Source organism: Amborella trichopoda, chromosome 1, assembly GCF_054954075.1.
Source record: "Amborella trichopoda isolate Santa Cruz 75 chromosome 1, AtrichopodaSantaCruz75HAP2 v2.0, whole genome shotgun sequence".
Taxonomy (NCBI): Eukaryota; Viridiplantae; Streptophyta; class Magnoliopsida; order Amborellales; family Amborellaceae; genus Amborella; species Amborella trichopoda.
This window is the reverse complement of record NC_142336.1, coordinates 60,227,916-60,370,080: the sequence shown is the minus strand read 5'-3', so window position 1 is coordinate 60,370,080 and position 142,165 is coordinate 60,227,916. Positions and strand designations below refer to the sequence as shown.

The 142,165-nt window shown below is 36.1% G+C and overlaps 11 protein-coding genes and 1 non-coding gene across 52 annotated transcripts; 5 read left to right on the top strand and 7 right to left on the bottom strand.

Annotated features, from left to right (window-relative positions):
* Positions 1-730: 730 nt before the first annotated feature.
* Positions 731-2,117, bottom strand: LOC18440527 (glucose and ribitol dehydrogenase). Its single transcript, XM_011627519.3, has 3 exons — positions 1,791-2,117; positions 903-921; positions 731-773 (listed from the first exon to the last, which is right to left on the bottom strand). The coding sequence occupies exons 1-3, from the start codon at positions 1,876-1,878 to the stop codon at positions 731-733; spliced, it is 150 nt and encodes a 49-aa protein (XP_011625821.3). The 5' UTR covers positions 1,879-2,117.
* Positions 2,118-9,039: 6,922 nt separating this feature from the next.
* Positions 9,040-13,600, top strand: LOC18440528 (U-box domain-containing protein 13-like). 2 transcript variants are annotated; one of them, XM_011627520.3, is made up of 4 exons: positions 9,040-9,840; positions 11,434-11,550; positions 11,646-12,074; positions 12,174-13,600. In XM_011627520.3, exons 1-4 carry the CDS (start codon positions 9,430-9,432, stop codon positions 13,281-13,283), a joined length of 2,067 nt encoding a protein of 688 aa, XP_011625822.2. In that variant the 5' UTR covers positions 9,040-9,429; the 3' UTR covers positions 13,284-13,600. The 2 variants fall into 2 exon arrangements, with proteins under 2 accessions (XP_011625822.2, XP_088707335.1); XM_088851209.1 differs by having other exon boundaries at positions 9,051-9,840; positions 12,200-13,600.
* A 1,463-nt stretch (positions 13,601-15,063) lies between these two features.
* AMI1 (amidase 1) lies at positions 15,064-20,553 on the bottom strand. 7 transcript variants are annotated; one of them, XR_016043820.1, is made up of 9 exons: positions 19,842-20,101; positions 19,238-19,390; positions 18,981-19,105; positions 17,550-17,675; positions 17,131-17,313; positions 16,852-16,996; positions 16,286-16,454; positions 15,649-15,929; positions 15,064-15,532 (listed from the first exon to the last, which is right to left on the bottom strand). XR_016043820.1 is itself a non-coding variant. In XM_088851220.1 (9 exons), exons 2-9 carry the CDS (start codon positions 19,255-19,257, stop codon positions 15,395-15,397), a joined length of 1,041 nt encoding a protein of 346 aa, XP_088707346.1. In that variant the 5' UTR covers positions 19,258-19,390; positions 20,192-20,553; the 3' UTR covers positions 15,064-15,394. The 7 variants fall into 7 exon arrangements, 6 of the variants coding, with proteins under 6 accessions (XP_088707346.1, XP_088707351.1, XP_006850734.1 ...); XM_088851220.1 differs by lacking the exon at positions 19,842-20,101 and adding an exon at positions 20,192-20,553 and having other exon boundaries at positions 15,649-15,783; XM_088851225.1 differs by having other exon boundaries at positions 15,649-15,783; positions 19,601-20,101.
* An 8,261-nt stretch (positions 20,554-28,814) lies between these two features.
* Positions 28,815-35,030, bottom strand: LOC18440531 (increased DNA methylation 2). Its single transcript, XM_006850672.3, has 4 exons — positions 34,942-35,030; positions 29,681-30,708; positions 29,189-29,459; positions 28,815-28,975 (listed from the first exon to the last, which is right to left on the bottom strand). Exons 2-3 carry the CDS (start codon positions 30,675-30,677, stop codon positions 29,212-29,214), a joined length of 1,245 nt encoding a protein of 414 aa, XP_006850735.1. The 5' UTR covers positions 30,678-30,708; positions 34,942-35,030; the 3' UTR covers positions 28,815-28,975; positions 29,189-29,211.
* Positions 35,031-48,867: 13,837 nt separating this feature from the next.
* On the top strand, positions 48,868-59,810 carry LOC18440533 (putative F-box protein At2g36090). 4 transcript variants are annotated; one of them, XM_020671478.2, is made up of 5 exons: positions 48,868-49,155; positions 49,249-49,331; positions 49,468-49,880; positions 50,206-50,252; positions 50,516-51,578. In XM_020671478.2, the coding sequence occupies exons 3-5, from the start codon at positions 49,780-49,782 to the stop codon at positions 51,532-51,534; spliced, it is 1,167 nt and encodes a 388-aa protein (XP_020527137.1). In that variant the 5' UTR covers positions 48,868-49,155; positions 49,249-49,331; positions 49,468-49,779; the 3' UTR covers positions 51,535-51,578. The 4 variants fall into 4 exon arrangements, 3 of the variants coding, with proteins under 3 accessions (XP_020527137.1, XP_020527138.1, XP_006850737.1); XR_016043805.1 differs by lacking the exon at positions 50,516-51,578 and adding an exon at positions 56,921-59,810 and having other exon boundaries at positions 49,249-50,252; XM_020671479.2 differs by lacking the exon at positions 49,468-49,880 and having other exon boundaries at positions 50,206-51,578.
* Positions 59,811-69,293: 9,483 nt separating this feature from the next.
* Positions 69,294-75,529, top strand: TBL11 (TRICHOME BIREFRINGENCE-LIKE 11). 2 transcript variants are annotated; one of them, XM_006850676.4, is made up of 4 exons: positions 69,294-70,208; positions 71,742-72,131; positions 73,498-73,656; positions 74,751-75,529. In XM_006850676.4, the coding sequence occupies exons 1-4, from the start codon at positions 69,772-69,774 to the stop codon at positions 75,094-75,096; spliced, it is 1,332 nt and encodes a 443-aa protein (XP_006850739.3). In that variant the 5' UTR covers positions 69,294-69,771; the 3' UTR covers positions 75,097-75,529. The 2 variants fall into 2 exon arrangements, with proteins under 2 accessions (XP_006850739.3, XP_088707293.1); XM_088851167.1 differs by having other exon boundaries at positions 69,296-70,208; positions 74,652-75,529.
* A 1,257-nt stretch (positions 75,530-76,786) lies between these two features.
* CRR28 (Tetratricopeptide repeat (TPR)-like superfamily protein) lies at positions 76,787-78,786 on the bottom strand. Its single transcript, XM_011627376.3, has one exon. The coding sequence runs from the start codon at positions 78,656-78,658 to the stop codon at positions 76,856-76,858; it is 1,803 nt and encodes a 600-aa protein (XP_011625678.2). The 5' UTR covers positions 78,659-78,786; the 3' UTR covers positions 76,787-76,855.
* Positions 78,787-82,152: 3,366 nt separating this feature from the next.
* Positions 82,153-92,025, top strand: LOC18440537 (dolichyl-diphosphooligosaccharide--protein glycosyltransferase subunit DAD1). 4 transcript variants are annotated; one of them, XM_006850678.4, is made up of 6 exons: positions 82,153-82,295; positions 88,795-88,923; positions 89,013-89,060; positions 91,437-91,524; positions 91,630-91,673; positions 91,754-92,025. In XM_006850678.4, exons 2-6 carry the CDS (start codon positions 88,822-88,824, stop codon positions 91,835-91,837), a joined length of 366 nt encoding a protein of 121 aa, XP_006850741.1. In that variant the 5' UTR covers positions 82,153-82,295; positions 88,795-88,821; the 3' UTR covers positions 91,838-92,025. The 4 variants fall into 4 exon arrangements, with proteins under 4 accessions (XP_006850741.1, XP_088707269.1, XP_088707274.1 ...); XM_088851143.1 differs by having other exon boundaries at positions 88,606-88,923; XM_088851148.1 differs by having other exon boundaries at positions 88,543-88,923.
* Positions 92,026-95,896: 3,871 nt separating this feature from the next.
* LOC18440538 (transcription termination factor MTERF4, chloroplastic) lies at positions 95,897-111,355 on the bottom strand. 23 transcript variants are annotated; one of them, XM_088851053.1, is made up of 7 exons: positions 109,149-111,347; positions 106,425-106,520; positions 103,511-103,586; positions 103,153-103,263; positions 99,207-99,285; positions 98,780-98,837; positions 95,897-96,259 (listed from the first exon to the last, which is right to left on the bottom strand). In XM_088851053.1, exon 1 carries the CDS (start codon positions 110,960-110,962, stop codon positions 109,361-109,363), a length of 1,602 nt encoding a protein of 533 aa, XP_088707179.1. In that variant the 5' UTR covers positions 110,963-111,347; the 3' UTR covers positions 95,897-96,259; positions 98,780-98,837; positions 99,207-99,285; positions 103,153-103,263; positions 103,511-103,586; positions 106,425-106,520; positions 109,149-109,360. The 23 variants fall into 23 exon arrangements, 21 of the variants coding, with proteins under 21 accessions (XP_088707179.1, XP_088707199.1, XP_088707241.1 ...); XM_088851073.1 differs by lacking the exons at positions 103,153-103,263; positions 106,425-106,520 and adding exons at positions 99,393-99,504; positions 99,577-99,673 and having other exon boundaries at positions 95,897-96,238; XM_088851115.1 differs by lacking the exon at positions 106,425-106,520 and adding an exon at positions 98,094-98,161 and having other exon boundaries at positions 111,222-111,347.
* Positions 111,356-116,712: 5,357 nt separating this feature from the next.
* Positions 116,713-129,958, top strand: ECR1 (E1 C-terminal related 1). Of its 4 annotated transcripts, none has more exons than XM_020671168.2 (10): positions 116,713-116,869; positions 117,953-117,992; positions 118,777-118,940; positions 121,956-122,158; positions 127,140-127,372; positions 127,466-127,528; positions 127,621-127,677; positions 128,158-128,279; positions 128,500-128,617; positions 129,147-129,958. In XM_020671168.2, exons 3-10 carry the CDS (start codon positions 118,894-118,896, stop codon positions 129,435-129,437), a joined length of 1,134 nt encoding a protein of 377 aa, XP_020526827.2. In that variant the 5' UTR covers positions 116,713-116,869; positions 117,953-117,992; positions 118,777-118,893; the 3' UTR covers positions 129,438-129,958. The 4 variants fall into 4 exon arrangements, with proteins under 4 accessions (XP_020526827.2, XP_020526825.2, XP_020526826.2 ...); XM_020671166.2 differs by having other exon boundaries at positions 117,614-117,992; XM_020671167.2 differs by having other exon boundaries at positions 117,568-117,992.
* LOC18440541 (uncharacterized) lies at positions 129,883-132,217 on the bottom strand. Its single transcript, XR_016043710.1, has 2 exons — positions 131,694-132,217; positions 129,883-130,172 (listed from the first exon to the last, which is right to left on the bottom strand). It is a non-coding gene; the product is annotated as an uncharacterized LOC18440541 (transcript).
* A 3,414-nt stretch (positions 132,218-135,631) lies between these two features.
* LOC18440542 (root phototropism protein 3) lies at positions 135,632-139,660 on the bottom strand. Of its 2 annotated transcripts, none has more exons than XM_020671165.2 (4): positions 139,129-139,660; positions 138,957-139,014; positions 137,481-138,530; positions 135,632-136,338 (listed from the first exon to the last, which is right to left on the bottom strand). In XM_020671165.2, the coding sequence occupies exons 1-4, from the start codon at positions 139,254-139,256 to the stop codon at positions 135,844-135,846; spliced, it is 1,731 nt and encodes a 576-aa protein (XP_020526824.2). In that variant the 5' UTR covers positions 139,257-139,660; the 3' UTR covers positions 135,632-135,843. The 2 variants fall into 2 exon arrangements, with proteins under 2 accessions (XP_020526824.2, XP_020526823.2); XM_020671164.2 differs by having other exon boundaries at positions 138,957-139,026; positions 139,129-139,657.
* Positions 139,661-142,165: the final 2,505 nt, after the last annotated feature.

The window sequence follows — 142,165 nt, the reverse complement described above, 5'->3', positions numbered from 1 at the left end:
TTGTTTAGGCTATAATTCGATTGTTTAGAGCCTAGGCACCGCTTATCTGCTTTTTTTATGTTTACCTTTCGAGTTACTCAGCCAAGGAAACTTTGAAAAGATTATTCAAAACAAATGACTGGCAATCAAACGGCATCTAAAGCAAACGTCTTCATTAATCTACAAAATTTGTTTCTCAAAAGTATAATGAAGATAAATTTGTTTCTCAAAGGTATAATGAAGATGCACCAGTGTTACTTTTGATCCCCACCAGATACATACCGTTTCAAACTAAATGTCGATATTTCTTTCACGCATGTTTATCGTGAAGCCAATGATATAACATACTCTCATTGAAGGCGGAACTTCTTTGCTTTATCTATCTTTGTCTTTTCTTTTCTTTATTTAAATTCTTTAATAAAGCTTCGAACATTTACCAAAAAAAAAAATTTCTTGACCCTCCCATTGCAACTCATTTTCGAAACACTTTCCAAATCAAACAAAAAGAGCACAGCCAAAGTTTACCATTCATTCTTCCCTCTCCAAGAACCCCGTTTCCAAATTAGATTTTCAACATATGGAACCTGGTTTTTGGAGTTCGTCATTGAACACTCCAAATACATGAATTTGGAGCATCTTGGAGATCCAAGTGAACATAAATAATGTGGAGTAGGTCTTATAAGGTAACTAGGAATGGATCACAAAGTTCTCAAATTTCGGTGACCTGAAATGATAAAACATCCGTCATTACTTAGTCTAAACGAGCGAGCACATCCACATCCCATACACCAGACCTAACATTCAAAGCCACCAAACAGTACAGTACAGAAGTATTCTTCCCGTATAATTACAGGATTTTATGGGGCCAAGGCACATACCATATTTAGACATGCATGCATAAACATCTCTCTCGCCACCCTCACCCATTCACAATGACGCCACCTGCCAAAAAAACACGCATCATCATACACCTTAACTAGGGTAGTGTTCACAAAAAGAGAGGCCCTTCACAAAAATTAATTAATGTACATGGTACATACACCTTAACTAGTGTAGTGTTCACAAAAAAAGAGGCCCTTCCCAAAAATTAATTAATGTACATGGTACATACACCTTAACTAGTGTAGTGTTCACAAAAAGAGAGGCCCTTCCCAAAAATTAATTAATGTACATGGTACATAGCATGTACCGTTAATAGATGCTATAAGTTCCACCATGGCGCACTTAGTTTTGGTGTAAACCTTGTGCTACAGATAAGATGCAGTGAAGAACCTAAGTACCCGTTGATTATTGAAACCTGTTTAGGTCCCCGTCGGCATAGTTTAAAATTGGATCGATTCTGATATGGATCACTGGCGTCAATAAATACCTGGACCAATTTCTAGCTATGCACACGATTTTTATCAATGTGGTGAACCGGTGAATCCCTACTATCCGGACCAATTCTTGATTCGATCCAAAAATTTTAAAACAATCTTGCCATTAAAGTTAATTATTGCTTGAAATAGACTTTAATATATGACATTGTAGTCTTTTTTTTTTTTTTTTTTTACCCGACCCAGTTCATAAAAAGTATAAAGTTAGTTCAACATCATGAAACGTATAAAGCTTTCTATTGTTTCCAACCTCATAAAACTAATAAAAGGACCCCTACAATGGGACTCAAAAGTTCAGGGAAAGTGGGATACAAACTTGTGCCTGCAATTGAAAGGTCATGAAAGAGTAGAAAAAACAAGGATAATTGAACTTGTGGAGAGGCAATGAAAAAACATAAAAAAGAACCAAGTAAATAACGAGTTGAGGTTTCCCACCGTTGGGATGGAGGACTTGACCAGTGTAGTATGAGGAGTCCTGAGATGCAAGGCAGACATAAGAGGGGAGCTGTGCAGCCCTTCCCATGGGCACCTCTACACCGAAGGTCTCAACCTCCTGCGGATCGAATCGGATCGGATCGAACGAGGCCAGTATGAGTGATGTCCACACGGGCCCAGGGACCACACCATTGACACGTATACCGCTCTTAACCACCTGCAAAGCCAGCCCTCTAGTGAACGCCACGATCGCTCCCTTTGTCGAAGTGTAATCCAGCAGCTTTGGGTTCCCCTTGTAAGCATTCACCTTGCAAATGCATTGATGACCGGGTCCGCTACCCTCTTGCAATTTTCTCCTCAAACCCTAGCTCAGGGGGAATGCACAAGGGATTTCTTGCACTGGGAGACTTGGCATCCCTCAGCGTCCTCGTCTTCCTGTGACTTTACGTAAGTGAACGCCACCGTTGATCTGCAAAGCAGTAACAAACTGCTCGCCCAATTCCCGAATCGCCACCAGTCACCAGGGCCACCTTCCCCTACACATCATTGCACCACTCAACTCAATTAAACTGAATTCAATTCATAAGATGCAGTCCCTTAATATAACACTGATAAAAAAAAAAACTAGACTTGGGGTTTGAGACTAGTTGAAGTCCTGAGAACCTATCACTCCCCTTGATAACAATGTATTATCGACTCCCACTAAGGCAAGGAAGGCCCCTGTATGGTTTAACCCACTCTCACTCAGCCGTAATTCATTCAGGCTTTCCACAGGAGATGTTAAAACAAGTGACTTAGAGGGAAAACATGAGAGACTACAAGTATGGATCGCGTGAACATATTTTCATATACCCCGCATCTTTTCATACCATTGCAAAATTAACGTGAATATATTTCCACACCTAACTTAACTTAGCAGAAGAAACTGTTTTACCCAAAATATATATGTATACATATTCATGTCAACCCCAAGTTTCTTCCCTGGAATTAATTGGTATGGTGCGGATCCTCAGGTAGCCCAGCAAACTGGTGTAACACATGAAAGAGAGAGAGAAAGAGGGGTTACCTCGAGCTTTCTTGAGGGTTTATGGTGAGGGCAGGTGGCTTGAGGGGTTGGTTCCATAACATGCTCCTTGCCCGGCTGTGTGTCTTGCTTCTGCGGGAGAAATTGCTTCGACGCCATCTCTCTCCTCTTCTCTTTCTCACTCAGATGCCCTGCCCTGCCCTGCCCTGCCTTAACCATTCAAAAGCGGTGCACATGGACGGGCGAAATGGCATTATATTGAGCACCTCGACTCCCTTCCCTGGATGCCGATACGTGTGTGCTAGCGTGCAAATTTTACTCCCATGCCGATACGTGTTCTGTGTTATCCACATGAGGAGAAACTTGGGTACGAATAGGATAACTTTATTGTGCCTTTTGGTTTCTAACGAGGAAACATAGAAACCCAAATTTATCATCCAGAAACGGGACACAAATGTCGGATGCGAGTGTCATAAGTTTTTGGTAAATATTATCGGGATATTTATCAAAAATGTGAATTTTTGATAAATATTTATCTATGATAGATACGAGTGTCAGAAATGTGAATTTTTATAAATATTAATTCTGTACATACATTTACATTTGAATATAATACAATTCACATGTCATAATAATAGTAAAGCTTCACAAAACATAATTAAATTAAATAAATTAATTAAAATTATTATTTTGTGAATCTGAGTTTTACCCATCAAAATTGGTTTATAATCTAATCCATGTTGCATCATAACATAGAAAAAAATTAAAAGCCATTAGGTTGATTATTAATTAAAATGAACATATCTTTTATTCCTTATTCTGAATAAAATGATGGACATTTTTAAAATTTACTTTTATAAGCATGCCATGGACAACTACCATCTTTAAAAATTAAAAAATATTTTATGAAGTACGAGCATTTCAAAATTAAAATATGTAAACATGGATAACTTTTATTGTCTAGTTCTAAAATAATTATTTTCTCTTCAAAATAAAATATGTTTATGAAGAAAGGTCTTTCGAAACAAAGAAATGCCACATTCCATAAATGAAATTTGTCCAAAACATAACACGCTTTTGGACACTCAATTGGGGTGTCGTACCTATTTCTATAAATGTCGACATGCGTGTCAGTGTTTTTCAAATATCTACATATGATCAGACCCTCGAATTCGAATATCTATGTTTCATAGAGCCTTATGATGTTTAGAGTATGCCAGTTGTGTATGAACCCTATGTATTAACACCATATTTATATTGTTGTCGTTAGTCATTTAGTGCCTTTATAGAACGGGTAGAATGACACAAAGGATCTGAGTGCCCAAGAATGGTGAACACATTTTATTCCACATATATTGTGTGTCACAATTTTTTAAAAAATTCAGTGCGTGGGAAAAATGGGGTTCTACTCCACTCCTTTTTCCAGAGGTAAAAAAAAAAGCAGGGAGCACACAGATCTCATCGTCCATCTCTCTCTCCTTCAATATGGTTTTTGAAAGATGGTTCCGTACAACATTTTTTTCTTTTCAGTTTTCTATTTTATTATTTCTATTTTTTTTAATGGAATGCCAATTCAGCCGATCTGAACCAGTCCAACAAAGGGCCAACCCCCCTATCAATTCGGATTTTAAAATGCTACTCGATGCAAAGAGAAAGATCCTCAAAATGCTGAATAATTTATTTTTTAATTTGAATCAAAGACCCATAAATGGCGTTTGAGAGTGTGGGATAGACTTACAACCTAATTGATATATGGTACGCCACCAGTTATCCCTCCTTCATTTGGCTTAGATGGTGGAGATTAACTACTGCATTCCAGATTTATCATGCAGACCACTTTGTATTCCACGGTCCATTCCCAACCATGGGTGATGTAGATTAATTGCAGCATGCTGATGTAAGGCATTGGGAATTAAGATTAATCACTGTATATCTCACACGCTGGAATATGGACACCATAGCTTAAAAGTTCCATAGAAAGAAGGAAAGGTATTTTCTAAAGTGTTGTAACTTCATACAGCTGCACCTCAAATCTCCCTACAAATATAACTCTCGAGCCAAAGAACATGAACACCCCTAGATATGCCCTGACGATTGCAGATAAAGAAAAAATGGATTTCAAATCTTAAATATATAATTATCTTGCTGCTTTTTTTTGGACGGTCTATTTCATGTGTTTGCAAATCTACTTGAGCTCAAATTTTATAGTCAAAGGAAGAAATAGATTTGCAAGTTATTACCTAATTTGCGTACCACAAATTTAGTCGAGTAGGGACTTGGCAAAACCCAACTATTTCCGATCTAGATCGTCAACTCAGATGAAAATCGATTAGGACTGAACTGATTCTAAGACGGTATAGGTCCTAGTTTGATTACCCCCTAAAACTCTTTAATATATGTTTTTATTTTTATTTGAAGGTTATCTAATGTTTTTAAAAAAAAAAAAAAAAAAATTCCACTAAGTCCCCATCTTATAGAGCTCTATTTTAATTTTTTATTTTATTTGATTTATGCCTTAATATATTTTTGGATCATCAATTTATAACCGATCCGTGGATCCAGTTATCCAATATAGATCTATGGATTAAGGATTTGCCTCACCGATCCAGGTTGTGAAATCCCATCCCATGAAGAATAATGCACCAGGTGTTGAATAAATTAAGTAGAATACATGGTCACCATAAGTGACTGAGCATGTGCACTACATGGTCACCATAAGTGACTGAGCATGTGCACGACATAGACACGGTCTTTTGGCGTGGGCCGAGCGAGGTGGCTTCACATCAATCTTATGCCGTGGAATGGGAACAAGGAAAAGTCTAATTAGTTCCCCAAATTCCTCATTTATTATGGAAAGCAAAAAACAGTGATTTCGGCAGGGCTGCGGCTTTACGATTTCTGTTGAGGCCATACTCTAGTCTAGAACCATATCAGAAAAATCAAATTTGATACTGGAAAACTTTGCAAATCAGTTTTGCCCCTGACCATAAACTTTGAGGCTCCCAAAATAGCAAAGACTAATGGATCCATGAAAATTTAAAATGGATACTTCAAAAAACAATGTTGTGAGATGGATTATTTCAAGTCCTGGAATCTGTTTTTTAAGGTGCAGATAATTTGTAGGTTTCAATTTGGGATTGTATATAAAAAAACCATTTATCTTTTGTATATGGAGGTCACAATTATTCCCATTCATTCGATGTCAAATTAGATAGCTTGGAGTGGGTCACAAAGTTTATGAAAAAAAATAAAAAGTAAAGAATATAGTAATTAGAATAGAATCATAGAATGAAAGTAAATAAATAAGAAAGACATGCGTATTCTATTCTAGAATAGATTCTATAAGAGTGAAATAAGAACAAAAACTGTTTCAATAACAAGAAAGAAAATTTTTTAGTTTTTTAATCAGGTAAATCATTTGATTTATCATTCATTGGAACAAAAACAAGGAATAGCCTGGCCTAAGTACTGGCCAGGCCGGGGGAACAAAATAACTTTTCATGCGAAATAAGAAAAAGAAGAGGTATCATTTCTTTTCTTTTGAAAATCAGAGTTTTAAATTATATATATATATATATATATATATATATATATATATATATATATATATTGGTACTTTGTGTCTATTTAATGACACTCTTACAACCACTCAATTTGAAATTTATGAGACAAAAATGATTGTGACCTCCATATAAAAAAGATAAATGATAGACAATCCCTTTCAATAATGCCCAAGCTGGCCTTTCTGGGCAGTTGTATACATAATTTTGATGCATGTGTACCAAAGGGAATAGAGGAAAATGACAGAAACATTCCAATTGCCAAACAGTTGTTTTGTTTGGACAAATAAAATGAGTGGCACTAACCTACCAATGTTTTTGTTATTAGTTTAGGGCAAGTGAGAGAGTGATTATTCTAACGCGTATGAGAAGTTCACTTTGATGATTCAAATGAAAAAAGGAAAAAAGTATTGACATTAGAGGGAAGGCATACATAATAATAATAATAATAATAAATATAAGATAGTGTTATTCCATTACAGCTTGCATTTAAAATAATGGACCTCAGCTTGCATTCTTTCATTGTTTGTTTGGTAGATTCATCACACCACATCTTGCTGGAAGGCTGACTATTCCATCATCGTGCTGCCCATACTCCTCTCTTCTATCCTACAAATCACTCCGTCAATCATCATGTGTTCTTGCAGGAGCATCATGTTCACTTACTCCCTTGGGTGAAGCCGCAGCTGATAGCACAAATCTGATATTTGCTCTACATCTACTTTAAAACAAAATAAAAAAAAAATTACAACTGAACATATGCTGTCTAATATTTAGACATTCTAACTTAAAAAGTGTTTGAGAAAATAAAATCTGTTTTCCTTTTAAATAGTTATCTGGTGATTCTAAAGTAGATCTCAAAATAATAGATCAAGAAAAAAATTCTCCTAGATAGGTGCTCCAGCAGGGTTATGCGCTCATGAAAAACATAAGTCTTGTTAAATTTCAAACTCCGATTTTACTCGTTGTTGGGATTTGATGGTGCTATGTCTTGGCAGGGTTGAAATCTAGGACGTGCTTCCCTTATTGACAATAATAATATATATTTGTTAGAAGGCTTCTTTCTCGTACAGAAAATGTTAGATGCACCCCAATTAAACTAAGTTAGCACATCATAAAATCAACTTAACCAGTGGATGCTTTTTTTTCTTTTCTCAAAGAAAATGGGATCAAGAGAACTAATTAATAATTTTTTAAAACTTTTTAGTAAGATTCCTCCTGCCAATTTTATTAAAAATGACTGAATTACCGATCGCTTTGGGTTCAAATCCTGAACAAGAGTATTTTTATCATCTATCTTACTTGAGCCATAGAGTCTTCATATTTATTTATTTTGTATTTCAAACTGAAGAGAAAAAAAAAAACCTCGCTCGAGCTTTGAACCCCAAGCAGAGGCATGTTTGCTAATTTAGTCCCAACCCTCTCGAGCCGGATGGCGTAAACATCCTCACTTGTCTTAATTTTCAAATTTGGAATAATATTAACGAAAAAGGGTGTGGTTTGTGTAAATTTGCATAGTATATCTATAACTTCCAAATAACATAGACGGTGTAAATTATTGCAATCTTATTTCTATAACTAATGTTGTAACTTTATATGACTTTTTGGAAATATATACAAGGAGACCATTTATTTTGGGTTTTGTTAGGCTACACCACTTGTGATGTAGACCCTTGAAGTGCTCCACATTTTTAAACGTTTAGATACCCTTATCCTATAGTATGGTAACTTTTAATTTAGGGGTATTTTAAGTAATTAGTTAATAGTAAGCTAAAAATTCTTAATAGAAACAAAAGCATTGATTGACAGTAGTGGACAATGACATCACCGATATGGTGTATGATATCACCCACAAGATAAATTAATTGTTTTTAACTACTAATAGAATGCTACTATTTTTTTATAAAAATATACATTCTACCTTTCTAAATGACCAAAAAATGCTGTTACTTGAAAAATTTTATATTACAATTCAAGGGTATTTTAGTGAGCACTTTAAGGGTCTGCACCACAAAGTGGGAGTGGTGTAGCTTAACAAAACCCTTTATTTTTTGATATAAGAAAATCACAATCATCGTTGACCATTGGATTCGAAAATTGAGTAATTGAGGATGTGTCATTGTTTTTGGCACAAAGTCCAAAGTAAAAAAATTTAAATATTGTGACACACTTCTACTTATTAAATTTCATATTCAGTATGGTTAAGAGTGATTATAACCTCATTGTACCAAAAACAAATGGACTCATTGTATATAATCTTTAAAAAAAATTTCTAATTACAAAAAAAAAAAAAAAAAGATGAAGGTTTTATAAAGCTTAAGCTTTATGAAAATAAAACAAAGCCTCATTTTCAAATCTTCGTCCGGAAAGCACTTTTGAAATTCAAAAAATGATAAAGATCTTACGGATCTTTAAACACTTAGTTTTAAGGTGACATGAACCATCCAGATTATTTATTACATTATGCCAAATTTTTAGTTCTTGAAATCCCAATTTTTTATTTATAATCATAATGTTCACGACGAGAAGATCGATGCGAAACTTTTCCAATTCCTGAATTACAACTTTAAATGAGTTATAAGGTGGGGCCTTATTTATTTTAATAAGGTTGCAATCCTATCAAATCATTTCCCAAAAAAAAATACTAGTGTTTGGGTTTGGAACATGGAAGTAAATGGCTTCTAAATCATAGGTGCAGAGTAGAGTATGGTCCCATGATATACGCGCTGTTTTTCAAGAAGTGAATTTGATTTATCTGACTGAGCACCGTATTCATCTCTTTATCGGTTGAAGATACTGAATTTTTCCCTAATTTTTATTGCTTCAATTATTAGACCACCCCCACACGATAAAATGGCACCGCACCCTCACTCTCGATTCCTCTGTTTCTCTCTCCTCCATTTCCCATCAGACATCATCCATCGAGTTATTAGCGAAGATAACAAACAGAATATCTCACTAAATACTCTTTCTCTCTCTAGATCAGATCACAAGGCAATGCATTTGTGATTTTGTAGTCAGTAGTGTGCTGAAAATCAACACCAGTCTAAGGGCGATGGCCCAACACCAACATGGAGGAGGAGTAAATACTCATTCTTCCCCTTTTGCTGCTGCAGAGGATAATAATGGAGATGAGATCTCCCCAGCTTCGGCCGCTGCTGAGAGAGAGGAAGAATTGGTTGAGTCTCTTCTCGGACTTGTAGGGGAGATCGGGAGAATGGGGGGCAGCGAAAAGCTCTGCTTTCCTCCGCCCCTTAATAGGAAGGAGTGCGGGAGCTTCATGAGAAGGATCCTCCTCCTCGCCCCCCTCTTCGAGGAGCTCAGAGACTTTCTCATGGCATCTACTCCTCCAGATGCTGTTGCCGCCGCCTGTCGCCCATTGTTGCCGGATTTGGCTGCAGCGATTCACAAAGCTAAAGAAATGCTGCTGCTCCTCAGCCACCCATCCACCAGCAAGATCCGCCTGGTCAGTCTTCGTTTGTGCCATGCTCCCCTCTGCTTTGCTCTCATGTCCTTGTTTCCATGGATCTGTTGTGCGTCTCCATGTATATCTCTTCTCTTACTTCTTCCCTTGATTGGCTGGAATTGGCTCTAATAAAAAGAAATTGGGAATTTGTTTTTCTAAGGGGTTCTATTAGTAGTGACATTTGACAATGCTAATAGTGTTTTGGCTTTAGTTACTCATGTTGATTGGTGCATTTGCACTCTGCTGTCACACTGATTGTGTACCCAACTGCCTCATTCTTGCTTTTCGCCTCAAGTGATCTTCTGTTTTTCACATCATCTTAAAACGCCTCAGTTTGACTTCTCTCAGTTTTCCCCTTTTACGCAATGAAACGAGGGCGGGTTTCAAATTTATTATAATTTCTTTTTTCATTCCAAATCCTTAGAAATATCATTTCTTATTTGGAAAAGGTTAAAATGATGATGATTTGAAAAAATTACCTTAAAAAATAGTATTATTAGGCATTCATCTATATCTTTGGGAGCTCTTGTCTTAGTTCGATATATCAGATATTGGATTTGATGATTTTTTTTTTGTTTGCACCGATGTTGGTAATACCGGACCACTTTTAAGGATATCTTTTAATTAAATTTTTGAGCCGCCCGATATTGTAGGTCTATGTCGACATAGCTAACTGATGATTCAAATGTCGGGCTGCATTACAAATGAAAGTTTAGTATTAGGGATCGGTCCAATGTCTGCTACATCACTGACACTAACTTGGGGTCCCAATGGCTTAAAATGCGGTCATCCGATGTTCGAGACATTGGATGCCCAAGTTTAGGGCTGTCGGATGTTTTAGACATCGAACAAACCCCCAAATGCCCAACACCATATCCCTAATTTTGAAGAAAATAAAAAATAAAATTTTCTAGAGGTCCAATGCTGGGAACAAGACACCCATGGGCAAAACAAGAAAAAATAGACACGCAGGGAGAGGTCGGACCTCAGCATAATATACCCAATAATATGGATCAACTCCTAATAGATTATTATTTTTAAGGTCCGACATAATTTTTCTTTTTAATGACTATCTCCTATTCTTCTAATATCAAATCCATTGATAAAGAATAAACGAAGAAATATGGTTAAGAGATTTGGGGCTTTTAACATTGTATATGGTTAAGATACTGAATAGGATGCTTATAGCTAAAAGAAATTTTGAAATAAATATGAACTTGAAAAATTAAATATTGAAATCATATAAATGGTTTGAAATTTTATATAGGAAAGAAAGTATATAAGGGTAATATCAAATGAAATTAAAAAATAGTATAAATTTTCAAAAACTAGTTTACTGATATATCATTTAAATTAGATGATTTTTTCAAATAGGATAAATCAAATTAGTTTTTATCAACAATAAATAATATCTTCTTTTTTTTCATAGCATCACATGCCATTAACTAGCATATCCTAAGTCACAGTATGCTAATGTATGTCTTGTGCATATCAATTACAGATAGCAAGTGCTATTAATGAGTCATAATTGCCCCCCATAATTTCAATCTTGTTCTCCAAATTCTCACCAAATCAGAGGTTTGATTGTTAAAGGTTCTTGAGGAGAAGCGCATCACCTATGAGTTCCATGAAGTTATATCACAGTTGGAGCACAGTCTTGGAAGGATGCCATATTCTCAGCTCAATATATCAGATGAAGTTTGTGAACAGGTACCATTCAGCTATCTGAGTTATTGTGGACATGTATACATAAAGCAAGTATGAGATTGCAGTTATCATATTTTATCCTACATGTTCATGTCCAGGTTGAACTTGTCCTTTCCCAACTGAAAAGAGCCAAAGAAAGAAATGGAAGTCTCCTTGATTCCGAGCTATGTGCCGACCTCTTTGCAATTCAAACCGAGCCAGAAACCGACCAAAAAGTGTTGAGCAGGCTAGCAGACAAACTACAACTTACTACTATCTCAACAATTGAACAGGAATTCAAAGCCTTTCAAACCTTCATCGCAGAAGGCAATGGGAACACAATTGAAAACCATGATGTAGAGCGTATGATGCTCAGGTTGCAGAGCTTGAAGGACTCCAATGACCCTCAACTAGACAAAGCTAGTGCTGCCAAGAATGCAAGCTCACCAGAGAAGAAACCTGCTGATGTTGTTATCATCCCTGATGATTTCCGCTGTCCCATTTCATTGGAATTGATGAGGGATCCCGTGATAGTGGCAACTGGACAGGTATCTCATTAAAATTCATCTCTATTAACTTTAGGTTTCCTTCCCTCAATCAGAACTTCTCTAATAGAGTTATTTATTCAAGTTTTATTATCTATATAGACTTATGAACGCTCCTGCATACAAAGGTGGATAGATTCCGGACACAAGACGTGTCCTAAGACACAACAGACACTTCCCCATCTTGCACTCATCCCAAACTATGTGTTGAGGAGCTTGATCGCACAGTGGTGTGAAGCCCACGGTGTCGAGCAACCTAAGAATTCAGGTTGTAGCAGGTCACGAAAGTCATGTGGCGGGTTGGCAGAAGAAGTACCCGGTGATAGAGCAGCCATTGACAATCTCGTACAACTGCTCTCCGATGGATCCCCTGAGGAGCAGCGGGGAGCTTCTGAGGAGTTGCGGTTGCTCGCAAAGAGGAACACAGACAACAGGGTATGCATTGCAGAGGCGGGGGCAATCCCACTCCTCGTCAACCTTATGTCAACCAAGGACCTCAGGACACAAGAGCACACAGTCACCGCCATACTAAACCTCTCCATATATGACAACAACAAAGGGGCCATTGTTATGGCGGGGGCGATCCCCCATGTGGTCGAGGTCCTTAAGTCAGGCAGCATGGAAGCGAGAGAGAATGCGGCCGCCACCCTTTTCAGCCTTTCACTCATGGACGAGAACAAGGTGACAATAGGGTCGTCAGGTGCAATTTCTGCCCTCATTCAGTTGCTTTGTGAAGGGAGCACTAGAGGCAAGAAGGACGCAGCCACAGCTTTGTTTAACCTTTGCATCTATCAGGGCAACAAAGCGAGGGCTGTTAGGGCTGGGATCATGGACCCGCTGATGAAACTGCTAGCAGACCCAAATAGTGGCATGGTCGATGAAGCCTTAGCGATACTAGCCGTGCTCGCAAGTCACCATGATGGTAAAGTGGCCATAGGAAGGTCTAATGCAATACCAGTTTTGATAGACTTGTTGAGAACAGGTTTGGCTCATAACAAGGAGAATGCGGCTGCAATCCTGCTAGCCCTTTGCAAGAAGAATCCCGAGCATCTCAAGACTTTGCAGAGGCTCGGAGGATTCATACCATTGTCAGAGCTCGTCAAGAATGGGACTGAGAGGGCAAAAAGGAAGGCGGGTTATTTGTTGGAGCACATGAGCAGACTGGATCAGATGTGGGAGGAGAATGTCAAAGGCCGGAGGCATTCTTCATGATAATGACATTTAGAATTTTCTTTTGCTTGTTGCTACTGTACACTATTGGTAGGGTGTCAGGTGTTTAACAATTGGAAGCTGATTGGCTAAAGCTGCTCTAGCTAACTTTTCTATTCAATTGGGTGTGTTTTAAAGTGATTGTCCTAATTTAAGTGGGGATAAATGGGATTCATGACACATTTTTAGCCTCGAAACTTAATTATCAATTGCGAGTGATTCATTTGTAATAACACAGGAATTCTGCACATCTATATTCGAATTTCAAAAGTTTGTTCTTGTACTGTACTCTATGCAATATCAATGGCCCTTTGCGTAAACAAGTTGTTCATATATAATGTTCCTTATGATGTAACTTATTTTAATTTTCTTTCTTTCTTCTTTCTTAGGCTACATACGTTCCCTATTGGTTATGGGATATCTTGAAGATATAAAATCAAACCTAATATTTTTTATTTTTTGTAAACTAATAACAGCATGAGCATGATAGAAATAACTTGAATCTCAGTTTTAGATGGGGTATACGAGGGCATCTTTTTATCGTTTTTTTTCTTTTTTCTTTTTTTTTTCTTTTGACATGTTAAAGGGGTATGATTGGAATCCTTGACATCATATTCTCGCTCCACCACCTGACCACGCAGGCCAAGGCCCCGTTAGTAGTTTTCCGCTTGGCAAGGTTGCATAGGAACTAGGACCAGGATGTCAACAAGTCCCCAATCTGCTTTATTTCAAAAGAAATGGTCCAAATTTCTGGGCCTAAATTTCAAAAGCCAAGCCTAAGAAGCATCTGATTTAGGAGGGGAAGCTTTGAAACATGCATCAGTTGCGTTTAACATGAATGCAACTGCTGTCTTACTCCTTTCATCAAAAGCTACCCACTTTTGCTCCAGCTACTGCCTACCATAAGCAACCAGGCATGCACAACATGCCCTCAGTCTTGGCGCTCCACAAATCTCATGCAACAAATTCTCAAGCTTGCAAAATTGATAAAACCCAGATCCTCAAGGAGTCCAAATTGTGGAAGTGTATTTGAGCTCCAACTATTATTTAAGCAATGCTCTTATATGCATGTATTGTCAGTGTGGTTCTTTGGACACTGCAAAAGATTTATCCAGCCAAATCTCTGAAAGTGAATGTACAACTATTATGGGGTCATTGAACCATATCTTATTCTTTGATAGAATGCCTATCAAAATGCCATCCTCTTGGGACGACATGATATAAGGCTATGAAGATTAATTTCCAGGAGAGGCAGTCAACTTTTTCTAACAAATGATCATGGCCACAGGAATGAAAAACGCCTGAAGGGAGGAAAGGAGGGACTTGAGTTGGGGTTTGTTGTGTGTGAGGTCTCTTTTAAACCTGGCGGACTAAATCTGTGTTCTGCTTGTGAGTCCAGATTATCGAAAGCCTTACTATTATGATCTGTGGATTCTGTTACTCACATACATATACTGTGTCTCAGAGTTTTGAAACTGGTAGAAGTAATCAAGAAGCTCAGTCAGGTATAAACTCCACTTATGTACAATACTTAATCAAGAAGCAAGCAGAGTTATAATCCTTTTGTGCATGGCTGGGGAGCATAGGGAGATCCAGTCAGTACGCTGACCTCTTTAGCGGCTCTCGCCAATTAATTGCACTTTTTTTAATTCATTTTGTTTGTGTGTGCAAGCCAAATCTGGTCTCTTTGAGGAAGAGTGTTAAATATAGAGAGAATTTAGTTTACCAATAAAAAGAAGAGCACGGAATGTCAGCTACACAATGAGAACAACCAAAACCGCACTCACCACAAATATATCAAGATCGTGTAATTAGAAAAGATCCCATATTAGAAGGTGACAATGTAATCAAATGTAAGTAGATTTACAATAAAATCTATGCAAGAGCAAAATAATGAATAGGAAGCCAAATCTGGCCTGATTTTCTGCAATACATCTTGAACTTATTTCGAATTTGTTTGGCTGATAAACCCCATTTTCATCAAAGGGCAGAATCAAGATATTACATATGAGGAGCTTCATGGACACCGATGCCAAACCACTGGAAAATAGTTAACTTCCCTTTGAGCATAATGGCAGAATTTCCATTCCTGCTTTGGTCCAGGTTTCCAAACTTCACAGGAGTGCAACCTGTTCTTGAAGAATTCCATACATTGTCTGAACAGTTTCAAGTAAAAAGAAATCTGCTCCATGCCGAGCTAAAAATGAGACAGCCACTGGGCACAATTCATGCATTCCCAAGGGTATGGTAACCTGTCATTATGACACAAACCAAAAAGTTGAACAATAAGTAGTTACTAGGCTTCCAGTTCCAATTAATTTGAAATTTGAAGAGAACGTCTCAAACAAAATATTACAAAAATGATTACCTGACAGGACCCAGACATCCCAGCAATAGCCAGGGCGCTAAAAGCTTTGGCCCGAAAATTCTCCAACCATACTCCCTCAGTCTGAAGTTCAGGTGGAGGTCCAGGGGCGGTAGGGATTATGAGGATTCCATCATCCTAAGTGGTATGAGACATGAAAATGAGTACAAGAAAATAGTGCATATAATAGGGAAACCTGTTATTGACCCAAACCACAAAAATGGAAAAAGAAACTTAAGCAAGAATAAGGAAAGACCTCAACACCTCTTAGATCGAGAAAGGACCTGAAAAGGCCCCAAGATAGGAAACATTACAATTTCATACAAACCATATGAATCATTACTACAGACAGAAAGGAATCAAGTCATAGCACAGAAAGTGAATGACATCCTAAATGAGGATCCTAAGAATTGTGACAGGTTATAGGAGCAGTACTCAGGAAAGAGGATCTGAGATTATTATTCATGTTTTTCATTTTGCAGAATAAGACATTGTTATCAAGCTTAAGCAAAGGAGGGATATGAAGAAAATGGAAGGGTGCATTAACCTTAATCTTGGGATTTATTATACAACCATTGTTTTTCGTTTCCTTTCTTTGTTGAATTTGCTAAATTAGTAACATTTAGAAATAAGCATTTACCTCAAGAAGTTCACTGAGAGCAGCACGCATTTCACTCCTTATGTTGTGACAGAGATCAATGTTATCATCTGTCGTATCGAGAGCTGCCTGTACCCGTTCTAATATACCAGGACCTAGATCAGGTTTGGTAGTGTTGACCCACTCCTCATGATTTCTCTTGAACTCATACCTGTGTTTCAAAAGCATGAGCATTCAATTATATTGATACCAAAAAAACCCATCTGAAAAATGACCACTAAAGAACCACTGAAGCTTGCAAGACTTCAACACAAAGTACTTATCACGTCATAAGATTATTCTAGATAATAAATCAACAAATTGGGACGGCACGATTTTCCTAAACTTTGAATTATTGTCACAGCTTTAGGATAGCAGACAATCTAAAGTAATACAATTTTATGCTACCTTTAAGTCAAGATAAATGCACTTCATTTATACTAGAATGTGTTCTACCAGAAATGTACCACAAATCTTTCTCCATAAAGGAAAAGACTCACAATAAAATATCTAATATACATGGAATGCCAGAAAAAAGGTTGAATGTCTTTCTGCAAGAAGATCCAGACCTTTGAAGCAACCGCATGGCACTTGAAAGGGCTGCAAAGGAAGGTATCATGCCTCCATGATTTTCACATTCTTCGATAAAGGGTTTCAAGGTTGGAACTTTAGAGGACATGTACTCTCCAAAGTTTGCATGAGTTATCACTTGGCCTGTTATAGATGATTACCTTATTATGTTAGTACAAATTTCCCAGGGAACTAAACCAATTTATACAAAATTCTACACTATAATACTAGTTATCTAAAACATTACATGTATAGATTGCAGAAGAGTGATCACTTACTTCCAATCAACTTTTCGATGGATTTGATGACTATTTGAGTAACACGGTCACTTGAAATTGTTAGATACTGGAAACAATCATCAGCAATTATAATACGTCCAACTTTCTTGGAGTTTGCATGCGATAATGGCAATAACACTTGGCCCACTCTACTCAGGATGCCAGGATCCCTAGAAAACCATCCTACATAACATATACAAGTCACCGACATGAAAATATTTGGAATAAACTCATCAACATCAAGAAGATACAAATACTACAAAGGACAAAATTTTCATAGAACATTAGAGCCAAATCGTAAACGAAGATCCTGATATTACTCATATTTACAATGTTAGATTACAACCACAACATATTTGAAGAGATAGAAAACTTTCATGAAAAGTCATTTGAATCAAATAACCAAATGATCCCCTTACCAACAGTATCAAAACTCTGAGACATGGGAATAACACCCTGGGTAGAAACAGCTCCATGTGAAGGCCGGAATCCTAAAATACCACAGAATGCTGCTGGCACCCTCACACTGCCACCAGTATCGGTACCTATTCCAGGATGCTTATTATTTTATGACATGTTTCTATCAAAAAGTAAATATAACTTTTTTTAGTACCATACTAAACATTCTTTGGACAAAGTAAAAGCAGGTTCAATTAAAAAATAAATATAATTTTTTATAGTACGGTACTAAAACATTCTTGGGACAAAGTATAAGCAGGTTTTGCAGAATATATCAGTCTCTCAGGGCTATATCAAATCCACTATATGTTGATGTTATTCTGACATTTCTAAATCCAAGAGTAGGAACAAATAGACAAGGAATAACTAATAGATGAGCAGAAAAAATAGTAGGGCCAAGAAATGATACCCTCATCCATAATAGGTAAGAAGCCAAACAAGAATACTATGCAATAGTGAGACATGGTAAGAACCACATCATTGAGAATTAGTATGCGAGATAAACATTCGAGTTTATTGCTTAACGTTCCTCAAAAGATGGAAGACAGTATATTAATCAACAGTCATGCATTTAATAAAAAATCATTCAGATGTTAGTAAGCCACTTCAATCTGAATTTCTATATCCCCAACAAATAAGTGAGCTATCAGTCAAGTCCGTATGCAAGGATAGTGCGACAGAGAAAGGATATTAATGCAGTTGAATCAGTTCCATTTTTTTCAGTGCAATTTCAAGCCAATAGCTAATGGAAAAAGTTTATATAAGGTAGCAACTTTAAAATGTAGAACTACTGATGCACCTCAAAAATCCATTGGAGAAAGTTATTTTAATGTTGAAAAACCCTCTAATTGATCATCCCAACATCGAGACGTATGACTATGAAAAAAAAAAGATTTTGAGTCCCAGAAACAGTACATCTTACAACACATTATCTAGACTGTCCATTTTCAACATTTTCATATGTATATAGATCTATTTGATTTTAACCATTTTTAAAATTTAAAATTTTATAATTAGATAGGAAATTAGATTTTGAGATAATCCTAAGAATATTTTACATCAAAATTTTATGTTACGATAAAATTTGAAGGTGTGCCTTAATTGAATTGTTTAAGGTTGCAACCTTATGGAAACTACACCCATAGCTAATATACACAAAAATTCAAGCAACATACAGCTGGGAAAAAAGTAAAGAGGATTCATTTAGCAAACAAGTTATTGAATACAACCTATGGGCTTAATCTGCCGCTTGCCTTCATAAACTATGTCCCAACTCTAAAAGTAAACCTTTCACTAGTAACTACATTCATAAAGGTCTAAAATTTCGAAAAGGTTGAAGAGCATTAAAGGAAACCCGACATTTGACAAGGTATTGCAGATCAAAATCACACCAAGGGCAAAGTCTACAAGCCCGGCTGCAACTGCAACAGCAGATCCACTAGAAGACCCTCCAGGTATACGTGAAGGAGCACATGGATTGGTTGGGGTTCCATAATGCTTGTTTTCTCCATTTATACTGCACATACAAGTAGTCGATGTTGTATAGGGTGTAGTAACTCAACAATAAGCATTGAGTTTTTTGGAAATTGAGATAAGAAACCCCATGGGATGAATATCTGGAATATAAAGAGAAGAATGTTGTGTTCACCTGTAAGCCATCTCATCCATGACAGTTTTTCCTATACAAGTGGCCCCTTCTTCTATGAGAGCCAATACTGCAGGCGCTGTTTGCTTTGCAGCTTCATGGGTCCTAGCCCAGTCTGGATTACCGAATCCAGTAACATATCCTTCAACATCAAATCTGTCCCAGAACATAAAACAATCAAGAATTTGTTACATACATGAAAACATATATCAAATCCGTTTAAACAGAATAGCACTGATTCTGATTAAAATTGGGGATTTGGTTCAATTCGTACTAACAGAGAGCAATTGTGGAAATTAAATTTTCATGGGTCAACTCAGAATCAATAGATAGGAACCCGATTAACCATATGGAAACAATTTATACCATCATGGGTTTCTGATTAAATTTTAATGGGGTCTATCAGAATCGATAGGAACCCAATTGCCCATGTGGAAATAATCTAAACCATCATTGGTTGCCGAATCCAATGCCATAAGCAAGTCCTAACACTCGAGTAAACCATGAGCTTGATTGATTTCCAGTAGAATGAGCAACAAAATGGATGGATAGTAGAGGAAGCAGAGGAAGAAAAAGAAGAACAAAGAGGGGAGAAGAAACTGGTTACATGTCTTTGACAGCGAAAGTGAGACCAGAAAGAGGTTGTGGGGTTTTTGGAGGAGGAAGCAGCTGAAACTTGGCCATGAAAGCACCAAAATTTTCATCAGCTTTAGTAGACATAGCGACACCAAACTCATCCCTGGACATGACCTTGTTCCTCAACCTTCTGTTCATTAAGAAGAGGCTAAGCGCACCAACACCAAACAAGACCCAAGGATTATTAACACTACTCATCTCTCTCTCCAAACCAAAGACTTGAAAGCGCTCAAGCCATTTCTCTCTCTCTGCCTCCTTTAAGTAAATTCCTACAAGAGTTGTTAGCACAGATGATAAATTGACAATCCAGCATAGCTTTACCACTCAAATTGCAGGTCGATTATTTTTCACATTCTGACTTTTGAACATTGACTATTTGAAAAGCCAAAAAGGTCCACAGGGACACATTTCCTCGTCGAGACTCGATTACTTCCTCCAAATCACAACAAATTTCACATACGGCTCAATTGCTGTCAAAGTAATGCGCATCTTCAAATAGTGTTGAAAGATGTTTCAATGCTGAAAATCTTAGTGATTATTGGAAGAGAGATCTAAGATGAAGTGGTTAAAAGAAGGCGATCGCAATACAAATTCTGCCTTGCAAGTGCCCACAGGAGGCGAGGCCTTGTTATTCCTGGTATTGCTGAGGATGTTCTAGGTGCATGGAAAGATAGTATTGTGGCGCACTTTCAAAAGGAGTTCACGGCATAAATTCCTTTTGAGCCTAAACTGGATGGTGTGTCTTTTAAGCTTATTTCTCCTGAGATGGCGGAAAATCTTAAAACTGGGATAACCATGGAAGAACTAAAAAAAGCAGTTTTCATGCTTCTTGGTGATAAGGTTCTCGGTCCAACGGGTTCCTATTTTTTTCCTTCCAAAGGTTCTGATGTGAATGTAGAGTTGTTGGAAATCGTTAGGGAATTTATGGAAAATGGTGAGTTGTTAGGGATCATATCGTATCTTCACTGTCGGATATTCGACCAATTAATCTCCTTACCGGCATATATAAGATTTTGGTTAAAGTTTTGGCAGAGAGGCTTAAGCTAGTGCTCAAAACGGTTGTTTTTGACACCCAATCAACATTTATTCAAGATAGAATGATTTTTTATAGTGTGCTAGTAGCTCAAGAATGTATTCATTTGAGGCTTTTGAGTCTAGAGCCAGGTGTGGTAATCAAGTTAGATATGGAAAAAGCATATAACGGAGTGGAGTGCAGTATTTTTTTGAAAATATGAGAAAGATGGGTTTTGGGTCTAAATGGAAGAATTGGAATTTTGGTTCAGCTCACTTGTCTATCCTCATAAATGGTAGCCCAAAAGGCTTCTTCCATGCATCTAGAGGTTTACTACAAGGGGATCCTTTTGTTGGAAATATGGCCTATCAAGGCCTAAATTTTAGTAATCACACATTCAGTAGGAGCGATTGAGAGATTGAAATCTTAGCGTCTTGCGAAATGGAGCTCAGATTCTTTTACCCCGAGTACGCACGAGGCATCAAGAGTTCACGTGTTGAGGAAGCAATTTCTCAAGAAGGTGTGAGGGTCACCTCCTAGTCATGATTTTATAGGTTAGCCTCATGTTTAGCTGCAATTGGCCAGGGCTTGGATAATCCAAATAAGAAAAATAGAACTCGAGTATTTATTGAGTATTCGCCCTGTATGGAATAGTCAAGACTTATGGGACATAAGTCCGTATCTTGACACGAGACCATTACATGGTATGTACATTTTCATTTCGTATGGGAAACAACTCTTCCAAATGCATTATCCGAGTTTAGAAGTGCTAGTGCACATGTGTTTTGACAGAACCCCTGTAATTGAGTTGGATCATGTCTCACGGGGGTACACCTGTAATCCATTGAGAGCCGAATAATCGAAAGTTTTGGCTCAACGACTTTGATATGGCCAATTATGTATCCCTGCTTTAGACTGTAGAACATAGGTCTATTCGGTTGATATGAGACTCGGCGGAACATCATTTGGGACTAGCCCAATGGAGTACTCTGATACTTATAATTATTAGCCTGAGATCTCACTATATCTTTTGTTCAATTTTATAATAATGAGAAAAACATAATAATTGTTCAAAATACTTTAAATATTTAATGTGAATTTTAGATAATTTTTTCAAAATTTTATTTGCTAAAAAAATGAGGGTTTTCATATTGTTTGGCTCAAATTCTACTTTAATCCTGACTTAGTAGTACCATGTGGCGTTCGAGTGGCCATAAGACTGCCACATGGCGCCCCACACCTCACTCTAGGATCACCTCCCAACTGGGCATTGATCCCTAGGTGGGGGACTAGATTGGCATTTGATTACTTGGTTTATAAGGGGTTGTGTTATGGTGTCTTGTTATCTATTATTATATTTTGTTATGTAATGTTATAAATTAAGACCCTTTTTTTATCAAAGTCAATCACTTTGTGGTTATCTACATTATTAAAAAAAAAACTAAAGATATATTTGTAAGGCTATATTGGATACAATTGGAACAAAAATATGGGCCAAAGACAAAAATGATAAAGTGGCATAACTTAAGGTTAGGGTGAGTGATAATGGTGTAAAATCTCATCCCTTCATCCTAGTGGTTGAATTGGGATGGGTGGCTAGGTATATTAATCTCTCATATGTCTTTGGATTAGTGCATCAAGGGTGTTCATTGAATCCAAAGTTACACCCATGTTATAAAAGCACATCATGAGATCTCAACCTAACTATCTCAACTCTTGAATCATATTGGAAAATAGTTGCTCCCCTCCTTCTTTTAAGGTTTTGTGAGAGAAATTTGAAGAGAGAGAGTTTTTAGAATTCCATTAATGGTGATCTTAATGGTGGTCCTCCTTTCTAATGCTTAAGTCCATAGTGTGCATTTATCAAAGTAAACTCCATTGAATTTTCTTTTCTCATGAGATCATATCCTTGGCATCTATATTTGCTAGAGTTTTGAATTTAGAAAAGTTCCATTGATCTTAGAATCCCCATTTGATCATCTTTTTCATCATGCTTATTCATAGTGTGGTCCTTCATGAGTTATAGCCTATATGCATAAGAATCCATGATCATGCATAAATATCCATTAATTACTTTGCTTCAAACCCATTAACTAATTTAGTCTCAAAGTGTCACTCTATTTTCAGAAGTTTTTCATCATGTTTTTACCCAATGGTTTAAAAAACGGATCGGTGACCCGGATCGGGCTTCCAAAAAACCGATTCGGATCGGCGAATCGGCGATCCGGATCAGGAATCGGGTGAATCGGTCAGAATAAAGCTTAAAAAAAATTCGAAAAAATTATTAAAATTCATTATAAATATTGTTTTTTAGGAATTCAATAAAAAATGAAGGTACTCCATTAAGAATTTTCATGTTTTTGAATGAATATGCGAATATTGATATGTTCTTTCCCTGCATGAACCATTTAATTTACAGTATTTCGTGCTTATCCCTACACTGTTGCTGTTGGGACTCGATATGTGAATAATATGGCTGGGATAGGGTGGCCTCAGAATCATCATCTCTCTCATTTTCTCTTTGAATAATATGGATTAAAAAATAATAATAACAAATTTTCAAAAAAATCGATCATGGATTAAAAAAAAAATCACAAATTTTCAAAAAATTCTATCGTGGATTACAAAAAAAAATTCGATCATGGATTAAAAAAAAAAAATCACAAATTTTTAAAAAATTCAATCATGGATTACATAAAATTCGATCATGGATTACATAAAATTCGATCATGGATTACAAAAAAAAACAAACAAAAAAAAACAAAAAATTCAATCGTGGATTACAAAAAAAGAAAAAAACAGTTCGATCATGGATTACAAAAAATTCAATCATGGATTACAAAAAACTCTATCATGGGTTACAAAAAAAGCAAAAAACAAAAAATTCAATCATGGATTACAAAAAAAAAAACAAACATTTCGATCATGGATTACAAAAAAAAAACAAACATTTCGATCATGTATTACAAAACATTCGATCATGGATTACAAAAAATTCTATCATGGGTTACAAAAAAAAAAAAAAAAACAAAAAAATCGATCATGGATTACAAGAAAAGAAAAAAAACATTTCGATCATGGATTACAAAAAATTCTATTATGGGTTACAAAAAACCAAAAAATTCGATCATGGATTACAAAAAAACAAAAACAATTCGATCATGGATTACAAAAAAATCGATCAAGTATTACAAAAAAATCTATTATGGATTAACAAAAAAAAAAAAAAAAAAAAAAAAAAAAAATTAATCCGTACGGACTCGCCGATTTACTGTTCGGACTCGCCGATTCCGTACAGTGAATCGGCGATTCACTGTACAGAATCGTCCAATTCTCTCTAGAACCGGACGATTTCCGATTTTTTAGGCGATCCGGTCCCCTTTCACGATTTTCGAGTCGAACCGGGCGAGTCCGGTTCGACTCGACGTTTTTTAAAACGCTGTTTTTACCTATAGGGGTTCATAATATTTCCATACAATACTGTTTTGGTGGTCCAAGGGACCACCATGTGTAGTTTGACCATAACTCTCTTGTTCTTTTTCTGATTCGATTCAAACATTTTTCATTCTATTTTAGATGATACTGCCAGTGTGTTGAGATCTTAAGAAGTGATTTTAAGGTTTGCAATTTCTTCCCATTTGGATTAGACACTCTTGTAAGATTGAACCACTTTTATACAATCCGAAGGGACAAAATTAAGTCCTTATAGGGCCTGATTGCGTGGCCCTGGCACAAGGGGTTCGAAACATGGCTTCTCTATTTTAATTTGACAGTCTAATTCCCTGTTTAGTTGATTTTATTATTAAAATTTTTTTTAGATTAGTTGCATGATGCATTTAAGCTTTGGGACATAGTTTGCGTAATTTGTGCTATGAAAGTATAATTCATAAGCTAGTCTTGCTTTATATGTAATTGTCTCATAAGGGGTTGGTATTTGAGTTTATTTTACCGTGGTTATATAACGCTAGAAATGGTTGTAATTGTTATGTAAAAAGATTGTAACTTATTCACTTAGCTTGGTTTTTAGCAAGTGGCTTGTTGAGTGTATCCATTTTGCCTTGTTTTTCAGCTTGAAAATTTGCTCTAGTCTTTGTATCCACTTTCACCTTTGTCCCCTTTTCTGTTCACCTTGTATGCAGAGTGCTTTAGCCTCATAATTTATAATATTGTTACAAAGGGTAATTTTACAGGTTTCCAGGTTCCTTAAGGAGACCCAAGGATTTCTCATCTCCAATATGCGGATGACACTACGTTGTTTTGTGATGCTGACAGTATTCAAGTTAGTAAAATTGGGAGGTTCTTAACTTGTTGTGAAGTGATTATGGGCTTGAAGGTGAATTTCGTGAAGATGGCAATGATCGGTGTTGGATATAATGAAGTGGTGGTTAGGAACCTAGTGTAGATATTGGGTTGTAGGGTTGATGTTTTCCTTTTTTATCTATTTGGGCTTTACCTATTTCTGGTGGTGGGTTGACTCTTACTACGTGGGGATAAGGTTATACAAATAGTTCAGTTCAAGTTAGATCTTTGGAAACTAATGTCTTTATTGTATATGCCAAAGGCAGTGGCTAAGCGTATTGAGTTCATAATGAGGAACTTTCTTTGGGGTTTTTTTTGGTGAGGAGAGAAAGCATCATCTGATTAAGTGGGAGAAAGTCTGCACCCCAAAGAGAGATGGGGGGTTAGGCTTGAGAAGGTTATCACTCATGAATGATGCATTCTTGTGCAAATGGTGGTGGATGACCATTCAGTTTAAGAAGCAGACGTAGAGTTTTAACGGCCAAATATGACATGGATAGACATAGGATGTGGATATCTAAGGGTACTAGCAGGGAGAGCATATCCTTTCTTTCGAAGGATATTTATTCTTGCAAACAACTGGTGGATCGAAACATTAGATGGATCGTAGGGAAGGGGACATCGGTGCCTTTTTTGCACCATTAGTGGTTAGGCGAGGTACCATTAAAGCTAGCCTATCGTCAATTATTTGAGAAAGTTATGATGGCTAACGCTAGAATTTCAAATATGGTTGAGTATCGGAATGATAAGTAGTTGGAACATTACTTTTCCTTACAATCGGATCGACAATAATCTTTATCTCCCTTTGCTAAATTTGTTGCAAGATATTGATAGGACTTATATCTCACGCCCTGTTGAGGACAAGTTGGTGTGGGAGATAGAGTGTGATGGCCAGTTTTCAGTTAAATCTGTTTACAATATATTAGTCCATGATAGAAATTAATGGTCCCTACCGGTGGTGAATCAAGTCTTGAAGTGGCCTATCCCACACAAAATGCAGTTGTTCATTTGGCTGGCAGCACAAGATAAGATCCTCACAATGGATAACCTCATTAAAAGAGGGAAGATAATTACGAATATTTGTCTGATGAGCAAAGAAGATGGAAAAACATGTCCTCATCTATTTATCCACAGCTCTTTTATATCTTGAATCTGGTGGTGGTGTTTTCACTTGTTGGGGATAAATATGGTCCTACCATAAAAGGGTTTAGGTATTTGTGCGCATTTGGATATATTAGGGTTAGCGGAAGATCTTATGGGGTGTTATCCTTTGGGAGGTGTGGTTGAAACGGAATTGAAGAACTCTTCAAGGGGAGGCGAGATGTTTTGACAGAGTGCTGATTAATATTAAACACTCGTTATGGTCGGGGTTGTCCATTACTAAAGAGGGATGGGGTTTATCTAAGGTTGATGTAGAAACTAATCTATCTTATTTTTTTAAGTTAAATATTGCTAGAAATCGACCGTGCTCTAGATGGACGCAACCGGACCAAAAGTGTTTTAAATTGAACTTTGATGATTGCTCTTTGGGTAACCCGGGGCAGGCTAGTTTTGGTAAGGTGCTACGGGATTGGAATGGTAACGTGATGGTTGCTTATGCTAGTCCTTGCGGGGTAACTTCGGCAAATCACACTGAATTTCTATCCTTTTACCATGGTTTAAAAACCCTAGCTGATAGGAATTTTAGATCAGGTTATATAGTTGAAGGGGATTCTACGAACGTGAATAAATGGTGCAAAAAAAAAGAGCGAATTGCGTGGAATCTCAAATCAATAGGACTACAAAGATCTCTGATGGATTCGTTGACGTTTTCTTTTGCCCATGTTTTTAGGGAGGTAATGAAGTGGCAGATCTTTTGGCTAAGGAGGGTGCTTCCTTGAGTTCTTTATCTATTTCCATTGATGTAAATTCTCTTCTGTAATATGTTCCAATCTTTGAATAATATTAGTGAATTTTGTCAACAAAAAAAAAAAACTCTGTATTTGAAAAACTATTTTTTTTTTCATTATAAAATTTAAAGCTTCAAAAATAGTGTAGATCGAACATATCTATGAACACTTAAAATTGATGGTCCAAAAATGTGATGTACCATGTTCAAAACTTGAAATCTAATTTTCGTCATGTTTACATATCTTTAAGTCAAGATGATCAATTTAAGGATTTTTCAAGATCGAAACAACTTTTTTTAGTGTGACCAGAGCAGTACCATGTTCCCCACACCAGGGTGGAAACGAAATGCAAGTTGACAACTGTGGCAGGCAGTGAGAGCGACCCCGGAGACATTTAAGACCATGCATTTTGCAGGTACCCAATCAAGTGGTTGGCAACGATATTTGGAGCAAACTACATCTTTGCAAAGGTGGTTCTCTTGTGTGGCGTACCTCCATCAAGGAGGGCTCTAAGATTGCTATTCCTAGTACTCCACGGGTTCTTGGTGAGTAAAATCTGACCCAGGAAACGAGATGGTAATTTTTACCAAAAAAAAAAGTTTCTCATAAGCTATTCTAACCGGTTGGAGACGGCGGTTGGCATGTAAAAGAGGAGCTTTGATTAGTGTGTACGGGAGGCAAGTCTGTTCTCAACCTTGTCCACCATGTGGCTCCATTAGTAGGACTTGGGTTTGCCAATACAGACGGGGAGACCTGGGTAGATGGAAGGTAATTGTGTTGTGGAGCAACCCAAGATATCAGAGAGAGAGAGAGAGAGAGGGGCAAGGGAATCCAGTTGTACATTGACTCATATCATCCTAAACTTGGCCATATCGACTCTAAAGCAAGGTTTTTGGCTGGAAGATAAATGTTCCCCAGAAAAAATAAGTTCTTCTTTTCTAGGAAGTGGACTTATTTGTTCTGAAAGATTTAAATAAGATACTGGGTAGTGTTTTTGATAACCTGTTGGAATGTTAAGAAAATTCTTGTTACCAATGTTTGATAGATTACTTGCTGAAATGTTGAAAAAAAAAAAAACATATATATATATTAGTAAGGATAATATTACAATATTATATTATACTGAAATATATTATCTAATTTTGTATAATATAAAATAATATATTACTTAAATTATTATTATTATATATATATACAAATAACATCGATAAAATAAATATGAGGGTCTTTGGCTAAAATATGTTTCCATATTTAAGTTCTTGCCTTGGGCATGGAACAAAAAAGTGCTTTTTAAGTGAAAAATAGGAAAGTTGAGGAATAAAAATATTCTAATAAGTTTTGGACACTGTATCACTTCTTGTGCGTCAATCGGTCCCAATTAGCATTTGGATGGAGCCAAGAGGAAGGAGATAGGAGGATCTCCAGTGCACAGAGATGAAACTGCCACAAGCGACGTCGATGGATTTTAAGGAATCTGGGCCCAAGCATGGAGAGAAATGTTGAATACTCTTTAAGGCAAATTATATGCTTGGAGTGAGCCCCAAGATCCTTGCTCAAGCAGAAAGGGAGAGAAAAGCTCCTTTGAAACTGGTTGGTGGCCCTTGGATGGCCTTCTTAACGGCAGCGTCAGAAGAGAAGGAAATAGCACTCTTTCGACACTTTTGTGGCAACAAACCAATCCAGATAAGAAAGATCAATGCCCAAAAAAGGAAAAGAGACCATATAAGACAACTAGGAACAAATATATCAGAAAATTGTGTACTGCATTTGTTATATCCTCAGAGCATAATCAAACGTTACAAAGGGGATTCAACTTGGGGAAATAACAAAAAAAAAAAGAGGGGGGGTTGGGGCTCTTGGCATAACGGCTGCATCACAATGTCCAGCGTTTGAATCCCAGCTAACCTATCCAAGAACAAAAAAGTCGTTAGAAAAGAGGAGAAATCGAAAGAAATAAATTACCTTCTAAATATAAAATGAAGCAACAATGCAGAGGAGAATATACAGCTTGCATTGGGCATTCAAAATTCAAGCACATGGTGCCCCTTGGCTTCTTGGCACTTCATTCATGCCATCAAAAAAGAAAAAGAAAGGCCAAGAAATGATTATGATAAGGACCTTATTAATAATGTACATGCTTCTCATGGCACCCTTCTTTCTTTCATGACCACTCCCTCAAGAATTCCATCAGACCCAAAATTTCCTGAAAATTCTTGGGGTTCCACAGGCCCCGGCAACTGAAATGAGATAGTGAAGGCCCCAGAAGGGCAGAGATACTGAGTGTGCATGTCAAACACGCGTGAGAACTTGAATACCCGCCTGCCTCCAGTTGTCGTCACCCCTCTTATCATCACCCTCCCATCACATTCGACTTCACAGCTGAATTCCCCTGCCATCACAATCCTCACATTTCAATACAATTAAGTCACACATAACAAAGCACCCATTTTATTAACACTAATAGCCCGCACCAACTGCAATAAAACACCACAACATTTCTCTTTCTGTTCTATTCATTGTATTCACACACAAACAGACACGTAAGCAAGCATACGTGCGTGCACACACACACACACACTAATCTTTGATGAAGGAATGGAAACTACTTACTCTCATCCTTTCTTACACCAGGTAAGGATATGCGGAAGAGATAAGAATCCTCCGACACACCAATATCAACAAGCCCAATTAATGGCCCCGGTTGCCTTACCACAACAGTCCCAGTCAAAGAAATCCCACCATTGGCAGCGCCAGCAATTGCATCCCACTCCTCCCTTGAAGGATGCGAAGGAAGAAAGACTAGTGCAGGCCCAACTCTCTCCACTGGCCAAAATTTCTCTGTAGTTGGGGGAGTGTAAGGCAGTTGATGACCTCTTGATAGGAGTTTTGACATCGGTGTGATGCGGGTTTTTAGGTTTTCGCTCTCTTTCCTCTTCTTACGATTGTTACTACGAGAGGAAGGCCTTTTCAAAGGCAGCTTCCCATTTGCTTGCCACTCTTCCAATCCATCAATGCTCAAACCAGGGTTATACTCCCTCGCTGCCGCTCTCTCCAAAGAGACATTTTCAAGTCCAGTTAATTTCTTGAACCTACCAATGTCTTCTTGCTTCACATATGAAACATCAGGATCATGAATAAAAACAATATTTTCGACCACTTTTTGTTGTCCCCTATGCACAGCCTGCCTGTGCAAATGGAAAGGAAAAAAATCAGGAAACTGTCGTGGGTCCGCATTGGCATCATGCTCAGGAGAAGAGAGGCGACCAAGGAAGAATTTGTGTAGTAAAGCGAGCTTGACTTGGACAGATGGGTCTGAATTTCTCAGAATGTAAAAATAGATTCGCTCGATTTCAGCCACTTGTACGAATGAGCCACCCAAGTGATCAGATATGTACGGTGGTAGACCCTCAGCCAAACGTTGATTTGCTGATTTCCTCGGCTCCTCAGATTTGACATCAGGCCCAAAATAGTTACCCATGATGAACAGCAAGAGGAACCGCTGGTCATTGGTCGTTGCACTGCGTAATCTGGGTAGATTGGAACCAGAGGAGGTTTCAGGCGCTGGAGGAGGGCTTAGAGAAGCAGCCGCCTGGAACAAACTGTCCATGTTGCATTTGTTTGTATCCAAAGGTCACAGTCTACAGCACATTTAAAGATATGGTATTCAATCAGCTATTGAAGAAGTCTTGATAAGTTAGTGTTGCATGCATGCAGTAGGGCTACTCTAATTTAGCCATTATGACAGTTCATTCTTTTGAATGTTTATCACAGTATGCTTAACATGATTTTTGATACTAGAGAAGACAGCGTATTACAGGATTGCAAGAAGTAAAAGGAGAGGAGTTCTTTTCAGTTTTTAAAAAGGAAACAAAGTGTGTGAGTATTCTAACTAAAATAGAGCGCCAACATAAATAGGCCACCATGTTTTGCAAGCTATCTAATTCCACAGGTGAACAGATCAGTTTATAGTATGTCCATAGGGACTGTGCATCCTTCTGTATATGTAGTTCTGAGGACACGTGAGATTTTCTCTTTTTTTAGTACTTTTCTTTCATCTTTTATAGTAATTTAGTGCTTATGTAATTGTCTTTTGGAACTTATTATGAGCATAAATACATAAAACACAAAGCCTAGATCAACGTCTTGGCCCCCAACGTGGTCTTCTTTCCCTCCCTCCGTGCTACTCTCACTCGTGGTCATTGTTTGCCTGCTCTCCTAGAGATCTAGGCCCACAAACTTTACATGGTATTAGAGCATTGATCAATAGTCATCGTGGTATTAGAGCAGTGAACAACATCTGCAGCCATCCTTTTAAAAATCCCGGGTTCAAAGTTTGGAAGAATCCTTAGGGTTTGCACCATTTCACTGTGATCAAATAGCTGAACCTTTTTTCCCAAAATAATCGAGAGTTCGAGACTAATTGTAAGTGCTTAGATAATATACAAGGCTGCAGTATCAAACCCTCCATTTATTAGAAAACTGGGATTTCATAAACAGAGCGACTTGTTTCAGAAAGATAATATTTCTGGAGTGTACCAGCTGTACTGAGATATAGCCTTATGCTCTCAAGGGAGAAATCTCCATCAAAATATTAAAGAACAGAGAGGAACTCAGAATTTATGAGCTGTCATGAGTGCCCAACTGCCATTATGGAAAGGGAAAGGCAATTTCAGAGGAGACATACTTTCGAATTCCTAGATGGCCATAACAATAGATGGTTCATACACATGTATTGTATGCTGAGAATTACCACCGCATAATGTTGTTTATGCACTTCTTCAAAGAGAAGAAAAGCCCAAGGAAGAAATTAGGGTTTGTGTCAAAGGTCCCTAAGCCAGTCTTTGCTGCTTATTTTCAAGTAGCACGTAACAGGGGTATAGCCACTAGACCTAAATGTGAGTATTGCAATCAACTGGGTCACACAAAGGCTATGTGTTGGGCCTTACAGGGGAAGCCAGCAGCACCACCAACCAGCCTAGCCAAGCCTGCAGCCCACCAAGTGACAGACTCCTCAGTCAACTCCTCGAATGAAAAGATCAGTCAACTCATTGTGCTCCTTCAAGGAAAGGACCTAAACCGTCTAGAGGTGTAGTCATACATTGTGAGACAGGTATTCATCAGTCCCTCCTTATTGAATCTTCAAATTCTGTTATCGACTATGGAGCAACAGAGCATAACTACTAAGCTCCCTTTACTTACCCTTAATAAAGAAGACCTTGTTCATTCCAAGACAATTATCATTGCGAATGGCTCTCTTGCATCCTTTGAGGGTTTAGAATCATTAACCTCACTCCTACCCTGAGTCATCCATGAGTCCTCCATGTTCTTTCTTTTCCATGTAACTTACTATCTGTCAGCAACTTTACTAAAAATCCAAATGTAGGGTAACTTCTTCACCATCTCGTTGTGTCTTTCAGTTTTGAGGACTCGAAAGATGATTGGAGGAGGTTTATGAGGATAATAGCCTCTATATCTTTAGCTAAGCACCAACAGCTTTAGTATCAGATAATAAAAAGGGAGATCTTTCGCATGCTCATTTGGAACATCCCTCAAGCCCTTAGGAATCTTTTGCCTTCTATTTCTTTTTCAAACCATATTATTTCCTTTTGTAAGCCAACCCCAAATAGTTGGGATAAAGCTCGGATGATGATGATAATGATTATTTCCTTTTGTGAAGCATGTCAGCTTTCAAAACTTTATAGTTTACCTTCATCATCATCATATTCATTAATAAAAAAATGCCTAGTTCATATTTGTTCACTCATACTAACTCTAATGTTTGTGGTCCCGCACCTGTTAAACCTATCACCGGTGCAAAACATTTTATTCCCTTCATTAATGATTGTTCTTGTACTATGTGGGTCTATTGCATGAAAACCATCGCATAAGTGTTTGAAATTCTTGAGGTTTTTCATAAATTGATCATTTCAAAGTCAAAAAATTTTCTGAGTATGTAAACAAAAACATGACCCAATATTTGCAAGATCTGAGGCCCTACAACACCACAGCATAACGGTGTTCGTAAGACCTTTCGGTGACAGATGATGAGGAGAAGAACATCAATGATATCTAAAATGAAGGTGCAGAAGTAGTGTTGCTGTCCCTCAGCGAGGAGTTGTCGACCAGACCCAAAGGAAAGGGATCCGAATGCTCGAAATGTGTCATAATTTACCATGGAATCATAGAACAGTTTCTACCAGTGTATATGTCCATCTAGGTTAATGAAATCATCACCTTGCTTTAAAAAGAAAATCATATGACACCGAGATGGTTCTTGGCTTGGTACTGAAAGAAACCATGACGTTGCTTCCTATTCCAAGAGGGCAAGAAATTGGAGCCCAGCTTGATAGGTACGAGAAGGCCGACAATAAATGCTAGGGGGTAAAGGTCTAAAAAGAAAGAGAGAATTGAATGCAATTTTCTTCCATCCATTCCCACTCCCACTCCCATTCCATGAAATTATAATTTGAGTACAAGAGGAAAGGTTTTCAATTGGCTAATACGTTAATTTCAAGTTTAAGAATGGGCATGTCAATAGTTTCTGAGGCCATTCCCAACATAAATGAAACTAGAGAGGATAGTCATGCAGGAAAATGGAAAGAGAAATTCTTGAGCTCCTCAAGAAGAAGTTTATGAATTCTCAGATGGAACCCCACTTATAGAAGGGGGGGTTACTGCCTTGAGAGAGCATGCAGATTTCAAATGCTAAGTTGTCATAGCCAGGTGGAAGACCTGAGTCTTTAGAGGAGTTTCAACATGATAAAATCAATTTATTTTCAAGCAGAAAGATGAATTAGTTATCTTGCCTTAAGATTTACTTTAGATTGGTAGTGCCAAGGGAGTCGTACCACATGATGTTCTTTCTTTGAGGAATAAATATTTACGTCCCTGTTAATTGGGTCTCATTTGTGGGGCGATTTTGTGCCCTCTCTCCCTCCCTAGCATGGACTTGTTGAGCAAATACTCAAAAATGGAAAAAGACAGTTAACTATATATCCAAGAGAATTCTAAATACTCAAAAATGGAAAAAGACAGTAAACAATATATCCAAGAGAATTCTAAAGTGGGTGCATTACGCACACATGTAATATAAAAATTCTTAGCAAGAAATCCGTGGGAAGAAAATTAGATACCTGTCTCTGTAATTCTTGTTTCTTTCCAAGGAAAAAAGCATGAACAGAAAAAGATTCAAAAGGATTCACACAAAACGTGCAATTCTAACTATTCGAAAATAAAATAAAGATTTTTTGCCACACTTTGTACCAGGTCTAGATTAGATCACAGAATGAATTCCTGTACAAGTGGCGTGCTTCTATGCCTTCCCTAGCATTCAAATTTCAAGTTTAAACCATATGATCTCATACAAACATCACTAAGAGTCTTAAGAACCAAAAATCCATTATTAATTCCAACAACTACAAAGTAACTCATAGAACCATCCACTTCGAAACCCATAAACTGAAAGGAAGAATTACAAGCATTATTAATTCGTATTTTCTTGGCGAAATAATTTGTTGGTGTCGCTCTTATACTTAGGAGTTCATAAGGTCCCCAAGTCAAGATTATACCTAAGCATGAATTTCCAAAAAAAAAAAAAAAAACCGGAGGGGTTTCCTAATTATAGTGGAGATCCAAGGTATATAGAACTGAAATACCACTAACGCAAGGAAGGACTGAAATACTCTATCAGTTGCTATATGAAAAGAAACTGATAAAATAATCAATAAATACCATTGAAGCAATAAATTAAAGTAACACAGGTTGAAGATCGAAATGAAAAGAAAAACGAAGAAGCACAAAAAAAAATCAAATTAACGAAGAAGGAATTAACATCAGTAAATCAGGAGGTAAGGAATAGATTTAAAGATTACAAGAAGGAAAGGGCAAGGCAGAGAGTTGCAGCGGTGCTATATCCGCTTTCTGGACCTTGTGCTTCTCATTCTAGTTTGTCACGGTGCTCAGAAGGCAGAGAGAGCGAAGTGAGGTTAAAAAGATGTTTGAATGATGTTTTTAGGGGAGAGAGACGACGGGAGGCTCATCCTGTGTCTCCAGGACCACATTTGTATAATCCCGCGTGAGCATTCTATACTAGCTTTATTTCTAAGGAGACCGTGGCCCATAAACTTCTAGGGCCCGGCCTCATATGACCGGGGGTATGGCGTTTACCTTGAAGTTAAAGCATGTGAGCTTAATGGGTTGGGGCCCTGGCTTATGGAGGCCGGGCGGCCTTTATTAAATGAAATTTCAATTTTCAGTGTGGTAGCGGGTTTTCGGCCCCTTTAATGGATTTGGCACTTTGATCTGCCCCATTTGGACGCCTACTAAAGACATGGGGTATTGTTGGAAAAATAATAATTTTAAGGAATTATGTGAGGAAATATATATAAAGAGACCATTTTTCTTTGATGCAAGGAGGTCACAATCATTATTGATAGATATATATGAAGTTAAGTGGTTGAGGATGTTTATTGATTGAGAAAAGAGCCCAAAATAAAATTTCTCAAACTTTGTGATATATTTCAATCATTTGGATTTCACATTCAATAGCTAAAAATAATTATGTCACGACCCCGTTCCCTGTCGTTCCCATCGGACCCACAAAGGGCTAAGCCCAAGCCCGCCAAAAGACGGTAGGGCGTGGGACCACGACCACAGGTTGAGAGTGCCACTTTGGTTGGAATGCGCTCAATACCTTGAAAAATAAGGAATTTCCAGTATCAAGCAAGCCACAAAAAGAAACAAAAAACGAAACACAATATAGATAATCATAATCTACTAGAAAAACAAGTCCCAAAATATATATAATAGTCCAAAATAATACATATAGGTCCAAGGCACATAAGGGCCAACATCAAGACAGTACCAAATCAAAATGGATTGTATGGCCAAACAGCCAATCAAAATATACACCGCCAAAATGGAGCTTCAACAGAAGGGGGGTAAGGAACCCCAAATACGACCACCATGACATGCCACTCCAAACACAGCTGGCTATCACTCTACACAAAGGAAAAATTAACAGAATGAGCTGTGAAGCCCATTAAATAAGATCTAGGTGCCATGCTTTAATGCTTACAAATATTTTATCATGACAATAATCAGTGTTTTATACAAGTGTTACAAAACATGGAATCATGTGTCCAATTCACATTTAAACAAATGTATCATGCATGATTTATTTTATGGTAAAGTAATAATTAATCAGATAAATCAGACATGATTGTAATAAGAAGCCAATCAAATCATTTAGGCATGAGCATCATAACGGATCAAAACATTTATGTATGCATGTAACAAACATAATCAATATCAAGAGATACCAATTAACTTCTGAAGCAGAAGCCTTACTCATCGGGCCAATCAAATCCTGACGTGTAGAGCCTTTACCATCACAACCATAAGAGAACCACCACCAACGAGTCAATCCGTTGCGTGGTGCCTCACACGCGCACATAAACCCAGCGCGCTTTGGGGCTTTTGACAGGTACTGGCCTTGCAAGACACGGTCCTCTCATGTGCCATTTTGGTGAGAGAGCGTTGCACTACCAAATGGGTCCCAATGAGTAGTGCCTCACATAAGTTTTGGGGAAGAGACCACCCAAACACACACACTCCTAACTCTCATCCTATCATATAGAGCAGGGAAAATCATGGTTGTCGATACAAATATCTCATCAGATCATAACAGAAGTATATATTCATGCACACATATCTTATCAGAAGCATGTTGCTATGCATAGACCATATAACAGACGTATGTCTTCATGCACACATATTTTATCAGAAGCATGTCATACATATAATCACAAGAAATATCAACATGTCCAGAGCATGCTATTCATTTAATCACAAGAAACATCAACATGTTCCTAGCATGCTATACATATAATCATAAGAGACATCATTATGTCATATTGACATGCTTATCAATTCAAGAGACATTATCATGACAATAGCAAGCTACATATCAATATAATAGACATTATTATGTCATTTTATTATTCTTATCAATTCAAGAGATGTTATCATGTCAGATTACAACCCCCTTAGACCAATAATAACTGGTCTCATATTATACATTTCCTTTATCAAAACACATCTCATATTTAAACTATTTAATATTGTACTTTTTTCTACTACTCCAACTCAAAATAATATATATTTTGATGGGCATTTTGAAATTAAATCTAGACATATGAGTAAAAATGTCAAATTATTGATATCTTAAGTTTATTTTGATACATTTTCTTTAGTTTTTTATCTAGAGTATATTATTTTATCTAGGATTAATATAATCTGAATAATATTATTTTGTTAATTGTTTGGTACATACCTTGTATTATATATAACATTTTTTTATCATTTACCTTTTTGGTGATTTTTCATCTTTTTTAGCTTTTTATAACTAAAAACGTATGATTTCCACCAAATGCAAAAGTTCACATAGAGCCTGGCTCTAAACAATCAAATTAGAAGCTACCTCAAAACTTTCACTAAAAGAAATTGTTTTGATGCCAAAATATCATTAAATTGATCATCTTGACATCTATAAAAATTGCACTCTTACTTTGAATAAAAAAATAATAATAAAGTTATATCTAAAACTTTCTATAAGTTCATATCATATTACTTTATAACGGATGCTGCCAAACAATATATGATTCACTATCGCAATTAATTTTGTTGAATGATACGGAGCATATCCAAATATATGTGTAGTCTTCTAATCCTATTAAGCATAGGCAATAAGTTAGCGATGGTATCATACACACACATTAATTATAGGATGTATCTATCGAAAACTTATTTATCTTTAGAACAAAGAGATCATAATTAATCTTGATCATTAAGAATACATATGATGGTTGGAATTTGGGAATGTAAAAGAAAACATCATGAACTTTATAACACACCTGAGCTATTGAATTTTACATTGAGTCTCAAGTAATGCCAATACTGACCACGTACCAAACATAAATGGTGTTGTAATAAACAATCTCACATGCATACGACATGTCCCAATAAGCAAATCATTGCGATTAAAATCAGACGATTGTAGGTTTCCAAGTACATAAGAAATTGTCCATGTGAAAAAACCATATAAAGCTTCCCCAACGCCCAAAAAAAAGCAGTAAATAGAGAGTATCACATGGATTTGATGCAGCATCATCACTATATCATTTAATATCCAAATAGTGAAAGAACATTCCATTCCTATGGAAAGGTGTCCTTTTGAGCACTAATTCACTCAGCTTTTTTGTTATGATTGCCTAATTTTAATTATAGAGTGAAAAAAAAAAAGGAAAATAATGTTACATATCAATTAAAATATGATAAACCAAATTCACTACATAATAGTCAACTGACTTCCAATCATCTAATCTTAACTGACCAACTTGATGCTCTTAAAAGTATGTGTGTGAAGGTACAGAGACTCTTTATCCATGTATCATGCTTACCAACCGAGAACTATAAAAAGTCTCATAATTAATTAATACATTTGGAATAATGTCGTTATACTTTAAAATAGTGGTCCTAGTATTTGGTGTGCCAATCACAAATCTCAATTTACATATATACAGCGTTTTTTTGGTTAGGGAAAGGTTTCTATGCTTCCCGTACAGTATAGAAGTTCTATCTTCTTCCTACTATCCAGCCATCCATTTTTTATCAAGAGAGTCACTCACCATTTGATCTTAGATCCGACGTCTCAAAGTATTTTATTTTTAGTTTTTTTTTTTTATATACAAATTATATGAATATGAAATTTGGTACATGCCATCTTTTCATTGCGGTGCATCTATAAAAATTATTAAAAATAAATTTTTGATAAAATATAATAACCAAAATACCCCTTGAATCTTTCAGATGTATTTTGGTCATTTTATTTTATCGAAATTATTTTTTTATATTTTTCGCTAGTGCGAGTTTAATAGAGGAATGAACGTCCAAAATTTGGTGTCAAAATAGTTTACAGAAAAAAAATTAAAAATAAAATAGTATAGAGATGTTACATTGTGATTGGGACAATCTTAGCCCTCCATTTAGAATGGACGGTTGGATAAGGGGGAAGAAATAACTTCTATGCTGCAGGGAAAACATAGAAAGCTTGCCCTTTTGATTATGTCATGTCTCTTCCATAATAAAATATGGATTACATGTTGTACTAACAAGGGCCTGCAGAAAGGAGATGTGGATCCGCCCCAGTTATGACAAAACTTCATTGTTCTACACTAGTGATTTAAAACTCGACGAGTCGAAACGGACTTGCCCGGTTCGATACGAAAATCAGTGACCCCGTGTCGATTCCTTTAAAAAGCGTAAGAGAATTGCCGGTTCTGAACAATAAATCATTCGCATGATGTCATAAATCACGATTCTATACAGTAAATCACATGAATAACATCATAGAACGAAGTATGACACACATATCGGTGAGTCACTAGATGAGGGCATTTTTATAATTTAGTTTAAAAATAATTTTAAAAAAACCATCATAGAACGAAGTATGATGCACACATCGGCGAGTCACTAGATGAGGGCATTTTTGTAATTTAGTTGAGTCATTAGATGAGGGCATATTTGTAATTTAGTTTAAAAATAGGGACTCCATGTGTACCTCCTATTCTAGGTTACGCTGCCCCTTTTCTTAACATGTTAACGATTACAGTATTGAGGAGGTATCTATTCCTGTCAAACTTCTTTTACTTCTTCGATGTGGGATTCGAACACGGTGATATAATGTTGAGGTGTTAATTCAATAGATATCATTATTATAGAAAGTAAATCAACACTTAGTGAAGTTGTGCAGTCGGTTATCACTTATGATTTCATCTTGGATGAACCTCTGGGCCATTATCCAACGTTTTATTTTTGTCTTCAAAAAAATAAAATAAAAAGTACCTTGGCGGCATCATTTTCTTATTTTTCTTATCAAAAAAAAAGTAATGCAAACAAGCAAAAACAAAAAGATAATACAACATCTTCTTATTTTTCTTGTCAAAAATAAAATAAAAGGTAATACAACAAGTATCATAGTTTTCTTGTCAAAAAAAAGAAAAGAAGCAATGTAACAAGTATTTCTTGTCAAAAAAATAAAATTTATTTCTTAATAAAACCTAGGAATAAATGGTCTAATTATTATTTTTTACTTTTATAAGGTGGTGATCTTTAACATAAATTTAGAAATATTAATTCAAAGATAGGGTTCATACAATGAGGCCATTTGAAATCTCTCTCTCTCTACTAACAATCTCTTCCACTAAATTTATTCTAGAAACCTAAAAAATTAAATTTTTGAAAAATTAATATGTTATTTTGAAATTGGTACGCATTCTAATAATTTCTACATTGACAATCAAATCTTTTACTTTATTTATTAATTTATTTGTATTATAAATCATGTAATGTATTATTTTTCTTACAGTTGTCAATAATACATTTTAAATAAAATGATATTATAAAATATTTTGGATTTTTTATTATGTATATAATAAAATAATTTTAAAATGTAAACCAACAATTTCAATTTCAGTATATAATATTATAGTCAGTTAGGTTGTAATAATTTTATATTATAATTAGTTAGGTTGTAATAATTTGGGTTTCCTTTAGCGGATCATGGTTTTCTGTCAATTCGAGATTTTAATGGACATTTTGTCATCGATTTAATCGATTCTTTATTGTAGTTCATGTATGATTATATACTGTATCCATGATAATTTTATGATTTTTCTTTTATGTGATGTAAATTTAATGGTTAACATGAGTTCATACAGAGAAAGAACCTCTTAATATTCACATATTGATGAAACAAATAAAAGTTAATAATGTAGTACCCACATTTCTTATTGGATTCCTACAAAACAACATTTATAATGAATTTTAATATTTTTTTTGGATTTTTTTTAAGGTTAAATCCGATCGATTCGGCCGATTCCCGATCCGAGTCGCCGATTCACCGATCCGAATGAATTTTTGGGGTTCCCGATCCAATGCACCGATCCATTTTTTAAACCACTGCTCTCCACATTCAACTAACAAATTCTTACTTCTGACATCAAATTTACAATGCACATCAAGGTTGGTTCACTCAAATATGTAGTTTTACTATACTTTTTCATGTAGAAATCACTGGAGTAGAATGTCCATTACTCTCTCGGGTAAAACTCCACCTAGAATTTATTCTAGGACCTCAAATTTATTCTGGGATGTAACCTCTTCAACCCATAGATTAACCTCTATAAAAAAAAAAATTCTCTTAATTGTATATTCTATGGTTTTAAAAAAAATCAATACCTCTATATAGAATAGAGACCATTCAATTTTTAGACGGTGAGTTTTGAGTATTAAAAAATCCAAATTTATTATTACTTTTTTTCTTTTTAAGAATAACATCTAGTAATTCTTAAGTGGTTTCCAAAATTTCGGATGGAAAAAATCCTCCCAAATAAATATTCTGACTGAGGGAGTAAGCGTAGTACACGTGCTCTTATTAGCTTTTTTATTATTTTTTTTATTTTTTTATTTTTATTTATTTTATTTTATTTTTAACGAAAATATATTGGCATTTGCACTTGGTACAGTCCACTTATGGTTATGCATCATATCCTACCCTACCCTAAACCACATGCCATGCTAGGGAGTGGCTTCTCAAACCGAGCAATTAATTCAAATTATGTTATGTCGGAGCGGGTATGACATGCCGTGTCTAGCTTCTCATTTAAGATCGTAAATACATGTTTGGCTGTAAAAATACGTGAATGCATACAACCAGTGACAACTAAAGCGCATAATATATGCGATGCGGTTCAACTCAAATGACTTATATGTTCATCGCTTGCCTGGACAAGAAAAATATCTAACATCACAATAAATCTCATACTTTTTGGTTTTGGGTTACAAGAGATATACATTTCTTTAAACATTAACACCGTTATTCCCTTCGGCACCATCTCCCCGGACCAACCAAACAACGCCTCGCCTCGCCTCGCCTCTAATAAATAGACTTTCCTCCCTTGTTCGAAAAAAAAGGTTGAGAACGGTTGAAATACGAAAATTAAAGCAACGAAAAGCCCATTGGATATAGGACCTGCCAAGGAGCTCTATGGATATCCCTTGACCTCGTAATTATTTGTGCCCTTCATTTCCTTGTATACATGCTACTGTGTAAAGTTTCTTCCCTGCTCCCACAAAAACATACATAGAGCACGTGTATTGTGCTCCCAAGCTCTACTTCCTTGGGAGCATAGTTTACTTCTACTCCCTCCGTTAGAAAACCTATTTGGGAGGAATTTTTCAATTTGAAATTTTGGAAACCACTTAATAATTATTCGATGATATTCTCAAAAAAAAAAATTCTTAGCATTTTAACCTCTGATCTCTTTTTTTTTGAACAGTAATGCACGACTTATCATTAATTTAAATCTAAAATACAAGATGTTACACAAGATTATATAAATGAAGCAACCAACAGAAAGGGAGTATGGAGTCCTCTTTTGGCAAGAATATCGGCATCTTCATTCGTCTCTCTATAACAATGTTGGACCGTTATCATAGAGGTTGACAAAATATCTCAAATTTGATGAAAAATAATCTATAATCTCCAAAGAATACACGTTTTTCTCTTATTACAAGCAACGACATTTGTCGAGTCTCTTTCGATAATCATGCCCCCTTCCAAAATGCATAGCAATTTCAAACCTTTTAATAAACCTCATGCTTCCGCCTTATTTGCTGTGTGATAACACAAGGACCCGAGTAATAAAATATAGTGTGACCCAAAATATTTCTGATGAGTCCACCATAGCCAATTGGCCTTGGATTGTTAAGTGAACTTCCATCAAAATTAAGTTTGAAGGAATTCACTGATGGTGGTATCCAAACGACCTTACTATGAGTGTTGGTGGTAACACTCATAGTCATCACTGCCAAGGGATTGCTAATGATATGACTTTTAGGAATAAAGCCACTATCCTTATGTGCAATGAACCAATCGGCTGCAACTACCAAAATATTTGATTTTAATATAGACAGCTATGTACTTATATTATTAAAGACTCTTCTATTTTTTTCCTTCCACGCACTCTAAACAAGGCTAACCTAAATAGATTTCCAAAGAATAGTTCCCATCTTCGAAATATCGGGTGTGATCCATTGGTCAAGAAGAACTCTGACATTTTGGGGCAAAAGTAATGATAGATTGAGGCATTACCGAGCTCAATCCCAAAGATATATAACAAAAGGGCATGAGAGAAAAAGATATTGTTAAGTTTCATCACTTGTCTTTGCATAGGATATATATATATATATATATATATATATTGGTGATAATAAACCCAATCTTTCTTAAGTTGTCAACAGTTGCTAATTTATCTTGGCACATGATCCATAATAATAGCGGCACTTTAAGATGCATATGCAATTTCTTAATCTTGAATAAACCAACATCCAACTCTCTCCAATTATAAGAAAATAATAGATTGTAGGTTGACTTAACTAAAAAATCTTCCAAAGAGGTAAGATCCCAAATAAGCTATCATATATATTTAGAGTCAAATATGTGTCATTCAATAATTCCAGCAATGTTTGATACTCCTCAATGAATCTGTCTGCACATCTCCTGTACCTACACGGAATGGACCGACAATATTAGTATAAACGCGCCCACTAGCCTCAATGACAGATGCTAGCGGGTTTAAAGCTTTTAAGAGAACCTCAGGGAAAAGGTATCTCAGTGGATTATCTCCAATCCATTTGTCAAACCAAAAGAGAGTGGATTCTTTATTCCCTATTATTTTTCGGAATTGCCATAGATACACAGATCTCTCATAGTCAATACCTCTCCAAACATGATACAAACTTGTATTGTTTCTTGGACTTTTAATGAGGCCAAAATTCAAATCCATTCCTCAAGTTGTGTATGGATCCTCCACCACCATTTTATTAAAAGTGCAGATTTCATATGTTTCATTCTCCTAACACTCAATCATCACTCCTTCGTTGGTCTACAAACTTTTTTTCAACTCACCAGATGAAATCTTTTCCTTCTTATGTCAACTTCCCATAAAAAAAATTTCATAATTCTCTCTAGTTGTTTTTCAACTTGTTTTAGCATCTTAAATAAGCACATAAAATATACTGGGAGGTTGAACAAAGTAGATTTAATCAACGTATATCTTCCCCCCTATAGAAAGAGTTTTAGTTTTCCAAGTGTCCAGTTTCTTGTCAAATTATTCCACCACCAGATCCCAAATTGATCTTAAAGCCTTGAATCCACTAAGGGAATTCTTAAATAAGTACAAGGTAAAGACTCAACCCCACAACCTAATAAATGTGCCCTTATTGATACTACTATTTGCGGACAGCCAATATCAATGAGCTTGGTTTTACTCAAGTTAACTTTAATTCCAGTTGAGAGTTCCACACTTTTCAAGAAAATCCATAGGCAATTGATTTCTTTCATCGGGGGATCACATAATATAATGGTATCATCAACATATTATAAATGTAATACTATAACATCATTATTACCAATATTAACACCTGATATGATCTTTTTCAATGTCAATCAGTTAAGTATGACATTAAAGCTCTCAGCTACCAAAATATATAAAAATTGTGAAAGAGGGTCCCCTTGTCTCAATCCTCTCGATCTTTGAAAAAAATAGTTGCTTTTCTATTAACAAAAATTGAAAAATAGGTAGAAGACATACAACCATCAATCCACAATATCCACCTTGAACGAAAACCCATTTTAACCATAATACTTTGTAGTGCCCCTCAATCAACAGTATCACATGCCTTCTCAAAGTATAGCTTACAAAACTTTATAAGAAATTATTTTATACCCTCTATGCTCTTTGAGTGTCATTAGGAAATTTCCTAATTGTACCCTCTAGCTTACAAAACTTTCTATTCAATCTCGATATATTGTTTTTTTCAATCTCGATATCTTGTTTTTTATTGATGTTAACCTATAGGTTGAAGATGTTATATTAGCAAAAGTTGGGGGCTTGGGGCCATAGATTTAACTCTAGGTGGGGTTTACCCAATAGAGTAAATGGATATTTTTCCATATATAGAGAGCAAGTATGCAATGGTCCTTCGGGGGTATAGTTTACTTCTACTCCCTCAGTTAGAAGATCTACTTGGGATGCTGTTTTTCAATCTGAAATTTTGGAAATCACTTAAGAATTACTAGATGTTGTTCTAAAAATATATATTTGAAATTTGTGTGTTCTAGCACAATTTCAATATTTAAAAATTGGATGGTCTGTATTAAATCTGGACACATTATTTTTTCTAGAGCATGGAAGGTACAATTAGGGAAAAAAATTATTGAAGTTAATTATGGTTGAAGAGGCTTCATCCCCAAAATTTGAGGTCCTAGAATTAATTCTAAGTAGGGTTTTACCAAACGAAGTAAATAGAGATTCAACTTCCTCGGGAGTAATATATTTTGGCAAGCCTTAAAACCTAATCGAAGATATTTTCAACACGAAAGAGGCCTGCACATGGGCTGGCTCATGGATCAACCATAAAGTGAAAAGTGAACTTGCCATTTTAATATAAGTATTCAAATGTAAATTGGTGCATTTTGCATAAGGTTGCAACTTTAAACAATCTAATTAAGGCGTACCTCTATATTTTTATCCTAAGATGTAATTTTGGTGTAAAACATTTTTAAGATTGCTTGAAAATATATTTCCAGTTCTAATCATAAAATTTAAACTTAAAAAATAGTTCAAATTAAGTGTATTTATAAACATATGAAAATCTTGAAACTGATCGGTTTAAATATGTCTTGCAAGTGCATTATTTTTGTTACTTGGACATCTTTTTCTTTTTCATATTCATATATCTTGATGTCGAGATGATCAATTAGAGGATTTTTTTAACATTAAAGCAATATTTTCTAATGGATTTTTGAGGTGCAACCTTAATTCCACATTTTAAGGTTGCAACCTTATATAATATTTTTTCAATGTAAATATTGTATTTCATAACCAAATAACGATGGAAAAAGTTTAAATGTGTGCTCCCCTTCCAAAAATGTCTTAGAAATGGATTTAGAATTTGAAACATATCTTAAGCGATTCTAGTCTGTCTATGTGCATTTGGGTTTTAAATCCATGATTTAAAATCAAAAGAAAATTGCGCCATTGAGTAACATATTGTTTTTTTTAAATTTATCCACTTTAGAATCACAAGAAAATTATTTTAAAATATGAAAAATAAATTTTTTTTATCTAACTATTTTATTTGAGGGGCTACATTTACCATGTATGCTCGCATGAAAGCACATCATACTCCCTATTTCCTAAAATGTTTATTTTTGAGTGAGGTGACATGTTTGTGACCTAAAATTACGAACAGATTTATCGTTTTCTGAACGGTAAAATTACGAACAGATTTATCACTGCACACAATACGAATGAACGAATCGAAACTTGAAGTTCCAAATGGTTTCTGACTAAAAAAAACTACAAAGTGACCCTGGTTAAGAACTTGATGTTTTGAATTGGTCTTTTATTAAAAAAGACAAATGACCCAATTCAGAACTGAAGTTTTGAATCGATATTTCACTAAAAAAAATACAAGGGACCTAGCTTGAAACATGAAGTTTTGAATTAATATGTCACTCTGAAAAAATTGACCAATGGCTCAGGAGTTCAAGTTCCAAAAGAAGGTAAGATGGGATTTTTTTTCTAAGAAAAAAGAAAAAAAAGAGAGAGAAAAGTATACAATATGAAAATTTAAAAATAGTTTTAAAATACCACAAATTACATGAGATATTTACGAAAATATGAGCTCTTAAAACTCTAGATCTCACCATTCATCCAATAAATGATCTAAAGTCAAGTTTGGAGCAGTATTAAATCTCAAATATATTAAATCTCTTTTACGTTATATTGATTGACAAGAAAATACAATCTAGAAGTATATTGTTTATGAAATATAGTACATAACATGTATTGGAGCAGAAATTATGTTGGGGTATTGGAAAAGATTGAAGAGGTAAATTAATTTTAAAAAGTTTTGAAAAAAATAATAATTCAAGTATACTGATTTGACGATTATATGTGAGTGCACTCAAATAGTTTAAATTTATCAACTAACAATAGTAGAAAAAAAAAGAAAGAAAAATAAAGCCAACACCCAAATCCGTTTATTTTTCGAAACAACAGCTACAATTGTGTTGCAGAGTCCAAAAAATAAATATGGGCATATCTAAAAATAAACAATAGCTAATTGCAGAAAATGGGACTGCCAAAAGTATGGTATGGTGCTTTGGGCGGGGCCACTATATCTTTTTATTAATTAATACAAATGAAAGATTGTGAAACAATCAACAGAGCCGCGTATAAATATGGGAATAGGTTAGTAATTCGTACTAAAAATGATCAATTTTATGGAGTGACAATAAGTGCTATGCCTGCCTATGTACAATTACGAGTAGTGCTGTTTGGTATTTTAAAAGGGTATGGTTTGTATAGAGCCGAGGCTCTAAACAATCAAATTATAACCTAAGTTCAAATAGTATCGAGAAATGATGTTTCAATATTGAAAATCTTTGTGATAGTTTTAAAATATATTTTTATTTTTAATTATAAAATTTAAAGCTTCTAAAATAGTGTAGATTGAGTAGATCTATGAAAATTTTGAAAATTGATGGTCCAAAATGCATTATAAGATGCGATATTTTTAAAACTCGAAATCCATTTTTTTCTCATGTCCATGCATCTGGATATCGAGATGATTAATTTGAAGGTATTTGGGAATCAAACAACCTCTTCTAGTGAAATTTTGGAGGTAGGCTCTAATTTGATTGTTTAGAGCCTAGGCTCTATATAAACTTTTCTCTTTTAAAAATCTTCACTTGATATATAGGTTATTTAATTTCTCTATAATTTTTTAGAAAATTTTCTCAATTTTTTATACTTGAAAAAAACAATCGAGGGGGCTGCTAGCTCAACACTGATTGACTCACCAACCTGACTTTTAGAACGCTGGTGCTTTTCACCTGGGGTGTCAAGAAGAGCCAAGCCTCGATAATACTTACCAGGCTTGACAAGCTAAGATTGAGCCTAGCTCATTTATTAAATATTTTAAGGGAAAATTATAGATATCCCAATGAACACAACTTTCTAGCATACCCCCAATACTATTTAAACCCCTGGTTTTTTCACCTCTTTTCTCTCTCAAGAAAAAAAAAATCAAGCCAGCTAGGGATAATATACACTGAATAGGCTTTAATGGGGGCCAAAAGCTGGTCTGACACACCATGTGTCAGATTGGCTTCATTGTTTAAAATGAAGCCATCCAACATTCCTCTTTATTGGAGAATAGATGTAAGTCCACACATTATGTGCTAGACCACTTCATTTTCAAAAAAATAAAAATAAATAAATAAATGAGAGGTGGCATGATGAATCTTTCAAAAGAACTTTTTTATTTGGGGTGGGTGTAAAAATAAATATTATTTCATTATTCGAACTGATTGGTTTAAGGGGAAAAAAAAGTTCAAAAAAAATTCAAAAGTTTAATTTCCAAAGAGACTTGTTAATAGTTTCAATTTGGAGTTTGGAAGTCTAATCATATAGAAATTTAGAAAAAATATAAAAATAGGTCCATAACCCTATATTACAGCATATGGGGCATGGCTTTTAACTCAAAAAAGAGATATTAAGTAAATTCCCTAATAATTATGGCACATGTTCCTTTAATAATTCTCTCATCGAGCTCTGCAATCTCTTTGTAACGTTTGAAAATTGAAACTTTTATGTGGTAGGTTGGAAATCATTAGAATTAGAATGATGAAGGTTAAAATTGGTTCCAACAAACAAGCATGATCCCGCCACTAAATAAGTGGTAATACCAGTGATATGCAAAGCTTTACGCAATTACGACTCTCATGGAAAACAACAAATAACTTGGAGTTATCAAATGGACAAAGACACATCGTTTCCACTCGCGCATGGCCCGTGAAACCAAAGGTCAACGAAACTCCCCATGAGAGAGAGAAAGAAACCTCAGGGGGGAGATTGAGAGAGAGAGACTTCGTCAACCAGCTGACGTTGGAGGTAAGAGAGAGAGAGACTCAGATAGGGACTTCTTCAACCACCTGACGTTGCATTCCTTCATTTTAATGTTTGGGTCTTCATTTTTTTCTCCAGTCTCTTGCTCTCGTCTTTGGGTGGTTCTGCGATTAAGATCCCTCTCTCTTGCGATAAGGTTTACTGGGTTTCTTCAGTATAAGGTGAGTGTTTGTTAGATCATGTCACTCGATATTGGTCTCTCTTGATTTTATTGGAGTATTCGCATCTTGGGCTTTTTTTTTTTGGTGTTAATACATTGTCTGCCATGATAAAATGATTATCTATCCTGTTTTTTAGGGAGTGATTGAGGCCTCCTCGGAGTTATCGTAAACTTTTTATGGTTGTAGAAATTACATGACCAATGAACTCTGGAATAAAGGTATGGGGCAGTTGGGTAGTTGCAGAGTTGAGCTGCTGATATGATTGTGCAATTGGTTTTGATTCATGAACTTGGGCTGTCTTAAATGTTCATGGAAGTGGATTTTTGGTGAATTAAGATTGTAGGAGAAGTTTTTCTTGAAACAATTTGATGGAATCAAGTTTATAGCTCCAAACTTTAATGGGAAAACTTTTGTCTTTGGTCGTTTGAAGTATGTTCAGATCTCAGCAATGGTTGGAAATTGTTACAAGGACTGCTTTATGCTTGGAAAGTGGATGGAGCTGTTTCTAGGATTGGAAATTCTTGTCAGGATTTGTATTGAGCTTCATTCGTGAGTTGATTAAAAAGTTGATGGAAGTGGGTTTGTGTTGAATATCTGTTGGAATTTGATTTGTGATTGGAATTTCTAATTATGATTTATCTGGAAAGTAGACGAAGGATCATAATTGGAAAGTTTTATAGGAACTTAGGAATTTGAATTGCATATTGTATGGAAGTTGGTAAACTATTATTTGTAGTTGCAAACTTTTATGGGTATTTATCACCTAGTTTTAGTACGTTTGAAAGATCAGTGCTTTTCACGTCTTACTTTGTGACTAAACAGATTCTTGCATACGTGAATCATCTCTGATGTAAAGTTCCTTTCTTTTTTTCAGTTATCAAGCAAAACTGATCTTGTGGTTCCGGAATATCCATTGCACCAGTGAGTTATCCTAAATGACTCCATATGATTGCCTATCACCTGATCATCTATTGCTTGCCTCACATTTTTACTATATGATGGATTAGTAGACATCCCTTGCTCAAAAGCAAAAGAAAGAATAAAAAAAGGAAATCATTTGAAATCTGTTGAGATGTCAGTTTCCATGGCTGGGGGCATAACTTCCCTCAGCATGGACCTTTTTTATGACATTCTGAGGCGTCTAGATGGCGCAACTCTAGTCAGCGCTGGGTGTGCATGTGCAGATTTTTGCTCAATCTCAAGGGAGGAGAGGATATGGGAGAATGTGTGTTTCTCATTGTGGCCTTCAACCAAGAGAGAGGATGTCAGTAATTTGATCAATTCTCTCGGTGGGTTCCGAAAGTTTTACGCTGATTGCTTTCCTCTCATTGTCAACAAGGACGTTCCAGTCATTCAGTGGGATTCTGATCTCGAATTCGAATTCGATTGGTCGGAGGCTGACTACTATGGTGACTATGATGATTACGGCACGGTCTCCCCTTCTGATTTCGTTTCTATTGTAGATGTGAGGTACAAAGATAAAGCACTTTATTCAAAGGTTATATGGGGTATCCCTGATTCTGATGATTTCCATGGTTGGTTCTACAATTGCCCATTCAGAATTGATCTCATTGGCTACTCAAATGAAGATGATAACCATGAAGGTGAGATCACCCTCTCCGTCGCCGATGGGCTCCCACCAATTGCATCCATAGAGAGAGAGAGGAAAGATGGGAAGCTTTGGAAGGAGCTTCGTGATGGGATCCGGCTAAGTTGGATCATTGTCAATAAAAAAATGAAACAGGCTGCTAACCTTGCTAGCTGGACCCCTCTTGGAGGGCAGAGGCACTGGCCTACGGAGAAAGATTTCCTGATACGTTTTGGATCCATACTTCCAGCCAAAGATATCCTTCCTTGTCAAGTTGTAGAGTGCATCCTTGTATTGAAGTGTAGGGTTGTGACTACTGGAGAGGGGGAGGGGGAGGGTAGTCAGACAACCCTCAAAATAACTGAGCTAAGCATGCAGTTAGAAGATATGGAAGGTTCCCATGTGAATGGAAGGAACAGCTTGCTGGTCCTAGAAAAGGCACTGAGCTGCTGTAGAAGCAAGAATTATAGTGAGGTCCTAGAGTCTTGCCATAGGTATTCCAAGGCACAGAGTGAGTTGAAGGAGGAAAAGATAAGAAATGAGAGCCGGCTTGATAGATTATGTATCTTGAGTGGAATTGCTGCTTTTATCACCTTTTGGTACTGCATTTTGTAAAGTCAAATTGGTCTGTTTAATGAGATAATGTTTTTGTTTGCCAATCTAGGTTTTGCACATCTTGTTGATTGGACCGGTATCGAAGCATCTAAAATGATGTTCTTGTTCAATATGTTTTTAGGATCCCATTCAATGAGCATTGTCATATTGGATTAATATAGGTACTTCTGGTCTTGAGATTTGATCCTTTTTGCTAGGCCTTTTGTAGTGTTCCTTGTATTGTCCAATGCATTGCTAAATCTTACCGTTCCAAATTATATCTGCTTTAATGTCACCTTTATGTTATCTTTAGCCCATTTCCTATCATTGTTTGATGATGTGGTGGTTGCAAGAATTACTTGTACATATCATATTCCATCCTTCTCCTTCCCATATTTCTACACAGAAGGCTGTCACTAATGTGCAGAAAGCCAGAAAGTTCATGTATTGTTTTTAATCTGTTAAAAATGATCTTGCCATGAACTGAACTTTCTTTAACATATTCTCTGTGTTCATTCAAGGGCTTCATTGATTTTTGTTGCTACTGCCTGTGAAATTTCTTTGTTGGAAGCTTAAAGATTCTGGACATTAGTACACTGTATTGATGAATTTTCTTTTCTGATGACGGATGAGTTTTGTTACCTTTAGAATAAGGCAAGGACTTGCTGATTATGCCATCTCTTATGAGTTATGAGCACATCCTAGTTCTGCTTAAAGGGAATGACCATTAGTTGGAAGCAAGTAGATTTAAGAACTTTCCTCGTCTCAGTGAACCCAAAATTTTTTTAGGAGGTCCTTGTACTCCATTAAGCACTAAATTTGTTCAAAATTGATCTTTTATGTTGATAAAGTTTCTGTCTAGAATGGTAGATCAGAAGTGTGAGTTTCCCTTTATAGTTATAATTCACGCCATTGTTTGCTCAATAGGTTAGGCTCATCTCCTTCATCCACTGCTGAGTACAGATAGTGGAGAACTGAAGATGGCATCTAGCATTTTGTTTGTCTGATATATGAATTACAATATACAATCCCAAATAATATATTGTAAGCACATTAAAAACGAGGTAGAGAAAAAGGTATGGAATGACAGCCAAACATGTGTGGTTCATCAGTGCATATGACTACATCCATTGGCAAACAGTGAGTGTTAAGTAAACCTGGGTGGTTACATCTCACAGAGCTAAAGCAACTCAAACTTTTACTTGCAGCCACATGCCTTCTAGCAATCAGTCTTTGAATATTTGTCTTACAACCTAAGGTTCTTTTCTTTCTGTCTACATGTACTTCTCATTCCAATAAAAGTATCTCCCATGTAAAAAGTACATCCCCAAGTGATGCTTCCTCCCTCCCACTAAAGATACGTAAAAGAGATGTTGATGCACGTAAGAAGTTCTCAGAAGAAAGCGTGACATTCCCCTTGGAATCCCACCTTGGGCCTGGGCCTTATACTCCTCCTTGTGGGCCTTAAACTCTTCTAGAATTAGAATCCATGGTATTCACTTCTAATTTTATACACCCCCAGGATTCACCAAATCAAACCCTACAATCTCCCAGGCTTTCACATCTCTTAGGCCGTCTAGTGTTCTTCCACAGTGCCGACATAAGACCCTGCATCTTTTTTTTTCTTTTTTTCTTTTTTTTTTAAACTGTTAACTGTGCTATATTGAAGAAGAGAAGTGTACAAAAAGATGTGTACAATAGGCACTCCACAAAGTGGTGGCCGTATACAAAAAATGGGGAATACCGAGTACAAACGTACAAACTTATACAAAGATACAATGGTTCACTAGGCGTAATAAAAGTGTTCCCAAAAAACCAATCATGATTGAAGAGCTTCGTCCTTAGCCGGTGTGTCCGCTTGGGCGTTGGATTCCCACCAGATATGCCTCCAATAGACGACTGTATCCATGCAAAGGTGAGGAATCTCGTCAAAAATTGGGGCGAGGTACCAGGGCAGGGGGAAGAACCAGAGGCACAGGAGATGACGTTCTGCGCGCCGCCTTCAACGATCAGCGGCTGACCCCACAGGGGGTCAAAAAGTTTTGAGGACTGCTAGGAGGGACAGAGCTTCAGTTGACTGGGAGTCTTCATGGCCCAAGTGGGTTGAGAAGTAAGCCAGCGTGAGGCCAAGGTGGTCCCTGAAGAAAGCTCAGCTCCTGCCGGTCTGGGGTTGTCTAGGGAGCACCAAACGAAGTTGAGTTTGGTCTGTCCCAAAGGGGTGGTGACCAAAGGGTGAACTGGGAAGGACGAGGAGAACAGTTGAGAAGCATGGATTGCCTATTGGGGATGAAGGTGGAGGAGGGGAAGCCCTTAAACCTCTTGTGGTTTGAGGCCCAGAAAGTAGCCGAAGACGTGATTTTATGGAAAAGAGCCGGGATCGAGCATTGTTGCCTCTGAAAATTCTTGCATTTCTTTTTGTCCAGATCACCCACATCGTGGCTGCTACCGAAGCTTGCCACAACATTCTACCAGCCTTGGGCCAGGGGCAGGCGTGGTGAAGCTTGTAGAGGGCCTGGATGGAGGGGGGGGTGACCCAATGCCATCTGAAGTGTTGAAGTAACAATCTCCAGAGGTGTTGAGCGAGGTGGCAGTGAAGAAAGAGGTGGGGGTTGGTTTCTTCAGCTGCTAGCAACATGGAGCACCTGTTGGGGATAGGGATACCTCTCTGTTGCAAATGGCCAACTGTAAGGACTTTTTCAGAGAGGGCAATCCATATGAGGGCTTTAATTCTAGGGGGAGCAATAAAAGATCAGGCCAGGGCCACAACAGAGGTAGGGGAGTGGGGGAAAGTAGGTGACAGGAGCAGCTGTTTGTAAAAGGAGGAGACAGAATGAACCTGAGGGGGAGGGGGTCCAGATAACATTATTCGGGCCTGAAATGGCCAAGAAAGAGGAGTGGGGGAGAGTGAAGAGGATAATGAATTCAGAGGTTTCAGAATCTGTGAGGAGCCTCCTGAAGGAGGGAGTCCAGGCTCTGGAGGAGCCTGAGGGGAGCATAGCCTCGATAGCCGAAATGTTCTGGTCAAGGGCGAGGGAGAAAAGGGATGGAAAAAGGTCTCTAAGAGGGGTGTGTCCCAACCAAAGGTCTAATGAGAAGCGAATGCAGCGACCCTCCTGAGGATGGAACCTAATAAGGCGTTGGAAGGAGGTAAGGGAGATCAAAAAGGACTTCCAGGCACCTGAGATCCTACTCGAAGGTCTAGGTGAGGGGAGCCAGGATTTGGGGTCAAGACTGTATTTGCTTCAGATGACTTGGATCCACATAAGGTTGTCTTGGGTAGCCAGTCTCCACCACCATTTTTCCCCAACAAAGCTGTGTTTTTCTTTCTCAATTGCCGGATGCCCAAACCCCCAAGGTGCTTGGGTTGGCAAACTTTCTCCCAGGAAATAAGGTGAAACTTCTTCAAGTTGGAGTCTCTTGCCTAGAGGAATTTCCTCATAAGCTGCTCCAGGCGGGAACAAACCGCCACCGGCATGGGGGTATTGGCGAGGGTTACCTTAATGAGGGTAGTTCTACCGGCGAAGGAGAGGAAACGGCCATTCTAACCTGTGAGGCAGTGATCCACCTTGTCGATAATATGAGACCATTGGCATTTCTTCTGTTTGACCAGGCCAAGGGGCATGCCTAGGTAGTTGGTGGGGAGTTCCTCTACCTGGCATTCCCAGCTCAAGGCCAGGGAGAGAGTTTCTTGAGGGCTCAAAGCTACGCCAATCATCTTGGACTTGGCCTTGTTGACTTTGAAGCCTGTGGAAAATTCGAAGCACTTGAGAAATAGGCGAAGAGATTCTAATTCCCGGGGGAGGCGCCAAGGAACACAAGGGGGTCGTCTGCACACTGTAGGTGGTAATGATCAGCCCCCGAGGGCAGCTTTTGAACCCAGTAAGGCGGCTAGACAGAAACATCTGGGAGATTGATTGGCTAAAAACCTCTGCCGCAATGGCAAAGAGGAAAGGGGAGAGGGGGTCACCCTGCCTGAGTCCCCTAGAGGCTGGGAAGTAACCTTTCGGTGAGCCATATATAAGGATGGAGATAAGGATGGAGAAATGGGGGTGCAAGTAGCACCCTTGCATCCACAATCTCCATTTATAAAACTTTGCATCATTAAAATTGCAATTTTGCTTGGTTGGACTCTTCTTATGCTTTAGTTATAATGCGGAAATGATCAGGGAGCATATAACTAGTTATCACTAATATACATGACCCTGAATTGTTAAAATTGCAATTAATGCATTGATTGAACACTTCTTAAACTTTACTTTTAATGGAGAAATGATCAGGAACACATATCTAGTTTATTAGTTTATATGCTTTTGGGATTGTTACTGGTGAATGAATCATTATCCTAATTAGTTGGTAACAAGACATATAATGAGTATCCCAGGAATTATCTCAATTACCATTTATAGTAACGACAACATTTCTGAAATGTACTATGAGAAACATGGAACATTCTGATTTGAGCTATATTCTGTTATTTTATGGAAGTACTGAACTCGTAAATCAGGGGTTATAAAGCTCTATAATAACTACACTTGTCAGGGGTTATAAAGCTGTAAAATAACTACACTTGTATATATTTATATGAATCAATGAAAACAGCAACTAACCCAACTAAAAGAAAAAAACAAAGATGGAATTAGTAAGCTTTTGTTCAGCATTGTTTGGTCTGTGAGAAGGAGCACCTTTAAAATGAAACTCTATTTGCAGCCTATGTTCTAACTCTTAAGAAATAATGCCTTTCCCTCGAAAGATTTTTGTATACTTAATTGGAACTGAGGATTTTATGCATTTTGTATGACTCACTTGGCTTGGAATGAATTGCGACAATTGGAAGTTTGTCATGCCTTTCATGTACTAGGCCTTTAGACATTGCTGGTAACCTAATTGTCATGGGTCTGTTCAACATCACTTTTTGGCCATCAGAATTGGATTGATAAAGCTTTCATTTAATCATGGAGTTATCAAAACATTGTAAATCTTGATGGCAACGAATACATTTCTCTCTTGCACTGTTTGGCAGTTTGGACAACCAATACCTACCTCAACTACCCAAAGAGTGAAACATTGTTTATCAAAATACATTCCTGGGACTTCGATTCATTTTTCACTATGAGGTTTGTAGTTGCTAGTTCTCGAATTTATCTTCGCTTAACTACTTTTGGAAGTAGGTTTACCTTAACAATCGGGGTTCCCCTGTGACATCTCCACTCTTAAACTCATATCGAATTGGTCAGGGCTTCATGCATGCATGGAATTTATGTGGTTGCAGTATCCAAATATTGTGCGAGTGTAATGTCATACATGAGCTGTTCTTACATAAATTAAAGCATCTATCTGTTTCTTGTGGTTACCTATTGATTCAGACCTTTATGTTCTTGGAGCCAGATGTTCACTGTTTGTTATGTAGGTAGCCTCTGTAATTCACCTGCATCAATCCCACCAACCTGAAGCTGTCCATGGAGATTTTCGTAAGTAGAGGCACATCTTACGGTTTCCATGGATTTGAAGTGCAATAGAACCTTACGAAGTTTGTGTTGTTGACCATGTCTCTATTGCTCAACTGCTAGATTCATGGTTCTATGAAGGAGACTCAAAGGTTTTAAATCCTTGCTTCCCTAAAGTAGTTCTGTCCAATAAAATTGTTATCCTTTTGTATATTTTCAGGCCCATTATAGTTATCATAGTGTAGTAACTTTGCTGAGAAGTCAAGAGACGTCCATAAGGATGATGTTTCATGTCGCATTCTGTACTCAAATCATATTTTGTTGAAGATATCGTTAGCTGCACACTAAGCTCTTTTAGTAAAGAAGTAACTTGATTTATTTTATGGGTTAGAGTTGGCCACACAAATTGAACTTCAGCACCACAGCTGAAGTATTATGTCATTGTCCTTTTGGCTTCCACATGGTATAGAAGATGCCATTGTCAGCTCCACTTGATTTGGACTCTTTGAAGACATTGTAGTGCAGTCTGGTTGTGTTCATAGACAATTTTAATCATACATTGGAATTCCAACGCTTATAATTTACAAAGAACGTCATCATCATCTGAGGTTTATCCCAACTATTTGGGGTCGGCTACACGGATCTTTTTTCGTAATTCCGCTATATCAAATACCATACCTTCAGTTAGACCATTAGTCACCATATCTCTATTAACTTACAAAGAAAAATATCAAATATTAAATTGAGACTGACATATTTTTTTAGTGCATGGAGAGAATCAAGCCATCTAAGAAATGGAAATATGGTTGGTGCATGTAAAATGGGAGTCCCAATGTTAATAGGACTGGTAGGGGTTGAACATGTCAGGATGCTGGTCTGGCTCAGACTGGCTGCATCCGGTCAGTTTTGAGAAATAATACCTTTTTGAAGCATTTTTTAGGCATAGTGTACCTAAATGAATGTTCTTTCTTGTAGTTATTTGTTTGGGTAAGTTGTTCCTTCATACACCTATGTCAGTATAAGAAATTCAGACTCGGTAGCTGACTCGGTCACTACCAAACTGAGTCTAATGAGCAGTTTTTGCAAATTTGTGTGAAAAATTTAAAATAATTTTTAGTGGGAATTGAACCAGATCGTCACTTAAACCATATCACTATGAGACCACATTGGAAGAGACCATGTACCTTTCAAATCAAGACAAAATCACATAAAGAAAAAAAATCAGGCATGTCCCAAGTTTTGCATTTATAATACTCACCCGTATGGTGAGTTTTAAGTCTTTTTGGGTGACTTTTTGTGACTCAAAACGATTTTTCATTCACTGCCTTGGCCCTTGAGCACTAAACTTAGTGTAGGCTCGAATGGCTGCATAATTTATATCCAATTCCAATTCCATGACACACAAACCAATTATAGCTCAATTAGCTGCCTATCTTGGGCGGTTTCTGCATTGAATTTCATTGAGGCAGTGCTTCTTCAGCAGGAAGAATATGTGCCAGTCCCTCTTATCTATAATAGGAATACAAAGTGTGTTTTCATTTGGAATAGATTAAGATGCATTCAGTAGCTGGTGAAGTGAATGGTGGTGCGCACCATGTATACAAGCCTTGTAAAATTTTCAGGATTATGAATGCATTTGTGCTTTGAATGTGGAAATATTTTATCAACATGTATTCATTATACATCTTTCTTATCAATTGTGTAATAGGAGGACTCTTATATTATTGTGCAAGCTTTCTATGTGTCTTCACATGCATATAATTTTTATTTGTCATATCGAACTATCTGACCTTGATCGAATAGTTAGGAGTGAACCGAAAACAATGTCAAACCTACTTATAGCTTAACACGCACAATTGTGATAATATGTGATATTATTCTCGACTTAGTCTCAGCCATTTGATCTTGGGCCTCCAAACATGTAAATTATGTGTTTCAGAGACATAAGTAACATGCATCACCACGACTTCCCATTCTTAATGGAAATGCCATCCGAATGAATTGTGGGTCCTGTTGTTATTAAGTGGGATTTTAGTGGGACCTCCAATTTGTTTCAAATGCATTGGGAATTCGGCATATGGAATTGCATGTATGATGCAAGCTGCCTGGAAACATGATATCACTCTGTTATCTTAAGCACAGTGGTACATCCCTGGTCTAGATGAGAATTAGTCGTTTTCTTGTGTCTCTTTTAGAATGAGATTCATATTCAAACTTGAAGTAATGAGCATATTAATGTGAAATTTTGGGAAGTGAACAAGGATTCATAACTAGTTTTTTCGGATCATGGAACCCTCCCCCCCCTCTCTCTCTTTCCGTCTCTTCTCTACTGAAAGAGATAAGAACTTGTGATACTTTATATTGTTTGTGCCCTTTATTTGTTGGGAATGAATGGCCCTCAACAGGCCTCATCATTACTTCTCCATGTGTAGCACTCAATAGTTGAGGGACAAAATGGGGAAAGTCATTGAAACCACAGGAATTGGGGGCCATTGTTGATACCCAAGTCTAGTTTTAAATCATTTGCCTCCAAATATCTTTGTGTGCAAAAACAAGGGAGAAGAGACACCGGAAAGTTACAAAAGCTAAAAAACAAAGAGGAAATCAATTTGGAGTCTTTTTCACTATTTATCAAACACCACTTTACTAGATTCCCTTTGTAAATAAATCTATCTTCACTTTTGTCTGTCTTGACCTTTTTGCAAAACCAAATATACTTACAAAAAACCATTGAAATGGGTACTTGAGTTGTGCATGTGGGACCCAACTCCAGTCTCCGAATTTCGGTAAAAACTTAATTGAGTGAAAGTCACGTTTGGTTGTCGTCCACTCCAACATACATAAAAAAGAAAACAATCGAATGCAAATAGATTAGGACAGACGAATGTTAGTTATATAGAATAATAGAGGTCAATGATGAGGTTAAAACCCTAATGTTGTAGCTTACCTTCCAATATAAGGAAGATAAACTACTTATTGAATTTGTGAAACAACAATGATTCAACAATCTATGAGCTCAGTCACTTCTACTCTCTTAAAAACAGCGATATAGTGTTTTCTAATGATTGTTTACAATAGCCAAAAGATTTTATGCTCTATTGGGAGTATGCTGTCCATTTACTCCCTGGGTTATACACTCTAAGCACATGATAAAATAATGTCTCAAGATTGAATAGAAACCGTTTTAGGAAATTCAATGCTTTTTTTTTTATTATTGAGAACAATCATCTCGTGATTCTAATCCGGTTAGCAAAATTTTAGATTGAAAAAATCCTCCCAAATAGGTCATCAGACCAAGTGACTATAAATAAATTATGCTCCCAAGGGAGCTTAGTATATGTGCTCTTTACAATATTTGAAAGAAGAAAATACTGTTTCTTTTGAGCATGTATTTTTGTAATTTACTTATTTTTGTGAGATTTTGTAATTTACTTATTTTTTTGAGATATTATATGCTACTGGACATGTTTGGTCTCAGCTAGTACCCTCAGTTAAGGAATGCACTAATCAGCCATCTTTTCTTGGGGTTTGAGGAGTTTTTTTTTTGAGCTAACGATGGGCCGGTCGGCCCAGCCCTTAAAAAGTAGGGCTTCAGTTACACAATATTGCCTCAGGATCCGAGCCACCACAACCCAAGTGGTGGGTTGGGCTGGGGCTATGGCCAGCCAGCCAGCCCGGTTTTCCCCTTATTGTTTTCACTTTTTGTTTTTCTAAATAATCTATTAGGGCTGGGCCAAATGGGGCCTAGTGAGGACCAAGCCTAGGTTGGCCCTATAGAGACCCAGGACTAGCTCAAGCCGGGGTCTGGTCCAGCCCATCGGCAGCCCTAGGGGTGCTTCCAATATTGGGAAAATTTCAAAAAACCTCCAAGACTATACTTTCTATACAATTTACTCCCAACCTAACTTTTTCTCTCACTTTTGCTTCAAAATAAACTTTCTATACAAATACCTCCCCAAGGGAAAAAGTTTATCTTCTTTAGACGGAAATACCCTTCCCGTACACAAAAATCAATTTGGCCAAATTTGACATTGACTTTAGGACCCCAATATCACATTACCGGAGTGCACCATCGCATTGCCGGACCCAATATTCCAGAAACTAAAGTTTCGAACCGCACTAAAACACCTACCGGACCGAAACTGAGTACTGTCGAACAGCCCTTTGCAACTGACGAAGCTCTATAAGTTCTACTGCCGAACTGCCCTTTGCAACTGACGAAGCTCTATAAGTTCTACTACCGGACCGCCCTTTGCAACTGTCGAGCCCTATGAAACCAAAACTTTTACTACCATACCGCACTTACACAATGTTGGAGCCCTGTGACTCCAGAAGTATATATCTTGTCGGACCACACTTACACAATACCAGATCCCTATGACTTCAAAGTGTTCCACTGCCAAACCATACTTACATAGTGTCGGAGCCCTGTGATTCTATAATGTTCCACTGCCAGACCGCACTTACACAGTTTCAAAGTCCTGTGACTCCAAAGTGTTTCACTACCGAACTGTACTTACACAGTGCCAGAGTGCTTGATAAACCGTAAGACTGCACTTACACAATGTCAGAGCCTTGTGACTCCAAAGTGTTCCATTGCCGGACCACACTTACACAGTGTGGGAGCCCTATGACTCCAGAGTATTCCACGGTCGGAGCCCTGTGATTCCATAAACTCTTTCTTTTAGACTGCCCTCACATATTACTGGACCATTCTCTCTCTCTATCTCTCAACATTTTTTTTTTTTTTTTTCTTTTTGCTTTTCGGTGGTGTTATATGTTAGCTAATAATAAGGACTACTAGAATTAAGTGTTGCTGTTAGGTAATGGTGACACTATTTTTTAAGTGGCAAATGGATTTGATGGCTAAATCCGTTTTGTAATCACAAATAATTTGCAATAGAGATGCAGTTTAGGGAGAGAAACCAAGTACAATTTGTAATAGAGATGCAGTTTAGGGAGAGAAACCAAATAACATCATCATTAAGAAAGAACATACATATCCAACTATCTTTAAACTATTTCTAAAAATATATATATATAACAAATTAAAAAATACTTATCAAGCTAAACTTCAAAATGCATAACAACTATATCCTTTATTTAACGAAAATTTTTTATATAAGGATGCTACCTTATAATGTAGAACTACGGATGGCCCTAAAAAATCCATCAGAAAAAAGTAGTTTTAATGTTGAAAAATGCTTTGGATACTGTATAAGTGCATATCAAACATTTGGACACTTATCAAGCGTGTCCCCCAACAAATAGAACGCTAATCCTCTTATCCTTGATAAAATGAGGAATGAAAAGCCTGGGACCATCTCGTACGTATTATAAATAGGAAACTATTTGGTGATCCCTGATATGCAATTTATATGGCTTGATTGGAAATTTGACAAAGAGCAAGTAAAAATGTCGTATATTGGCCACAATTATTTTCGCTATAGCTAATGTGTTATGTTGTTATTAGTTCATTACAAGTTTTTCGATCAAAATTAGATAGTTGTTATTATCCTAATAGGACTACTTGGTACTAAATTGGTTAGGGATTTGGTCTAGTTAAAATAAGTCCAGCTACTAGTTGAATAAGTTGGATAAAATCTTAAAAAATATATATAAAATAAAAATACTTATTCAAAACATAAGACATATTATAATGGAAAAAGTTTATATAAGGCTGCAACCTTAAAATGTAGAATTACAGATACACCTCAAAAATCTATTGGAAAATGTTGTTTTAATGTTGAAAAACCCTCCAATTGATCATCTTGACATCGAGATGTATGAATATGAAAAAAAAAAAAAAAAAGATTTTGAGTCCTAAAAATAGTGTATCTTACGGCATATTATCTAGACCGTTCGTTTTCAAGATTTTCATATGTTTATAAATCTACTTGATTTTAACCATTTTTTGAGTTTAAAATTTTATAATTAAATATAAAAATAGATTTTCAGATAATCATAATAATTTTTTACACCAAAATTACGAAAAAATTTGGAGAATCGTCTCAATTAGATTGCTTAAAGTTGCAACCTTCTAAAACCACACTCTATTAAAATACATAGGTCCAACTTTATTTAGTCGGTGAAAACGATTGGTCCGACGGAACAAATAGGTCAAAGATTATCTGGATCATGTCTGGATCGATTGCGGTTTTGCAATTTTGAACCCATACAAACACGTTAAAAAATGATGTTATAGAGACCTGACGCGTCGGAGTGGTGTTAACGTCGTTGTCATTTTATAGAGTTCAAGTCAAAAGAAAATGTTTTGTCATTGAAGAGGACCCTATTGGCTCGAATATCCATTGCTTTTTTATATATATTTTCAATAAAACAAAATAATATAATCATTGAGCCGTGTTCTATCTATTTAAGTTACCTACAAGAATTTTGTTCTTTATCAAGAATCGTATTTTCAATAAGATCATAAGTTATTATATCTTTTTTCACTATCTCAATCCGTTCTTTTTAGGTCTTTTTTTTGTCTTTTTAAAGCCTTTTACTTGAACCAAATTGTCCACTTTAATCAGTATTGTATTGCATTTATGTTGCACATGACAAACTTTTCTAAGTCTACTTTTCATTGTAGCTGGTGATACAATAGAAGTGATAATAGTATAGCATATTAGTTGTAGTTTCAAAAATAAAAAAGTGTTAGTGAGTTAGGGGATGCATCGACTATCAAATATTCAAGCCCGAGAAAGGTTGGCCAGAAAGAAGAATCCAACGAAAACTAAAAATGAATGGTATTAACATTTTTAAAAAAATTATCATTTTTAAACTTTTTAAACTTATTATTATTATTATTATTATTATTATTATTATTATTATGGTTGAAATTATAGGTCCCTGAAAACTTGGATTAAGAGTCCATCTCTAAGTTGACTTTTGGAAGGCTGAAACATGTGAATAGGCGAGTCTGACGGATCCTTTAAAAATATGGCTTGTAATAATGTATAACATTACTAATAATGAATCGATGGGAGTTAGCCTTAACAAAATATAGGCATCATGTGCATGTACGAGTATAGAGGCTAAAAGCCCCCCTATGAACGATCTTCCAAGAAAGCACTTCTAATTTTTTATTTTAAATGGTTGTGCTTTTGTCTAGAGCGTAAGATGATATTGAGTTTTATTTTTTTAGTCTAGCGGTTAAAGGTTATTTGTCTAAAATAAAAATAGAACTTCAGACGTCATATTCGGACCCCTACTATCCTGGCCACATAGCTACAAGTCCACTCCTAAATATCTATAAGATATGATCATATTGAATTTTATCATACTCATCGCTCATGTATTCCCCATTTATTTGTTGAGAAATGTTTATACATTATATATACTGTTCAATGTTGATACAAGAAGTTCCTAATCATCATTAAATGCCAAATAGGGAGACCAGGACTGGAAAAAGTTGGAAACGTTATTTCTTAGTCATGTTCTAACTAGAAGCAATTGAGAATTTCTTAGATCAAAAGCAAATCCATTTATTAGATACTTTCATGGATGCAGAGGACAATGCACTCGAGAGTAGTGTTTTTCGATTTGGTGAGAAAAATGAAGCAATTTGATATTTCGATCTCTTCAGAGGAAAACTTTGATTTTTTTTTAAATAATATAAATAAATTAGATATTTATATATAAAAATGTATTAAAATAAATATATTAAAATGTACTAAAAATAAAAAAGTAAAAATAAAAATAAAGAAATTTTATTTTTATATAGATATTTCTTTGCTTCGGTTGAAGCTATTTAAAGCTGCAGCACCAGGTTTTTGCTTCGCTTCGGTCTAGGCCTAAAATTCGAAAGCTTCAACCTCTTCAGTCGAAGTGAAGTGACTCTGACAACACTGACAAAAATAGAAAAATACAATGTTATGTAATATTACGTCTTGTGATGTTATAACTTATAACTCAGTGTTTAATGAATGTAAACCATGCACAGAGAAATCGCCGATTCAAATCAGGATCGTCAATTAGGCAATTCCAGTTCTAAAAACCGCATAAGGGCTTCGATTCTTTGAATTTTTTGGCCTCTTCACTTAAATACTTTGCTCAATAAAGGAATCACCCAAGTTCGACTAGGGGAATCCAAGTGAGACTAGAGCCCGGCCTGATTTTGATTACTAAACATCGTATCGGAAAATCAAAGAAAGTAAAAGTTTATATAAGGTTGCAACGTTAAAATGTAGAGCTACAAATGCACCTCAAAAATCCGTAAGAAAAGATAGTTTTAATGTTGAAAAACCTTTTAATTGATCATCTCGGCATCGAGATGTATGACCATGAAAAATAAAAAGATTTTAAGTCTCTGAAATAGTGCATTTTACAACATATTATCTACACCGTCGATTTTCAAGATTTTCATATATTTGTAGATCTACTTGATTTTAACCTTTTTTTTAATTTAAAATTTTATAATTAGATATAAAAATAAACTTTGAGATAATTCTAAAAACATTTTACATCAAAATTATATATTATGATAAAATTTGAATGGGCACCTTACTTCTAAAGGTACGGATGCCAACTGCACCAATCAAAGAATAACCAATACCCCAACCAATCAAATCCCCCAATTAATATAAAATCTTTTATTTAGACCCTACAAATAAGAACATGGGATCTGACTTTTCATGCTGTGGGACCCACTTCTAATCTTCCAAACTTGGGACCAAAGGATAGAATGGAATATCATAGATGCATTGCATTCATATCAACCTTGATTTCACTCCACTCCATCTCCATATCCATACCCATACCCAAAACCCACATAATAATAACTACTCTTACTCTTTGCAACAAAGAGAATGAGCTGACATGGTTAACTATAAAGCATATTTACCTTTACTTGATGGCTAATGGCAAAATAATAATAATAATAAAATAATACAAAATTTATAGAAGGTGTCATTATGAAGTAAGGTGCACTTAAAAATTCCTCTAGTATAGATTGTAATCATGTTGAACCCTTTAATTAATCATATTGACCTTGAGATGTAGGGATATTAAGAAAAAAAAATTTCAAATCCTAAAGACAATGTAGTAAGTTATCTTGAGTGCCTATTGTCAAGATTTTTAATTGTTTATATTTCTTCTTAATCTATACTATTTTTAAAATTTTGAATTTTATAATTAGCGATGAGTAATAATTGTTGTTGTATTTGTATTCACGTTGCCTTTTATTTGAGCTTTGGGCTTGAACAGGGGTCTTAAATTCGACGGTGCACGTTTTTGTTTTTTTCTGTACCCAAAAAAATGAGCCGTTTTTATGGTCCCCCAACTCATTCTATTCTTGTGCAGGCTCCCTCTAATACCTATTTTTGATACGGATCTTGGATCCAAATTTGTAGAATCCATGATCTACAATATGATGCTCATGAACATTTTTTTTTTAAAAAAAAGATAAAATTTAATTTTGAAATATATTTTTTAAATTGTTTCATGTCCATTGGATAGGAATATTTAGTTGTGGGGGTCCATCTTAAAGTCGAACGATTGTGAGTGAGGCGTTTAAAAAAAAAAAAAAAAGGATTTTGGATAATATTGTAGGGGCAGCAAGGAGGGCCCCACGTTTGAAAATTGAACACTAAAAAAGGCGCAAAAATGAGCATCGTGGGATGCATGCCATTTTTTTTTTGTCCTTGGCCTTCCCCACTTAACAAAATTACATATTATAATCCCTATGCCAATAAAATTCAAACTTTGCTTCCGCCTAACTTTTAACCGAAAGGAGTTATACAAGCACTTAAATATAACCTTTTAAGCTCCATGCACATTCTACGTGGCAAGCATTAAAAAAAAAAAACAAAAAGGAGAAAAAAATATAAGGTTGAACTAAGGTGCACCTACAAAATATTTCGACAAAAGTTAGTTTTTATGTTGGAAAAGCATATAAATACGGAGACAAAAAGATATTTCAAGTCTTAAAAATAATATATTTTATAATATATTATTTGGACCCTCCATTTTCAAGATTTTTATGCATTTATAGATCTATTTGATTTTAACTATTTTTGGACTTTAAAATTTTATAATTAGAGATAAAAATAAATTCTCACACCATCCTAAGAATTTGAAACCAAATTTGCATCTCATCACAAAGTTTGGAGGTGCATTTTAATTTGATTGTTTAAGGTTACAACCCTATGTAAACCACACCTTCCAAAAATTGGATCAGCCGTCTATGAATGTATCAAATCAGTTGGATAGGTGATCTAGATCGGTGGAAATCAGGAGAATGAATAATAAAATAATAATAAAGTTAAGAAACGTACTAGGAATTAAACGATTTCAAGGTTCATGAATTTGAATCAACCCTGGATGGGCGCGAGCTCGATCCCTATCACTGGGTCTGATTAAAATGGAGCCGGAAAATAAAAAGGCCAAAGACAATATAGCAACATAAAATTGTGAGTAAATGAATTATGTATCAATTTGGAACCGACAGGTGTATATGTTTAAGGGGAGACCAAGTACTTTTATTAACATTTAAGAAAAATTACTTCAGAATGAAAATAGTCAATGAATCATTGTCATTAAGGGTGCCGTTGGCATACAGATGTAGGCGTAGAGGTAAGGTTCAAATTTTTTTTATAATGGTATATAATTTTGATGTAAAATATTTTTAGAATTATTTTAAAATTTATTTTTATATCTAATTATAAAATTTTAAATTTTAAAAATAGTTAAAATCAAGTAGATATATAAACACATGAAAATCTTGAAAATGGACAGTGTAGATAATATGTTGTAAAATGCATTATTTATGAGATTTAAAATCTTTTTATTTTTCATATGCATACATCTCGATGTCGAGATGATCAGTCAAATGGTTTCTCAACATTAAAACTACCTTTTCCGATAGATTTTTAAGGGGCATCCATAGTTCTACATTATAAGGTAGCATCCTTATATAAACTTTTTCCTATTGTTAATACCCTCTATCACAATGAATCAATGTTTTTAGAAATAAATAAATATAGCAATAATTCATTTTATCAAAGAAACATCTTTTAAGCTAATATTAAAACCACTCCATTTTAATTTGGTTTGCATAAAGTTGCAACCTTTAACCTCAAAGTAAGGCACACCTCCAAACTTTGTCATAAGATGCAATCTAATGTCGAAATTTTTTAAGATGATCGTGTAATCGATTTTTCTCTAATTATAAAATTTTAAACTTTAAAAATAATTCAAATAAAATAAATTTATAAATAAAATTCTTGAAAATAGATGATCCAAAAATGTGTTGCAAGATATATTATTTTTGAGACTTGAATATTATTATTATTATTTATATCTATACATATCGATGTAGATAATCAATTAGATAGTTGTTCAAGTCAAAATAGCTTTTTTCCGATGGATTATGAGATGCACCTTAATTCTACAACTTAAATGTAACTTTTATAAACCGTTTCCTTGTTTAAAGCCAAAAGATTATATACTCGAGAGGGAACTCTTTTGAAAAAATGTGTTTTTAAGTGTGGTTTACAATGTTTCGGACCCCATTAACTACCCTACAAAAAATTGCAGTCGTGTTTTGAACCCCCCTTTACCCCACCTCTTTCTTTCTCTAAATCAAAGTCCCTACGAAAACTGGTGTTTTGAATGATTGAATCCCTCTTATCCCTCTCTCTCTCTCTCTCTCTAAATTGAAGTCCATCTAGTGTTTGCAAAATCTGCCAATCTGGGTGTTTACCTAAAATCGGCCACCACTCAGTTGCTAAAATTGGCCACCGCTCGTTGCAGTCCGTTAGAGTGGTCCCCAAAAAATAAAAATTTGGTTTTTTTCATATTTTTTATTTTTTTGAAAAATATTTTGGCTATAAATACTTATTTCTTCATTGGTCTTTCTTGTTTGGCTTATTTTTAAAAGGCCGAGGCTCTAAACAATCAAAGTAAAACGTACCTTCAAATAGTATCAATAAATGCGGTTTCAATATTGAAAATCTTTGGGATAGCCTTAAAATATATTTCGATGTCTAATTATAAAATTTAAAGTTTTAAAAATAATGTAGATAAAGCCGATATATGAAAACTTGAAAATTGACGATCCAAAAATGCATTGCAAGATGTACTATTTGCAAAACTTGAAATCCACTTTTTCTCATGCCAATGCATGGAATGACCAATTTAAAGATATTTGCGCATCAAGACAAGTTTTTTTTAGTGAAATATTTGAGGTACGCCTTAATTTGAAGGTTTAGAGTATCGCACTTATATAAACTTATTTCTTTCTATTTTTTACTAATTTTAATTTAATTTAAACATATTTTTTATATATTTCATTTTCAGCTTGGGCGGTTAGTGCATGTAACCGGGACCGGTCTGGGTTGGGCGACAGTAACGTAAGTTTCTCTTTCTACATACGTGAAGCCCATTTCTCTCTCTACCGACCGCTATTCGCGTTTACCATGCCCGTAACAAAACATTTACGCACGCCCTCTTCTCTCTTTATTTAAGTAGGCGATAACCGGTCCCTTTCCCTTCTGGATTCACGCTCCCCTCGAGCCAAAAGAGGACAGAGAAAAACAACGTTCACCGGAGAAAAGGCAGAACGCCAGAGTCCGCCATGAATACCCTGCTCCTGCTCCCTGCTTAACTCCGTTCCATTTCAGGAATAAGAAGAAAAACAGGTCATTGGAGTCTCTGTCTAAAACGATTTGTACAGAGACGGCCATGAAATATAGCAAGACACAGTGCCCCATTAATGACCCTTTACTTGCGCAGCACTCATCTCCAGCCCAGTGAAAGAAAAAGAAAGTGGCACATTGTAGAGTGAAGCAAACCAATCTGGTTTTTTCACATGAAAGAAGTTCAGAAAGGACTTGCAGAAGTAATGGAGTTTTTTAGGGGATTTCGTCGAGTTCTGAAGCCGGACTGGCCGGTTTTTGGCCTTGGGATTCTAGGGTTTATGTGCTTCATGGTGCCGTGTTTCTTGGGATTTCTTTATCTTGATATCAGAGTCTTGAATGGGGGTTTCTTTTTGGGAAGGCAGCAAAGGTCTCTGAGACACAATGCTCAAACATATTTGCCTGAGAAAGAGAGGGTTGATTTCATGGAGGTGGGGAAGAGTGGGTGTGATTTGTATGATGGGTCCTGGGTTTGGGATGAGTCTTTGCCTCTGTATCAGTCGAGGGATTGCCCTTTCATCGATGATGGGTTTCGCTGCTCTGAGAATGGGAGGCCTGATAACCTCTACACCAAGTGGAGATGGCAACCTCATGCCTGTAACATACCCAGGTCTCTCTCTCTCTCTCTCTCTCTCTCTCTCTCTCTCTCTCCTCACACCCCACATTCACCTCTTTCCCTCTCTACCAACTGACTCACTTTTCTCTCTCTTCCCTCTCTCTTTCTCCACACCCCGCGTTGACCTCCCCCCCCCTTCGGTGCATGCACGCACCCACTTTCTTTCCACTTGTCCTGCTTGTCTATAGTCAGGAGAGATGGGCCTGGAATATAGGACTAACTACATCGGATATAATTTATCAAAAAAAAACTGTATAATTCTTTTTGAATTTATTTGTTGAATTGTATAAAAAATTCGGTCTTTCTTTTAATTACAAAAAAACGAGTGCTATTCTGGTTCTTGTAAATTTGTTCATTGATTTTAAATATCTGAATTTTCTATTGATGCCTATGAACTGCATATTAATTAAGCTAAAGGAATAAAAAGCTAATGCCTTGATTTTCTGCATTACTTTTTTGGCTTACTTGGGAGCAAGGATTTATCCCTTTCTTATGTGTTTTTTGTTTTTTTTGACAAAAAACTGTATTCAAACAATACAACATCATCTTCTTCTTTTTTCCCATTTCTTTGTTAGTATCTGCACAATTGAGATTCATGTGTATTGATATCTCTGCAATGGCAATAAAAATTTCTGTTTCTAAATTCGGGCATTTTCGTTAGCCTTTTCTTGTTATTGAATCATTATTATCTCTAATAAGTCCTGATATATATAATTCATTTGCTTCTTATAAATGGTAGGATAGAATTAAGTATTGATATCACTGCAATGGTAAGAAGAAGAAGTATTTCTAAATTCATGGATTTTTGTCAGTCTTTCTTGTTTTTTGCATCAATTTTTTACACAATTATCTATAATATATTTATTTCTTATACATTTTTTAATAGAGTATAGAACAATTGAAACTACCTGGAGTGTTGTCTTCGTACCAAAATTCATGCATAGCAATATTATGAATATATTCCATATTTTAATTTTCTATGAAACACAGTTGGCGTCTATCCACATGTAATTAACTATGAAACACAGTTGGTGTTTTTAGCTTAGGTTATATCTGGATCAGTTTATAGAGTGGAAAATCTAGATTGTATCTGGATCAGTTTATTGAATGGAAAACCTGGTTCCTTTATTATCCTTAAAAAATTTAACGTGTTGCAATATCGCTAGTGCGTTGCAATCTTGCTTACAGGTTTCCTTGTACCTATAAAAAACCTGCGTATTCGTGGTTTTCTTATTTCTGTTTCATTTTGCATTTTTTTGGCTAGTAATGAACATTTATTCACCTATTTCCCTGAGTATAGAATTGATGAGTGTCTTTTGTGAACCCATCACCTTGAAAACCACAATAATTCACACATAACAGATAATTTGTGCAATTGATGAAAAGATGAAAAGACACAAATCCTCCCTCCTTACATACGTTTTGTCAATTTCATAACCATAAATGGGAAAAACTATATAAACAGAAAACATCAATGGGGACTTTTGTTTTTTGCTTATATCATTTTCTTTCTCTTTTCCTTATTAGATTTGACCCCAAGTTGATGCTGGAGAAGCTAAGAGGCAAGCGGCTAGTTTTCATTGGGGATTCGATTGGGAGAAACCAATGGGAATCCCTTCTGTGTATGCTTGCCCAGGCAGTTCCCGACAAGGACTCCATATATGAGGTTAATGGGAGCCCGATCACAAAGCACACAGGTTTCTTGATCTTCAAGTTTAAGGAATACAACTGCACGGTTGAGTATTATAGAGCTCCCTTCTTGGTGTTGCAAAGCAGACCACCTAAGGAATCCCCACCCCACATAAAGACTACCTTGAAGCTGGACCAGATGGATTGGAACAGTGTTAGGTGGAAGGATGCAGATGTGCTTGTCTTCAACACTGGCCACTGGTGGAACTACGAGAAGACAGTTCGCCAGTGGGTGTTCTTTTCTCTTTGTTTTCATTGTTTTCTCTTTTGCTTTTACCATAATTTCTTAGATTACTCTACCTTTCTTTTGAGCTCATTTTCTTCTCTATTACATTTCTTAAGGGGTGGGGGGGACTGATAACACTAGTGTTAAACTGCCAAGATTATTTTTTCAACTAGAAAATTTTTTATCAAGAATCGGAATTTTTTCATTTGACCTCTCATCTTTTCATTGTCCACCTCATCTTCCCGAGAAATTTGAGGAATGTATCCCTTGGCTAGCATCATCTTTGCTTGATTACAAGTCTTTCCTGCAGCTGGTTACTATTAATAGGTGCTGACATTGGCTCTAGAGGCCATGTTCATTGTTTCATTTGATAAGCAGCCCTAATGTTGTGGTCAGCCTTGTGGCTTAGTGGTTAGGAATTTGGGCATGAGCACATGTTCATTTTTTCATTTGACCTCTCATCTTTTCATTGTCCACCTTTTCTTTCCTGAGAAATTTGAGGAATATATCCCTTGGCTAGCATCATCTTTGCTTGATTTCAAGTCTTTCCTGCAGCTGGTTAACTATTAATATGTGCTGACATTGGCTCTAGAAGCCATGTTCATTGTTTCATTTGATAACCAGCCCTAATGCTGTGGTCAGCCGTGTGGCTTAGTGGTTAGGAACTTGGGCATGAGCAACATGTCACTGTTTTCTTGATTCATAATCCTAGCTTGCCCACATTAAGAAAGAATACTCGAATTTTTAAGTTTGGTCGTTGTCTCCGAAAAAGGATGGCAATTGGTTTGAAACCCTAGTCACTGCTGTTTCTTTGTCCTTCTAGTCATTTTTTTTTATGCTGTTAACTGTTGTATGGAGTGAAATAAAGCGAATACAGAAGTCCGTGGAGAGGCCCACCATTCTAATCATTGACTTGAATGCGTGGCACGGATTGAAAGACACTTTCCAGTTTGGAGCATTTTGATCATCCACCATTCCACCCATTCCTGGCAATTTTATTATTTGCTTTACTGTGAAGTTTGAATAAACATTACTCGTGTGGGAATTTATGATTCTTTCTGAAACTGAAGTTGATGCTGATTTCTCTTCTGTGCGAATTAATGATGCTAATTCTTTTTTAAATGGTATTTGAATTTAAACAGTTGGAGAAATGATGGAAAATTCTCACTTCCTTGATCTGGTTTTTGTGGACGACAAAACCCTATGAGAAGCATTGTTGCATGAGCTCAAAATCTAAATTAAACACTGATCAAATAGCAAAGTAATTGTTACTGAATTAGATACGGATTTGATATGAATATTGTTTCTGTGATTTCCCATTTGTGTACTGCTTTCCTGATTTTCCGAAAATTTCCTGTGAATTTACAGGGGGTGCTATTTTCAAGTGGGAGAAGAGGTAAAACAGAAGATGAATGTGTTGAGAGCATATAGGAAGTCAATAAGGACAGTGATGGACTGGGTTAAGAATGAGGTTAACATTACCAAGACCCAAGTCTATTTCCGGTCCTATGCTCCCGTTCATTTCAGGTAGTGACATGAATCGGCCATCGTCTTTCATGCTGCTTTTCTTCTGCTTGTGTTATCTATAGCAGTGCTGTCAAATTCGCTTTGCTTCGGCCAAAGAGCCGAAGCATTCGGGTTTAGGCCTAGACCGAAGCAAAGTGAAGCCTGGTGCTGCCGCGTAGGTCAAATTCGGGTCTGCTTCGAGCAGATTCGACCGAAGCTTCGGCCTCTTCGGTTTTATTTTTTTGAATTTTTTTTGAATTTTTTCATTATTTTTATATATTGGTGCTACCACTTCGGTCAGATTCGGGCGTCTTCGTTTAGATTCAAGTCTGCTTCTGGCAGATTGCGGCCCAAGCTTCAGCCTCTTCCATACCCAAGCAAAGAAATACTGTATAAAAGTAATTTTTTATTTTTTTTTGAATTTTTTATTTTTATTTTTTCATTATTTTTATATAAAAATATCTAATTTATTTATATTAAATTAACAAAGAATCCGAAGTCTTCCCCCGAATCGGTCGAAGCACCAAATTGCTTCATTTTTCTCACCAAACCAAAGAAGACCCCCAAAGCGACTATGACAACATTGATCAATAGTTCAATTCCATGGACTTCAGCTTTTGAATGAACAATTAACATCCCTTTAAAGTCAAGTTATGAGCTGGACTCTGTTGTACTGAACTCCATATGCAATTCCCTGCCCCTGATCTGCAGTTGTGCCCGAATTACACTGAAAACATCAGTAAGTTAATATCTCATAAGTCATAACTGTAGTTTAAAGTGCAATACTTCAACAAATCAAACTATTTTAAGTCGATGCACAATGTTTTCCTTATAATAATAAGGTGCGGAGCATAGTGGTCATTTAAGGACATGAGGAGCATTGGTGGTACAGAAGTTTGTGAATTGCTTTCTTGTATGTCTAGAGACTTCGGTTTTCTCATGTTTCTTCTGACAAATTTCTTTTTATTTCCTAAGAAGACTTGGGCCAACTTTCAAATTTCTTTTTGTTACAAAAGGTGCCAAGGCTCCACAAATTTTACCCAAAACTTCTGGAACTTTGAAACCGTCTCTCTATGGAAAATAATAGCAAGGAATCCTGTCGCCATTTACTACAGGGGTGGGGACTGGAGATCAGGTGGGAATTGTCACTTGGAGACATTACCGGAACTTGGGCTTATATCCTCAGTTTCACGAGAACCATGGGGTGAGTTTGTGAGCATGGTTGCAGATGCAGCAGCACGTCGGCAAGGAGTCGTTGAGGTAATGAATGTGAGCCACCTGACTAATATTCGCAAGGATGGCCACTCCTCCATCTACTACTTGGGTGGTGGAGCAGGACCTGCTCCCCTCCATCGCCAAGACTGCAGTCATTGGTGCCTTCCTGGTGTCCCTGACTCTTGGAACCACCTCCTCTATGCATTTATCCTCCACCATGACATGCATCATCGTACATCATCATGACCATCATCATCAGCAGCATCATATCATCGTGATTACATGATGGTCGTCTAGCTATACAGCTATAATCTATACATACATCATTTTTTTGCTACAACGAGAAGGAATGAATTCCTAATCTCCAGTGACCTATCCGCTCATGTTTTGATATTTTCTGAAAGGGTTAGGGTTCGGGTTCAGGTTCTTCATGGCTATCTCATATCCTCTCGTCCATTTCAATATCATTGAATGCAAGGGACATATTCCATCCATCCATCTGATTGTACAGAGATGCAAAGATATTCCAGATGTCTCAATCAACATATTGCAAGGTTAGACTCAGCCATCCATTTGGAAGGGGATGAAGAAGATGCACATAGTATTCATTATATTCATTGTATAGTGAAGAAGGGAATTTTGTAATCATTTTTCCATTTATAAGTGCAATTTTTTGGTATTGAGTTTTGTTCTGCATCACGACAATTTCAGTCAAAGGTCCCTCGCAATAATATACATTTGACATGGTGTTATTATTTGGCATGGTTTGTCAAATGAATTAAATAAAAAATTAATATTTTAGGAAGGGTTGGTGTGGGAAAGGAGTTGGGGTCATGGTGGTAGCACCCCCTATACTTTAATTACACCCTACACTTTACTTACACCTTGTGACTGGCATGACTTTCATTCGTATTGACAACTTCAAAAACCACTAGGGGTCTCTCATTGAATAACTTCTTCAGACCAGTGCTTATGGCTACAATATAAACAAGTTACAAAAAACGTGGCTAGAGGAATTTAATTTTGAGCAAACTCTGCATAACATCTTTGATTTCAAAAAATTAAAAATATTTGAAAAAAATCTCATTTTGAGTTTATGAACGCTGCTTGCATACAATGTTACCAGATAAACACTTGCACCCACAAAAAATGGCAATGCCAAACTCATTATATCTAATTTCTGTTTTTTTTTTTTCTCTTTTCTTTTTTGATCATCTGCTTGAGATCTATACGTGTGCAAAATTTAGTATTACATGTGGCTCTAATTTTTTAAAGTGGATTAAGTATATAAACTTGGCGCCATATACAAATTTTTTCTTAATGAAATGATTTCTTTTAGCTTTCTCATATGGTCGTGAATGTGATGGGGATGTTGAAGCGGTTTTATGGACCGAAGACCATGTGATATTCATTGAATTAAAAGACGGACATGCAACTTCAATATGACGGGGAGGACCAAAGAATAAATATGCATTAATAAATGCAAGCCTGGTAACACTCGCGATAAGTCTTAATAAACAAAGATTGTATATCATGAGATTTTATTTTTGGTACAAGAATGTCACAATCATTTTTAACCATTAAATGTGAATTTTAATAGATAAAAGTGTCACAACATTTAAAAAATTTTGTTTTGGACTTTGTACCTAAACAATGATACGTCATCAACCACCGGATTCAAATCTAACAGTCAATAATGATTGTAGTTTTGTATAAACCATAAATACTTGTAGTTTTGTATAAACCATAAATAGTCTCCTTATGTACATTTCTGAATAAAAAGACCCTTCTTGTAAATGTAATTTTTCTAATTTTTGTATTCTACTTTATTTTTCAAGAAAAATCAAGTAATACATATCACAATTAGGAATTCTCTAGACTTGGTTAATTTTATTTGTATTATCATGTCTTTCTTTATCCAAAAACACCAACATGCTTACTTAACTTTCTTTTGCTTTTTTAAATTGATACGTACATACATATACAAGTAGAGACCATCATGAGACTACCAGTAATCCATGCAAGAACAGGAGCCTTGTCTAAAATGGTGGAAACGGGCCCGATCTCGCATGATGACCTCCCTCTCATATATAAGAGATACAAGCTTTATAACATGATGGCAATCGCTACACACTCTTAGGTTCTTCATGAGCCTGATGGTGGTGCCCGGGGTCGTGCTGATAAGCCCAAACGCAATTGCTACTCTGTCACTGTGAAGTAGAAGAGACTGCTCTTTCCCCCCATCAGGCTCTGCTACATCTGCCTTTGAAGCATCTGGCACATAACCATTTGATCTCAAACGGCCCTCTACTTCATCCAACATCGAATATATGTCTCTCGATCGAGAGTGTGACGTATCCCCTGCTAAAAATTCATGCACCACTCCATCCAATTCTAAGTAACTGCACCCTGGTGGCTTTGCTACATTGTTCAGACTCATCTCCTTCCTAACTTCCCCTGCATTGTTCCATCGATTGGCTCGTGCATATGCTTTCGATAGTAACACATATGCACCACTAGTATCAGAGTCGAGCTCTAATAAGTGGCTTGCAGCCACCTTACTGAGGTCCAACTTGCCAGGACTCCTAGTACAGGAATCCAGTAGAGTCCTCCAAATGATAGCATCTGGCGTTAATGGCATAGTGGTTATGAGCTCATAGGCCTCATCTAGCCTACTATTTCGGCCCAATAGGTCAACCATGCACCCGTAGTGCTCAATTGCAGGTTCAATTCCATACCGACTCCTCATTGAATTGAATGTGCTTAAGCCTTGGTTTACAAGGCCACTATGCGCGCATGCACTCAACAAGCCAACAAAAGTAATGGCATTTGGCTTGAAGCCATCCTTGAGCATGCGAGAGAACATGTCCAAAGCCTCGTGGCCCGAACCATTAACAGAGAGCCCTTGAATAATCGTGTTCCATGAAGAAACATCCCTACTACCCATTTTATCGAAAACCTGTCGAGCAATGGTTACGCACCCACATTTTGCGTACATGTCAATAAGTGCATTACACATCAAAAGACTTTGCTCATTGTCTAACGAGAGTCTCGTTGCGAGCCTATGCGCCCACACACCCAACGCAAACGCACCCAAACCTGCACAAGCACAGACCACACTATGCACCGTATAAGCATCGGGAGCTACATCACCAAGCCTATTCATCTCACTAAACAATCCCAACGCTTCCTCAAAGAACCCCAACTGAACATACCCATATATCATAGAATTCCATGATACCACATTTTTCTCAGTCATTTCATCAAACAATTGGCGCGCTAGATTTGCCACCCCACAGCTTGCATACATGTGCACTAGCCCATTGTTAACGTATGGGTCCATTGCCAACCCAAGCTTAAACACCAATCCATGGATTTGCTTACCCTCAAAGAGGGCAAAGAGAAAAGCACAGGCCTTGAGAACAAAGGGAAACGAAAATTTATCAGGCATGGGGTTCGAGCGCAGGAGCATGAGACGAAACAGGACAATGGCTTGGTGCTTGGTGTGGGGGCATGGCGCGGCAGCATGGGCGCGTATGAGAGCGTTGAAGGCGAAAGAGTTCGGGTTTTCGGGTGGGGGGAGGTTGAGGAGGAGGCGCGCAGCATAGGCGGGGTCGAGGGGCGCGCAGGTGCTGATGGCGCGGTCCAAGAGGGAGGAACGGGCGAGGGCGTGGGAGCGGAGCATCAGGGCGTGGACTTGCTTGTAGTGGGGGAGAGACAGGGTGGTGCAGCGGTCGAGAAAGGCGAGCCATGAACGCGAGTCCTGGTGCGAGGGGGGCGCGCATGGCTCGCACAGGCAGGCCCGCATTGTTGTCAGCTTATTTAGGATCGTTGTCCTCAATCTCAAGGCATGCCTCTTTTCACATTGAAAAAGTTCATACAAGGGCGAGGCCCTGAACAATCAAATTATGGCGGACCTAAAAAATCTCACTAGAAAAGGCTGTTTCGATGCTAAAAAATTCTTATATTAAACATCTCGATCTCACAATGCATGAAAAGGTGGAAAAATAGATTTCAAGTCTTGAAAATAGTGCATCTTATAATGCATTTTCGAAGTGCTAATTTTTAAGATTTTCAAATGTTCATAGATCTCCTTGATTTACACTATTTTTTAACTTTAAATTTTATAATAAAAAATAAAAATAAATTTCAAACCATGATAAAGATTTTTTATATTAAAACAACATATTTCGACACGCTTTGAAGGTGTGCCTTGCTTTGATTGTTTAGGGCTTTGGCCTTATACAAACCATACCCTTATTTGGGTAGTGACCATTTGATGTGAAAGCTGCTACATTGAGTGTGTCACAAAGTTTGAAAGAATTATTTTTTAAACTTTGAATTTGGTCAATGAAATAAATGCAACCACCTAATTTTATATTCAATGGTCAAGATTAATTGTGACTACCTTGTACCAAAGATAAATGATCTCATTGTATACTTTTCATTATTATTGCATCAAAATATTTTTTCTTGATGCGGGAGCATATTACTCCAACAAGTTAAACCTAATCTAGAAGTAATTTCAAGACCTTAATGTTCGGGGACATAACCTCTTCAGCCTATAGACTAAGAAATTTTCATATTACTCTTTATGCACCTGAAGGATGTTAGAACTGTATGTCTGTATATTTAAGCCTTAAGGCTCCATGGAAGATGTATTTCAAAACTTATTGAAGATGTGAACAAGAGCCCCATTTATAGGGTTACAAAGCGATGTACTATTAAAGAAAGTAACATATGCAATGAACCACCTTCTTAATATGGAACATATAAAAAAAAAATAATAATGTTCTCAAAAAATAAGTGCAGGTTTCTATAATTTCCACATTCCCTTTCAAATTCAAGATGCGTTAAGATATAACAACTTAAGTTTGGACAACTTTCCACATTCTCCCTCAAACTCAAGATGAGTTATGATATAACAACTTAAGTTTGGACAACTGGCCTTGGAAACAAAGCAGAAACAGAAGAGGCTTGAGCAACTGCAAATTAACGATCATCAGAAACCGACGCCTCGAACATAGCTGTCACGCATAGCAACAAATCAACAAGCCTATGAAACAGACAAACTCGAGTAACGAAAAAAAACTCGATCATCACATAGGATGGAGTAAATGAAAACTCCATTATCCAATAGGATTGAGTAACAGAAAATACAATCATTAAACATGGTCGAGTAACAAAAAACTTGATCATCAACCATGATCGAGAAATTCGATCATTAAACAAGAGGCACTTGGAAAAGCCAACAGAAATAAGCAGTGGATCAACAAGCATAGTTGGACCGTAGATTCGAAGTTGAGAACAATAAGATCCAAAATAGATCAGAGAATCAAAACATGACTTAGCAGAGAGATAGATCAAATAATCGAAGCACGACTCAACAGATCAAAAAGGAATTAACAATAGACTATTTTTAGGGAGAGATAAACCAAGAAAGAATGAGCAAGAAGAAATCCAAAACTGAAAATACTGTCGAAACTAAATATACCATAGATGAAAAATTTTCAAAGAATGCCATGTTGGAAAGAAAACAAGTACTTATCTTGAGTAACCAGATTTGTGCTATATTGTAATTCCTGAAAATTGATTACGATGGAGTCACAAAAAATTGTTCGAGATAGAACCTCGCTTTGATACTATGTGAGAAACTGTATTTCTGTATATTTGGGCTTTAAGCCCTCATAGAAGATGTATTTCAGAACTTATTGAAGATGTGAACAAGAGCTCCAATTTATAAGGGTTACAAAGTTTATGTATTACTAAAGAAAGTAACATATGCAATGAACCACTTTTTTAATATGGATACACATAAAAGGAAAGAAAATATTGTTCCAAAAAATAAGTGTAGACTTTTATGATTTCCACAGAATAAAAAATGTCCCAAGATTGAATAGAGGCCATTCAATTTTTTAAGGCTAAGATCTAATTGTTAGAAAACTTAAAATTTAAATTTTATAGTTTGAAAATAATAATCTAGTGAGTTTTAGATGTTTTTCATAATTTTAGATCGAAAAAATACTTCCAAGTATACCTTCTTACCGAGGAAATAGATATATACAAAATGCTCCTGCAACAGCATAATATACTTTATATATATACAGCTTTTGTCATCCTCAGTTCATGTGTAACGTTATAGTTAGTTGTAAGCTCAAACTCAGATAGTGATAATCCTTGAGCAGACTAAAATATAACCATGAGGACCCTAAAAAAAATCACCTCATCGCAATAGAATTTTTTTTATTTGATATTATCTATCACAAGCACAATCTGTAAAGGCACAACAATCCATCAACGATGTCTCTAAAATGAATCTTCATAGAAAAAAAAGAGAACAAGTTGAAGAAGTTAAACACAAGCAGTTGATCATAAGGCCATATAGTCGAACATGGAAGCCATGAAGCCACAAGTTGTTTCCTTGGACTCAAATAAGCACTCTTTGGCATTCGACCAAATCCCACCTTTCCCATACCTCCGTCGCAACGGGTCGGGTTGGACCAAGTTAGCTAAGAACTTCACAAGCTAGAGCTGGGTCAAGATTGGCCATGCCAGGCCCGGGCTTGCCGGACTGGCCAATTGGTGTGCCCTTCCTCTTCTCACTTGTCTCCGGCCCATTGGTGTGCCCTTCCTCTTCTGACTTGTCTTACATTCGGATGGGACATGGTCATAGAAGTGAGGCCATTCGTATATGAGATTCCACTGGCTAGGCTTGGGCTAGTTCTAGCTTGAGCCTTAGCAAAAGGGACCTTAGCCTAGTTTGGGCCAGGCTAGGCCTAATACATTCAAAGGGGAAAAAAAAAAAGAAGAAGAAGAACAGAATGTAAAATACGAGGAGGTGCCACCCCACAATTGTCCAAGCACAAGCCTAGCCCTAAGGGTGGCAAAGGGTTGGGTGGCCAGGCACGGCTTGGTCAACATAGCCCTAAAAAACTGGGCCTGGGACATAAAATGTGGCTTTTGTAGCCCGAGGGCTAGGCCAAGGTCAGGTAACAAGTGCACAATGGTTGGGCAGGGGTCATGGCCACCTTGGTTTCGGCCGTTCCTTTTTTTTTTTTTGTCTTTAATTATTTTTTTACTTGGCCAGGCCCGACTCAGCCCGGCAATGGCCGGGCCTAATGTAGGGCTTTTTGACCATGTCAGGGGAAGCCTGGACGTGGACGTGGAACCGGACCCGCGTTCTCCACACAATTTACGAAGGGTAGTATTGTAATTATGCGCTATGGATTCTAGTGAGTAAATTGGTCATTTTCCCTGCAAAGTCTCCGTCTACTTTAAGCGCTGCGAGGCATCTCGCGAGGCACAGAGCAACAGCGCCTCTCGCTCTCTTTCCCAACAAAACAGCAGCTCCTCTGCGAAAGTTTTCTCTCGTCCTATCTTCCCAGAAAAGGCACCTCGCCAAGTACTATTCGCGGCCTTGCTACCTCAACAACTACCTTCAATCAGTGAGTTATTTGTTGATTTTGCATTTTTTTTCTTTTCTTTTTATTGCTAATTTCGGGTTTCTTCGGCGACACTATTGTTCTCAGGGTTTTTTTTGAGGAAACCCTATAAACAAAAATTTCTAGGGTTAAATCTACTGAGTTACTTATTTTTTATACTTTCCTATGTTGAATGTAGTATTAAATTGGTTTAATAGTTTTCTCTGTTGTAAATCGAGTTCTAAGGCAATTTAAAAGCTTTATTTCGTGATTTTTCTATGTTGTAAATCTAGATTCAGGATTAACTGATTGTTTTGAGTGCTTGACATCAAGTTCCCTGACAATCCATCCATATTAGAGTGTCTTTTGGCTGTCTGCATGATAAGATCGTGGCTGCACAATCATTTGATAGTTTGGGTTCTTGTTGGAATCAGTATACTTCATTCCAGACTGCTGTAATTTTGATTAGCTTGAGTGATTCACTGACATTAGCATCACCCTAGTTCATGCAAACCTTAAAATAGTTTATTTGAAAAAGAGGATTAGAAAAAAGAAAGACTTGCTTGGTTCAGATTTTCACATTAGCTTCGGTAATCCGTCAAAAAAGTAGTTTTGATTAGCTTGGGTAATTCATATTTTCCTGTATTTCTCTCCTCTACCTCCTCTCCTACTTGCTTGGTTCAAATCTCCACAAAAAACCATATTCTCTTCAGTGTTTTAAAATGCAGCCACATCGTGCGGTATGCGGTGGGCGGCTCCACATCAGAACTGACCGCATATGCGCTTTTGACCTATGCGGCCACATATGCGCCTCATCAAGCCGCATTGTAGCCACATCTCGCATCGCACCGCATCCCCTTCCGCTGAATTTTTTTTTTGATTTTGCCCCTCTGCGAGGGGCAAAATGGTCCATTTGACCATCCAAAAATGGGGGAAACTGTTTGGGGGGCTTTAAACCCCTTAAACGATGATTTCCAGCCACTTTTGTGGCTTTTTTTGCATCAAATCGAGGGAAAATTTTTTTTTGGCGGAAATTTATTTTTCATTCAAATATTCGATTTAGCAATTGTTTGATACTTGGATATTGATTTGATACTTTTGATTGTTAATTTGAGGATGTTAGGGTGAATTTGTGATAAGAAATCGGGGGGCAAAATTTGACTCTCAAAATAGATGATTGTATTAAGTTATTAACTATTAACTCTTCTTGAGCTTGACTTTTGGTTTGTAATAGCACTATTTTGTGCTTATGGTTGTTTATGGTTGTTGATGGTTGTGCTTTTGTGCTTATGGTTGTGCTTATAGTGCAAACTTGTGCTTATGGTTGTTGATTGTTGAATGTTTTACAAAGGTTGTTTCAAGTTTCTAGTTTCTATCAGGGGAAAGTGGATAACTGGATACAGAATCTCCGACAGCTAATAATTTTGAAGTTAATCATTAAACTAAAATACCTACTATCACATATATCACCTCCATATTTTTTCTATGCATTAACCTATTTTTTAGATTTTTTAGAATTTTTTAACATTTATTGACCGCATCGTTGCGTTGCACCCGCATCAGGGCCACATCAAGCCGCATCGCCGCATCGACCCCCCACCACTTTTGGTCGCATCCCACATTTTAAAACACTTATTCTCTTATCCTAAACTCATTATCCAATTCAACTGCAGAACGTTTTGGTAATGGGGTAAGGCTGGATCTCCTTACTCCTCACCAAACCGGACCCTTTCTGGACTTTGAACATCACCACTTTGATCCTTCACTCCCAAACGTATCAGACTATGAGACCACGATCCCCAACTTCTTCGAGTTTTGTGATACCGAGCACATGGATTATTGTCCATGCCATGACACCAAGAGAGAGGAAATTTGACACCCATATGCTATTTTTCAGATACTATTGTCTTTGCGCGTCAAATGAGTATTGATTATTGGTTTTAGTTTTGTAGGACTTCTGTCAAGAAACTTTAGTTTCTGGGAATGGTCATCATAGTCAAATTTGGAGGAGATTGGAAGGTGCTTTGGGGTTCATAATGAATGAGGATTTGGTTTCAATGCTCTTATTGAACACTGATATCTGAAGTGATCAACTTTAGTTTCATTGCTAATTAAAATGTTGGTTGTCATTTTTTCTGTATTTCTGTTTAACTAATCCATGTCACACCCTTATTTGAGAAATTGCCCGGATGTCATTTGGATGACAGTTCACTTTATCCATCAACCTTTTCAATGCCCTTTAGAAAGTTATTGCTGAGTTATTGAGAAAGTTTTCTTAGTATGCCACAAATTGTGGCAATACTCAATATTAGCATCCTATCTGTTATTTACTGTAAGGATCTTCAGCTGTACTTGGTTTGAAAGAAACAATAAGATTGGCTACAATGATTATGATGGCATCACATAGTTAGCATGATTTAGTCATTAAGGGGAAGGGGAAGTTATCAGGTGAGATGTTTTCATGCAACATGTGGGTGTAAAGAGATAGAGCATTAGATGGGGATGGACTTGATGACAATATTCTAATTATGACATTCCATGTGTGAAAATTGTGGTTGTGGGCTTGTTGGAAGAGTTTGAAAGTGTATTTTAGAGAGTGGAATTGAGAAGAGAGAGAGGAGTTTGGGTTTTAGAGACCCATCAGAGATTACCGCTGTGGTGGTCATTTGCGCATGAATTTGATTGAATTATTTGGAAGATTTGCTCTTTTCTAAGAGGGACAAGAAATGGGTTTTGAGGGAATGTAATTTTGAGCTAAAAGATCTAGAGGTGACTAGTTCTAGTATGGGCTTGTTTGCGGTTACATCCCTAAACTGTTTTTGCATTTGAATATGAGGAGGAGTACTACAATTGCATGGGAACTTGACTGGTTCTGTTTTTTAAGACCACTTCAAACTTAATATATACGTAAACTTTAATCTGAATTGAGGGTTGTTAGGATATGGATATCTCAGGTTCATATCGATATACATCATTATGGATGTATGGGTATATATCTTTTCATAAGATTAGGTATCTAGAAGATAAGAAGAGACCAAGTCAAAGTTACTTGGTCATCAGGTTAGTTTGGTGATAAGGCTTCCTACTATTTACCTCTATCTCCAAGAATCATACCATATTTATCTCCTGTTTGTGGGATTGTCTTCTGTATATAGAGGTACTTATTGATGTAAACATTCATCCAAAATAGTGAAGATGTAGCCAGTTGGGCTTTGGATCTGTGGACGTAAAGCTTCGGCCTGAATCACGTAAATGTTGTGTTCTCTCCTTCTCTGTCCATTATCCATTCATTGTCTCTGCATGTATGTTGCCACGAATTCTAACATGGTATCAAAGCCATGATTGTCTGGTTCATGAATACCGAAAATAGGTTTTGGTAAATGCCACTTTTAATAGCGTCAGAGATGTGTATAAGAGACGCCGACTTGTCTGTCTCAAGGCTCAGTCAAGCCTCATGTTCGTTGTTTTCTCATTCCATGCCTCGCTCGCGCCTTCGCCAATTGCATATAACTTTTGGGAAAGACATTACCATTGCATCAAGAATATAACAAAGGGTTTTATGGTGAAGTCTCTGCCATTTAGCGTGGAGGTCTTGAAAGGGCATTAATAGGTGGCAGTTTGTAGATCTTGGAGATATAGCAGTGGCATAGGAAGTATTACCGTGAGAAACATCCTTTAGATCGACAAAATAATTGTTAGCGTTGAAGTATTCTCTAAGTATGGTATCAAGTAAAAGCATTTTTTTAGAGCCTGAGAGTTCTTTACAGTAAACAAAAAAAGAAAAGAAAAAAAAAGGCAGCAGTAAAGCTCCTATCCATAAAGGAGAGAAAAAAAAGGAGATCAAGTTGGGATCATCGAAAGTTTGCACATTTCGTTAGTTTGAGATATTATTTTGATGTTGTGAAGATTGGTTTTTGCCTCCGATGAGTTTGGGTTTTGCTATGGACTTTTGGGCAGAATTTGAAAGTGGGTTTTGTATATCAATCAATTTTGTAATGGGCTCTGGAATCCTTGAAATAATATTGGAGATGGTGTTGGTAGAGAGATTGATTTAGTGAACCATTGATCTTGGGGTTTTTCTCTTTGACAAAGAAAGAGGGGGAGGAGAGAGAAAGAGAGAGAATAGAGAAAGAAAATAAATTAGAGAGCCTATAAGTTTGTAGGATTTGCATTCTTCACATTTCAAAAGGTTTCGGTCGGATTTTCTTTTGATTTATGTTGGCTTTTCCAAGTACCTCCTGTTTGATGTTCGAATTTCTCGATCCTGGTTGATGATCAAGTTTTCAGTTACTTGTTACTTGATCCTGTTTAATGATGGAGCTTTTCGTTACTCCATCCTGTATGATGATTGAGTTTACTCGATCCTGTCTGCTTCAGATGTCTACTTCAGATGTCTATGTTGAAAGATCGAGTTCTTTGTTACTCAATCATGTTGGATGATTTTCCGTTGCTCCATCTTGTGAGATGATCGAATTTCTTTTCGTTATTCGATCCTGTCTATTGATCAAGTTTTTCGTTACTCGATCTCATATGTTCCAAAGGCCTGTTTGTTTGTTGTTGATGGAGTTCTTTCGTTAGTCAATTCCTGAGGCCGTTTGTTCTTGAGGCTTGCTGCAATCTGTGATTGTTGTTCAAGCAATTTGAAGATCACTACCCGTTTTTGGCAACTTGGTATTGTTCAAACTTCAGCTGCTTCGTGTCAAAGCATCTTGAGTTTGAGGGGGAGTGTTACGATATGGATATCTCGGGTTCATATTGATATACATCATTATGGATGTATGGGTATATATCTCTTCATAAGATTAGGTATCTAGAAGATAAGAAGTATGGGTATATATCTCTTCATAAGATTAGGTATCTAGAAGATAAGAAGAGACCAAGTCAAAGTTACTTGGTCATCAAGTTAGTTTGGTGATAAGACCTCCTACTATTTACCTTTATCTCCAAGAATCATACCATATTTATCTCCTGTTTGTGTGACCTCTATATTTAGAGGTATTTATTGACGTAAATATTCATCCAAAATAGTAAAGATGTAGCCAATTGGGCTTTGGATCTGTAGACGTAAGGCTTCGGCCTGAACCATGGAAATGTTGTGTTATGTTTTTCTCTCGCCACTCTCCATTCAATGTTTGTGCATGTATGCTCTCACGAATTCTAACAAGGGTGAGGCTCGAAGAGAGGGTGCAAAGAGCATACTTTTCGATACTTGCTGCAAATTGCAGGATTGAGCTGCAGAGGCCACAATGGGGCTTTTCTTATCAGACCCCTCATTGCGATGTGCTTAAACAATTTGTAGCGGCTTGATAATTTGTGGGTTTTTTGGGTTTAGCTCCAAGCGTGGTTTTATTGTCTCTTCCTTATTTTATTAGCATAATTTTCTTTCTTGAGTGGTAACTTAATCTTTTTCACTACGTTACTTATGCAAGTATAAAGCACAGTAAAGTATGGATGGGTAACTTGGTTTTGGATGGGTTCACAATAATCAATCTCGTGGATTGGTTGTATGGCTCTTTTCCTGATTGTATTTCAATGTTAGAATATGAATGGCGTGATGATTAGTGCGTTGTGGGGTATTTACTTGTTAAATAAAATGGATTTTTGGGGTGTTTGGTTAGTTCCTACTCTGGTTTTTTTGCTGCTTGTCTTATTTTCATTGGCTTAATTTCTTCTAGATGTTTGAAAAGACTTTTTTTCCTTGCTCAAACCTATTATATAGACCACTTCAAACTTAACATATAAATAAACTTTAATCTGAATTGAATGTACATTTAGGTGCCATTAAAAAATGTCATCTGCCTCAACAAATAATGGAGGATTACCTCGACGTTTCTGTCCTCGTCGCCATATACGTTAGTGTATGCATACATGCGCGTGCCATAAGATTGTTATCTATCCATATATATATCTCTCTCGCTCTCATTCTCTCTATTCAAGTGATTGTTTTCGTGTTACTATTTCAAAGGAAACAAACTTAGCTTCTGTAATATACTGGTGGCAATATGGAATGGTTAAAACTTTTAAATATCTATTTTTTAAATAAATGATATATATTTGCTCTTGAGGACTGCCTGTGCATTGAGTGAAATTTTGATATTAAGAAAATCAATTTTTTCAATATTTATTTAAACATTGGTATTCATTGAATCTATTTGCATTTTTGGTTAATACGTAGGATGAATGGAAGGAACCTTATTTAATTACAAAATGTTTTTAAAAAACTGCAATTCGCACATCATATCAATGAAATACATAATGAATAGTATTGCAGGCAGTTTTCAGCTTTCCCATTGCTAAACAAGTGAAATTACAAGCACCAGAATTTATCAAACAGGGTTTCCAGCTTTCACCCTACCAAGTTTCACTTGCATCCCAGAATCTAGGAAAATCAGCAGGAGGGGTGATTCCCAGGGGCACTGCAGTGAAAGTTATCAAATGCTACCTATAACGCAGACCCTTCCGACGATTAAGACGTTATTAGGGAACCCTACGCTCTACTTACTGGCTTTATTTCATCTTGCAGAGAGAAAGAGAGAGAGAGAGAGAGAATATGGCGAGGTCGTCGTCATCGTCTTCAAGCACTGCTAAGGATGCCCAGGCTCTTATACAATCCCTCCGATCTGCTTATGCTGCAACCCCCACCAACCTTAAGGTTTCATTTCTCTTTCTCTCTACTCTCTTTCTCTCTCTTATTGCCTAATCGATCTCCATTGAAGATTTTTTAAACCCCTATTTTTGCAGCTCATAGATTTGTACGTTGTTTTTGCAGTCCTCACAGCCTTGATCCAGGTGTGTAGTTTTTCTAGTGTATTTGCACTTCTCATTTTCGGCCGCTATTTGTATTCTTCCATTGAATGGTTATGGAAACTGAAATGGGTGGAAAATAAAACTTCCTTTTTAGTTTGGATAATTTTTTTGGGGATAAAAGAATTCCCAAATGGTGCAGTATGTTTTAATCTTTGTGGACCTATAGAATCTTTAGGTGAAGGGCTTTTATACTTGCAGATGATTATCACAGTCTGTATGTTTTATGGGTTTTCAGAGATGGTCCTCGACCTTCATGACTAGAGAAATATGGCTATGACACCAAATTTTTTGTGTTTCCAAATGTTAAACAATTACAGTCAATCTTGGAAGGACATAGTACAAGAAATAGGGAACGGTAAAGGGCGATTTCATTCTTAGTAGAACTTGTTAGCAAATAGCTTTCTTGTAAGTATTTTGGTCAGTTCAGCATAGAATGATTAAATAACAAGAAACTAGAATTCTTACCAATAATAAGCAAAAGAAACTAGGGTTCTTTCCGAATCCTCTTTTATGGCATGAGTAATGCAATGGCCTGTGCCTATGTTTGACACTAACACATGTATCGGTGTCCATGCAACATGGTTATTTATTGATGATAGCACCCATTCCTTTACTTCGAAAACTGAGGCAACTAACTCAAAGCCTGATATTTTGTATTATGCTGGAAACATAGGATATGGATCTCAAAATTTAGTTCGTCATATTGGAAATCCTGAAAAGAAATTACTTAAATACTTTCAAGAATATTTCGCATTGGTTTGCAGCAGTCTTCAATAGTTATTCACTTTGTTTCTTTTCTATATATGTCAATGGAAAAGGAATGCATGTATTTCTCCTGGATGGCAGTTCCAGAGTATTTTCTGGCATCATGCTCCTATGATGCAAGGCCAATTAACAGGAATTTTGAAGACCTATGTCATTATGATTCTTTTGGGTGCTAAATAATAATTTCTTCTATCTTCGTGCGAGGTTTAATCCATGTTCTGATAAACTGATGGATGTAAATAGTTGTGCTTGATAGAATAATTTGGGGTCCTTGTTATGGCTATATATGTTTTCAAGAGTACTAGTTTATGCGTCAGTGCTCTTGATTCTCTTATTATGAGTGCTTGTGAACCTTTTTTTCCTTTTTGAATGTTATAAGCTTATGCATTATTTTATGTCCATATAATCCTAAGGTTGAGCAGTATCTTCAGAATCACATCTCTCTATTTCTTTTCTTCTTTTTTTTTTGCTTTTCTACAAAATAAAATCATGCTTTTGTTCTCATATGAATACCTTCAAAAGATGAACTTGGCATCAACCTATCTTGGATTTAGAAAAGGAGCAGTGTAGTTAATCACACCTGTGATCTTTAGGTCCCTTGCATGGAAACAATGGGTTTTAGTACTAGTATTAGTACTAGGTAATCATTTTATAAGAGCAGGAAGGCTGTTGTTGTGACTTCATAAGATCATTTTGATTAAATGGGATTGCTAAAATTTCCTCATCCATTTTTAAGATCATAGGGATTGGAGTTGGCGTATCTCATTTCACTTAGAGACACTAGGAAGTATTAGTTTTATGTCATATTTCCTTTTATGAGTAACTTATATTAGTGAATGTGAATATGCTGCAAATGGGACAATGTATGTTAACGTGAAAATGTGTTGTATAGAACATATTACTATAATTGGAAGGTTTCCCCTATGCTCAAACCAAAGCTTGTGATGCCAATCTCGACTTGATCATCATGTCGGTCCCCCTTTTGTGTGTGTGCTAGTGGAGATCTCCACATATCTGCTGATGCCTAAGATTTCCTCAGTCACATTCACAGTGTTGGGGTTAATAGGTTTTTCTAATGCCTCACATGTTAGGCAAATTCCTTCTTCAATCAGTGGGATAGAAAAGTTTCACATGGAGATTGGGGAAATTTGGTCATTGTAATTCACTATTTCAACCCTCCGTATGAAAATACGTTCTTCACGCCCCATGTTCCAGCAATTTAGGATTGCAGACTGATCAACCTTCATGTTATGTTTGAGTGCATCTTCAGTAGGGCACCTCCTTAAGCGGCATTGAGGAGTTCTATCACCTGCTATAATCCGCCACAACCCATCAAGAAACTAAGTTAGTGCTCAACCACCACACCCTTGATGTTACAACCCTGCTCTCTCTCGCTCTCTCTCTCTCTCTCTCTCTGAAAGATTTCGACTAGTTGTAATGATAAGCAATATCAATCACAAAGAAGTAATGGATGAGAACATGCAACATATTCTAGCGCTATGGTTTACACTTTTTCTTATGCTTTATGAAGTCATCTCCTGTCTTGGTTCTGCATCAATTGCTTATTTCTCATTTCTTTTGACAATGGAACAGGTTGTATACATGGCAATAGTTGGATCATTTCCATTCAACTCTTTCCTTTCTGGAGTTCTTTCTTGTGTAGGCACTGCTGTTATTGCAGGTAAGATTCATTATTACTTCAAATAATTTGTTTTAGAATGCCTGCTTCCATATAATTTCAGGAGGATTTTATTATAATACACCGGGCAAATATCTGTTGGTGCAGTTTGTCTCAGGATTCAAGTCAACAAAGAGAACAAGGAATTCAAGGTAACAATAGAATCCTATATTTGTTTTTCTCTTCTGTTCCATTTTGATAGGCAAACCAACTGATCTTTTACACATTGCAGGATCTTGCACCTGAACGAGCTTTTGCAGACTTTGTTCTATGCAATCTAGTCCTCCATCTGGTTATTATGAACTTCCTGGGCTAGAAGTATAGCATCTCATACCGAATGGTTATGGTATCATGGATATTAAACTATGAGAAAAGAACTGGCAAATTTGAGTTCATGGATATTAAACTATGAGAAAAGAACTGGCAAATTTGAGTTAAATTTGGGTATCTACAAAATTTTTGGATGTTACATTTAGCTTTGTTTAATCACAGAGGGTTTGCTAAGCTGGCCATGAAATCACCCTGGTGGCATGTAGTTTGGGAATTCCCTATTGGCTTCTTGTTTTTGTTTGATTGCATCGACCCCCTTTGTTTTCAATATTACGGACTAGAAATGCATCCCAAATCATTATAAATTCATTTCCACCTTAAACCCATAGATTGGGATTCCAAAAAGGGGCAGCTTTTATGATGTTGGAGTAATTAAATTGAACAGTCCAGAAAGAAAGTACGAAATCAACCATTTTGAAGGCCTTTTTTTTTTTTTATCATCATTGTGGTGGCCTAGATGATAAGACCTACAGAAATTTAGATTCAAGATCCATTTCCAAGATGGAATTTGGGAGGGTAAACTCACTGTATATGCTCATCCATCCCCAGTGCGCCTAAACCTTACTTTTGGGCATTTAAATAGCCTTATGTTTTAGGTTTACCAAGGGGATATGATTTCAATTTTTTATCTTGTTGAGTTGGTGACCTGGGAAGGTAGTCTGTGGCACAATTCCATACCAAATGGCTGAATCTTTAATGATTTCCAAAAAAATTTGATCAAGCTTCCAGAATTTTTTAAAATTAGTTTCCAAAACATACCGTCATAAATATGTCAAAAACTTCGTCCTTCAAGACGGCCAGTTATTTAACAAATTTCAATGATGGAAAAAAGTTATGCTGAGCGACCCCAGATGAACATGTAACAAAAAAAATAACGGATTCCAAGAGGCGACGAGTTGTGGAGTAAGAAAGAGGGCCCCAAATACGAAAGGATCCCAAAAGGGCCAAAGAATTGTAGTTAACACACAAGTCCGGGGACATGGTCAGCTAGGAGTTTAATGGTAGCGTTCACTTAGGGGCCTTCTTTGGTTTGGTCAAGCAATTACATGCTTTGGCTGATTCAATATATATTATATAAAAATATATCAAATAATAGAAAATAAAAAATATTTTTTAAAAAAAGAATAAAAAAGGCATTTAATTTATTTAATTGTGTGAGGATATAGAAGTCCTTTCATATGATGAAGAGGTGCCTGGAAATCAATGTATTTTATTTTAATTAAAATAAAGGACAGTGGATTTTTACAAGGACACGGTTAGAATGCGGCCAGCCCATATTGTAAAAATGCAGGCTTGGCAATAAATATATTTTTTGAATATAATTTGATCCACATTTTTGGAGAATAAATAATCTTAAACATAGAGATCATGAATATGAAAAATAAAATAAATTATACAAATTAAAAATAATAATTATATTAAGAAAACATTTGGACCAAAAGTTGCCATCGTTTTAGATGGACCATCTATTTACATCCATCTTTAAGATGGATGCTTTATACCTATGGACCGTATTGTAGAAGTACGGTACGAGAGCTCGTACGAAACAATTGTTCATTTTACAAAGAAAAGAGAGATTGGGAAAATTGGTGCTTCTTAAAACAGAGGATGACTGAACCGCATGAAACAATTGCTCATTTTACAAAGAAAATAGAGATTGGTACTTCTTAAAACAGAGGAAGAGGATGACGAGGGATGGTGAAGTCTCGGCATCACAGGAGCCTTGTAGTAGGGCCTCTGCGCTCTCTCTATGCTTGAGAGAGTTTTTCGGTTTTAGAATGACAGCAATTTCGTTTTATCGTGCTGAAAACAACGTTATCAAGTTCGTTTCTGCCGCACTTTGACTTTAATCCGCTGAAGCTGACCAAAGCAGCAGTCTCAGGTTTCGCTTTGCTTCGTTCTAGGCAAAAAAACCCGAGGACTTAGGTCTTCAGCCAGCAAAATGAATTTAATAACATAGGATCAAATGAACTGACCAACAATACGCCAAATGACACAGATTCCCACGATGCCAGAGATCATTGTGAGGAATCCCCCCAAGGAATTCCAAGAAAGGCAAAAGATCCTGATGAAACAACAAAGAACTTAAAGAGGCCATACAGGAAAACGGTTCTACAGAGCCAAAATACAGAGAATAGAAAGCGTTCTAAGTCCAAAAACTAAGGTGAAACGACAAATAATATAAAGGCAAAAAATTATGGTCAAGGGGCAGAGAGCTCAAAAAAGGCAAAACGCATGATAAAATAACAAATCCAGGAACCTATTGGGAAATTTATATACATGAAACTAATTAAGTCTTTTAATAACTTAAACGTAGCTTTTTCGGTGGTATAGTCTTATGGTATTTTGGCTATTCGAGACTTTGATTATTTTTTATCTGATAATTTTATTTCAATGGTAATTGTTGTAGGTAATTGTTGTCTTCTTATTATATGGCACTTGATCCATCAAAATTTTGATTTTCTTTCGGAATAAATGGACCCTTTGTGAACGAAGACTTGTGAAAATCATCTTCCAATTAGGGAAAAACTACCCTTTACCTTAAAGAATAAGATCAAATATTAGTCCTTTATGCATCTTACCACCATCAACTGATGGGTTCTGTTGCAACATGGCCTGCTTGTGTAACCTAGCTAAATAATTACGTGACATCTTTTCCATAATTTTTGTAAACATTCAAGTGCGTTTTCCCGATAGATAAATCACATGAAATGTAGGATGTCACTGTAAAATTTCAACTTTTTAAAGATTTTTCTTGTAAGGTGCCATAGATTTTGAGCTTAAACATCAAAGTTGATAAGAAAAAACGAGAAAAAAGAGATACATATAAAAAGTTCAAGTTAGAAGGGATTGTGATCGGTATATTTATCAAAACAATCATTATTTTTTCATTAAAAATTTATTTAAATAGGTAACTTTATCGTTACACAAAAATAAATTTGAAATTTTCACAAAAGTACAATGGTATTTTAAAAGTTAGTATCCTCTAACTTTATTTGTAGAGTGTTATTGTCCTTTATTTAAAATTTCAATTATAGCCTTTATGGAGATGCAAAAATACCTTTTGCCTTGTCGTAATATTTACAAATTTGCCCCACAAAAATAATTTTTTTAAAAAACAACCAACAAAATTAATAAATTCACCATTCACAACTCTCTCTATTTTGAACCTTTGTAATTTGAAGGGTTGTGAAGTTTACAATATCCCATATATATATATATATATATATATATATATGAAAAAGCTGGGATTAACCCACTAACTCATATGAACATATAAGCCCAACGGTCTAGATTGAATCTGGATCGATCAGACGATCACAGATGTCCGAAAGTGTTTAAATTTTTTTTTTTTGTTCTACAAATCCAAATCGCTTGAAATTTTAGACGTGTGTTAATAAAAAATAGGTGAATTTTCAAAAATATCAAACAAATATTTTATATGAACTAACCAAAATACCCCCGAAATGTTTGGGAGGGTAGTTTGGTCATTTTTTTATGAATAATTTTTTAAATATTTTTATTAAGTGCGCTTTGATGAGAAAAACATATACCTAAAAATTTCAAGTGATTTGGATTTACAGAATAAATAAATAAATTCAAACACTACCGGACATCCGTGATCGTTAGATCGACCCAGATTGAATCTAGACCGTTGAGCTCATATGTTCATATGAGCTAGTGGGCTAACCCCATCTTTTTTTGTGTGTATATATATATATATATATATATATATATATAAGCACTACTTGATTTTGAAATCTGAATTGCTGACATATTTACAACAAGGATTTTATCATAAGGCATATGCATTCCTACAAAGTTTTTAATGAATATACTGTCAAGATGATTTAATAGCCATAAGCTTACTGTAGAGACATTAAAAATTCATACATGTTTGTAAGAAGAATTTTATAATGTAGGGTTACCAATGAGAAGCTTGGATCCTAGTGGTAAGAATTTACACATGTGACTTTTTTCATATACTCATGTTTCACATTTTTCTGTGGACATTTCAAATGTGAAGAGCAGCTCATGAAATACATTTGATGGTACATCTATTACAATGATGCATATATTTACCTCCTAGTTTCTTTACATGGTACTACAATGATGTGCAAATTAAAAGGAACACTCGTCCAACTTCATGGAAAACTTCAGAGGAGATTCAAAAATTTTATTCACTCTCATTGAACGATCGTCTTGGCATATAAAATCCAAGGGTAAAGAAACAAGATACCCCTGTACTCACTGTGAGGACAAGGCCCGAGAATGAATTCACCTCCGTATGGCTGATTTGATTGCCCCAACATGATCAGCTTTTCAGAGCTTATCTAAATTGTTAGCCTTGCGCCGAATTTTCTTCTTCCAACAAGTCATGCTTCCCCTAATCGCCATTCTGCAATTGCTAATACGCGAGACAAGCAATAAATGATCAGTTCCAATCAAATTTTGGAGAAAAGCGCACGCGCGCACCTAATATGCGAGAGCAGCGCACGCGCGCACCTAATACGCGAGAGCACACGTAAGCGTGTGCGCGCGCGTGTGTATATATATATATATATATATAGCAATGATTTTATGCAACAGTTGTATCATAGTATAATGCAACTATCTTCAAAAACAATGTTAAGGCCATTTGTTTGATCCAAAATTTAAAATATACATTCTTTTCATTCTAATGAACAATTACCAAAAAAAAATTTGAAAACCTAACTTAGAAAGTATTTTTTTAGCTCAATTAACATAGCCCGTTCCTTTTGATAAAATGCTTAGAAGTAGCCCTTAGACGTATTTTTTCTTTTCCAATTTTTTTAGATGGTTTTATTATCATTAGATGAACAATGTTAAAAAAGAAAAAAATGATTTTGAGTTTTTTAAAGATAAGATCTTGAAATTCATCAAATAAATAGTCTAATTTCGTTGTTGAAGGTGAATTCATTTTGATGATATCTAGGGGTTCAAATTAACTTTTTTTTTTTTTTTTGGATTGATTATTGAGATAAAGAAAGTGTGTGCAAACTTTTGAGTCATACAAATACCACAAACATGATTTTCTAGAAATGTCGTTGCATTATACTAACCATTATATAGTAATATGATGCAAAAACCTTAAAACACCATCTTATGGCCATTTGTTTGATCCAAATTTTGAAATATACACTCTTTTCATTCTAATGAACAATCACAAAAAAAAAAAAAAAAAAATTTAAAACACAACCTAGAAAGTATTTTTTTAACCCAATTAACATAGACCGTTCATTTTGGTGAGATGCTTAGATCTAAGCCTAAAGTATTTTTTCATTTCCAATTTCTTTGGATGACTTTATTATCATTAGATGAACAATGTTCAAAAAAAGAAAAAAATGATTTTGAGTTTATAAGCTAAGATCTTGAAATTCACAAGATGAATGGTCTAGATTCGTTTATGGAAGGAACTCATTTTGACTTAGGGTCCAAATTAAACTTTGTTTTTTGAGAGATTGATTATTGAGATGAAGAGAGTGTGTGTGCAAAATTTGGAGTCATACAAATACTACAAACATGGTATGTCGTTACATTATACTATGATACAACCGTTGCATTGGATCATTGCTCATATATATATATATATATATATATATATATATATATATATATATATATATATATATATATATATATATAGAGAGAGAGAGAGAGAGAGAGAGAGAGAGAGAGAGAGAGTAAGCTTACTCGGAAGAAATAAGACCATTTAAGATGCCTCCAAACCAAGGGTAGAAAAACCAAGCGATCTAACGGGTAATAGCCTAATTAGATTGGAACTGGCTATTGGCCAGTTCCGGTTTCGGCCGGTTTTGGTGACCGGCCGGGTATTTAAAAAAATATATATATATATATATATATATATATATATATATATATATATATATATATATATATAATCTCAAAAAGAATAATTTTTGTTTGTAATATATTTTTTAAGATTATGGCAAAGATTAAAAAATTTTTTGGCCATTAATAATTACTTTTACATTTTTCCATCTTTTTTAAAAATATTCAAAATACCCCTTCACACAAATCGGTTCTTTAAAATCCTTTTTTTCATTAATTTTCAACATCATTTGGAGGTGTTTTGTATAATCATGCTTTAAATATACTTTTCATATTTTATTAGATTTTATCTTGTATTTTTTTTTTCCCAATACTTTTTTGACCACCACGGACTTGCCTGGTTAGAACGGTTGAATCGACTAGTTTACCGGTTAGGCCGGTTGAACCGCTTTTGAGCCCATGTCCAATTAACTGTTCCGGTTCGATTTTGCGAACACTGCTCCAAACATATATTGATAGATCATCATATTTGTTTGCATAACATTGAGAAAAGAATTTCGGCAAGGATGATCAATACCACACAGTAGGAAATGAAAATCAGACTAAATTTTTTCTCTGTCCAACGAATTCTAAGGAATATCACATATTACGACTGGAAAAGATTGGGTTTTCAGCATTTTCATTTAATTATAAGCTACAAGTCAATTGTCACAAAAGTAATAAAGCAAGAATACAATAGTACTACTACCATACAAACAATAGTACATGGCCAAATGAACGCACGGACTTTGGTACCAACGTATAGTTGATTATAGCATTTTTAATAAGATCTTATATATTAATATGCTGACGTTTGTATCAAGTAAAGAGTTGATTATATACCAATATATTGACATTCTACTATGTAATGGCCGGGAGGATGCCTGAGAATAAACTAATTTAGATTGCTCAATTTACAGTCCCACAGGAACATTTTCAACTGAATGAATGGATAACGGCCTTTGCTGGGTTCAGGCAAATTCCAAGGAGAAGAGGCAATTATTTGGATCGAAAATAAAAATTTCACTATACTAGTAAGTCTTCTACATATAAATTATATGCAAAGTACCCTTACCTTTGCAGTTGCCATCCATTTCTCTCTGGTGGTTGCATCATCCACAGGATCACTAATTCTATTAACACAAAACAACAAAAAAGGCAACATATAAACATGTGGAATGATATGAAAGCTTGATAGGAAAAACAAACACATTTTGGCCAATGCATATCAGAAACCAAAATTAGTTAATCAGATGAAAGAAATGAAGTTCTTTCAAAATCTCAAGATGTAGGAGTTGTCAAGATTTTCCCACACTGGATTTCCTTTAACCAAACTTCATAGGAGATGAGTGTAAGCTTCTGTAGACCATGAAAAATGGACCTATACCAACAGCATTCTAGACATAAGATGGTACTAGAAAGCCACATGCAATGAACAATGGGACAAATAATTTAGAAATGGTGCACAAACATTGTTTTAGCTGGGAAAAAGGAAAACGCACCTGGCAAGATTTTCACAAATAGGATAGTTTCCCCAGAAAGGAATCCTACCAATGATGCAGGGATACTGGCAAATCATTTCTGTGTTTGCATATGATAATCGAAAAGTACACATAAGATCCTCAAAAGTTGATGCAATAGATGTGCAAGCTTTCAAATGATGCAAAGCAGGTTCAGGTGTCTCTCACATGAAAAATTATCAGATGCATGAGACTAAAAAAATATGTTCCAGTCCTTGTGTGGTAATCACAGTGCAATTTTCAATATGACTTCGATGTGGTAAAAACTATCATAAAGGAGCTGAAAGCAAGTAAACATGTAAGTCAATTTCAAACTATAGACTCATTTGCATCAAGTCCAAGGTGTCCTGACCACAGTGATAGCTGAAGACTGTAAGCAAATCTTCCAGCTTCCAAGCCCATATTCATAAGAGAATCAACAAATCTTTGTCTTCCATTAGAACACTAATCTGGAAAAATATACTTCAGAGCAAGATTAAGAAGGCCTTAAATGCACAAGCATAACAAGGAATAGAAAAAAGAATGGACCAATGAAATGGCAGTAAAAGATACTTCCTAGAAAATTACATAATGTTTGCTACGAAAAAAATAAAGGAGACTCAACGTTAAAAAACTCAGCTCGGGCTCAGGACTTGGCCCCTGGGCAAGCTGAGTGGACTTGCCTTAGTCTGGCACAAGCCCAAAAAAGGCCAAAAATATACAAAAATTTGTTAAAACCAATTAAAAACGATAAAATAATAATAAGTTATACACATCACTAGAAATCTATAAAAGATGGAAAAAAAAATGTACAAGATGGATTATGAAAACAATCATTTATATCTTGAAAACAGTTCAAAAAATCCAAAAAAAAGAAAATTAAAAAATTAGAGAGCATAATAAGAAAAACTTACAAATCACCATAAAAAACATAAAAATTATATAGAGATATATTTTCAAATCATTTATTAGGGACTTATTAACAAAAAAAAATTTCAGTGAATTTTGAAGTCCGATTTGTACCATAAACTCGCCTCAGCGGGGTGCCGAGGCCAAGTCCAAGCTGACTTGGCCAAGTTTTGAAACATTGAGGGGACTGCAAAGTAGACATCTTTTTACTATTTCACATTCAGACAGCTGTTACTTCATATGAGATTGTGAATGGCATTAGGAGTTTCTCCATCTCTATATTCAAGACGAACAGCTCCACTGGGTTCCCTATTAGTTTAGCATCTTCAAAGACATTCACCAAAATATGTAAAAGTTCTCAAAAAATTTAATGCATGACTTTACATTCAAACACAGAACGAGTAACTACCCATGAAATCTATGATAAATCTTTGGACTCAGGGAATCATTAACCAATGCTCAACTTCACATGCCACACAATAATATATTCATTCATTACACATAACTACACCATCTTAGTGAGATCATTGACATCTTACAGTAACATGTCCCATGTATTTGTTTGCAATCAAGGAATTTCAATGTAGTATCTGCATTAGTTGTATGTGAACTTTCATGGTGTCTCTCTTATTGACATTCTCACAGAACAATACTCGTATCCTCATGTAGTTAGTCTCTTGGCATTCTCCTACTTACATCTCCTAGAACTAAATATCCAGAGGAGAGGGGCTGTGAGACTGAACTGAGGGGGTCGTAGAGCCGATGGGGAGAATTTTAGGGACAAGCTAGGAAAGACCGGCACCGTTAGTACAACTGCCCTCCTTACCCCAAGTTACTGAACTGCCTAAAAGAGGCCAGCTGCAACACCATTGGTTCCATTCGCTTACTCGTAACTTTTGCATCACTCCATTTTGATCTTCCATTTCAAGCTACATCTCCAATTGAAAATGAATTGAGATTTCTAGCCATTGTGTACATTAGCAAGAATATGGTGCCACTAATTCATTGTTTGGGTGGGTGGGAAGAAAGAAGAAGAAGAATAAGAGCAGAAAATGGAAGATCAAATTGAACTCAAAAACAGAAAGGAGCAAACCACAATTTCGCATGATTGGACCAGCCATTAAAGAGTGTAGTTAGTAGAGATTCCCAAATTTCGTGAAACCCTAAAAGATAAATGAGCTCGGCTCGAGATATGTTCCCGCAAATAAGACTCTGATAGAAAATAAGGCATTAACAAAACGGAAAAATTGATAACTCCATAATCACCAAAAGACTCAATTTAACAATTATCTCATATTATCGTTCTTAGATTCAATACTAAAAGCATCTTTGAGCTCCGAATCACCCAAACTAAAACTTAATGTGAAATCAGAATCTCCGATACAGCTACAAAAATTGAAAGTTGACATGGGTGTTCTTCACTATCATCAAGGGAATCACAATTCCAGGTCAATAACCAAAATATAACAGCAGCAATCATAAAAACTTCCTAAATCTAAACCAGTTTGATACCAATAACCAATATTGAATTGTTTTCACTTGATAGCTGCTCACAATGTCAATTAATTTATTCAAGCTTTGAGCTTTAACAAGAGATATATAATATCAAGAAGCCCAATAAAAATTCAACCAATTTATAAAAACTTCAGAGGTTTGGAGAGAACAGATGCATAATGTCTAGAAACCATAGATGCACACAGTGTTTAAAAAAGCGAATCGCTGACTCGAATCGATCACACTCATACCCGTGTCAGATTGGTGGATCGGTTTGGAGAATCGGCTGAATTGGCAATTTTTGTTCCAAAAAGTTTTAAAAAAAATCTCTAAAAATAGTGTTCATTTAGTTTCTAAAATAAATTAGGAGTGGTGCATTATGTACTTTCATTACTTTGTAAAACTCAGTGAATACTGAGACGTTTTCCTGTCTGGATGTTTGTATAATGATTAATTACAATATAGTAACATAATGATGCATCAAAATAATTTAAAAATATTAGAAAACACTTCAATCAATATTATAAGATTAAAAATAATACTTTCTCATATAAAGTGAAATTAGTATCACATCAAACATTTATTAATTCTCTTTACTTGTCCCAAATTATCATTAACCTAACTAATTACAATATTATCCATTGAAATTAGAATTATTGGTTTACATTTTATTTATTTATTACTTTATAATCATTTTACTATACAAATAAGAATAAATTTAAAATTTGTCTTATACTATCATCTAATTTAAAAATCTAATTTACAACTATAACAAAAATTAATACATTGTATACTTTATAATGTAAATAAATTAATAAATAAAATAAAATATTTGGTTATCATTGTAATTTGTATAATTATTAATTACAATATTATAATAAACATGATTCAAAAAACAAGGGTATAACCCTATCAAGTAAATAAATCTAAGGTGTAATAATTAGTGTGGATAGAAATATAGAATTTAAAAGCATAAATTTGCAATCATATTTTAATAAAATCAGAAAATAAATAAATAAATTCATTCTTACAATTTGGGATAATTGATAAAGCAACTTGAAAATAAATTCCAAAATATGAGCTAGTATTATTTTCTCTCTTAAAATATCCCATAAAGTTTTTTTTTTTTTTAACGTTCACTAAACTAGTATTAGTATTATTTTTTTCTTTTTTTAATATCCTATGAGCTAGTACTAATTTTTTTTTAATCCCAATTAGTTAATAGCCTAATACAAATTGAACCAACACAAATGAATTTTTACACCAACGTAACGCCGTTACCATGAGACAATGGACTATGAGAATTGTCCCACATCGAAAAGATGTGGGACGAAGACGGCATATAAAACAAATTGAATCAACATAACTGAATATCACATATTGGGGTGCAGGGCCATGTGCAAACTCCAACTTTAGCCCCACGTAATAGTGATGCAAGGGTTATGTAAACAGAACATGGATGATATCAAGGGCCATCAGGTGGCCATTTATTTGAATTTTTTAATAGAAAAAGGGTACAGATGGGCCAAACCAGGAGATCCATCACCTTAGCAAGGACGACCCATGATGTCAGCAGGGCGATTCAAGGTAGAGAATCGGCAGGATCCCATTTTTCGCCGGATCTGGGATGGGCTGGATGATACCCGATCCGGATCGCCTGATTCCAGATCAGGGCACCGAATTTTAAAACACTGGATACACATACACCACTAACAAAGGTTTTGAGGTCTAAAAGAACAAATGCACAATCTTTAGTGATTCTAACTAAACTAGTGACTTTTGCTTCTAAATCTAGATACCCTTTCTTTTGCTTCTTGATTAGTAACTTTCAACTGAAATACCAAACATGAATCAAGATTGCAATCATAGACCTCCATGAACCAATTAATCAAATATACACATACCTTGGGCTTGAACTCTTCAAAGAGGTAACTCTAGATAATAAAGGATCACCAACCTTGTTTCCTAGTGCAACAAGTTCTGAAATCACATCATCAAGATTCTGATTAGGCTTCAATAAAGGAACTCTCAATTCACTTCGAGCAAACCCCTCACAACAAAAACAAAAGTACAGGACCAAAAATAGAAAAATCGTTAGGCTCCACGAAAACGCAAAGAAAAATTACCAAAAGAGAGACATCATGAAAAGGGAGCTCACATAGTGCAAGGTCAATGAGTAATAAAAATGGAGAAATGGAGGATTATGAAAACACAGGAAAAACTGAGCAATAGCAGCAAAGAATGAAGATTTAAAACTCCACAAATTCGTGGTGGAATTTGGGAATTTTGAAGGCTCCGTTGAGAGAGAGAGAGAAAGAGAGAGAGAATATTCTGAGGTTTAATCCAACAAAGATAGAATCTATAGAAAACCCAACTCCGAGAGGAATTGACATATCCAAAGAAAAAAGAAATTGTTACCCGGACAAATAGTTGCTGCTGATGATGAAGATGCATTCTCCTATTGCTTTTGGTGTGAGCAAAAAAGGTTTTTAAGGTTTGATATTAAAGATTTTGAAGGTTTGGTTCCCCAACCCCCCCCCCCCCCCACCACGGTGTTTGTGTGGTTGGGGGAGGGCTGGGGTTCTGGAGATAGAGAGAAAGAGAGAGAGGTTTGGTGTAGAGAAAAGATGCAGCAAAAGAGTTCAAGTTCTTGTGCACCTCATCCACCTCTTTTCACAACTTAATCCCTTCTTGACAAATGACATTCCGAATTCTCACATACCCTCATCCCCCTCTTTTCCTATAAGATAACTTGAAATCCTTCCCTGACAAATGAGATTCAAATTTTTTTTGCAAAACAAGTTCACCTTGCTTTGAGGACCGAGGTTTGGGCCTATTTCTCAATGAGAAGGAAACAAGTTGTGGAAATCAAATGGTCCAATGGAAAATTTGAGCGTGGTATACTTTCAAATAGGGTCAAATTGTGACAGGGGACGGAAACCAAATGGTGTTGCTTAATTGCATGCCTGTGAAGTGGAAACTCCCTTCTCCTTTTTGATGCTGTTAACTGTGTGAAGTGGAAACTCTCATTAAACCTTATCGTCCCACATAAAAAATGAACATAAATGTTTGCATTTTGTAGCATATACCATCTACAACTAATATTGTTTCCCTTAAAGAAACAATATCTTGTTAGTGTTCTCCTAACGAAAGTCATTATCAAAACAAAAACAAGGTTGGTTGAAAATTCGTACCATCCCAAGCCTTCAGATGTGAAAAGCAATGCCTGGAATGTGTCATTGCTCTGCTCAATGTCAATGAAATTTTTTTAAGGCCTATTGGCAGAGGAAAGACACTCCCCAGCCTACCAAATTCACATAATGATAAACTAGTGGGGTGAGAATGTCCAAAAGAAAACTTAAATGGTCTTGTTAAATTAATTTCCAAGTTTCCAAGATAAGTTCCTGTCCTCCCTGCATTCCGATAGAAAGTAGCATACTGCCAGTGGCATGGATGGGCAAATATTGGAGAGTCTTGCCGAGCAACAATCATTATAATGCCAACGGACCATATTCTCTGTGTTACACAAATTGGCATTAAATAACAGATGTTTCATCTAATAAAACACCTGTTAAATAATTGGTTAATTCCAGTACATTGGGTACCAAATTAATGTTTAAATAATAGAAAAATAGATATTACAGTTGATATTTTCAAAATAAGGGAAACAATAGCTATTTGTGCATTTTTAAGAAAAACTAGAATAAATAGGTCCGAAATATTCTACTTTAAAGTGTATAGTAATGACAAATTTGACAAAATCAAATGGGAATATTTCATAAACATATGTTTTTATTTTTGTCAAAATGCATTATTCTATTAACTTTTGGATACCTAATATCCAGAAATTAGTCGGTAATCTAATGGGTGTGTTATTGAATCAAACATTTGCCATTTCTTTCTACTTTATCTAATGCAGAGAGTAGGTTCATGCATCACCAGCATGACCCCTAAACCCTAAATAAAAATATAATTGTCCCCTAAAATTTGAAAGGAATAAAAATATTGAATCCATCCATCTCTTGATCCGCATCACCTTTGATCAGGGTGATCCCCCTTATTTGCAGTATCTCATGAAGAAGAAAAGAAGATAACAGCAAGCCGTTGTAGTTTGACCCAGAGTCAAAGATCATCAAAACCGAATTGTAAACATCAATCACTCATGGATTGAATCCTAAGAACAATTGCATTATTGCACCAACTCATGGTTGATCTGTACAAGCATCCATACTAGAACTGTGGATTTCACTTCTGGTAAAGAAAACGATAAAAGCAATTGAATTTCCTAGAGCAGTGTTCTCTGCCTATCAAATGACAGAAGTAAAAGTCACCTCGAATTGGATTAGAAAAAACAGTAAAACAATAATAAGGCCGAAAGGGGAAAGACGAATGGCATAAAAGGCAGTAAAAAATTAAAAGTCACACCATATTTAATTAAACAGTACATTTTTAACTATTTTTTTGTTTTCTTTTTTTGGGGCAATATGTTTAGGTCAACTTCTGGGGAGAGATTTGAAATCCAATGGAAGTCCATCGATTTCAAGAACTTGTTAGAAGAACGATTTAGATTTTATAATTGGCTAAGGACAGAATCAAGTGGATGTGAGACACGAGCTACTCCAATGAGTTTATGAAGGCAATTGGATCTGAAAAAAATTCATATGCCAATTTTCTGCACCAAAAGAATGCAAAGATAGGCCAATTTTCTGCACCAAAATAGAATAGTAGAATACAAAGATAGGCAACTTTAAAAAAATGCAGAAGAAAAAGTCAACTTAGTTCCAAAACCATGAGACAAAAAAGGTTAATGATGTGCACCTCGAAGAAACCGCACCAGTATGATGCCCGAAATAACTTAGTTCCATAACCATGAGACGAATGCATGGAGTTATTAGTGCAGGTTGCATAAGTTGCCTACATCAATGTTGGACTACATTTCACTTTTTCGATAGAAACCAATCACGAGTGCATTTCATATTTGATTCAAATATGTACTACATCAATTGCGCACAAAGCTTGATAGAAGTGGGAGAAGCATATCTGTCTACATACAATCCTATGAATCAGATGAGTTAAAAACAAAGCATGAAACCGTGTGGAAGCATGGGCTTATATGATTTAGTGAACAAAATGCATTTGGGATGAGCCACATTTATGATTCACAAACATCTGGAGTTCATTGAAACATCATCTGTATGGTTATTAGGCCAACCACTTTTCATAAGGAAAAAGAAGAATTCGTAGCCAGAATAATTAATTGGTGACAATTGCAGTTAAAATTGTAGAAATTGTAGTTCATGACTGACTATGGTCCCAGAATACACCATCTACGCTTGATTAGATTCACAGTAGAAATACAAAGTCACTACAACAAGTTGTACATGTGGAGGTGTTTCATGTTTAAGAAAGATAAGGTATCTCAATAACTAAAAGTCCAAGCTGAAACCCATATAACAAGCCATCTTCAATTTGACTTCAGTATTTTTCATAGGACTTTATGACATTTCCTAGGACTCCAAGAACTTTTATGTCAGAGCCGAAGAACAACAAGTGGATACTTCAGTGGTCGAAGTAATCATCCTTTTCCAAGAAGAAAATTATTTTCTATGGTAAACTGGTCGATATCTACAGTATTGACTAGTAGGTCCACAGCCGTCTGCTTTTGATGGATGTTTCACAACTCTTCTAAAAAAGCAACATAAGGCCTCATTGAGCTACCAAAGTTGCGGAACCAGCCCATGTAATTGCTTTACTTTTATTTTCTCAAATTTCTTACACCAGATATTGTTCTTGCCTGTTTGGGTACCTTGCAATCAATTTGCCAGTAATAGGCAAGTTGATTTTGAAGTATTGGATATATTGTAGTTGGGGGTTCACCACAAGACAGGGCAATTGAGCATGTCTCAGCTCAAACCAAGTGTTATCAAAGCTCAAGGAATCATATACGAATTTTGAAGTTACAAATTTGAAGTAGAGAAGTCTGATCAGAGAAAAGATTTCGAACATTGGAAAATTAAGTTCACGATATCTTAGTGCAACAAGATCCATATAAAGCAATGCAAGTAAGATCCAAGAAACAGGTGAGTATAAAGGATGATGATTGTGAACAATTGGATAAAAAGTTACTCACCATTGTACCAAACCAAATCCCTCACAAATTGAATTTTTTTTTAAAGAAATTTGTATTCTTTGAGGATGTGAGATAGTATGAAAGTGTCAAAACACTTAAATAAATACGGCGTAATTTCAACTCAAGAGTATCGGATTCAAGGACAAATCCCTAAAATTGACCCGTTTGCACTGATCTCCTTATTGATGAACTTCAAAGGAAGGTATCAATGGATAGTTTGATGGGTTCAAGGATCAATATTCAAATGGAAAGAGGGTAGTTAGATGAACATGGTGATTCATTAAGAAATTCCTCATGTGGCATGCCTCATTTCTAATCAAAATAGATGGGTGTTGTGACAAAAGTAATTGTTGGATTTGTGGCAATCCCGGTTATGTACAGAAAATTTGTTGGGAAAGAAAAAAGCAAATTGAAGTTTCAACATCCGTTTACATTGAAGGTATTTGTGGAGGAAAAATGGCAAATTGAAAAAATCTATGGGTTGTGATCCAAAATATTCACTAACTGTTCAGGGGATTTTTAGTAATTGTGAAAAACACTTTAAGGGTTTATAAGCTATTTTGTTGAAAGAAAAAGCAGATCTTGTTACGGAGAGCTTTGGTTAAGGTTAAGATTGGGAGGTTTTAGCGAAAACATAGCTCACATTGTGCCAGGTGGTTCCATTGGTGTTTCCATTGTAGGTGGAGGTATGGTTATGAAGTCAATAATGGAGGTTGGTTTTATGGTTGTTTCGTGGTAGTGGAAAGGGGAATAACATGACAATCAAATCATATCCTTTCCAGTTGGCTGTGGATGTAGCCCGATTAGGGTGAACCACGTATAAGCGTGTTGATGGTGGTTGGATTATGGTTTAGAATGTTTTAGCGGTTTTGAGTTTTCTTATTTTGCTTCTCTTGCTTTCCTTTTATTATCATATTTATTATACAAAATATTGTTTTGCGTGTTTAGGTCTCTGGAAACCATTTTGCCTGTAATAGGTAAGTTGGTTTGAGGTATTGGATTTGTTTTCATTGGGAGTTCACCGCAACAAGGAGCAATTGAGCAAGCCTTGTTCCCAATAAAATCCTCGCTAAAGTATATTGACCTAAAAATTTCTGATTTGCCTAAAAGAGAAAATAAATTAAGCTACAGATTTGAAGATATCCACATGTCCCCAGAGCAACTTGATTGTATGCATGCAGCTTTTGTGTTTGTGAGTATGTGTAGCACAACTGTAGATATAACATCAAGAAGTTGTGCAACATAACCATTTATTGCGACTTCAAAGATGAACTTGTGTGAGAAAAGGCGATTGTCTATAATCACATTCAAACATGTTCATGGGGCAACCATCCTCGATTATAGGTATAAAAGAAAACAACAACAAACTGCAACACCTGTTTAGTGAGAAACAGAGTTGTTCAGGGATGCACCTTCTGAGAAGTACAAAAGAAAGCTGCAACAGTTTTCTGGTCTTTGCAGATAGTGATCTGAAAAGGTAAGAGTCCTTGAAAAGATGGAAATTCACATGATCTGAAAAGGCTGTTCTAAAAAAAGCCAACAACCAGCTCTTGCCAGCATTCTAAGGAAGATCTTTCAACTGAAGATGATATGAATTTTGTAGAACATTTAAAGATTTATCAGCTTAAAAGTCTTCATCTTCACTATAATCCGCATCCTCTGAAGTGGATTCATCTGCACTTTGTGCCAACCTGCTTGCCATACTAAATGAAGGCTCTGTCTTCATTTCCTCAATGTCAATATAATCATAGTCAAGCCTTTCCTCAAACTTTTGATCCGAACAATTGAGAAGCCATGCTAAAGAGCATTTTAAACCCTTCTCAGCAATCCTCCGATGCCTAGGCTTGATGGTCGACTCCAAGCTATAGGTAAAGAAAGCCGGATACTCTACCAGCTCTTCCAACCCCCTTCCCATCTCAGTCTGGAAATAATCAAAGCTCAGTCTCATAATATCCAAATTCAAAGCAAGAACTAGAGGGCAAGCAAGCACCATCCTCTTAACATTTTCCGTCGAAAATCCGCAATTCTTCAAGAACTCGACATGCTTTATTACAGGTGTCTGGCTGAGACTAACAACCTGTGGCATCTTTTCCACCACCTTGCCAAACTCTTCAGGACTGATATCAAGATTGAAGTTAAAAAAGTGTTGTTGAGACACAATCCTAGGCTCCAGTTCTAAACCAAGGATCTCAGGGTACTGCATTACAATCGAACTCAGTGCCTCTTTCCTTACTCCAGACTCTAAAAGCACATCTACATTACGCTTCACCCCATCATCAAAGCTGAAGCCGAGTATATGTGGCCTCTTTTCAATCAATCTTGCAACACCTTGTCTCGGGATCCCTATAGCTTCAAGATACTCAACAAAAGGCTTGATCACCCTTGCAACGCGCATGCCCAATATCTCAGGATATCGAGTAAGAATCCCTCCAATCTCTCTCCTAGCAACCCCAATTCCTACCAGATAAGCCACAGAGGTGCTCATGGTACCCTCAAGTTTGAAACCTAATACTTCTGGATATCTCTCTAACACGCCAGGGATATCATTTGGTTTAATGTCGAGGCCTTGCAAGTACTTCACTACTGGCGCTAAATCTATCACAACACTAGAATGGAGGACTTGTGGGTACCTTCTCAAGAATTCAGTAAAATTTGACTTGCGAACACCCAATTTGCCCAAGTAATCAAGCACTGGTATCATGTTCTTCTTAACACTGCAACCCAAGACAAGGGGATAGTTGTTTATATCTTGGATGGTGAGTCCCAATTTGTGTAAGAAATCGACGCGGTCCCTCATTACATCAATGCTAACTGGCAACTCTAAACCTTCAAGTTCATCAGGTACTATTCCGATTCCCTTCAAAAACTCATAAACCATGGCCCTATTGGTTTGCTTCTCTTTCTGCATTTCTAGCAAACTCGGTCTACTATACAGAGAGGACGATCTATTGGGTTTCCTATCAGTTTGGATACTTATTTGTTGTTGCGATGAAGCATCCAAAGTTGCCGAGGACCACATTTTAGCATCAATGGAGAACCCATTTCTAGCTCTCACCCCAATCTTCTTCTGCCCACCTAAAAACAAAATCTTGTTCCATGGTTTGAAATAGGGGAAATTAAAGCTCAGGCTTGATGATTCAAAATGGGGGCAAGTTATACCCCTGCATAACGCCTTCATGGTTTCTGGGTCTTTTATATTACACGTGACGTGTGAGCAAGAGATCATTCTTTCATCAATACAGAGTGCAAAAATAAGGAATCATATGACAAAACTTGATTCCAAGTACATGGCTGATATGGTTCAAGTTCTAGGGTCGTAAAAATTATGTTGCACAATTAAGAGAAAAGGAGTTGGCGGAGGAAGATGAAGAAATTGAAGAGCTTAGAGAGAGAGAGAGAGAGAGAGAGAAGAATAAATAGAAGAAATTAAAGAGCTTTAGAGAGAGAATGATGGATCGAAGAGGTTAGAGAGAGAAGAAGAGTACCTCCCTCCTATCGAATTCACAGCTGCCCCGAGCAGAGCAGAGCAGAGCAGAGCAGAGGCTGGGAGCGTCTTCCGCATGTGATATGATAGTGATGTGGCAAATATCATCTTTGTTCTTTCTCTTTATGACCAATGCTCCCTCGGTCTTTCTAAGATATAATTAATGTTCCTGCGAGGGAGTAACCCGTGAGAGCAACGAAAAAATTAATGTCTACATATTTTAACAATCACCTCCAAATTTTATCCTAACATATAAATTTGAAGTAAAAATTTTTTGGGATTATCTGAAAATCTATTTTAATATCTAATTATAAAATTTAAAAATTTAAAAATAGTTAAAATCAAGTACATCTATAAACATATGAAAAGTTTAAAAATAGACGGTCTAAATAATGGGTTGCAAGATGCACTATTTTTTTATATGAAATTTTTTTTTTTTTTTATATTCATTAATATCAATGTCGAGATGATCAATTAGATGGTTTTTCAACATTAAAACAATCTTTTCCGATGGATTTGAGGCGTATTTGTAATTCTACATTTTAAGGTTGTAAACTTATCTAAACTTTTTTCTTTAAATAAATTTGGATATTAATAAATGAGCAATGACTATATGATACCCTCCCATACCCATGTGAATAAGACCTCAAATAATCACCATTAAATTTTGATACATATATCTAGAAAAGTTATCCCATGGGTGTGGGACTTGGGTGAATAGGTTTATTGATAACCTTTTTAAAGATCTGTGTCAAAATTTAATCGTGATCCTTTGAGGTCCTCTTCACATAGGTGCGGGAGGATTTCATAGTATCATAACTCTTAAAAATTTATCTAAATTTGTAAAACTTACGGCCATGTATTTTTTTTTTTTTTGTTGTTGTTTTTTCCCATAATGTATCTTGTTTTGTTTGTTTTTTTTTTTACTATTTCAAGTTTAGAACTTGAATTTTTAGTTCAAATCAGCTAGTAAGCGTGAGTTCCAACCGAATTACTAATATATTTTTTTTATGTTATGATCAGTTTGAAACTTGGACTTCCGAGAGCGAACAAAAAGTATTCCAAAATCCAAACCTTCTTAATAGAGGGAATTCCCTCAAATATATATATATATATATATAGACTATTTAATTTTTAAAAATAATTATAAGTTATTATAAAGTTCATCTCAAATTTTTTTTTTTTTAAAATACACACATATATGCACACATTTTGCATGAGAACACACTCCTCCAATGGCACTCTATACACTTATTCCGTCAGGCAAAATGCGTATGAGTATTTTTTTTTGAAACGTTGAAACCACTAGAATCTTGCTATTTTAAAAAAAATAAAAATAAAAAATCTTCAAATGTATTTATGTGAGGGATTGTGTTTATGGTGTGCTTGTGTGGGAGTGATCCCTCTTTTATAGATGGGGTGAAGTTTCAAGATACTTTTAAGTTTTAAAATCGTCATCAGAGTCTTATCTCAATTATTTGAGGTCGATTATACGAATCATGCTATGTCATTCTGCTCTATCGAGTTTTAAACCGACATGTTACAAAAAAAAAAATTTATATAAGTAATTAAATTCAAATCTTCAAGATCTAAATCGAGCTTCTAACAAAAAAAAAAAAAAAAATTGGTTTCAAACTTGACATTATAAACCAAAAATTAAGCAAAAACAGTACCCCTAGTTCGGAATGCCAAATTATGATCTAAGGGCTTTTGGGAAAACATAAAAAATGGAGTAAAAATGGGGAACATGCGTGCAAAATTTAAAAGAACAAAGGCCAATAGGTTGTTTGGGTGTTTTGGCACAAACTTTAAGGGCTTTTATTTTGAGGTTTTGAACCCATTGCCCTCCCTCACCCAAATTTGTCTGGATAGAGAGGCCCTCAAGAAGGTATAAAAGATCTCTCACAAAGCTGAAGGCCGAGGGATGTACATGGGGTCGGTGGACAAGAGTGTCTTAAAGAGAGTTTGAAGAGACCAGTGTTACACACACCAATTCAGGTGTAAAGTGTCATCTACTCATTTAGATGAGTTTTTTTAAAGTGGTTTTTTGGATGGAAAAAGTTTATATAAGGTCGACACCTTAAAATATAAAATTAAGGTGCACTTTTAAAATCATTCGAAAAAGCTGGTTTTTGATGTTGGAAAAATTTATCATCTCGACATCAAGATATACATACATGAAAAAAATTAAATATTTCAAATCTTAAAAATAGTACATCTTACAAAACAGTATTTGGACTGTCAATTTTCAAGATTTTAATGTGTTTATAGATCTACTTAATTTGAACCATTTGTAAGTAACATGATCTCATCCTTTTGTTATAATAACTATGGCTAGGATTTCAAGCCGGATCCATTACCTCCAATCAAACCTAATATCACGAATTCACGACCCATCGAAGTCCATGTAATAAAGAAGGAAAATATATCCCAACCATTTAACATTTCATTTTTTTGGAAATTTAGGCAAATATCATTTATAATTAACCCCTCAAATCGCTTGCTCACTGTGAAGACAAACATATCGCCCTCTATAAGGAATCAAAGTAGTCCAAAACTATTAATTAGAACCGTTGATTGTAGATGGTCAAAAAGACCAAAAACTAATAATTCAGAGCAGGGTTGAGAAAAACACTGATCTGAAATGAAATCATCGAATTTGGATCGTGAATCCATAGTAGGAGATGGCAGCTAATCCGCCCGTCCAGACCAATTTTTGGGATTGGCAATCTGGGTCACCAATCCGTGTTTTTGAACATCCATTCATAGAGGTGTTAAGGGAAAAAAAAAAAAAAACACGAGCTTAAAAGTTGAAAATGGTAACTTCTAAAATGTTGAAACTACACAAATAATGAAAGAACCTCAGTATCATTCAGAGCTCATGAAATAAATTCCAAATAATTAAGTGAGAGATCTGTGTTTCCCTCTAGCCAAATAAGATAAAATGGAGTGATTAAAAAAAACTCTCTTTTTAGTTTGTTTTGTTTGTCATTTGAGCCTCCAACCTGCCCAGCCTCTCACCCTTGTAACCACCATCCAAAGCCCTAAAACCAATGCCCTAAAATCCGGCTTCCCTTCAAAATGTAGCCCTAAAACCATGAAAACAATCCCAAAAATCAACAAAGCCACCCATCGGTTTCTTCTCCCTCTTCTCCACCACCTTCCTCCCCCTCTGAATCGCCTCCCAAACCCTAGATTTCCTCCATTGCCAATGCCACCGATGAATGCCCCACACTCTGTGTTTCCCAGAGTGGAAGAGAGGAGCAAGCGCAACCAGAGCTTGTGATTCGAGGCCACAGAGAAAACCCATTTCACAGATGTGTGAATAGTTTTCGTGAATGATTTAGATAGTCGTTTTCTTGCAGCAATGGTGATGAGATGGGGTCGACTGCTGATGAATTGAGCCGCTTTTATGTTGTTGTCTTGTGTCTCGAATTTGTGAGAAAGAAGGATGGTGGTATTTGCAGATAGGAAGGACGGCGGGTGGATGCTTTGATGAAGATGAACCTGCTGAAGTGCCATTCTCTCTCTCTCTTACTCCAATGCCAATGCCAATGCTCCGGTTTCCTCCCTCTAGTGCCAATACAATTGTTTCGGGCCAACTAAAAAATCCATCTGAAAAAGGTTCTTTTAATGCTGAAAAATCTTGTAATTTATCAGCTCAACAACAATTAATTTTTAAAACATGAGTTTGCCACTGTGGACATTTTTAAAAAATTTAAAAAACTGTAAAAATAAAAATAGTGAATCGGCGAAAAAACACAAGTAAAGAGAGTGAACTGGCCAAAAAAACCACTAAAATCGGCGATTCTTTTCTAAACCCAAACGATTTCCTATATATTCAAAATTGGTAGGGGTGATTGATTTTCTGGTCAAATAAAGCAATGTCATATCGACCGAATGTTTTTTAGGTCACTGATAGAAAATATGGATTCTTATGGCATCAATTAGTACAATAACACATAATAAAGTCTCTTAGATTTTAGTGTTAGGCATAATCACAAGAACTCCAGATTCCTACTAGCAACTTTGACTATAACCATGGAGTTTATTGTCTTGAGCTTAGTATGCAAGCACTTTGAACTCAACACAAGAGGACTTCTTACCATATGTGAAGAGATTTTCCAACATGGACGCCATTAAACCAATATTGGCATGCCATTGCGAAAGGGTGCAGTTCGTATAAGGTGTGTTTTTGGGGGTCAATAGTACCTATAAGGTGCAGACATTAAACAACAAACAATCAAAGCAAGTCTCACAACTAAATCTTGTTAGAAAATACAGTTTCGTTGTTGAAAACCCTTAAGTTCTTAAAATCTATTTATACTTTTAATTATGTAATTTAAAGCTAAAAAATTAGTATAGATCGAGCAAATCTATAAATATTTTGAAAATTGAAAATAGCCGGTCTAGATGGTATATTACAAGGAGCATTATTTTTAGGATTTGAAATCGTTGTTTTTCCATGTCCATGTATATTGAGGTCAAGATGATCTATTATGGGTTTTTGAACATTGGAACAACCTTTTTAAGTGGAATTTTGAGGTGCACCATATTTCTATTTGTTAGTTATTTATAAGAAACATTTTGGTTATCTTCTAATTAGAATTTAGAGCTAAGAAAGGATACTACGTCCCATATTTCTCATGAACTTTTATCACGCATAATATTATAGGAAAATATACTATGCTCCAAACTATAATGTGTATTATGAGGCATTGCCCCCTAGGGAGCATAATATATCTCCTTAAACTAACAAGTAGAAATATCCAAACTAACATCAATCATATTAAAATAATAAAAATATGACTTGGAGGGGAAAAAAGTAAAATTCCTTAATAACAATTCTCGACTTTAAAAGATATTGTTTACGAAGAGATCATTTATCTTTTGTACATAAAAATCACAATCATTATTGTCTAAACTAAACATACCTTAAGATTTTAAAAAATATTGTTTATAAAGAGATCATCAATCTTTTGTACATGGAGATCATAATCATTATCGTCTAAACCAAACATATATAGTAATTCTGGATAGGTCTATCATCGTAACTTAAGTTCTGAACCGGTTTCAATAAAAAATTTGAAAACTTTATAAGTTCTGTACTGATGCCCCATTCCGAACTTGGAGTTTGGAACAGTAAGTATTTTGAAAAAAGAAAAAAGAAAAAATCCACACATGTAAAATGAAAAATAGAGGACATATTTTTTTTGTACCCAAAAAGGGGTATTTAGTGTTATCTCCACTTTTATTTTATTTATTGAAATGGAGAATTTTTTTCTCCTTTACATGGATGAAGGATGCTTCCCTTTAAAACGAATCATGTTATTATTTCCTTGGTTTAGATTAAGAATTATTTCTCATTTGATGAGAACTTAGTAGAGTATAAAACGCAGCATGTTATTATTTCCTTGGTTTAGATTAAGAATTATTTCTCATTTGATGAGAACTTAGTAGAGTATAAATAAGCGATGCTCCATCTCTGAAACGAGGAGGGTAAAGGCGAAGTAAGCCCATTTAAGTGCAGAGGACAATCTCATGGACAACCACAACAGTGTTAGTGGAGAAAATCGATGGCGAGACCTGGACAAGCTCCTGGTGAGACCGGGGAATATCGTAGGCCCAAACTTTGAACCAGGACCTCAGGTTACTACTCTTCCCCACTTTTTATCCATCTTATTTCTCGCATTGTTTTTTTTTTTTTTTTTCTTTCTTTCCCCAATTGTGATGATGATTTCTCTTAGGATATTCTTCTTCTTTGGCTTTGATTCAAAGCAAACCACTCCGACTCGATTCTCCTGAAATTTATGATCCCTAATTCTATGCATGTGCATATGGGCAAGCTTTATCCTGTATTGTGAAATAATTTTGGTTCATTTTGGTTACTATTTTTTAAAAAATAATAATCTGGTTTTAGATTCTAATAATTTGGGATACGAATTTTATGTTTTTCTAAAGGCTCTTTGCATCTCGAAGGTGATAATCCTTCTGTGTATGGAAAAACCCTTGACTTCCACTACAAAGATGAGATTTTCTTTCTTTGGTCACATTTAAATCCTTGATATTCCCAAGGGTGCTTTTTTTTTTTTTAATGATTATTATTTTATTTTATTGTGTATGTGTATTCTGAAATATTTTTTTCAATTATTGCCTCTATTCGGTTTGATTAAGGATTCTTATGATTGTCAATTTTTTTAATCGTTTTCTCTTTTTTATCATGCTGGTACCAGTCAAATTAGAGCTAAAAGAGACCAATCTGCATGCTAATGACTTCACTGAATGCAGACGTTTACTGAATGAAGTGCTTCTATTTATCTTTATATCTTATTTTCTTTTCTTTTCAGCTTCTATGTGCTCCTCATATTTGATCTCATCTCGAATGGCTTGTAGGCATCCCATTCTGAAAACACCTAAAGGCAGACAGCTACAGGACTACAGCGTCTTTCCTAGCTCAAGGCCAATAGCTAGGCGGACCCTTTGTATCCAAATTTAGGGATAATCCCTGCTCATCCTAGTGCCACTGTGATTATCATTATTATTGTTGTCATTTAACGTGCTCCCTAGAAGTGCCCAAAGAAAATATAGATCATCTTTTTGTTTTTTTTCTTTTTTTAACATGCACGCTAGACGTGCCCCAGCAGTGAACATTGGTCATCCGTGTATTTGAATGGTAAAATCTACGTCTAAGAGAACTTAACTTCAATTCTCTTTTTCAAATTTTTTATGTAGTGATGATGAGGCAATCGACGAAATTTGGAGTCAAGCAAATGTATGTATAACCTCGACTAGCACCATTTTAGGACACCTAAAATGGACAATCCATATTTACTAAAGTCTCCCTCTCATAAGAAATACTGTTTTTTTTCAATTTTTTCTTGCAATATTAATCATCATATCCAAACGCGTGTGTGCAAAATTTGGGCTTGAACAAATTTCTCTAAGGCCCACAAAAATGATATAAAGCAGAAAATACACTTGTTGTCTGCTTTTGGGCAGATGAAATACGGGGTTTTGTTTGGCCACTCCCTCTCATGGAGTGTTCCTTTAACCTATACAACATTCATTGGACACTCATTACCCATGCTTTGTAATACAAAAACTTTTTGAGCAAGGAATTTTTTGTTGCTAGTGAGGCGTAGAATATATATTCTTATGAAAAAATAATGGCATTTTAGTAGTTATGAAAAGCAGTACACCCCATGTGGATGATATCACATTCCATGTGGGTGATGTCAATCTCCACCATTGTTGACAATTGTTTTTGTTTCTACCAAACCTTTCTACTTTATCCTTGATCGATTTATTACGTAAAAATCTGCTAAGCAAAAGTTGCTACATTGTAAGAATATGTCCAAAAGTGTTAAGTAGGTTAACGAAATACTCTAGGAGAGGGAATATCTGAACAAAACCAGTTTATGTGCGCACGCACGTTTGTGTGTTTTGAGAAAACCATAACCAGATTCATTTTCATTTTCACTGTTGACAAGTAAAAGTATAGAGCTTAGTGAATATTTGGTGACATTGAGAATTAGTTTGTTGGTTTTATTGTGCAGCTGAGAGATGACCTGCAGGCATATGCAAAGGTGTTGGTTGTTGGTGCTGGTGGCTTAGGCTGTGAGTTGCTCAAGGACTTGGCATTGTCAGGTTTTCGGAATCTCGAAGTGATAGATATGGACAGAATTGAGGTCTCCAATTTGAATCGCCAATTCCTATTCAGGTAACAATATTATATTGCCCATGCTTTTCTTACACAAGATGTTACTTTTTTCATGTTCATGGATTATTTATACTATTGGGGAGGTTATTACTCGATTGCTTGCATGGTACACGTTTGTTGTTGATGATACACCACATTTGTTATAGTAGTTGTCCAAATGAATCATCAAGCCATGTTGTTTTATTATGTCTTGGTTTGTTTCAGTAGACTTTACTTCGTGCGGTATGATTCTTAAATTAAGGAAGTGACAAGAAGGATAATAATTCTTCAAAGTGTCATTTTATAACTTACTTCCGGTAATTTGATGGTATGTCTAATTAGAATTTTGTTTATTTCACCATCGTTGTGTTTTCAGGGTTCTTCTGCCCTTAAAAAATGCTTAAGTCTCCAAAAATGGTGAAAACCAGGTTTCACCAGTGCATAAAGCACTCAAAATTACATCAGTCCTTTCTCCCAACTACAAAAAATTATTTAAAATGCAAAAATCTTAATTGATTCTTTTGCAATATTTCTTTCATACGTAATGTTCCCAGCCACAGGATTCTAAACTGCATGGCATAGACACTCCTAGAGACACGAGCTTAAAATGTATGTCACAATGCTCCCCAATTGAATGTTCATTAAAATTGAAAAAATCCTTATTTGATTGGTTTTGTAAAAAAAATTATTACACATGTAATGCTCCCATGAACAAGAGCCTAAACTATGTGACACATGTAATACTTCCCATTATACGAATATAAACTGTGTGAAACTCCTCGTCACATGAGTATAAACTTTGTGGAATCTTTCCTTATTTTCTTCCATTGTCCTACAATATGATTCTGACATTTAAGTCCTGAAATTAGCATATCACGTGTATTTTTGTTTTGTTCATGGTTGATGTATTAGCATGTCATTATGGGCAACTTTGTTAAGTCCCTGACTGAATATGTAGATGATGTAATTGTCATTGCTGCGTGATGCGAGATTGCAAGTTATGCTGGTCCAATCTGCACGATTTTAAATTGCTTGGCATTTTTACCTTATTGTGTGATGGTAAACTGCATGATATATCACCCTTATTGCATGACTTTAAGCTGCATATTATAGTGGTCCTAATTGCAATACCTAGAACTTCGATTACAATGCTCAAAATCATGAAGAAGAATCTCCAATCTTGAAGTTTAGACCACACTCACCACCTTTTTTGAGACAGCAGATGTAGACGTGTTGAAGGCCAAGCATCACATGCATGAAAGAAATTTGCACACATGATGCTTTGTTTGTTTTTTGTCGGTTTTCATGACTAAAAAAATGTATGCGTCTTTAATCTTGGCGAAAACCGGGACATGCTAGCTCGTAAAACACTAAAAAATGCCTAAGTCCTTAACACGGGGAGAATGCAGGTTGACAATTTAACCATATGATTGCAAAAGTCATGTGTTTGAAGCAACAGAGTTTGGATAGAGTTCGAAATATAATCAACTTCACTTAAAACCCAAAGATTGGCAATAAACCAACTGTTCGGGGTGTTTTTGGATCAGCCTAAGTTTGGAAACACCTAATGGTGGTCAAAATGCAGGATACGATATCTTTGTGATTGAATAGTCACATAACCGAAGCAAAAGCATTGAAGTGTTAGTGGATTCAAATATTAACAAAAGGGTCAAAATGATATTGGAATTCAAATTATGGTAATAAACCAACAATTTGGATTGACGTTGGAGTCCTTTTTTTTTTTTTTGAGTAAATTGAAGTTGGAGTCCTTGTGATATGGAAAAGCTTAACCACTATGAATAACTCAGGAACTTCTCCGAACTTCAAATTTCAGGCCAATTTTTGATAAATTTGGCTCCAAATTCATGAAAACATGTTCTCCAACACACAGATTGTATTGGAATTCAAAACCACGAAGAAATTCAATAAAAAATCTCAGATTTGTTCGATGTACTTAGGGAGTTAGAAATATGTGATCCATGCCATAGGATTCAATCATCAAGAAAAAGGTTGAGAACCTTCCACTTGTTTACGAGATGTCTAGTTCTAGATGATAGGCCTATTTATCAATACTCTCTCTCACCCATTAGAAGATAATATTGGACGTATGTTCAACCAGAACTTTTGGGCTGGTTAAAAGGTACCCACTAAGGAGTACCCTAGTTGTTGGGTTAATAAGATATGTTAGGAATTCTCAAAAAAAAAAAAAAAAATATATATATATATATATATATGTTAAGGAAGGATACTTGAAAATTTTCAAAGTTGAAGAATGTAACACATTTAATGGTTTGGTTGAACCTTTGAGCCAACTATAATATAGGCAGGGACGAAAAGGATTAGTGAGAACCTTAAAAAAGTGGCTAGGAGCTGGTCCTCTTCCTATAGGAGCATTCTCGTTTTATTCCTATTCATGGTTATGTCTAATATTTGAATAACAAAGACTGATGAAAAAGTCCTGCAAGTGGTATTATTGGACTGATAAGAAATCCAGTCGATTCATTTTAAAGCTAAGGGAGAATCATATCAAAAGCAGCACTCTGAGGGAGGCTGGGTAGATCAGTCGATGTTTAGTTCGTAGGAACTATTGGTTATGAGTGGAGCAATGTCTTCCAGTGTCCATGGCTCCTGTCATTTAGTCTGTTAAAAGAATGATGCCCTCTTCCTTAATAAACCTCTTGACTGATCTCATCAACTTGAAACATAGTGTAAAAGTTTTTTATTATTCTCTCTGATAGTGATGATGACGCTTACATGGTTTTCCTACCAGTTGACTCTATGCTTTGGGCCTATTCAGGTCAATGAACACTGCAGAATTTGATTGCTGGTGTAAGTTTGCGTATGAAATGTGGAAAAGATGAATGATCAGTAGGAGAGTGATGATTCTTTAGTGTAGTTAAGACTTATATGTGTCTTCTGGTATATAGCATGTTCAGTTACATTACTTTTTTTTCCTCAGGCTCTTTAATATGGAGCTTGCTCTATCTAGTTTATGGGATTATGTTCCTCATATTGTGTACTTTACTACTTCTGTAGGCTTCAGGATGTTGGAAAGCCAAAGGCTGAAGTTGCTGCTATGCGTGTGATGGAACGGGTTAGTGGTGTGAATATAGTACCACATTTCTGTCGAATTGAAGATAAGAATATTGAGTTTTACGGTGATTTCAACATTATTGCTCTTGGTCTTGATTCCATTGAGGCTAGAAGCTATATCAACTCTGTCGCCTGTAGTTTCTTAGGTATGGAGCTTCATCTCCTCTGATTCATATGTTCTTAACTTCTGACAATTTCTGCCCTTCCATGTTCTTTCTTCTTCCAAAATGATATTCCTTTATCATTTTTTTCTTTGGTCATTGGTCATGTTAAAATCGTAGTTTGGACTGGAAAGCGTGAATTATTATACCATTCTGCTCAAATAAGTTGTATCTTGCTATGATTCATTTTTTTTTCCTTGCTCAGAATGATTGGGCACCATTGTTGAGATCCCTAATGGCTTCATGTCCATCCTTAATGTATCTTCCGAAATTTTCAACCACCATTTCTTAAATTATGTGTTTAATTTCTTAGTTATTGACTTGCAAAGGAAGGTAAGTAAACAATTGATCTAACAATAACATGGAACTTATTTTTTCCAATTTTTAGATGGAAATAACGATACCATTGGTGAAGTCTCTCAAATGGAGATACTGTGAATTTCCAGAAAGAACCTTCCCATCAGTGTCTCTCTTCCCATGGATGCTCTTTTGCTTTCTGTTTCTCTCAGCAACTCTTGCCAACAAACAAACGAACATAATTTTTGTTTCTTAAAGATTGTGTGCATCAGCACGCTTAGGGAAAATCTCTTGAATTATGTATGTGTGATCAGAGGATATGGAAGATCTCTATAATATCTTGGTCTGCATAGCCAATGAAACACCATGGTTATCGAACTATTATATTCAGTGTCAACTTTGGTGCTGGTTACGTGCACTTTTTTGTCTTTATTGATGATATACCTTGTTATATACTCCTCACTTGGTTAGGGCCATATTTTAAAAATTAATAAGGTGCCCTTTCTTTATCAACCCCCCACCACCCCTCCCACCCCCCAAAAAAAAAAAAGAAACAAAAAGAAAAGAAAAAAAAGAAACAGAAAAAATCTACTCCTGAGGCTGTTTGATAAAGTGGAAGCTAAGGCTGTGAAAGTGGGGTTGATGAATCCCTCCATTGCATTGGTTCCATCTTGAAATTTTATTGCGGAGGTTCCATCTTGAAATTTTATTGTGGAGGATGGTTAGTTTCCCATTATAAGGTTTTCTTTAGGACCCTCTGGTGCTTAACCATACAAACCTACAGTGCACTTCAGGATGAAAGATTAATGCTTGTCTGTTAACTTATTGCAGGGATATGAGGAGAATTGGGGTTTCTAACTTGTGGACAAGATTTGACAGTTATGAGATTATATGCGAGTCAAGAGAAACTTCTTTTGAAAAATACGTGTAATAAGAAACTTTTTGAAGTTCTATGCCGCAATGGAGTCCTAATCACATGATCTTTTCCACTTTCTTTATTGAGGACATGACAGGTTTTTTTTGGGGCATATGTATTTCATCAATTTTCGTTGTACTGAACTAAGCAGTTTAAATCTGAATCCTGCTACTGACAATATGGAATTTTGAAGCTTTGAGATTTTAAGCAATATGAATTCAAGTGCTAGACTGTAAGGTCATTGCAGGAGAGAGTTTGTCTATGCAACACAGGCTTATGGTTATGGATGTTTGCATTAGGAGATGGAAGAGAATGAGTGACATTAATGGGTGTCCGAGAACTAGGTAGTGGAACTTAAAAGCTAAGAAAATAAACTTATTTAGGAATAAATTGATGAAAGAAGGAAAATGAAATTCTGAGGACAAAGTTAATGTTACGTGGAATGAGATGGTTGATTGTATTAAGAAAGTGGTAAAAGAAATTTTAGGAGAATCTAGAGGGAAAAGACTTCCAGATAAGGAAACTTGGTGGTGGAATGATGAGCTTTAACATGCTATTAGCGAAAAACAATATTGTTACAAAGCTTGGCAAGCGAACAAAAATGATAAGAATTCAGAAGAAAATAGAAAATTCAACAGGAATGCTAATAAAATAGTAAGGCTATGTTTAAGGCCTATGATAATCTATATAGTAAATTGGGGACAAGAGAAGGTGCAAAAGATGTCTTCAAACTAGCAAAAAAATGAGAGAGAGAAAGTATAGGGACCTAGATCATATTAAATGCATCAAGAGTGAAGATAAAAGGTTGTTGGCAAACGATGACAAGATGTATTTTAATTTTTTCTTTAAATGACAACTACCATGGGAGCTTTGCATTAAGCGGTAATGAGGTCAAAGGTCATAGATACTTGATAGGATTAGGATATCTGAAGTGAAAGAAGCTTTAAGAAAAATAAAGATAGGAAGGGCTTTAGGACCAGATGTAACAATAGAGGTTTTTAAGTGCATGGAAGAGATTAACATATTCTGGTTGACCAAGCTATTTAACAAGATTTTGATAACAAAAAAAATGCCAGATGCATGGCGGAAAAATATTGTGGTACTTATTTACAAGAACAAAGGAGACACACATAGTTATATGGACAATCGAGGGATTAAATTTGTGAGCCACACTATGAAACTGTGGGAGAGAGTGATTGAGCAACGATTAAGACATAAAACGAGTGTATCAAAAAATCAGTTCGGATTTATGTCAGGGAGGTCAACCATCGAGGCTATTTTTCATCCTTAGATAATTGACAGATAGTTTAGAGAGAAAAGAAAAGACCTCCACATGGTCTTTATTGATTTAAAGAAAGCATATGATAGGGTACCTAGAAAGATAATTTGGTGGGGTTGCTGGAAAAAAGACGATTTTTAATAGGATATATTGACAAGGTTGGGATATGTATAAGGGAGAGCTAACTAATGTGAGGACAACTAGTAGATAGACAAGTGAGTTTTCAGTGATAGTAGGCCTACAACAGGGGTCAGCTTTAGCCCATATATCTTTGCTTTGGTTATGGACGAGTTAACTAAGCATCTATAGGATGAGGTCCCATGGTATCTGTTGTTTGCGGATGACAATTTTGATTCATGAGCATAGAGCATAAAAGCAAAGTTAGAACTTTGGAGGGATGCTTTAGAATTTAAAGATTTTAAAATTAGCTGAACGAAGAATATATGGAATGCAAGTTTCGTAATAATAGGAGCATAAACGAGGAATTAGTTTAGATTGATGGCCAAGAAGTACCTAAAAGAATTTTCAATATCTTGGGTCGATATCCATGAGAAATGAGAGATTGATGAAGATGTTGCTCATAGAATTAGAGCTGGGTAGATGAAGTAGAGATGCACTTCTGGAGTCTTAAGTGATCGACTGATCGTCGCATACCAATGAAATTGAAGGGGAAGTTCTCTAGGATGGCTATAAGACCAGCCATGCTTTATGGGACGAAGTGCTGGGTGGTTAAAAAACAATATAGGCATATAATGAGTGCAGCAGAGATGACAATGTTGAGATGTATGAGTGGCAAGGCGAGGAAGGATAGAATTTCGAAAGAATATTCAGTAGCTCCAACAGATGATGAAATGAGGGAAAGTAGATTGAGGTGATCTGGTCATGTACAATGTTGACCTAGAACACCACCAGTTAGGAGGGGTGATTTGGTTCAAGTGGAAGGCTCAAAAATGGTACGGGGAAGGCCCCAAAGGACATGGATGGAAGTAGTGAGATGTATGGTGACTTATGGTCTGACTGAGTGTATGGCCCTTGATAAATAGCCGATCTCAAATAGTTGGATAAGCTCGGATGATAATGATGATGATGAATTCAAGTGCTAGAATAGATACTCGCAATTTCTTGCTTTTGTTCTACTATTAATAAGTAAAGAGCGTGTATACTATGCTCTCGTGGAAGCACACTGTCCATCTACCCCTTGGGCTATAAAACCTACTTGGGAGGATTTTTTAAATCTGAAATTTTGGGAACTACCTAAGAATTACTAGATTATTTTTGGAAGAGAAAACTTAAATTTCAAGTTTCCTAACACTTTCGAAAAATTGTATGGTCTTGGTTCAATCTTGAGATGTTATTTTTCTCTGGTGCATATAAAGTGTGATTTGGAAATTTTCTTTTGGGAAAGTTTTCTATGTTCCCCCTACAACATAGAAGTTCTATCATCCCCCTTATCCAACGATCCATTTTTTAATGGAGGGCTAAGATTGCCCCAATCACAATGTCACGTATCTACACTATTTTATTTTTAATTTTTTTCTATAAACTATTTTGACACCAAATTTTCGTCCAGTGCTCTATTAAACTCGCACTAATGAAAAATATAAAAAAAATATTTTCAATAAAATAAAATAACCAAAATACCCCTGAAAGTTTCAAGAGGTATTTTGGTCATTATATTTTATGGAAAAATTATTGTTAATATTTTTTATAGGTGCGCTGCACATACCAAATTTCATATTCAGAAAATTTGTATTAAAAAAACTAAAAATAAAATACTTTGAAACGTCGGATCTAAGATCAAACGGTGAGTGACTCTCTTGATAAAAAATGAACGGCTGGATGGTAGGGGGAGGATAGAACTTCTATGTTGTAGGGGGAACATAGAAAGCTTTCCCTTTTCTTTTTTGAGGTTAGTCTATCGGTTGATGATGTTACATCCCCAAAAATTGGGATCCTAAAGTTACTCCTATATTAAGTTCTACTCGAGGACGTAAATGGACAGTATGCTCCTGCAGGATCATGGAAGTTTTTGGCATAACTAAAATGATATTCATTTCCTTTTTCTATAGTTATTGTAGTACATGTTTTGTATAGATGTGACATGCTTCTCGTGAACAATCAGAATCTCCTTTTTTTACACACTGTTCAAAAACTCAGTGATTCAGGCTCGAATTCACCCAAGCCACTTGGACATTGCACCATACTGGGGTCCAGTTTAGAAACCCAAGCCCCTAGGACTCACCGCAGTCTCACCTGCCATGGATCCTACCATTGAATTTGCACAGGAGTCTCGGCCGAGTGAGACCGCGGATTGGGTTGGGACCCTTGTGAGTTCGATCAGATTCTGAGTTTTTAATCACTGCAGTGAACTATCAGATAATGCATCACATTTCTATTTTGAATTGCTGTTTATTCCTGTCTACTTTTCTGAGTTTGAATTGTCATCTGCCTTGTATCACTCTGGGAAAATCTAGAGTATGATTCTGATGACAAGCCATGCGAAGAAACAATTAAACCTATGGTAGATGGTGGTACTGAAGGTTTCAAGGGCCATGCTAGAGTTATCTTACCCGGAATCACCCCATGCTTTGAATGCACCATATGGCTTTTTCCTCCTCAGGTGAAGTTCCCTTTATGCACTCTGGCAGAGACCCCTCGTACAGCTGCCCACTGTATTGAATACGCCCATTTAATTAAATGGAATGAGGTAAAGCACAGGAACACTTGGTTGACACTTCTTCTCATTTAGGAATGCTTTTTTATTGGCTGGGGCATGGTTTACAGGGCAATTCTCTTGCAGGTGCATGGTGGGAAGTCTTTTGATGCAGATGAGCCAGAACATATGCAGTGGGTTTACTCTGAGGTTCTGTCATCGTCTGTAGTTAAAATTTCTTCAACCTGTCCATTTGTAATTTGTTTTAGTCAGTGATGTACTTGAAACATCTGATGCTACAGGCACTTAAGAGAGCTGAACTTTTTGGTATTAGCGGGGTTACCTATTCCTTAACTCAGGTATGAAATTGTCTTAAAAGCAGCTCCTCACAAGCTCAAATGTTTCCGCATGTGTAGCCTGCTTATATTTGTCCGATTACAACTCTATCCTGATTTGGAGGTACACAGTTTTATGAAGTGAGAACCATTTGAATTTGTCATTTCATCTTTTTTTTTTGTGAATCTTTTTGTGCATCATGTATGGTGGATTGAGGATTTTATATATGGTGCTTTCGGTCCATGATCTACCTGCCCAATTTGTGAAAGTAATGCACATGTTCTTTGGCTACTGCTTTTTTTACTAATTGGCAAGGGACTCGTGGAAATTGCCCCTTTTTTCTTTTTCACTGGATGGATTTTCTATCATGCAATTTGTGTAATCATATCCTATGATTTAAGAGAGATGGATATTGTATGTTGTTATTCTCTTTGCTCTTTAATACTTAAATAGTTCTTTCCAGTTTATATGACAATAATGACTCCTCTCTTACTTTTCTGCAGGGCGTGGTAAAAAATATTATTCCGGCTATTGCCTCAACTAATGCAATTATATCAGCTGCTTGTGCATTGGAAGCATTGAAGATTGCTACAGGATTCAGCAAATCATTGTCCAACTACCTAACGTGTGTCTTTACACCTTTTGTTCTAATTTTCCTTGCCACTGATTATTGGGGATATGTACATGATGTGACATTTTTTTGTGCTTGTCAAGTTGGCATATTTCCTCTGTGATTTGATTTTTGCAATGCCTTATCTAATGGTTTTGGGTAGATAATAGTGCTTTCATGTTAAAGTTCCATATCTTGCCATCTTCTAACTAGTAACTACTCATCATTCTTTTAGGTATAATGGTGCTGAAGGCCTTCACACGAAGGTGACTGAATTTTGGAAAGACAACGACTGTCTTGTTTGTGGTCCTGGCGTTCTTATTGAGGTGGACAGTACGACTTCTCTGCAGAAGGTGTGTAGATACGGTATTTTTTTCTTTTCTCTTCGGTGCATGCAAGATGCATGGTACTTGTTCCAGATTTTTTGTCATGAACAATCCTTTAGTAATATACATTATCAAAAAAAAAAACAATCCTTCAGTGATATTGGCTTTCCTTTCTAGTAAGCATTTTGATTAATTTCTGCTTAGTAAGAGGAATATTTGAATGATTTCCTTAAATCTTATGTTTTGGGATCTAGACCATTTCCTCTTGTACAAGGTCATATTCACTTTCGTCCGTCAGATTTTGAATTGGGTAATTGTGAGAGTATCATTGACTGGACCCAAAGTTCAAAAATATTTCTCGAACTTTGTGACACGTCCCCAGCCATTTAATTTGACATCGAATGGGTAAGAATATTTATGACCTCCTTGTAACAGATATATGGTGTCATAGTAGACAATCCCTTTTGTTTCCACAAATGTCCTAGGGAAAAATTTGTTATTTTTGCGTGCACATTTTCATTTGACACTTTGTTTCTATCCTTATGCTTTTGACCAGTTCATAGATCTCCTCAGAGAACACCCGACGCTCCCTATATCGAAACCAAGCATGGTGCACAGAGGCAAGAACTTGTATATGCAGGCCCCTCCCATACTTGAAGAAATGACCAGATCGAATCTGCAGCTTCCTCTCTTTGATCTCATGGGTAGAATCCCCAAAGATGTCATTCATGTCACTGGCACCGTCACATTGAATGATCGGAAGACATCTGCTCTAAGAAAACTTCGCATTGTGTTTAAGGGAAATGTGGATGGAGTTGCAGATATGGATATGGTTGGTGGCGCATAAAACTTCTTACCTTTGTTGGTATCCAATGACTTGACTTTGACCAGATAGCTTATACTTCTAAATTTTGAGAGAGAGAGAGAGATTAGCCTCTGTTTTGAGCAGGCATTGTCGCGTGTTGGGCATGATTCTGCTTCATATGTTGCCTGTATCAGATAGGCTGGAGTTGTGAAGTTTCTTGATTACAAAAATTGGACACAATTGCCATAGAAAATGCAAAACATTGGCATGGAAGATGGTAAGAGTTGTTGGGAAAAGGGGAAATCTCTATATTGTACTAGAACTGTAGACGATTCATCATATTTGAGTTTGTCTGCATAGATGAATTGAGGAAGAATTCTTAGCTTGGTTGCTGTGGAATTTTGTGCAATAGTTTGCTTCATGGCATTTCAACATTGTACTAAAGGTGTAAGATAAGTTTTTGACATGGTTTAAGAGGAAACGAATGTTGTTAGCAGAACGCTTAAGTTGTTTCTTTTTAGCTTACATGACTGAATACAATGGACCACGACTTTATATACAAAGGTCACAAGCACCTCAAGCCATCACAATGTAAGTTAGATAGCTGGGGTGTACCATTTATTTGCACAAAGCTTTAGGAATTTTCTTTTCGAGACTCTGACCGTGGCTGATGATATGCCTCTAGCTGCCCTGATTTCACTTCTGACGCCGAAGGGAGATTCTGACCTTTTTGTACAAGATGTGTTGTATAGAAAGAGTTTATATAAGGTTGATGCCCTAAACAATCAAACAAAGTCACACTTCAAAAATTCATTGGAATAAGTTGTTTTGATGCCAAAAAAAACCCTCAAATTCGAATATCGCGATCGACTTTGGGATTCATTGACATAAAAAAAAAAAAAATTCAAATCTAAGAAATAGTGTATTTCGTAATGCATTATCTAGACTGTCAATTTTTAAGTGCTCATAGATTTATTTGATATATAGCATTTGGAAGCTTTAAATTTTATAATTAGAGATGAAAATAAAATTTCAGGTTATTATAAAGATTTTCAATATTGAAACGATATCTTTCAATATTATTAAAAGGTTAAAGGTGCGCCTTACTTTTATTGTTTGGCGCTTCAACCTTGTACAAACCACCCCTTGTATATTTCGTTTTTCTAATGGGTAGTTCGGTTGCAAATTTTGAATTTGGGATGTTGAGGGACATTTGGTACCAGAGGTAGATGGTGTTATTATGTGGTTCCTTTGTCTAATGGGTAGTTCGGATGTAAAATTTGAATGACGTAGTGTTACAATCTTCAACAATCAAGCCTGTATTTTTTGGCTAATCAAGCGTGTATTTTTTGGCAAATTTATGTAAAAGGACTGTATACGATGAGATCATTTATTTTCGATACAATGCGGTAACAATTCTTTATAACCATTTGATGTGAAATAAAAGGCCTATTTTCGGTTTATTTCTGGCTAGTCCATGTAAGATCGTGTATACTTACTACAATTTGTACAAAAGTTATTAAAAAATGGAAGGGAAATTATAAATATATATATCTTTTTTTAGATTATTAAAAATATAATCTAAATTTATAAAACCTCATCTATACCCCTTTTCTGTTTTTTTTGTGAAAACACTTTTTACAATAGTCTTAGATCTGTGAAGGCATCATGGTTGACCTAGAGCTGTGACGGTTATAGCAGGTTCTAAGCCAATGCATCACGGAATGTAAAGAACCGTGATGGGCTTCTGGATTGTCTCATGGTTACTTGAAGCATTATAGTACTTAAAGAACCATGATAGGTTTCTAGACAATCACATGGTTACTTGAAGCATCACAGTACTCAAAGAACTATGATGGTCACTTAAAGCATCACGGCACTTAAAGAACTATGATGGGTTTCTGAAGTATCACATGATCACTTGAACCATCATGGCACTAACATAACCGTGATGGTTATTTGAAACATTACAGCACTTAAAGAATTGTGATTGTCACTTGAAGCATCATAGGACTTTAAGGACCGTGATGCCTTCACGGACCTGCTACTTATGTGAAGGGTGTTTTAGTCATAAAAGTGTGAAAAAAATGGTGAAAAGGGGTATAAATGAGGTTTTAAAAAATTGAGATTTATTTCTAATAATTAAAAAAATATATATATAAAAAAGTATATTTTTGATGATTTCCCGAATAAAAAAACCACTTCATTGTTGAAACCTTTTCCGACTGCAACGGTAGAAATTAGAAAAGATGGGGAGGCCGAGATAGACTGATCTTAAAGTCTAAACAAACAGGCTACCTCACAACACATTTGATATCCATCTGATCAATCAGAAAATGGGTATTGCTCATATCTGACTGAGCAGTCGTAAAGCACCGCCCTTGCACCTATGCGATTGGTGCATGTCTGCTGCATCACGGACACCGCGCTTACCAGGCAGGTTGCACAATCAGAAGGAGAGAGTGAGGGGGTGCAGGTGGCTCTTGCGTACGCAAAGGCGTTTGGGAATGGAGAGATGGTCTTGTAATCGCGAGAGGGGCGAGAAGGGGTGGAGCTTTGAATGTCCTTGAGGACGTAGTCCAGGCTTTGCGTGAAGGGATCGCCTCTCGTGTACACACCAGAATTGCAGAGCACTTGAGTGATGTTGGTGTTTGGTGCACTCTCCACAACCAAGATTCCATCACCACCACCACCACCACCACCACCACCACCACCACCATATAGTATGGTGATAAGTAGAATCAAATACAAGCCTATAAAACCAGCCTTTCTTCTGTCTCCCATTTTTGCTTCTTCTTCTTCCTTTTTCTATACTCCAAAAAGAGGGTAGTGGCGTATGAGTTTTATATCTGCCTTTCCATTGTTATCGTCAAAAACTATGGCCGTCTTTTGTTTGTTCATGGGGTTAGGTGAATTATGAGGGGAAAAAAAGTTCATATAAGGTTGAAACCTTATACGGTAGAAAGAAGGTGCACCTCAAAAAATCTAGTAAACAATCGGCACACCTCAAATTTTATCATAACATGTATTTTTGGTGTTAAAAATTCTTAGGATTATCAAAAATCTATTTTTATATCTCTTATAAATTTGAAAACTCTTAAAAAAAAAAAAAAAGTTAAAATCAAATATATCTATAAACAAATGAAATCTTGAAAATGGACGGTCTAGATGATATGTTGCAAGATGCAATATTTTTGGGACTCAAAATCTTTCATTTTTTCATATTCATACATCTAGATATTGAGATGATCAATTAGAGGGTTTTTCAAAAATCCAGATAATTTGTTGTAAGACGCATTATTTTTGGGACTCAAAATCATTTTTTCTTTTATAATCATACATCTCGATGCTTAATTAGAGGGTTTTTCAACATTAAAATAAATTTTTCCAATGGATTTTTGAGGTGCATCAACATTTGAAGGTTGGAACCTTATATAAACTTTTTCCTATTTTTGCATATAGGGCACTTTATACCAAACTTACCGAGGAGGCTTTATTGCTGTCTTTGATCAAATAATCCATGTCCCTAATCTAAATTTTATATTGACCAAAAGTGCGTCTTTTACCTTGGATGAAATGACGGCCCTTTTTTTGGGGTAGTTAAATACACATATGAAATGACAGGCCAGGCCAGGCCAGGCCTGCCCTTTGTTGAGTAGTTAGAAGGTGGGGGAGTAGCATACGTCCCCTTTGTTTCTTAGTCAATTTAAAGTTAAGTGGGGCATATAACACATTGCATTGCAGGGCTCTTTTGTCCTCTCACTGCCCTGCTCTTTCCTGCTTCTTGGCTTCATCTTTTTGGATGTGTTCATGGCAGCCTTATCAAATAACTAAAACCTCACCTCATAACTCATCCAAAATTACAATGAAAACCAACCTTTACATAAATCATCTCCACTTAAACATTATGGTTGTAAAAAACTTAAGATTTCAAGTTCTAAAAATAATATATATTGTAACAAATTATCTAGATTGTCCATTTCACCCAAAAATATCGATCATCTCTACTTGAACATTATGGTCATAAAGCTATTAGGATTTCAAGTTCTAAAAGTAGTGTCTATTGTATCAAATTGTCTAGACCGTCCATTTCGCCTAAAAATAAGTGCTCATAGATCCCTAAGATCTGTACTAAATTTTTGGTTTCAAATTTTATAGTTAGTATTGGAAATCAATTTTAGAGTCTTCATGAAGATTTTCTTTGCAGAAAGTTAGGTGATTGCCTCAAGGATTTTCTATTAATTAAACAATTTAAGTTTATGATAGGCAATCAGATCTGTTAATTAAACAATTTAAGTTTATGATAGGCAATACAGATCTATTAATTAAACAATTTAAGTTTATGATAGGCAATACAGATCTATTAATTAAACAATTTAAGTTTATGATAGGCAATGCAGATAAATGGGAAGCAATCGAATTTGGATCGTCCAACACCTAAATTTGGAAGTTCAAAGCATGGTAAAAAAAAAAATCAGAACTTCTGATGTCGTGACTGTTTCTAACATATTGGACCTGTGCTACATTTTATCTCCATTTATAGAATGCACCAATCTCAATCATGAAAGCAAATAAGTGAAAATGGTAGATTTACTTAGCCAATAGAACATATGGTAGTTTACTGCTAAGTGCTAACTGATATGATAGAGAATGTTATCATTGATAAATTCAAATGGAGAAAAGTAGAGAAAACCAATAGAGTTGCACATTGTATGAAATTAATGGACACTGCATTTTAGGCGAATTATTGGTCCGCTATGCAACATAATTCAAATTTTGGAAGCAAGGTTTCAGCCTTCAGATTTTCAAGCATTTCCCGATGTAATGTAGTCTTAAGAGGGGAAATAGAAAACTAAAAGTACAAAGCCTCATTTTGGGTATAAATCAAGTTTCTGAACAATTTTGGATATTCTAAATGCAAACTTTGCTGCAGTTACGAAAATAGTGATACTTTAGGATAATAATTTTAAAAACCTTGCTAGATTTTCCGTACCAAAGCAATGTCAAAAAACTTGATCCATATCAGAAAACATTCATGATGGTTACAAGAATCGAACTCGCCACTTCGAATGGCATGTCTTCATAAGAAAAGTCAGATCATGCACAATGTACAAATTAATCACACTGTACTGAAATGCTCTGATATCTCTTTCAGAAAGTGTTTTGATTCATTCTTGACACTTGCATTTGCTCATCTCTCTGGGTGTTGCTTTTAGCCTTTCATAACATGGGTTTGCAGCAGCCTTTCGTGCTTTGGAATGGCATATTTTGCAAGTACCCTGTTTAAAGAATATTGCTTTTTCAATGAAGAACTAGCAGCACCCTTATTTTTACTCTTTTGATTAGAGCATTTCTTTCTTTCTTTTCTTGTAAATTGGTCATTAGGGCATCCCATTACATGAAAAAATGAGAATAATCACATCAAGATAAACAATAAGCAAAGCTACAAATCAACACATGTAATTGTATGATACTAATGATGTGATTTGGGATTAATCACCCCACTTGCCAAAGAGTAAAAACTTCCATTGGCCTCCCTGAGGAATTGGTGAACAGACAAAACCGGGGACTCTCTAATTTCAAAGATTGCTAAAGTATAAGCAATTCCTAAAGGACATGGAGCCTTGGACTGCACCCAGATAATCATGTTTAGTGAGTTACCTTCAGTTAATAGTGGATCATAAAAGTGCAGTGAGATGACCCTCAACCGGATTTGAAGCGCAGTGAGAAGACCCTCATCCCCATTAGAAGCCTCTTACTTTACTGAGAAGACCCTCAGATTAGAAGCCTTATCAGAATTGCGCATACCTCTGGGCCAAATGCCCTTTAATCATGAAGCTGGTCTAGGCCTTTTTTCATTTTCCGAATGACGAAGCTGGTTGAATTATCAATATGGTTATGTGACCAAAAATATTTCTGCTATAGAAGCATGCAGCTCTATGCTCATGGTTTTTATTTTCCAAGTTCTCAACCCATTTTACAGATTCAATACTTTAGCTGTCGGAATATGCCAATCCCAATCTGCAAAAGAGATAGCGTGATACTTCTCCATCGTGGGCTAAAAACTTCCCCACTCTCTCATGCCAAGCACACAAATGTCTCTAGACCATGATCTAAGTAGTGCAAGCCTCAGCGTGAAGAACACTAACATGGTTAGTTTTCCAATGATATTTAAGCTTGAGTATGACATAGATAAAAGAAAATAATAATACACGAATAGTGCACTAACTATGTCCTGACAAATAAGGCTGACACCAACCTGTGTTATTTTTCTCAATTCACTTCCAGCTATCCGATCATGAGATAGCTGTCTCCTGGCTTATAAATGTTATGTAGGTCGAGGCACATAAGAAGATTCACATTCACAAATTAGACTTGCACAAGTGCTCAGTTCTAAATCTGTTGCTAAGAGATTAGTTAATACAACCTACATTTCTAAACCATACAATCAAGATATGGAATTCCTTCGCCATCTCCACAAAGTAGGGTGCAGCTTCGGAAACTTAAGAGAATCAACATGGGTCTCTGATGTTTCATCCGTAATAGAAGAAGTGTCTCTTGTTTTCTTCCGTCTTGTATGCCATCCCCAACCACTACTCCTCTTTATCCCATTGGATTCTTGTTGAAGCCATGAATAGTTTCTTAGGCTCTCAACGTCATTGTTCATCAACTCCAACTCTGATTTGATTGTTTTGAGCTCTTGTGAAGATGTGCACTGGTTGTTGAGCCTGTTCTTCCTTGGAGTAAGTACTGTGGACTTTACCTTAGGCATCAGACATGAGCTATTAATGTTGAGTTGCTCAAAGAGAAGCACTTTAAGGGTAAACCTTAGTGGTAGACGATCATTCTTGGCAGCATGAAGCTTGGCCTCCATAGACAATTTGTGGTAGTCCATGGATAGGCAAAGCATCTTTCTCTGTTGTTCAGTTAAGGAAGGGTGTGCCTGCTTACACATGAAAACCGTATACTGAGAAAAATATTTTTGCTGGAGATATGGTTCACTTCTTCGAAGAAGCTATATTTTTGTTAGTGTAATTCTTTCAATATTTTAAAGTTGATTTTGAGCCCGTATACTGTGTTCCCATGGGAGTGGTAGATTTGCTCCATTGGGGAAAAGATCCACTCACTGGGAATTTTTTGATCGGAAATTTCTTTATCCACTTTACAGTCACTGACAAACTTCAAATTTGAAAGAAAAAGAGACTTTGAGTTCGTATACATGTCCAAAAGTTAGACTGACTGTGTCCAACCAGGGCTTGATTTCTTGTCAAACCCTTCTAAGAGTGTGTATGCTTTTTCTTGTTGTCACTAAGTCGAATAGGTCAAATTTCCAAAATTTGGTGTCCTAAAAATAGTCCTACCTAGGGTTTTACCCGTGGGAGAAGATGGACATTGTGCTTCCGCATGAGTATAAGATTTATTTTACACTTGTGATACTTCACAAATTTTTTCCTAAAATGCGCCCACAAGTTTGTGCTCTTGATGGTTTCGGTCTTTTTACTACAATACCCTTCACAACTTAAATGGCTATACCATCTATGAGAATTAGTTACATTCAATTTTTGATTTATATTTAACAGTTGTAAGGTATAATAGAAGATAAGCTAATGAAAAGTTCATATTTCTTAAATAGTTAATAGAGTATTTAAAAAGTATATGTTATAGATAAGAAAGCATAAGCAGCAAACGCATGTCTACTGCATATAACCGTTGAAAAAGTATCAAAAGATTAAAAACTACAACGGGTCAAAAAGGGAGCAAAATGGTTTCCCTTTAAATTTGCTGGCTCTCAGGAATAAATAAAGTAGAAGTACATTGTTTATTAGATAGACATTATTCAAGTTACCAATAAACACTAGTGCTCCCCCAATTCAAAGACCCTTTGCACACAGAGAGTAGCATGAAAGAGGAAATATTATCTTTGCTAGAGTAATAAATCAGCCCTGGGTTTGATTGATTAGTGATTGATGATTGCATAACCATGTCCCAAGTTTGATTCCCACTGCTGAACTACACCACTCCCCACTCCCCCCCCCCCCACACACACACACACACACATCCAAAGAAAATAGAAATAAATCTCACCTTAAGATAGGTATCTATGGCTGTGTATAGAAGATCATGGCATGACCTAGCATTTTCTGGCAATGCCTCTGCGAGCCACTTGAATTCGTTGAGTATCACACTAGAATCACTCCCGACCTCAGCCAAGTACGCATCGATGAGCCTTGCCACTGCCACGGCAGACAAATTACCAGACCCACTTATAGGATCATTTGATCCATGGAAACCATTCTCCATCATGAAGTGTTGCACAATCCTCCTCATTAATCTCAAATCATATCTTGGTTTCTTGATGTTATCATATTTTGAAACCACGATTAGCCCATCAAGGGTGCACTTCTCTAGTGTTATCCCCACTCTTTTCACCAAATCCTCCACTAATGACTCCTTCACCCCCAATATTAAACTTGATTTAAGAAGATCTAACAAAAACTCACATGAAATGGAGTCCTCCTTCCATGGCATTATGCCTATCAAACTTTCTAACATGGTCCTGTGTTCTTCATTGTAATTTTGTTTGGCTTTTGGGACCCAATAATTAAAATACCGAATTAAGCATGGCCCAATTATACTTTCCTTCATGTTTCTAGATCTCAGGGATTTCATCACTGTCACAAAATGATCATATCTAAGTTGCAAAACATCGGTGACCCACAACTTATTGGGAGCCAAGGGGGCAGTGCAAGCCTTCCAGGCGATCGCTTCGGCGCATCGGTTCACTATGTTCAATTTCTCAGCCCAAGATGAGATAGACTCACAATAATTTAACACTTCGAAGGGTTCCCTCCATGAAGAGAGAATGAGAAAGGTGAAAAATACTTCTGCTTTTGAGATAAGGTTTCCTTGGCAGATGAGCTCAGTCATCTCTAGGAACTCGGCTGCACACCTAAGAGGCGCAATATTGGAAGAAGTGAGCTCAAGGGGTAGTCCATAGCAAAATTTTATCACCAACAAAAAAGTCATGGCACCTCCTGGGATGTCGTCGATTGATACTTCATGTTCAGTGTCATGGCTTGCTTTGTGTGTAGAAACTTGTTGGCTCAAGTAGCCACTTTTGCATATTAGAGGAAGCTGTGGAACACAATGAAAATGAACCAAAAGGAAAAGTAAACTTGGAAACAAGAACCATGAGTGCACCAGTGAGAAAAGAACCAAGTGGTGAACCAGCTGAAGATGGAGTCATTCTGGTATTTAAAATTTTGAATGGAACAGGGGTATTTTTTAAGTACTTGAATAAATTTGCTTGGTCATGGGCAATACTAAAAATATTGGAACCATCTGCAAGTAATGCCAACCATCTGCAAGTAATGCCAATTGAGTGAAACTAAAGCTATAGATTCCATATGCATTGGAAATCAACACTGGATTTTGGGCTGAAAAAACTTGGCTGATTTTCATGGGAAAACTAATTTTAAACCTTTTTGAATTTGAGACCCACTAAGCTTAAAAGAAATAATGGTAATTTAAGTTTTAAAGAAAATGAGAGGCTTATTATACCTTGTGGACGTGGAAGCATGTATCAGCCACATGTATCTTGAGATCACTCTTGAATTTGCTATACACAAACCTGTAAAATAAATTAAGAGACCCAAAAAGAGGGGGACCAGAAAAATGAAAGGAAATGAAGATTTTGACTTTTGCAAATTTAAGACTCTTTAAAACTACCTACCAAGATTGCCCTCTCTTCTCTAAAGCTTCTGCAATCTTCCCAAGACCAGAAGAATTCATAATGCACCTATTTTGGCTTCCACATGCCACAATTGATCTACCATTATGGGCCTTCCCCTCTTCCATCATGAGCAAATTGAAGACACTTCCAACTATTTCTAGAACCACTTTGAGGTAAGATCATGAGAGAAGTTTATGTGAAGATAACGCTTTCAAGTGACACAGAAAGTGGGTGGCTTTCAATTCACGGTGAAAACAATGTATTGATGACAATTACGACAATGACGAGGACGATTATCGTGGTGGTGGTGGTGGTGTTGGTGTTGGTGTTGGTGAAGATAAACTAAATTAAATGGAAATCTCTTTATGTATGCACATTTAATTCATGTGTGTATTGAGATCCACAACTATTTGATCTTGATCAAACGGCCGATAGTGAATTAAAATCAATGTCACATTTGTATTTCTCATGTCATAACAGAAGAGTAACATTATTATTGCTCATTTCCAACTAACCATCTTGCTCGGATGGCTTGGTGTTTCCAAACACCTATGTTATACATGTGCATAGCCTTACAAAAAGCAATTGTAACCACAAACTAGATGTGGGCCAAGTATAGAATGTTATAGCATTTATTCCATGCAACTGATTGCTAGTTATCGGGAGTAAGGTCTCTTTTCCTTACGGGAACTTTATGAGAGGTTCCACCTTGAGTCAAGAAGGTAAAGAATCTTACTTATAAAGGAAACAGGCCTTAAATGTTTTATTTATTACCATGCAATAATGGGTGATTCTCCTTGTCGATCATAAAACTTTTGAATAGTGAAACCTTACGTATGTATGGTCCCATGCCTTAGACGAATTGCACCTTGATGATGACCATGATGATGATGGATAAAAGAGACTGATCTAGTGAAGTAGGTTAGCACTATGATGAGTAAGACATTAGGTTGGGTGCATTGAATTGGTCTAATAGCATTGTTAGGCAAAGTAATTAACACTTAGAAACACCATTAGGTGACATTGGGTCGAAAATCTTATCATAAAAGCGAATAGCCACGTGGATATAAATAGGAATAGTGATGTTCTCTAGGCTTTAGATAAGTGGTAGATGTATCAGTTTGGGTAAGGGAAGCCAAGGGCTTGAATATTTGAAATTTGTCTGAATAGCCCAAGCTAACCTAGCCTTTCTTTATCTTATCAGAGATATCCGATAAAATTGGATGGAGACTCTATCCTAAGCAGTTCAGTTTTGACGGCAAAACCTTGGCTCATCTTAATGTTAACCCAATAATGTTCGCTTAGATGCTCACTTTCATTGAATAAATACATCTAAAAAGATTGACAAATTGGATGCACTCAAACAAATTAGTATAAAAAAGTCACAATCACCGTTAGTCACTAGATGTGAAGCTTTTTTTTCTCGAACTTCGTACATATTGTGGCAATCCAATTTTACTTGGAACAAATGTTAATTTCAGGAAAGGGGGCCCCACGTTTAAGCATGCAGCTGAATGATGTTAGCTAAAAGCGACACATCCTCTTAATGGTAAGAGTGGTCCTTCATCTTATCCCTTCACAACCTTGAGTCAATGGTTCATCGTGACAACCAGTACACTTACTATTCCTTGCTACATTGCTTTAAGATGGAATAGAGTACGTAGAATAGGGGGTGCACAAGAAAATGTGTGGCTTTCACATAGGACGTACAATGGTTGTATGATATCCGATGTCTTTATGATTGGACCTGCCAACTGATTGAGGGTCCGGCTATTGAACTAGTGGAGGGTCTTGAAATCAATTTAACTGTCAGTTGTATCAGTTAGACCAATTTTTTTAGATAGAGATAAAAATAAAAAATATAAATATATATTACAAAAATTAAATTGCTTGACTTTGCTATGGTCGGGCTAGCTGCTCATAAATTTTTTCCCATGGACCATACTTTCTAAGCATGATGCTCCCCAATACTTTATAAATCATTAACGAACCTAATTATTATTTATCTTTCAGCCAACCTTAAAGAAGAAAATGGCTTTACTTTGGATGAAAATATCCCCATGCATAATCCTAAGACTCTCTCTCTAAAAGTTTTAAGATAGTTTTTTTTCTAAAATTTTTGAGATAGTTTCTCTCTCTAAAAACTTGAAACTATATATAATTTTTTCTCTCTAGAAATTTTGAAATAGTTTCTCTTTCTAAATTCCAAATTCCAATTTTAGAAACAGAATTGTGGATTTCTAAATGGGAGTATTCCAAAACAAAACTTTTTTCTTCTTTGGGGTTGACCCAAAAAATAAAAGTAATTGAGTTGATGGTGTGATTTAAAAAGTATTGTGGGGGATAAATTTGGTCTAGTGGGTATATATATATTTCTATTTCTTATTTTATTTTATTTTCACTAGCACAGGAAGTTAGGAAACCCACTCATTATGTGGATATAAGGTAATATGTAGGCTCAAAACAATAAACCAGTGGTGTTTAGTCCAGTTGTAAATGTGGGTTACACTAGATTATGGTGCACAACTTTTTTCGTTTTTTTTAATGTTTTTGCACAGCTCTATATTGTTAACTAATTGTTGGTAATTACATTTTGACTTCTCTAAAAAGTTTATTGTGCTTTTCTGGATGCGTATTATGCCAATATTTCTTCAAAATTTATCACTTGCCATTCATGTTTGCCTCCCATTTTGAAGCGTACTAAATTATACTACGGTATTGTTTTTTTGTGAAAATTTGAGCGTGTTTATGCCCAGCAAGCGAGGAGGACGGGCATCTGTGTTCCTTTAAGGCCCGTTTGCATACGTTTCTAAATTATATTACTGGCGTAATAATATATTACCGGTAAATGGATTGTTAATGTTTGAGTAGTATTTAGATGCAACCTAGCAGATACATTATTATTGTTTGGCAATGTTTGGAAAAAATATAGGAATTGCGTTACCAACATTTTACCAGCACGTGCCTATAAACTATCATTTCTTTCTTTTTTGTTACCAAATTCCACTAAAATGTAGAATTATCATATTGTTTTTTT

What these genes read in the sequence shown, in the direction of transcription:
- LOC18440527 (XM_011627519.3), bottom strand. Translation starts at nt 1,878, where the DNA reads ATGGGAAGGGCTGCACAGCTCCCCTCTTATGTCTGCCTTGCATCTCAG.
- LOC18440528 (XM_011627520.3), top strand. Translation starts at nt 9,430, where the DNA reads ATGGCCCAACACCAACATGGAGGAGGAGTAAATACTCATTCTTCCCCT. An exon ending in CAGATGAAGTTTGTGAACAG is followed by an intron (nt 11,551 to 11,645) that starts GTACCATTCAGC and finishes GTTCATGTCCAG; the next exon opens with GTTGAACTTGTCCTTTCCCA. An exon ending in TGATAGTGGCAACTGGACAG is followed by an intron (nt 12,075 to 12,173) that starts GTATCTCATTAA and finishes TTATCTATATAG; the next exon opens with ACTTATGAACGCTCCTGCAT.
- AMI1 (XM_006850671.4), bottom strand. Translation starts at nt 20,068, where the DNA reads ATGAGTAGTGTTAATAATCCTTGGGTCTTGTTTGGTGTTGGTGCGCTT. An exon ending in ACTTTCGCTGTCAAAGACAT is followed by an intron (nt 19,391 to 19,841) that starts GTAACCAGTTTC and finishes GTTCTGGGACAG; the next exon opens with ATTTGATGTTGAAGGATATG. An exon ending in ATGGATGAGATGGCTTACAG is followed by an intron (nt 19,106 to 19,237) that starts GTGAACACAACA and finishes TTGTATGTGCAG; the next exon opens with TATAAATGGAGAAAACAAGC.
- LOC18440531 (XM_006850672.3), bottom strand. Translation starts at nt 30,677, where the DNA reads ATGGACAGTTTGTTCCAGGCGGCTGCTTCTCTAAGCCCTCCTCCAGCG. An exon ending in TGGTGTAAGAAAGGATGAGA is followed by an intron (nt 29,460 to 29,680) that starts GTAAGTAGTTTC and finishes TTGTGATGGCAG; the next exon opens with GGGAATTCAGCTGTGAAGTC.
- LOC18440533 (XM_020671478.2), top strand. Translation starts at nt 49,780, where the DNA reads ATGGTTGGAAATTGTTACAAGGACTGCTTTATGCTTGGAAAGTGGATG. An exon ending in ATTTGTATTGAGCTTCATTC is followed by an intron (nt 49,881 to 50,205) that starts GTGAGTTGATTA and finishes TCTTTTTTTCAG; the next exon opens with TTATCAAGCAAAACTGATCT. An exon ending in CCGGAATATCCATTGCACCA is followed by an intron (nt 50,253 to 50,515) that starts GTGAGTTATCCT and finishes GTGCATGTGCAG; the next exon opens with ATTTTTGCTCAATCTCAAGG.
- TBL11 (XM_088851167.1), top strand. Translation starts at nt 69,772, where the DNA reads ATGAAAGAAGTTCAGAAAGGACTTGCAGAAGTAATGGAGTTTTTTAGG. An exon ending in TACGAGAAGACAGTTCGCCA is followed by an intron (nt 72,132 to 73,497) that starts GTGGGTGTTCTT and finishes GTGAATTTACAG; the next exon opens with GGGGTGCTATTTTCAAGTGG. An exon ending in TATGCTCCCGTTCATTTCAG is followed by an intron (nt 73,657 to 74,651) that starts GTAGTGACATGA and finishes TTGTTACAAAAG; the next exon opens with GTGCCAAGGCTCCACAAATT.
- CRR28 (XM_011627376.3), bottom strand. Translation starts at nt 78,658, where the DNA reads ATGCGGGCCTGCCTGTGCGAGCCATGCGCGCCCCCCTCGCACCAGGAC.
- LOC18440537 (XM_006850678.4), top strand. Translation starts at nt 88,822, where the DNA reads ATGGCGAGGTCGTCGTCATCGTCTTCAAGCACTGCTAAGGATGCCCAG. An exon ending in TCCTCACAGCCTTGATCCAG is followed by an intron (nt 89,061 to 91,436) that starts GTGTGTAGTTTT and finishes ACAATGGAACAG; the next exon opens with GTTGTATACATGGCAATAGT. An exon ending in AAGAGAACAAGGAATTCAAG is followed by an intron (nt 91,674 to 91,753) that starts GTAACAATAGAA and finishes TACACATTGCAG; the next exon opens with GATCTTGCACCTGAACGAGC.
- LOC18440538 (XM_088851029.1), bottom strand. Translation starts at nt 110,962, where the DNA reads ATGATCTCTTGCTCACACGTCACGTGTAATATAAAAGACCCAGAAACC.
- ECR1 (XM_006850681.4), top strand. Translation starts at nt 116,762, where the DNA reads ATGGACAACCACAACAGTGTTAGTGGAGAAAATCGATGGCGAGACCTG. An exon ending in ACTTTGAACCAGGACCTCAG is followed by an intron (nt 116,870 to 118,776) that starts GTTACTACTCTT and finishes TTTATTGTGCAG; the next exon opens with CTGAGAGATGACCTGCAGGC. An exon ending in TCATTGTCCAACTACCTAAC is followed by an intron (nt 128,280 to 128,499) that starts GTGTGTCTTTAC and finishes TCATTCTTTTAG; the next exon opens with GTATAATGGTGCTGAAGGCC.
- LOC18440542 (XM_020671164.2), bottom strand. Translation starts at nt 139,256, where the DNA reads ATGATGGAAGAGGGGAAGGCCCATAATGGTAGATCAATTGTGGCATGT. An exon ending in CATGCTTCCACGTCCACAAG is followed by an intron (nt 138,531 to 138,956) that starts GTATAATAAGCC and finishes TGTGTTCCACAG; the next exon opens with CTTCCTCTAATATGCAAAAG. An exon ending in CCATAGATACCTATCTTAAG is followed by an intron (nt 136,339 to 137,480) that starts GTGAGATTTATT and finishes ATGTGTAAGCAG; the next exon opens with GCACACCCTTCCTTAACTGA.